Source organism: Amblyomma mixtum, chromosome 6, assembly GCF_055824585.1.
Source record: "Amblyomma mixtum isolate Tamu chromosome 6, ASM5582458v1, whole genome shotgun sequence".
In the NCBI taxonomy this organism is placed as follows: Eukaryota; Metazoa; Arthropoda; class Arachnida; order Ixodida; family Ixodidae; genus Amblyomma; species Amblyomma mixtum.
The window spans coordinates 93,926,372-94,070,550 of NC_143017.1; the positions used below are offsets into that span (position 1 = coordinate 93,926,372).

A 144,179-nucleotide genomic window follows, 5' to 3' on the forward strand; every position below is an offset into this window, starting at 1 on the left:
TAAATTGCCGCGGCCGCTCAGTTGTTTTGGCGCTAGCTGCTGATCCTAAGGTCGCGGGATTGAATCGTGCCCGCAGCTGCCCCATTTTGATGAAGGCGAAATCAAAAGAGGCCCACGTGCTGTTAGATGCCAGTGCATGACGGCTGCAATAAAAGCAGAATCCTTCTCTGTACTGATCCCCCCATAGCCCGTGTGCAGCCTGGGACACTCAACTGTCTACACTGACCAATTAAAACACATCCCGCTGCAAGGAAAATACGCGTTTATTTCGTTACTATCACTACCACTGTTCTTTCCGCTGCGACGAGCATTGTATGTAGAATTCTCGGAGCTCTAGCAAACATCTCGGCGCCGTTTCTGTCACTGGCGCTGAGGCACTAGCGTTTTTCGACAGCGGCGGGGCCTCGGAACCAGTCACGGTTGTTAGCGGGTGCATAATAATTTGACGCATAGAATTCATTCACGTGGAACGCGCTTCACTGCTTAACACACAATTACTGATTGGCGGCAGTTTTGGGCGTAAACTGAACGCAAGAATCAGTATATCAGAATGAAACATTTGTTATCTATTCCGCCGGGCAGTGCGCTTGAAGATATCCCACTAAACCAATCATGGTTTCCGCGTAGGTAATTAAGGAAGCATTTAGCGCCCCCTCTCATAGAGCACTTAGTGTTTGCCATATATACCAGCAGTGTGTGATAAGAAAACAGTTTTATTTCTTTTTTTGTACATGGGTGAATGGTTAGGTGCTGCAATGGGAAAAGAAGAGGATAAAGACCGCTTCTTGCATTGCGTTTTTACAAAATCTAGATTTTGTTTGATGGGCTAGCACTATTTAGGTGCAAAAAGAAGAGGTATTTGCATTCCATCGGAACGGGTAGAGCTAGTGTAGTGTCGACACAGGTACAGAAAATGCATCTTATAGATGGCTTAAAAACACGGAGATAATTATGTTATGCTAATTTTGGCACAGCGGTCCAGACAGTGCCTACTTTTTTCCATCACAGTGCCTACTTTTTTCCATCGCAAGATATCCGATTTGCTTACCGACGCTTTTTCGTTTTATTTCTTGTTCTTGTTTCTTGTTTATTTCTTGTTATGTTCCCGGTGACATCCGAATGTAATAATGAACACATCGTACTCTAGTTTAGTGCTGTACTTTTTTTCCGTACAGCAAAAGGAACAACCGCTTGCAAGCTTTGTCTCTTCATTTGCTTAGACAACTGCACACCCTTTCTAAACATAAATTACCCCTGCGAAATGCGGATGGGACCCAAAATACGAATTCCTTATTCAAGCACCGGCAACTACGGGACACAGTTCCACTCACTGAATGTCTGAGCTTGCTGCTGTTTTTCAGTCCCGGTGTTTTTGTCCTTTCCAATAGCATATGCCAAATAGAACACCGACTACTCTTCAATTAGCTACGAATAGAATGTACCATACACTTTCAAGCTTCCTACCTTTCTGCGGCGGACTGCAAGGATGGTGCTGCGTACATAGCCTACATAATCCAATCATGCGGCCATGCCGCACAATCAAAAGAGTACACGTCATGGGGTTTTAAGTACTGATTTAGTGCAGTCGGTTACAACTGAAGACCGAAGGTGCAAATGCCCCTCAAAGGGGGCCCTCCAGCTAATGGCGGCGAGCGATTCTCATTACGTCGTGGTTATTCCCCTTGGGCCTTCTGTAGAGTGACATCGGGCATTGTGGCAGATGAAACGGACTTCAACACGCCTCAACCGGATTAACCGTATCCGCATGAAAGTAGGGCGCCGCCATGGCCTGGCCGGCCTCTTGAGGAAGATCTGCCGCTTCGTTCTGAAGTTTTATCCGCCTACAGCATTTGCATGTTGGAAATGTTGCTGCGATGGAAAACAGAATGAACAAGGGTCGAAGGTGGGGCGGGGGGAGGAGCCTAAATTTGCTCCACGACGTTTCGACACGATGACTTGTCCTCGCCTTCTACAAAGAAATCTTTCTTTTTGCTGAATCGTTGGCTACTGGACCGAGATTTCCCCCCGACACTTGCATATTTTGCACTGTGTTGTCAAGAAGCCATCTTCCTACCTTCTTTCTAATGGTTTCTGCAAATACTTTTAACAAAAGACGCATCATTTGTCGCAGTCTCAGTGGAACCTCAACCGCGCCAACGGAAGGAAGGAACTGAAAGGAGGAAAGAGTTCAGTTCGGCTACCTGGGAATTTACAACGTCCACTGACACCCTATAGCACACGAGCTTGATGTGAGCATTATAACATTGAAGCAAACGGCCCGCTAGTAACTTTTAAAAAGGCACTTTATAAACAACAGCCTGCACGTCCGTATGCGTTTCGTTGCTGAAAGTTCAGCAGGTTCATTCCAGGCCAATGAAAGTCGGCTCTTCGGAAAACGCGGAGCAGAACAGGAGGAAGGAGGGAATAAGGCAAAAAAGTTAAATGTAAGCGAAAACTATCAACAATTAATTCAAACATAAGTTACCAAATGGAATGACTAAAGCGGTTTGGCACAGAGGGTAATGGCAACCTACACATCTAAATTTTTTACATTTGCTCTTTTTCAAATCTCTTCTTCTGTCATATTCCAGCTGTCGAAGCTTTTCTGAGGAAAGAGAGGCATTAAAGCGTTCGACAATATCAAGCAGGAGCGGACGTTCGGGAATTGTTATTTAGGGGACAAGTTAACTATGATTAAATCAGGGGCATCGAGGGCACACAGCTGAACAAAGATTTAAATCTTTATGTACAGCGGACCACACGAAAAGGCTCTCCGAGCTGCATGCTGCGCGAGAGCAACTTGTTTGAGACGCGTACTATAATTGATCGTACTACATCTCTAGTTAATATCCCGCCGTTCATGAGGGAAAAGACGCTGATTGCTGCACTTAATTTTTTTATTATTCTTGCCAAGTACATTACCGGATGTACCCGCAACTATATCTCCTGCCCACAGACACTAATACCACCGACGTATTCAAAGTTACGCTGCATTATTGAAATTAGCGACCGCCACGCCTGCGCAGTGCAACCGCTTTGCTCGCGCAATAAGCTCTCCCTCTCTCTGCTCCTGCAGCACCCGAAGGGGAAATCGCTAATTACTCCGGAGGCCGTACACAGCCCGGCCGACGCAATTAACTTCACGTGCACCGCCAATTGCCCCCGCATTACCGGCAGGCGCCTCGAATAAACAGCACAAACAGATTTCGCAAACACGGCACGCACTCGCCATGCCTGCGCTTGCCCATGGACGCACGCGCCTCCCGCAGCCAACCAACCCGTTTCCAGTCCCCCCTTCTTTTCTTCACTTGCTTCTTGGCCGCTCCGCTGCGCTCACGTGATTCACGCCCAGCTCCTTCATCCATCCTGATAGGGGGGAGGGGGGTATTATTATAGCTCGCATCAGGAAACGTATAAGACAGGCGTCCTCCGCACCTCGAGCACCACGCGGCCCGGGAATGCAGCGTATGCACGCGCTGCATGGACGGAGACGGCGCGAGTGTAAAAGCTGGGATGGTCGGCTATCGGCCCCCTATGCACAGAGCAACTGCTATACGAGCCGGGGAGAAGGGGGCTCACTCGTCGAGGCGAGAGCGGGTTCGTCTCGGACTCGGCGGCCCGCAGCTGAGAGGTGGAAGGTGTACAGCAGACTTGGTACAGGCAGGAGACATCGGGGGGCCGGGGGGGGGGGGGGGGGGGGGTGTATTCGTCTGGGAGAAGAAGAGCAGTCCGGTGGGTGAATCCGGCGCTGACAGGGCAATTTGGGAGCAAATGGGCCGGCGCGGCCCTTTACACGTTTGCCGACCGAAGTGCCACATCGACAGCTCCCGGTTAGGCAAACAGGGCGCCGACTCCGCGCCTGCCGGGGCCAAATTACAGGGTGTGAGCAGCGATCTCTTCTCTCTCTCCCGCTGCCACGGCCTTGTTGCAAGCCCTCGCGTTGGCCTCCGAAGCGCCAAGATGGACGGTCCCTAATGGTCTCCCAGCATCTCGCGGAGCTTAGCTTAGCCTGGCCGCCGCCGCTGCGGCCGAGCGACACCTGCGATGCCGCCGCCGCGCTTGGAGGTGAAGAAGCGAGGACCTTCGCGCCTTCGCGTAGTTGCCTGGATGGGCGGCCGCTGTGGGTGCGTGCGCGCGCTGGGGTCATGGCTGGAGGTGCGCGCCGGTCGCTCGGAGCACGCGATGATCCGTCGGAGCGCTGCTCTTGTGTGGCGCGAAAATAGAAGCTAGGTGTGATATCGGCTTGTGAATGAGTGACCGCGTTTTAAGCGCTGATCACGAGCTCAGGTCGGGTATGTAATATTACACGTAGGAAGGCGCACAATTTAATTGAGTACAGACGCTAACCCCTTAGTCTTGACGATGATTCCTTGTCGTGTTTTATGACGTTTAAGAGTTCCATGCGTGTTAGCGTTTCAGCTGAAGCAGCAACCAGTTGTTTCTGCAGTCCTAAGGAAATTATCAGGGATGAGAATAATTGCAACATGTTTTAAAGGGATAGTGTTAAGGGTCCCGTGTCGTAGGAAATTCGGCGTCGTCGTGTTGACCGTGAGAGAAAAATCAACGAAAAATCCCCAAGGAAGCAACCCAGGTGAAAGGCGGCGGCCCTAGGTCACGTGTCCTTGTTACATCATGACAACCTGCCCACCAAACCACGGTTTGTGACCAAACCGCCCACTTGAGTAGGTGTCATTTAAATTAGTGATTGGTCGCCAAAGCTCGCTCGGGAAGGAAGTCAGGGTATCACAAGTCCCACCGGTAGCAGCATGTGCCATCGGAGGGCAGTGCCGCATCGCTAAACCGTTGCACCACTGCGCCAGCAGAGGTACGAGGACTCCCAGGTATCTATGAGAGAGAGGGAGAGAGAGAGATAAAGCTTTACAAGCTTTTTAAACGTTGGACGAGTAAGGCGGGCGGACTCCATAGCTCAGGACTCCGGTAGCTGGTACCAACGTCTGGACCGGTCGGATAGTCTGACGTTGGTACTACACACCATTGCTGTATGATCAGCGCTGCCTTCCATAACTCGTATGATGGCTCTGATGTTGTTAGGTAGGATGGTTTTCCCACGCAACTCCATGAAATGTGGTATAGCGTGGGCTTACCACCGTACGAGGGACAGATGAAGTGGTATCTAAAAGGGGATATGAGATCTATACATATACATGTATAGATCAGGGACGGTGTTTGTCTTTATTCCCTTACAAATTGGGGCTTCTTCTGTGGTGAGTTTAATATGGAGAGGGGGATATTCCCTTCAGTTCAGTCATAGCATTTCTAGCGATTCACTGTAGTTTAGTGGTATACAGTGATAAGGTACTGGTAAATATCCGTTCGGTTAGCTCGCGAGCCTGATCATATTCCGATTCGTTACCTTCAAGCGCACCACGAACCGGGGTCCAGGACCTAATGCTATGGGAGCGATGTAAAGTGGGCAAATGGCCCAATGGTATTAGCAGAGCCGCTGTCATGCTTAGAACTCGTCCTGTAGTATATTACTCACAAGCTCGCTTCGAAAAAGTCAATATATGGGTGGATTTATGCGCCAGATCGGAATGCCTTATGGCGAGGGCGATGCTGGAAGCTTCCGCTGTGGCAGGATTCCTAGCCCCGAAGCTATGTGCTCGTCAGGGGTTGGCAGTCGTGGCCGGTCGCGGCCGGAACAAAGATGCTATGTTCAGGGTATGCCGCAACATCAACATAGGCTGCTTCGTGATCTGACTCTGTGCGCTGGCGTAGACGAGCGACGCTAGCCGCCCTTATGTTTTTGTGGATTTTTTACTGCATATCAGATGCCATCAATTACAGCATTTCTTCGGGTACCAATATTCACGTTGTCTGTTTTCCGTCTCCCTCGTGCCACAAACTGCGCTAACGGATTTAAAACAAACTTATGTACTTCAATACCATTAAAAACTCCTAACCTTCTCTCACGTTTGTCGGCCTCAAAGATTCGCGGTGTTTTCGCCCATTCGTCATGCCGCGCTATTTTCATGTGCTGTTTGCTACTTTACGAGAGTGTGTTTTCAGTAAGAGTGGTGTTTTTTGATCAGGAGCTAGTATTCTATCGATACAAGTCAACTTCAATTTCTCCTTAGTGTCCTTGTGTCACTTTAAGGAGAAGTTCTCACAGGAACCTCAAGAGGCAACGAGCATCGAATTCTGGCGCTCGACCATAAGAGAGCTTTCCTCCATGTCTCACACAAAGCTATCGTGCGCGAATTGAACATCCTAATACGTGGACAGAAAAATCTTCGAGTGCACTAAAGCTTCCCCCACGGACCTCTGTGCGATTATCGGAATCGGAAATACTAGATCGGACACTGCTAGGATACCAAACAAAGGCAATCCGCAGGGATACATCATCTCTCCCCTCTTATTTACTATTGTTTTGGTAGGACTGGCTCGTCGGCTGCAGGAATTACTCGATATAAGATTCACACTGTACACAGACGATATTACTACCTGGAAAACTAAAAGATCACTTGCACAGGAGGAAGAAGCCTTAAAGGAAGCGGCATAGATCGTTGAATCATTCGCCGCCTGTAGTGGACTTCACTGTGCTCTGTATGAGTTAGAAGTAATCAGGGTACACGGTCCTAATCGCCAAAACCCCAGATTCGGGAGGTCTCTGTCATTTGAATTCTCGGGATGTGGATTCAAAACAACCTCAGCGCTGCAAACGTCTTGAAGACACTGCAAACAACAACTCCGCAAGCCACACCTATGTTCTTTCGTATAACACGCCACAAAAAAGGCATGTGATAAGAAGACATTCTCAGTCGTGTACAGGTGTTTGTCGTCAGAAGAGTAGTATAAGGCATTCCATACCATAAGCTCGCAATAAAAAGGCCGACATTATCATTAAATCTGCCTTATCGACCACCTCGAGCGAGGCGATATGCTCCCGGTGACCATGTTTGTCATTCGAAAGCACCTTGCCGCAAACGATATCATGTTATAAATGAAGGAAGGTATTCTAGGGCTGAAACTTCTCCAAGAACGAAGGAACAATTCTTGCAAAGCGCCTTTGACAACGTGAGCTTTGAGGCTATCCTCACCAGCCTCGGCAGTACACGTTGCGGGCAGAAAATTGCCGACGATTACGTTACTTTCTAATGCGAAATGTGAGCGTAGCTCATCAGCTTTTTCAGCTTTGCGATAGACTGAGGCAAAGAATTCGAGCAAGACATGTATGTACAATTACAGACAACTTATTATTTTTCACAAATATTCCTTCTTCAAGAAACACTCCACTATCAGTTCTTGATTGTCATGAAGGAAGCTTTGTGGACGGAGAAACAGATGGATATATATGCTCGATGCCTGGTTCTCAAAGGCGAGGTCTGCGCAAGTATTTCGCGAGATTGTAACAGCTGGGGGAGCCGTTACGAGTGATAGGAACGAGGTGTTCTCCCGCATAAGTGGTGAGAAATTCCCGCTTGTCTTTATATCTGCATTAAGTCTCCACCGACCCTGCCACCCTGGAAGGTGGCAGCGTTTCTGGCGCAACATTGTCAGTAGGGCCATTTCTTTTTACCTGCTAAAATCATTATACATTGGCTGCACTAGTGTAGCCAGTGTAGGTAAAAAAAAATGGCCTTAGTGTCAAGGCATGCAGCGCACATCTGTCACTACCGCCACGTTGCGTAAAGCATGATTGAGGTGTCCACTGTTCCAAGAGGGCAGTTATGCGCCTTCCCTCTGGTTCAGGTGTCCACCGAATTGTGTGAGACAGATACTGCGCATTTCCTTTCCTCAAAAACAAAGTTACAAATTTTACCCTCTGCTTTCCAAGTCCCAGCTCTATTGGTTTCGCAGCTGTTGGAGACGGATACTGCGCATTTCGTTTCCTGAAAAAAAAAATACCGAAGAGTGAGTGAGTGAGTGAAAACTTTATTAGCTCTAGGTTCGGTTGTATTCGGCGGTTTTGAGATGGTTTCGTCCATCTTGCTCAAAGGTCGGTTGCCCTTAGTCCAGGGCTCCGCTGGATGCTGCTGCCAGTTTTGCTCGCCGAATCAGACCTTCTTGGTCGACCCGGCGATCGCTGGAGAGCACTCCCTCCCATTGTTCCGCACTCGGGTTTGTTATCACTGGTACCACGCTTATTCTCTGGCATGCCCACGTTATGTGGTACAGCGTGGGGGGTTCTTGGCACCAAGGGCATTTGTCATGGTATTGTGTTGGATGCATTTTGTTGAGTACGTGTAGGTTCGGGTAGGTTCGGGTAGGAGCCCGTCTGTAGCTGCCTCCACGCGACAGAGTCCTCTCTGCCAAGGGAGTTGTCCGGTGGTGGATACCGCTTTCTGTAGCCCTTGTAATAATTTAGAATCGCCGAATAATCTTGGGGTACAGGTTCGTTCCCTTCGAGGTCGCCTACGTTGGATGCTTGGTAATAAGTGTACCCTCGAGCTATCCTGTCGGCCTCTTGGTTCCCTGTTACTCCCGCGTGTCCCGGCGTCCATACTATCGTATGCCTGATTGCTTCTTCGTTTGTTTGCCGTTGTGTTATGTGGCCCCCAGAGCGGAGTATGCGGAGCGCTCTGTGCCCTATTCTGCCGCATAGGTAGTTGCGGCATGCTGTTTGTGAGTCTGTAAGGATTTTTAGAGACCGTTTAGATCGATAGCCCTCCGCTGCCGCTAGAGCGACGGCCGCTTCCCCAGCCTCGACTATCGTACAGTCTTGTAGTGATGCGCTGGTGATCTCGCGTAGGGTCGAGTCAATCACCGTTGTTACCGCATTGCTGTTGTGCTGCCCCGCTGTTCTGGTGTATGTGGCTGCGTCCACGTATACCGTCGTTTCTTGGGGTGCTAATGTCTTTTGTAGGTATTCAGCCCTTGCCTCTCTGCGTGCTTTGTGTCCACTCTACAAGTGGCCCGCATGATCACGCGCATCTCACACAGACGTCATGGCATGCAAGAGGAGGACACACTCAAGTTGGTCAGAAGCCTGGTAGTCAGCCGAGTGACATAGAGCCTCCCCTACTACAATCCCATCAAGAGTGAGGTACAACAGGCGGACGTGATTCTACTCAAAGCCTACAAAACCGCACTCCACCTTCCTCACAGTACTTCAACCGAAAAGCTCCTAGCCCTAGGACTACACATCACTTTCGATGAATTGGGAGAGGCACAACTAGTCTCCCAACTGCGCAGACTACAACAGAGCCCATCTGGCAGGGAGCTCCTAAAGAAACTGGGCCGCGCCGATCAAATTCAAGAGATACAGAGGACAGAAACAATCCCGGACGAATATCGCAGCACACTAAAAGTAACGCCAATACCCCGGAACATGGATCCTAACCTACCGAAGACACTTTGGAAATTCTAAAGTGTGCTCGGCAAAAGCCTTGTGGTCAGCCCACTGGCGCTTCCCCAAACCGCTTGGCGCGGAATCACTGGGCCGCTTGGGAGCCATGCGTCTCACTCACTGGACTGCAACGAGAGGTCTGACGATGGAGCGGCGCTGTGGCTGCCACCGCCGACGCGCGCGCGTGGTTGTTCTACCCCTACTGTGAGACGTCACGGTTGCTATAAAGCCCCTCGATAGGTTGCTATGCACAGCTGCGCCCCACACTGGCGCGCCGGTTGCTAAGGAGCGGAGGACGCTGCGCTTTTACTTTGGTGGTGGTGGTGAAAACATTTATTCAGAACAGGAGGTGTTTGGATCGGCCCGTAAGGGACCGATCCTCACAAACACTAGGTGGAGGTCCCTAGTTTGGGAACCCAGTGGCGGTAGCCGCCGCCCGGGCGCGCCCGACCAAGGCTCGTTGGGCCTGTAAGTCGTGGCAGCCGAGCAGGGTCGCCTCCCAGTCCTCCCGGGTTGGGTTGGGGATAGGGGGAATGGCCGGGTTGGAGGGGCAGGCCCACACCATGTGATAGGTGTCCGAAGACACCGCACCACAGTGCGGGCAGCTGCCGCTAAAGGAGGGGTCAAAATGTTTTAGTGCTGCCGGGCACAGCAATGTATTGGTGAAGAGGCGGAGAAGAAGCCGCTCATCCGCCTTCTTGAGGCCTTTACATGGGCTAGGGTAAAGGCGATGGCTATCTTGAAAGTAGGTTGCGATATTTTTGAACGTATAAACCGGATTAAAATCGGGTTCCTGATCAGGTGGGGAGGAGAAAACAGCCCGGTGAGAGAGCGCGCGGGCGGCTGCGTCTGCTGCCTCGTTTCCTGCCAACCCCTGATGAGCAGGGGCCCATATGAGGTGACGGTGTGCGGGGTCCGTATCCCGTATGCAATTTTGGTATATTCGATAGGCTAGGAAGGGAGTGCTGCCTTGTTCGACGTTCCGACAGGCCCCTCGCGAGTCGGTAATTATGTATTTTGAATTGGAATGTGAGGCCGCGAGAGCAATCGCGACCTCTTCTGCTTGTGTTGCACTGCGGGCTCTGAAAGTGAGGCCGTTAACTGTGTTGCTGTTGTGAACTACCGCGGCCGTGTACCATCCCCCGTGGTGAGGGCCGGAGGCGTCCACGTAGTATACACCTGTTTTGTTGCCATAATATCGGGCTAGCGCTTCCGCTCGTGCCAGGCGCCGACCATTATGGTCTTCATGTGACATGTTTGCTGGAAGAGGCCGCACGTGGAGGGCACGTCTCCACAGTTCCGGGATGCGAAACCTGTCTTCCATTGGAGGGGTATGTTGTATATGGAGTCGAGCAAGAAGGCGGCGACCCGACTCCGTTAGAGACAAACGCGTGTACTGGTTTGTAAGGTGCGCCTCCCGGAGCTCCCGGAAAGTATTCACCACCCCAAGGGCCATAAGCCGGCTGTTCGAAGTAGTGATGGGGAGGTCAAGGGCACGTTTAACAATTTTGCGAAGGATGACCTCAAGGGCATCCTCCTCTTGTTTCCGTAGGTGGAGATAAGGAGTCGAATAGAGAATTCGACTAGTTACGAAGGCGTTTGCCAGCCGCAAGGCATCCTTACTTCGTAACCCTCCGCGTTTGTTGGAAACCCGGCGGACCATGCGGCCCACCTGGTCCCCCACCTTACGGAGTTTGGCCAATGTAGTGTCTGGCCGCCTGTGTTTGTGGATGTAGATTCCGAGTACCCGTATCTCATCACTTTCGCGTATGGGACCACTCTCGAGAGAAAGAGATATTTTAGTTGTGCACTTCTGTGAGGGGCGGAGGTGCACAAATTCCGATTTTTGAGGGGAACATTGAAGACCGCAGCGGCGGGCGTAGCGGTCTACTATCGTCGCCGCTGTTTGCAGGCTGGTTTCAATATCCCCTGTGCTGCCCTGCGTGGCCCACAGAGTGATGTCATCGGCGTACAGGGCGTGCTGCACGCCGGCGACACCACTCAGCTGGGCCGGCAGGTGCATCATGGCCAGATTGAAGAGCAGCGGGGAAAGTACCGCGCCTTGAGGGGTTCCCCGCGTGCCGAGTAGGTAAGGACCATGGTCTCTATCTTGAATTCGAATGTAGGATTGACGATCCATTAAAAATTGGCTTATGTATCTGAATGTGTTGAGGCCACAGTCGGTGTGACTTAGGTTAGTGAGTATGATCTCATGTGTTACATTGTCAAATGCCCCTTTAAGATCCAAGGCGAGTACGACCCGGTCATTATGGGGGCATTCGAGGGGGTCAAGGACTTCCCGATTGAGTTGCAGGAGGACATCCTGTGCGGATCTGTGTGGGCGGAATCCGAACATGGTGCTCGCAAAGACATGTTTGTATTCAAGATATGTAGATAACCGATCCCGCACCATCGTCTCCATTAGTTTGCCCACACATGAGGTGAGAGAGATGGGGCGGAGGTTATCTGTGTCAATTGGTTTGCCAGCTTTAGGAATAAAAGTGACCAAAGCCGTTTTCCATTCGATTGGCAGGGGGGTGTCCCCGCGCCAAATCGCATTGACGTATTCCAGGAGGGACTGGTATGCCAAGTCGGGCAGGTTCGTCAAAAGCTTGACGGTGACCTTATCCCGTCCTGGCGCAGTGCCCCGTTTCATTTTGGCGAGAGCCGCCCGCAGATCATGGAGCTGGAAAGGTTGATCCAGCTCCGTGTTCTCTCTGCCTGCATAAGAGTACGCAGATCCACGGGGGTCTTGGGCTGTACACAGATACTGGTCCCGAAGTTTCTGTGCCAGTTGAGTCGTGTTGCCAGGAAAAGCGTGCATGGCTCGCTGCAAATGTTTTTGTGTTTCGGTTCGTGTTTGGGTTGGGTCGATTAGGGCTCGAAAGAGACGCCACGTGTTTCGGCTGGACATTTGTCGCGCGGCCGTGTTGCATCTATCTACCCAGTTGGAGTCGGCGAGTTGGGCCGCGTACTCTGCCGCTTTCTGGGTAAGCTCGGCAATTCGAGCTTTAAGCTTTCTGTTGTGTTTCTGGCGTCGCCAACGGCGGACGAGGCTGCGACGGGCTTCCCAGAGGTGTAGAAGGTGGTTATCCACGTCCGTGACCGCCTCTGAGAGCTGGATGTGTGTTTCGTGCGAGGAAAGGTGTGCCAGCAGCTGTTGGGACCATGCTGTGTAGCCTTGCGCGGAAATGGGTGTATTATCAAGTGAGTTAAAATTTTGCCTGAATTTCGTCCAATCTGGGATACGGGCTTGTGTTCTAGGACGCTTGAGAGGGCGTGTGCGTAGTGTAGTGTTAATGATGCAGTGGTCGCTACCGAGGGTCTCCTCGGTGTTGAGCCAGTCTGCGTGTTGTATGTTGCGAGTGAAGGTTAAGTCCGGGCACGTATCCCGTGTCACGGAGTTTCCTAGCCGTGTTGGGTGGACGGGGTCCGTGTGGAGGGTGAGGCCCAACGTGGACGCAAGCTCCGCCAGCCTACGTCCGCGCGACTCCTCCTTGCGATACCCCCACAGCTGACTGGGAGCATTAAAGTCGCCCACAATCAGCAGGGGATCGCGGCCCGCTACTCTTAGCGCGCGGCTAAAGAGGTCCGCAAAAGTCACTCGCTTGAGTTTGGGAGCGCAGTACACGTTGAGTATATGCAACGGCGGGTCCCTGCGGCGGAGTGGTAGGATAGTCACCATTACATAGGAATACTCGAGCTTGAGGTCGAGATCCACTAGGTTGCCTGTGTAGTCTTTGTGAACGAGAAGACAAGACGCGGGGTCCTGTTGGAACGTCGTGTAATTTGAAATTGTGGCGCCCAGGCCTGGCTCTTGGAGGGCAACCACGGCTGGTAAGGACCCGAAAGTTTCAAGGTAGAGGCGGAAATTGGCCCGCTTAGTGCGGTCCTTAAAGCCTCTACAGTTCCACTGTGTTATTGAAGTTGACATGGTCGAATTGGAGATGGCGGAACTCCTTTGATTAAGGTGTCTCGCCATGATTTAAAATTCTTGGGGGGGAGAAGGAGGGATTGGCTGCCTCAGAGCCAGCTACTTGCGCCATCAAGGGGGTGATGATGGAAGGAGCGGGGCAGCTGTCCTCATTGTCCGAATCAATAATCAGACGGTTGAATTTTGAAGGACGGGATACGTCCCTAATGGGCCCCGTCCGACGGAGGAGGCGGGGGTTGTCCAAGATGTGTTTTGATACTACCGCGGGGACGGCAGATTTGACCTTGGTCAAGATTTGGTCCATGGCGGTCTCGATCATAGATCGTAATTTAGAGGTTAAGCGCTCCTCCATCGCGGAGATGGCTGTCACGAGGGCAGGCGAGATCTCCGCGTCGCTCTCCATTGCGTCCGAGCTCCATTGCGTCCATTGCGCATTCTGCGGGCTCGGAGCGGCGGACGCCAATTTTGATTCTAAATTTTGAATTTTGTTGAGCAAAAGCTCATTCTGTGCCCGGAGCACGTCGATTTGTTTTTTGTATTCCGCGTCGAGTGCGGAGACGGTAACTGGGGAGGCGGGGGAATGGGAGGAGGAGGAGGCGATCTCAGCCCAGCTGCTCACCTGTTGTTTGCCGTGTTGAGACGCTGATGCCCGGGCGCCGGCAGCGCCATTTGTCTTGAGCGCAGGGAAGTGGCCAGCGTCCCTGCCTCTGGGCGGTGGCGGTGGGGGCGTAGTCTTGTTCCCGGGCGGTGGCTTCACCGAGGATGATGATGATGACCTTTTTTTGTCGATGCCGTCAGCCCCACGCGGCGTTCCGCCACCGGCACCTGAATTGGGATGACTGGGCTGCCGGCCAGGTCGCTGTTTTCCAGGGAACTCGGAGCGCCTAGCCTTGCGGCCGGGCACCTTGAGCTGCCTGAATTTCCCCGTGCATTCCCGGGAGTTGGTGGCGTGGGCTTGCCCACAGACTGCACAGGACGGAGTGCACTCATGCGGTGTCTCCACCCCGTCGACGGTCGACACCGCACTGCCACAAAGGCCACACTTTTGATCCGGGCAGGGGCATGTGTCCGCTCGGTGTCCCACGGTACCGCATCGCACGCAGGCCGGGACCGTTTTCTTATAGGCACGCACAAGGGTGACTTCTGAGTTGTAATGAACGTATCGCGGCACCACTTTGCCCACAAAGGTGAGCGCCGCGACGTCTGATTTTCCAAGCTTGCGGATATCGGCAAGCTCTCCAGCACGCCACTGGATCTTGTTTTGCAGAGACTCACTGGTCTCGTGCTTGGCCACGGTGATAACGCCGCGGCACACGTCACCAGTGAGCTTCAACTGGCCGTACATAGAGAGCTGGCCTTTCGGTGTTGTTACTTCGAAGTCCCGCAATAGCTTGTCTGCGACGTGCGGCTCTCGGGTGCCTGCCACGATCAGGTTTTGCTCCCATGTGGGGAGCAGGCTGAGCGATGCTGCGGCCTTGGCGCCCAGGTAGGCCGCGAACGCTGCTCCCAGCTCACCATGTTGAAAGACATCCTTCAGAGCGACGGTCACCCGGGGCTTCAGGATGATAACGATGTCTTCGGGATGAAGCCGCGGAAGCCGCTTTGGTTTCCAAGCAGGTCCCTGGGGCCCACCGTGAAGCGCTGCAGCGCGCGCAGCAGCGCTGTGCCGTGTTGAGCGGCCTGGCGACGTGGCGTCCGCTTTCTTGGAGTTAGCGTTCCGCTTGCGGGAGCGGCGTTCCACTAGCTTGAATAACTTCAAGTTCTCGATGGGCGCAGAGACCGGGCTATCAGGCGCTGGATTTGCTGGAACCTCGGACCAGGCCATGGCGTCCGGGTCGTAGCCACGTTGTAAGCTTGGCGAAGCCATCTTGCCGCGGGTGGGCGACTCACTCACGGCCGGGCGCCGGCGTAGACGTTAGGCCTAGCGCCGCCGCCACGATACCCAAGTGAAGATCGGCCCTAAATGGCCTAAATTTTGCCCCACCTGTGTGCGAGAGGTATGCACAGGTAGCTGCCGTCTTCGGGAAGCCAGACGCGGCTGTGTTGAAGGGGTCTGCGGTCGAAGATCCGTGGCTCCAGCCAAAACTTGGCGGAGCCGATGCACTGACGTCCTCTCGCTCCGCGCGCTCACAGCGCCACACCCGCTTTTACTTTCTCCTTTCCAAGCTCCCGCTCCATTACTTTCGCAGCTTAAAGGGTGTCTGCTGCTGGTTACAACGGACAACGGCGATGCCGCGAAACACAGAAACGGGCGCCTAAGAGCTGCGCTCTAAATGGGATTATTCGTAAAGTCTGCTTCGAACGACCGAGCCGCACTCGCACTTTCACTGCCTAATCACGTGATCGATTACACGGCGCGCCTTCTCGTCGTCGTCCATCGAGGCATCGCGTTTCAGCGAGGCCAGGGCACGCTGCTCCGTGTTCCGACGCATTCTCTTGGCAGCGCTCCTCTCCTCCGTAGTCTCAGCCACTCGCATGGCCTTGCGCCGTTCGTTCTTCCTGTTCTCGGCGGCCAGCCGCCAAGCCGCAACCTCGGGGTTGGACGAGCTGAAATCTTCCATTCAAAAGCGCCGCTCGGCAGCGGCCCGGCTCTCCGTCTCCATGGCAAGCGCCTATACCTCGCGGCTGTATCCCCCTGCGACGCAGCCTCCTTGCGCATGCGCAGTAGCGCGCGCCGTGCATGCATACCACTGGCGAAGCGAAGTGGTCAGAGCGGCGGCGAGTAGAGCGGCGAGGTGCGCGCCGGCTGCATGCTGTGACGTCACTCGGTTCCTCGCGCATGCGCAGAACTGCACCTGTTGGAGGCCTATGTAGCGCTCGCTACAAAAACATAGACATGCCTGCGGAACTTTCTTACTGGCCAAACAGCTGTGTGGGCAAACTCATGGAGACGATGGTGCGGGATCGGTTATCTGCATATCTTGAACACAAACATGTATTTGCGAGCACCATGTTCGGATTCCGCCCACACAGATCCGCACAGGATGTCCTCCTGCAACTTAATCGGGAAGTCCTTGACCCCCTCGAATGCCCCCATAATGACCGGGTAGTACTCGCCTTGGATCTCAAAGGGGCATTTGACAATGTAACACACGAGATCATACTCACTAACCTAAGTCAGACCGACTGTGGCCTCAACACATTCAGATACATATGCCAATTTTTAATGGATCGTCAATCGTACATCCGCATCCAAGATAGAGAGCATGGTCCTTACCTACTCGGCACGCGGGGAACCCCCCAAGGGCCGGTACTTTCCCCGCTGCTCTTCAATCTGGCTATGATGCACCTGCCGGCACAACTGGATGGTGTCGCCGGCGTGCAGCACGCCCTGTACGCCGATGACATAACCATATGGGCCACGCAGGGCAGCACAGGAGACATTGAAACCAGCCTGCAAATAGCGGCGACGATAGTAGACCGCTACGCCCGCCGCTGCGGTCTTCAATGTTCCCCTCAAAAATCGGAATTTGTGCACCTCCGCCCCTCACAGAAGTGCGCAACTAAAATATCTCACTCTCTTGAGAGTGGTCCCATACGCGAAAGTGATGAGATACGGGTACTCGGACTCTGCATCCACAAACACAGACGGCCAGACACTACATTGGCCAAACTCCGTAAGGTGGGGGACCAGGTGGGCCGCATGGTCCGCCGGGTTTCCAACAAACGCGGAGGATTACGAAGTAAGGATGCCTTGCGGCTGGCAAACGCCTTTGTAACCAGTCGAATTCTCTATTCGACTCCTTATCTCCACCTACGGAAACAAGAGGAGGATGCGCTTGAGGTCATCCTTCGCAAAATTGTTAAGTGTGCCCTTGACCTCCCCATCACTACTTCAAACAGCCGGCTTATGGCTCTTGGGGTGGTGAATACTTTCCGGGAGCTCCGGGAGGCGCACCTTACAAACCAGTACACGCGCTTGTCGCTAGCGGAGTCGGGTCGCCGCCTTCTTGCTCGACTCAATATCCAACACACCGCTCCAATGGAAGACAGGTTTCCCATCCCAGAACTGTGGAGACGTGCCCTCCACGTGCGGCCTCTTCCAGCAAACATGTCACACGAAGACCATAATGGTCGGCGCCTGGCACGAGCGGAAGCGCTAGCCCGACATTATGGCAACAAAACAGGTGTATACTACGTGGACGCCTCCGGTCCTCACCACGGGGGATGGTACACGGCCGCGGTAGTTCACAACAGCAACACAGTTAACGGCCTCACCTTCAGAGCCAGAAGTGCAACACAAGCAGAAGAGGTCGCGATTGCTCTCGCGGCCTCGCATTCCGATTCAAAATACATAATCACCGACTCGCGAGGGGCCTGTCGGAACGTCGAAAAAGGCTGCACTCCCTTCCTAGCCTATCGAATATACCAAAATTGCATACGGGATACGGACCCCGCACACCGTTACATTATATGGGCCCCTGCTCATCAGGGGTTGGCAGGAAACGAGGCAGCAGACGCAGCCGCCCGCGCGCTCTCTCACCGGGCTGTTTTCTCCTCCCCACCCGATCAGGAACCCGATTTTAATCCGGTGTATACATTCAAAGAAATTACAGCCTACTATCAAAACGGTCATCGCCTTTACCCAAGCCCATGTAAAGGCCTCAAGAAGACTGATGAGCGGCTCCTTCTCCGCCTTCTCACCAATACATTACTGTGCCCGGCAGCACTAAAGCATTTTGACCCCTCCTGTAACGGCAGCTGCCCGCACTGTAGTGCGGTGTCTTCTGACACCTATCACAAGGTGTGGGCCTGCCCCTCCAACCCGGCTATTCCCCCCATCCCCAACCCAACCCGGGAGGACTGGGAGGCGACCCTGCTCGGCTGCCACGACTTACAGGCCCAACAAGCCTTAGTCGGGCGCGCCCGGGCGGCGGCCACCGCCACTGGGGTCCCATACTAGGGACCTCCACCTAGTGTTTGTAAGGATCGGTCCCTTACGGGCTGATCCAAGCATACCTCCTCTCCTTTCTTAATAAATGTTTTCACCACCACCACCACCCGCCAGCCTGGGCGGTTTCCAGCCGAAAGAGCACGCTTTCATCCTAAGGGCACCCCGCAGGGCTCCACCATCTTGCGTCTGCTCTTTAACATCGCCCGCCGCGGTGGCTCAGTGGTTACGGCGCTCGGCTGCTGACCAGAAAGACGCGGGTTCGATCCCGGCCGCGGCGGTCTAATTTCGATGGAGGTGAAATTCTATAGGGCGGTGTAGTATGCGATGTCACTGCACATTAAAGAACCCCAGATGGTCAGAAATTCCGGAGTCTTTCTCTGCGGCTCACCTCATCGCGTGAGTCGCTTTGGGACGATAAACCCCCAAAACCATAAACCTATCTTGAAGCAGTCTCCAGTATTTCCAGCGGTGTGCGCCTGTCTATGTGTGTGGAGCCTATAAGTAGCTAGTGCCACTGGCTCACTGCGCCAGTGGGCACCTTACTCACGCTGTCAGGTGGTGTCGTCCATCTAAGACGGACTGCCCCTGATACGACACCGAAAAGAATCATTTGGGCTCCTGGCCACCAGGGCTTACGAGGGAATGAGGCCGCTGACGCGGCTGCCCGAGCGCTTACTCACCGGGCTCCTCATCCTAGCTCTTCTGGCTCGGAGACTAACCAGCCGCTGCTGCGGTTCAGGGAAATAATAACGCATTATAGCCACAACCGCCGCCTTTTCCCGGCCCCTGCAAGGGGCGGAGTAAGACGAAGGAGGGAACTTTAAGGCACGTGCAGCCAGGCACTCTACTCTGTACTGCAATCATCAAACAATACGATCCTAACACGGATGGGCGATGCCCGCACCGTGGAGAGACCTGTGATATCTTCCACATGGTGTGGGAATGTACTCAAAATTCTCACCTCCCCCCTTCCCCTACCCCTTCCCGAGAGGCATGGAGACTGCCCTCCTCAACTGCTCTTCGCTTGAGTCCCAAAGGGCTCTGGTGAAATGGGCGAGAGACGGGGCCTCGTCATGCGGTGACCCGGACTAAGGACGCCGACCTTGTAGCGGGGCCACTCTGTGGCTCCCAAAACGCTATTTCCCCAAATAAAAGTTTTCACCGCCACCAGCGTCACCTACAAATTCAGGCAATTATATGGGCCTTTCCTTTTCGCACAAAAACAGCTCTAGGTTTAGACTCCGTTGATTTTCGGGAAAGGAAAAGCGCTCAAGTGGTTCCTAGGCCAAAATCTACCCCCCTACTGAGAGATGGTATTAAGCTTTTGTGCTGCTCATGAAGCGTACAGTGTTCAGGAAAATTGCGATGTCAGATTTGAATGATTACGAGAATATTTTAGGCGACAGTTTTGTCAGACCTGCACAACTTGGGTTCTTTCAGAGCATAACATGGCCATCGCAATACGTTAAGGGCAAGATATCCCAGCAGTACGCGACGAGGTAGTTGTATACAACCGGTTCATCCTTGCAGGCTGTGTCGAGGTGCATTGTGAATTATAAGGTCGGATGAGCGGGAAGTGTTCAACTGCCACATATAAGATCATTTCAAATTTAGCAGGGGTTTTAAACACGGACGAAGTTCTTTTCTAGACAGTCCCGAAGGCCCCATCGACACACCGCACGACATGCGTCCGAGCCGGGCTAGATGCGAAGTGAGGCGCGATTATTCTTTATTTGCTTTTAGAGAGAGAAAAAGAAAAAATTGCATATGATTACGTTACTTCCTAAGACGAAGTTTGAGCTCAGCTGATGAGCTGTTTCAGTTGTTCGATCGACTGAGGCAAAGAATGAGAGCAAGGCATGCATGTACAATTACGGACAACTTTTTATTTTTCACACATTTTCCTTTTTCAAGAAACACTCCACTAACATTTCTTGATTGTAATGAAGGAAGCTTTGTGGTCGGAGAAATAGACGGATATATTCTAGCCTTGCTGCACTAATGTCTGGTTCTCAAAGACGAGGTCTGTGCAAGTATTTCGCGAAGTTGTCACTACACACTCGGGTACCACTAACACATCCAGGGCGTCCACACTCATCCACCACAGCCTCACCTACACAACTCATCACATCACGTCTGAGACGCCCTGCGTGATCACAGAACTTATACATCACACACATTCACTTCCTTCTATATTTATAGCAAACACATACCACCCCCCGTCCCTGCCGATGGCCCCGCTAGAATCACTTCTGCGAAAGCCACACCATCTAGCAGGGAAACATCCCCTACTCTTCGGTGGTGACTTCAACAGTCAGCATACTGACTGGGGATACACAACCACGACACATCGTGTCGCAGGCTCTGGCTGCTCCCGCAGAACCTCCAACTCACTGTGCACAACACTTTTTAGGCGCCTACGCGGATCGCAACAGTGTCAGCATGGACACCAGTCCGGACTTGACGGTGAGCCGCTGCATCCGCGGCATTACCTGGAACACAACATACACTGGGCAGTGATCATTACATTATACAAATCACTGTACCGTACAAACCACTCCGTCACGCAGACACAACACAAAAATTAGGAGTCACTTTGGCGACTAAAGTGGTGCAAGGCGAAAGCCTTAGTACAGCATTCTGTCACGAGTGTGGTTGTGAATGATGATTCAAGTGCTGCCAGCGAATGACGCGTCCATTGGCTGTCTGCGTGTGTTACTGATGTGTGGTTAACATGTTAAGCTTCGCCTGTAAGAGTGGAACGCGACAGCGTCTTGCAACGCTGCCAGGGAGTCCACAGAACGCCATCGCCAATTCGGCTGTACGCCTTGCTGGACGGTAAATTTATTTTTTGAGGAAAGGAAATGTATTTCTCTCGCATATCTGGGTGAACACCTGCACCTCGCCGTAAGGGAAAGGGGGAAGATGAGAGTGAACGAAGACGCCGTATTAGCTAGACGCGCCTTTGTTCATTCCAAACCATTCAGTTGGCATTACGGAGTGGCTAGCGTGCTCGTATCGCACTCCGGAGACCCTGGTTCGATTCCCCAACTCGACCAATTTCGTTCTCGGTTTTATTGATTTATGCGGTCTAACTAGAAAGGCTAATTAGGCTATTTCATATTTATATTATTGCATTTCTATCCATCGTGTTCTGTCATTCACCTGTCAATTGTTGGAACTGTCTAGGATGTTCGACACAACGTATATGAAACGAGCAACGTCGAACTGAGTGGGGAAGTGCGTGGCGGTGGAGCGAACGCGGTTTCGTACTTATCTGTTTTTTTCAGCAGCGTCTTCTTCCGCGGACGCTGTTGTCGCTGCGGCGCGCGTCTTTCTATTCTTTTCCTCTTTCTTCTGACCTCTTCATTCTCCTCTATTTTAATTAGGCTAATTGATTAATTAAGCAATTAACTAAACTCAGTCCAACTTAGTTGGAGCATCACTATACGATCCCTTTGATTGGTTGCATGGTTACTAGCCAAAGTACAATTGGCCCCATTTGAAATTCGCGCACTGTGACGTCACGAGCATTTCGACCAATTGAAAAGCGTGACATTTTCTGTCGACAACTCCTGCTTACAACGATGAGGCATTAAAGGCTTCCGCCTTAAAAGTCATTAACTGGGATGCTTTTCGCGCTGCACGCACCGCCCTCTCAGACAATCCCATGGCAGACATCGACGCATGGGTGCACTCACTATAGCATGACGTTCACCACAACACGCGACACATTGAAACTACAACCGAAACCGCTACCCTCGACACACGCCTAGCGCACCTGGAACAGCATCCTGGAACGCTGGAAAGGCAACAAACACAACAGAACGCTTAAAAAGCGGCTGGCCACGCTGCAGACACAAATCCAACAGCACTCTGAGGAGCTCTGCCGTTCCAACTGGGGACAGATATGTGACGGCATCGCCGGAAACCCATCCAGCAAACGCGCATGGCAACTCCTCCGATACCTCATTGACCCCACACGCACCAAATCAGCAACACAGCACCACGTGACACGCCTCACACATGAACACATTGACGATCCCGGCACCCTCCTAGACACACTTCAAACCACGTACACCTCTCCAGGCGCCCCCACACCTCTACCCCACTACACACGACAAGCAAATCTCACACTCGACACCGACATCACGGAGACGGAAGTCAGAGCGGCCTTCCTGATTCTCCGCGCCATCACAAACTCCAATCACAAACTCCATTCTCCGCATTCTGGATGACCAATCGCTCACCCACATTACGAAATACTTCAACCAGTGCTGGAGGGAGGGTAACCTCCCGTAGTCCTGGCGCCACGCGAAGGTAGCATTCATACCTAAACCCAACAAACCACTTACACTCCAAAACCTTCGCCCTATTCCGCTAACCTCATGCCTCAGGAAGTTCCTCGAGCATGTCGTGCTGCCAGTGTTATGAACCTTAGGAACATAAACACTTGAGTGCAATGGGGTCGTGCGGGGACCCTGGGGCGTGCCCCGAATTCCTGTCAAATTAAAGTTTCTCTCTCTCTCTCTCTCTCGTGTTAGCGAGGCTCACAAGTCACATGGTGGACAACAATCTTTGCCCGCATAGCATGGTGGCATTTCGTTCCCATCTATCCGCACAGGACGCCATGCTGCAACTCACACGACCTTTTCGACCCGCTTCTTCCAGGTCACACCAAGGCAGTCTTAGCTTGGGATCTTTCCAAAGCTTTTGAGCGCATTGAACATCAGGTGATCATGACTGCTCTATCCCAATTGAATGTGGGTGCGCGCACGTACGCCTACATTCAAGCATTCCTCACTGGCCGCATGCCTGAGATACACTTCGGCCCTTTGTCTTCTCCCTCCTACACGCTTCAGAGTATCGGTACCCCTCAAGGGTCCGTCCTTTCCCCCTTTTTGTTTAACATTACCCTCAGCCCCTTCGCCCGAAAATTCGCAACTATCCCCCACCTGGAGCATACTCTTTATGCCGACGATATTACCCTGTGGACCACCCACGGCAGTGACGGTGACATAGAGAACAGCTTACAGGAAGCAGCCACCCTCACCCAAAATTACGCACGGATCATCGGACTGTCCTGCTCCCCCAGAGAAATCCGAACTGCTCCTCATCCGGCCAAGAACCGCCGCTCTCCCTTCGCCCCCGTTGCTACTGAACTCAATGCTGACCCGGTACCTGAGGTTGACACCCTCCGTGTATTGGGCCAGCACATCCAGAACGATGGCAAAAACAAGACCACCCTCAAGGAACTTAAGCAGGTTGTAGTCGCGATATCGCACTTCATCCGCAGGATTTCGGGGCATCATAGAAGCATGAAGGAGCGCGACCTATGCCGCCTCATTCATGCCTTTGTCTCAGCCGTGTGTTGTACACTACCCCATCCCTACAACTATCCAAACATGACATAAGCGCTTTGGATGTCTTGCTGTGCAAGGCATTCAAGGTAGCACTTCATCTTCCCCTCAACACAACAACAACGAACGGTGTCGACCTCCGGTTTCAGGTCCTCATTCGGCTCAATGGCAGTGGAGGAGCATGGGGAGCGTCGATTCTAAGCCCGGATGGGGAGCAGTTCGGACTTCTCTCGAGAGCAAGACAGTCCGATGTTCGGTGCGTATTTTTGAGTTAGGGTGGCTGCTTCCTGTAAGGTGTTCTCGAGCGCCTCAACCACTGAGCCACCGCGGCGGGTCAAACTACGTCGTCTAATTGTGTCGCTTTCGGTGCAAACCTCAAAAAGGAAAATTCGGCAGCGACACTTTAGACCACTTACGTGTGAGAACGCTAAAGCATGAAACAGCTGTGATATGCTACATTGCAGAATGATTTTGAGTCATGACTGGGAATACGAGGCATGGCTACGCAAACTTTTTTACAAACTCTACACACCTTGCATTACTTGCGAAGTGCTGAGTTATGCGCGATGTATAACACCACCCATACACACCCGCGCGCGCGAATGAAAACAACTGGAACGCTGTACGACGAGCGGTTGCATCAGAATTTGGCTACGAAAGTCAGGGAAGGCATGAAATTGAAGCTGCATTTGTTGTCCTTTCTAAACCCTGTTGCGAGCATGCCTCCATTTGACTAGCACACAAAAGGTATGTGCAATGAGGAAATTGCAGGTCTGTTTAAGAAAATCACAACTCTGCTTAAAAGCGGATATACGAATGCCTTCGCCGTCCTCTCTTTGTCCCTCTATTTTTCTTTTTCTGGCATCATTTTCGTTTTTACTTTTAATGCTCGTTATTTTTTTAGGTTTTCTTTTTCCATTCTGTTTCTTAATTTTCCTTTTCTTGTTTTTGTGTTTATTTTATTTTAGTTGTTTTGTTGTTTTGTTTTCGTTTTCTATTTGATTTTTTCTTTCCCAAGGAAGGACTGCTTAGCCAGTTTAGCCAATGCATGAACTGTTATGTGGCTAGTGTTGGACTGGCCATGGATGTGTCTCGTCGGACGGCCACTGATGAGCCAAGAAATATTTTCGCATTAAAAATTCGAACTCCTGAAACAGTGTATGACAAACGGTTGCGTCAGAAAGGCGTGTATAGGATTATCTGAAGTGCGAGCGCTCGGCTTGCTGTGTACATGGTACGGCCGCTTGATGACGTCACCATTCCTGTTTTAGAGCGCAGCTCTTTGGCGCCCATTTCTGCGTTTCGCAGCGTCGCCGTCGCCTTTGTCCGTTGTAATCAGCAGTGGACACCTTATACTCCGTCTCACAAGCTGTTTGCAGCACTACGAAAGGTACAGCTCTCTCGTCCAATCAGGATGGCGCGCACTACATTAGTGTGTTCCTACGCGCCTGTGGTTCGATCCACCTGATGTCCAGGTGGCTTCTTTCTACCTATAGCAGGTGGCGCTTGATGCCTTTTTATTCTTTTTTTGGTTTGTTTTTGGACAGGCGGACGCCCGTTCCAAAGGGACTAGCCCCACTTTTTGTTTTTGTCGCAACCTGTTCTCATCAGTTCCTCTGTTGTCGCGTCGCAGTAAATTTCAGTAATCGTGTCATGTGCATGTAAATTTATTTACTCCAGCGTGCCGAGGCAGCCGAGTGTCGATGGTGGCGAAATGCAGAACAAACCCATGTGCTGCGCGAGAGGCAACGCACGTTAAACGGCCCGCGTTCAACAACACTCGGCCCGCGTTCAACGTCTCCGTTGTCCACTTGTAAAGCGTTCGCTCGCTCACCTGCGTGAGTTTTGCCGTCCTCCTGATGAGCGCATTTGTACTCCAACTGCCCCCGCACTCGACGCGAAGCGCTTCAAGAACATTTAAAGCCACCTGCTTCGCCTGCTTGGGGAAACAGCGCACTGTCGGTGTAGAGCACACAGGAAACACAACAGACTCGACCGACGCCATGTTGGAAAGTGGCGACGCATCACTACCTCGCAGCAGGCCTCCGCAGAGCTGTGTCCGTACGGGCTTTGTCTGGTAATTTCACCAGTGATTGAAACACTCCCTACCATTTAAATATACCTGTCCAAATCATGTTTTTAGTTGCAATGCTTATTGTTTTGATTAATAGTTATACACTCCTCAAATATTCGAGGGACTATTTTCTGCGTTTCTGCAGCCCTGATTGGACGAGACAGCTCTACCTTCCGTAGTGCTGCAAACATCTTGTGAGACGAAGTATAGTCACTGCGAAACCAATGGAGCGGGAGCTTGGAAAGCAAAGGCACATAACTGCAGCCCTCTTGGAACAGTGGACACCTCAATCGTGCTTTAAGCTACGTGGCGGTATACTGACAGATTTGCACTGCATGAGTTGGGGTTGACAACTTTATGCCATTTTAATGAAATGAAGTGCGCATGACTGGCTCCCTTGGTCAGTGGACGCGTGGATCGCACTGAATCGAACCCATCACGCTATAGCGTGATAGCGTGATGGGTTAATTTCATAGATCCCTGAGAGACCTCTGCAAGGCGCCATGCCGAAACGCGCGGGACTCAAGTTGTAGTAGTTCGTCGGCACGTCGTTCTCGACAAACCCGATGCCACGAACGCCAGCATAGCTTCAGCGCCGAATGAACGAGCAGCAAGCCGCAAGCTTCGTGGTGAACGCGCCTTGGATCTGCAGCTGCGCTACGTTTTTCGCGGCTCACTGCGTGCTTCCTGCGTCACCGCACGGCCCCATTGCGCCCGAAAGAGTGGGAGGCGCTGCCGTTGCTCGCTATCTGTTGGGGCAGTTGGCGTACATTGCGAGGAGGAAGATCACGGTGTGGTTTTAAGGCGAAAGCCTTTAATGCCTCATCGTTGTCGATAGAAGGCTGTCAGCATAAGCTCGTCAGCATAGGTGTCACGCTTTTGAGGGGTGTCCACCGAGACGTAACAGCTTAATTTCATTTCCTCAAATACAATTTTAATGTTCTTCATTATGGCCGCTCTTTCTCTTTCTTCTTTAACTCCCACTTCCTCCCTTCCTGTGCGGTGCGGTTGAGGTGTCCACCGAGATGCCAGAGGATTTCCTTTGCTCAAAAAGCGTTGCGTTCAAAGGGCAAGGCATCGCGCCCACGGGTGGTGGTGTTCCATGGACTTCTCCGTGGCGTTCCCTGGCAGCGCTACAAAACGCTGCCGCGTTGCACTCCTAAAGGCAAAGCTTAACCGTCATTAATTAGCAGTTAATTTGTATTTAGTAATTAATTAGTGATTAGCCGTTGATTAGTAATTTTTCATTACTTAGTTATTAGTGCTTAATTATGCGTGCCGTCATCCAGCAGTGACGTCCCTAGTGCCACACATGCTGTCAAAGTGGTGCGAAAACGCTTTCGTCTCTACGCACTTAAGACAGTCAAAGTGCCTGAATTTTTTTCTTTAGAAATTTTGGGTGCATATTTCTGGGAATGGGCTACATCCCGATCTTAATCCTAAGCTGGTCTTCCAAGTCGTCTTTGTCCTCCGTAGACCAAATGCATGGGAGCCGTAGTCTATCATTTGCTGCCGGCCATCGCCTCATCACTTCCGCGTTGTTGGCCTTGCCGTGGATGAACACGCCTAAGATTTTCGTAAGTGGTGCCTCTTGAATTTGCGCTTCCCCAGAAATACTATAACAGGGTCAGAGGCTCCTTTCTTTCTAAAGATTAGTAACTCCGATTTGCTGGGTGCGCATTCGAGTCTGCAACTATTATCGTATTGTTGCACGGTATCCGCACCATATTGTAGTCCTTCCTGCGTGCTCCCAATTGACACTCCGGAGGTCAAAATCGTAATGTCGCCAGCATACAGCGCACGCTTGACGCCCAGTATGATGTCCAGACTGCTCGGTAATCCTAATCAAGCAAAGCTGAAGAGCAAAGGGGACAGCACTGCCCCCTGTAGTGCGCACCTGGTTCCGAGTCGCGTGAACTCCGGCTTTACTTCTCCGACACCGAGCCTAGCTTTTGGTTCGAGAGAAATTCTTTGATATAGTTATACGTCCTTTCACCACAATTGCAGTCCTGTGAATTTTCTGAATATGATATCATGCTTAACATTATCGAAGGCTCCTTTGAGGGCCAATTCTAGAATTGTCCTGGTCTGTTAATTAGCCTCTAGGTTTGTCGATGATTTCTTTTTTTAGCCTCAAAAGTACGTGTTGAGTCTAAAGGATTGGTCTGAACCCGAATATTGTGTTTGGGAAGAGGCTACTTTTATCTGAATGTTTTTAAATTCTTTTTAGATATGACATTTTCCATCAACCTGCCGCTGCACGACGTAAACGATATTGGCCTGAGATTCTCGATACTCACCTCTTTGCCGAGTTTCGGGATAAACAGAACATCGGCCATCTTCCATTCCTCACGAATCTTTCCTTCCGACCAACATTTGTTACCAAAGTCCACTGCGCCATATCGAAAGGTTATGGCATTTTTCAATATCTGCAATAACACTGCGGTATCAAATGAAACAACCATGCGCACGAAGCTGCCCGATCTTCCCACAATCACGGACTCAAGTCTGTGTTCCTAGATCAAGAGTTCAGGCAGCGTGTGAGCCACGCAGGTCGGCGCTGGAGCTCACAATTCCTGGGTGAAACACTGGCCCTTTTTTAATGCCAGAGCATCATGTGGTTATGTCACGTCAGGAAAAAGTGTCCGCAAAACGTGTCCACAAATTTTGTCCCCACGATTATGTCGTTCTCTGAAGACAGATGTGTGAAAGCCCCATTCTCACAGATAGTTTGTGATAAAATGTTGCCGTGAGAAAAATTTTGTTGATAAGGTGCGATTAGTCAATTAAATGAGAAAAAACGCGAAAAAATACACTTAAACGTCAAAATATCCATGGACGTCTATATATAGTACATGTACGTCAGAACAGCCACGGACATCGATATAATATGTGGACATTTTGCTTTCGCATTGCTCCAATGCGGGTCGCCGCAGTGATGTCTGTTTTTATCAACCGTCGCCTCAGGGCATTGAATCCTAGTCTGCGCATTCGTCTTACCCATAATATGCTGCGGCGTGAGGCAACATTGCTTTGCCGCCTTTGGCTCGGTCTTGTATTTACGAAAAACCACGTTCCGTATTGGGATGGCCCACAGCCCTGCGTGTCAAAGCTGTGGCTGCGAAGAGGCAATTGCACATCTCCTGTGTCAGTGCCCTGCTTTGGCGACCGAAAGACGTACGCTGCGTTGTGCCTTGTCCCGCCTTGATCCTCGCCCTTTAGGAGAGGATATGATCCTAGGGCCGTGGCCACAGCAATCGACTGCCCTCAAGGACTACAAGGTACTGTCCGGCTTCATGATGAAAAAATAGCGAAAAAAAAGCGCGAAGAACGGAAAGAACGACGCAGACAAGCGCTTGTCGGCGTCATTCCCACGTCCTTCATGTTCCTTTTACGCTATTTTTTCATCATGAACATACACCTACTCGCCCACTTTTCGGCACTGTTCAGCTTCCTGAGAGCGGCTGGCATGAGGGATCGGTTGTGACAGTGCCCCTTTCATTCCTCTCTGTTTCCTTTTCAATCCCCTCTTCTCTCTTTCCATGTGCAGGGTAGCCAACCAGAATACGCTTCTGGTTAGCATATATGCCTTCACTCTTCCTCTTCCTTCTCTCTCCCTCTCTCTAAAGACTTGTAGTCCAAGTTAGCTAGCATTTTGGTAGTCGCCCGATCTCCGCCAGGGCAGGCATCTCTCCTCATGTCCATGAGTGTGGCGCGCACCTCCCAGGTAGTGATCTCCTTGTCCATTGCATCTTTCGTGTGCCCGCGTAGTCTTCCATTTCCAGACACACACCTTCCGATTGTATGTATCTCCTTTTAAGTTCTGCAATGAGCTCCCTTTCACTCCCCTTCAAGTTGTGTATGGCCTTCAACAGATTTGCTTTGTGATCTGTATTGCTCCCTCCTGGGTCCATCAGGCATCTCAATAAGGACCAGGTTATCTTGAGGTCACGACTTCTATTTAAAGAGTCGCAGAGGTTGTGCCAGTTAGCCTTGGCCAAATTCGGGGCATACTGCTCCGCGTACTCTGTAAGCTCTGCTATTCTGTTCTTTAGTTTCCTGTTTAGCTTCTACCTCCTCTGCCTGTTTGTGAGACCCCTCCTCGCTTTCCATAGGTGCAATAAATGCGGCTCAATGGCCGGAAAGTCTTCCGATGTCTTTATCTTTTTGGTGTGAGTTTCTGCGTCCCCCAAAACCATTTTCGCTCATGCCTCATAATCTTCAATGCTGTGCTCCTCCTTTTCCCTTCTGCACTCCCTGACTTTAACCCAATTCGTAATTTCTTCTTCCCACCTCTTCCTGCTGTTCCTGTTGTACTTCATCGTAGTCTGCAGGATAAAGTGAACGATTCTCAAGTTCTCTTTCAAATTCCCCCAGGCTACATGTTCTAGATTTTTACCTACGGTCAGATCTGCGCCAGTATCCTTACCCTCTTTGCCCACTCTAGCAGGCTCGCTTGGGTCCGTTAGTATCGTTAGCGCTAAATTCGTGATTGCACTTCCTAAGTGTTTTCCCTTCGCAATCCCATACCAGTAGCCCCATAGTTAGCATGCAGCGTTGAAGTACCCTTCAATTAGCAGTGGACCCCAATTAGCTTCGATCTTGGGTTTTGTAATAATTTTCTCAAACCTGGCCTTAGTATCCTTCGCTATACTGTACTTACGATCCAAGTACTCTTGCTTTCTCTTCGAAGCGGCAACTCTCCTGTGCCAGTATATTCTAACCCCTACACTTCCAGATCAACGATTTGTACCTTGTATTCTTTGCGTACTAATATGTACATCCTTGGGTGAAGATCAAAGACCTTGTATTCAATTAGCTTCGCGTCCGCATTAATCTCCTGCAGCGCTATTAACGCGGGTTTAGATTAACGCTATTTGCAAATTGCTTAATGTGCTCTGTTTTAGAGCTAGAGCTCTACTCCTAGGCTATGATCCACTCTGGGGTTCCAGGGCGGGCAATATCCACATAGAAGACGCCGTGTTTAGAGCCGTACTTGTGTGCCAGAGCACGGGCTGTGGCACAAGGGCAGGTGGATGATTTCAGCCTTAGGGCAGCTCACCCCATCACGCAGAAGAGGTGGCAATTGCATTTCCCATCTTCCAACCTGCTTCCGAACACATCACCGACTCCCGCGGAGCGTGTAGAAGCTCCGAAGCCGTTCGCATATCACCCCTATCAGCATATTTCTTGCGCTGGTGCATTCGCAATATGGAACCCACCCTTAAACGCATCATCTGGGCTCCAGGCCATCAAGGTCTTCAAGGGCCGCACACGCGGCCGCCCGAGCTCCCATCACCCGGGTACCTCATAGCGACTCTGACACCTCGGATAAGGTGTCAGAGAGTTATTCCGCTTTTGTGAAATTTTGAAACACTATCAGCGTGCACATCAACGCTACTCATCCCTGGCTAAAGGGCTTGGGAAGCAGACGAACCCGTGCTCCATTGAGTTTTTACGAATATTCTTGTATGCGCGGCTATATTGAAACATTTCGACCCCATGGTCACTGTCCGGTGCTCGCACTCTGGGGAGGGGATTGACACCTACCACATGGTGTGGGCCTGCCAGCAGAACACAGTCCTTTCCCTAAACCCCCACCCCACCCCAGAGAACTGGGAGAGAGCCCTGTTCGGCTGCTCGGACCTCAAGCCCCAGCAGGCCTTGGTCCAGAGGGTCGGGACGGCGGCTTCCACCAGTGGGGTACCGGACCAGGGACTCCACTTAGTATTTCATGAAGCTTCACACTAGGGGACGCCCCCCAAAACTCTTCTGCATATAATAGTTTGGTTTGGTTTCGTTTATTAGGGTTCAACGTTGCAAATCGACTCAGGCTATGAGGGCCACTATAGTGAAGGGCCTTTGCAGCCACCAAGCTGAAGATGACAGCGATACGGTCAGAGCGCCTCAGAACAGCGTCCGAGCAGATGCAGTGGAGGGCTCCCGAATAATTTCGACCACTTGGGGATCTTTAACGTGCACTGACATCGCACAGCACACGGTCGCCTTTTGCGTTTCGCCTCCATCAAAACGCAGCTGCCGCGGCCGGGTTTGTACCCAGGAACTCCGGCTCAGTATACGAGCGCCCTAAGCAATGAGCCACCGCGGCGGGTCCACTACTAACCGCAGCAGGAATAAGAGCATAGCTGAGGCAAAGAGGAGGCAATAAGAGGCGCACGCCATACATGACTTCAAAGGCGGTGCAGCCAGTCGGAGTGTCCACTCCACAGGCGAAAGGGAGCGAGAAAGCAATTGAATGATCGCAAAGGTCGAGAGGTCGGCTGGCGGTAAGATCCTGGGCCGCTACTCCAGACTGAAAAGGGGAAAGAGATAGTAAAAGGAGAGAGGGTGCGAATGGGGGATGATCGGTTTACTTTATGGGGATTTCACGTCCAAAATCAGCTCAGCCCATCAAAAACGCTGTATTGAAGGGCGCCAGAAATTTTGGCCACCTTGGACGCCTAAACGCGCCCTGACATCGCACAGTACACTGGCCTCGAGTATTTTCCCACCAACAAAATTCGGCTGCCCGCGGCCGGGATCTAACTCTTTTCTTTCGGGTAACCAGCCGAGCGCCATAACCAATGAGCCACCGCGGCGGCCGAATGGAGGATGTGGTGTGGTGAAAAACATTTATGATCTAATAAATAGTTACAGGGAGGCTGTTGGGTATGCTGGTGTCGAATGGATGAGGGTAATGTCATAATACAATGAATTGATTTGTCAGGTCTGGGTTATAGAGGAGATTACGTGCAGACTGGGTGGCGCTCATCTTGTAGCACATCATGTGTAGACGTGTAGCACATGCAACACATGTCTTCCGCATGCAGCTTGCGTCTTGCGCACACACTAGTTTTCATTGCACACACAGCGCAAGCGGCTGGAGAGAAGAAATCTGCACACTGTCATTTCACGGCAGAAACGAGTATGCACAAAGGACGTCACAGGCTGCTGCGCTGGAGCTGCCGCGCTGGGGTAGAGGAGAAACCATAGAATGTCCCAAAGTAAGTTGTGGGTATGGGGTAGTGCAAAGCAACTATTCCAACAGGGTATAAGTGCTTCGGATGCCTCAATCGGCAAAGCATTCAAGGTAGCACTTCATGTTCCCTCAACACACCCGCAGACAGATTACTAGGCCTAGGCGTCCACGACACGATCGAGGAAATCGTGGGGGTGGGGGTGTTAAAAACATTTATTAGGAAGGAACAGAATGTATGCATGGATCAGCCCGTAAGGGACCGGTCCTTCCCAGCACTAGGTGGAGGTCCATAGTTTGGGACCCCAGTGGTGGATGCCGCCGCCCGAGCGCGCCCGCCTAAGGCTTGTGGAGCCTGTAAATCGCGGCAGCCAGGCAGGATCGCTTCCCAGTCCTCCCGGGTTGGGTTAGTAATGAGGGGAATAGCCGGGTTGGAGGGCCAGGCCAACACCATCTGATAGGTGTCCGAAGACACCACTCTGCATAGTGGGCAGCTACCGTTAAAGGAGGGGTCAAAATATTCTAGTGCTGCAGGGCACAGCAATGTAATGTTGAAAAGGCGGCGAAGGAGCCACTCATCCGCCTTCCTCAGGCCTTTACATGGGCGAGAGTAAAGGCGATGCCTATCTTGGCAGTAGCCTATAACATCTTTTAGGTGTATACCGGATTAAAATCGGGTTCCTGACCGGGTGGGGAGGAGAAAACAGCCCGGTGAGAGAGCACAAGTTGGGGCTGCGTCTGCTGCCTCGTTTCCTGCCAGCCCCTGATGAGCAGGAGCCCATAAACTGAACGGTGTGCGGGGTCCGTATTCTTTCACAAACCTTCATAGGCCGTTATATCCTAGACTCCACTGGAATCAAAATACCGGCCAACGACCCAAACCTCCTCGCGATCCCTCTACCTATTCACCGGGAACTGCTCATCAATCCGCTCCCGAAGAATGTGCACCCGTCCCACCATGAGCAGCGCTGCAGAATCCGTGCGAAGGCACTTCTTCGAGCATACGGCACCGAGCCAGACGCCGTATGGGTGGACGCTGAAGTGATGAAGCGACAGCAGCTGTGGTGGACTCCTCTTTATCCGCCCTCCTCACACCACCTCTCGCCGCAGACACCTCCGCAGAGGCTGCAGAGGAAGCCGCCATTGCAATTGCCATCAGCTGCACGGAATCCCTATGCATTTTAACTGACTCCAAAACTGCTATTATAAATTTTTCACGAGGCAAAGTCCGTGTCCCTGCCTTCCGCATACTGGGCTCGCCCGATGCAACCCCCCCCCCCCCCCTCTCCTCTCCTGCCTCCGCCCAATGCCCAGAACCATTCGCCTCTTCCCTTAACATTCTCTTTCTCTGCAAAGCGGATCTTCCCCGAGGGGACCAGGTGTAACACTTTTATTAAAACAGCCTTTATTTTAGGCGTGTATCATGCCCTGGGCCAAGGTCACGAGGGCGCTTTGCAGTTTCAGATCCGGGAAGGCGAGCTAGATGGACCACGTTGGGGGGGGTAAGGATGGGGGGACTTCAAGGTTTGAAAGTTGACGTAGGGCAGTGTGTAAGGCAGTGTTCTATATCTGCATATGTGTGTGGACAGTTTGGGCACTGACTTGTGGAAGCGTACTGGTACAAATAAAGTTTGGCTGGTGTATGTAAGATATTAAAGTGAACTCGGCGAAGAATACGAGCTTCACGGACCGATGATAAGTATGGGTGTAGCGGTTGTAAATCTGCTAACTCCAATTTTTGCTGCGTTTAGCGTTCGTCGACAGTGTTTGTAAACCCGGATTGCCTGCTCCGTCGGTGGGCTCGTCCATGGGACATCCGGCGCCCTGTGTATAGTATCGCAGACAGGCTGGTGAGCCAGTTCATTGGCGGAAATGCTTATGTGATCAGGGATCCAGCGAAGGATCACCGGTCTGGGGCTCAATGCTATGAGGGCGGCATCTAAGGCCGATCGCGTAGGCTAGGGGAGGGCTCTTTTGTGGAAGACACGCGGAGCTGCCTGCGAGTCTATATATAAACAACGCATGCGGGGGCGGGTGGCAGGGTGCAAATTATGGGATGGCATTGGCGATCCTGTGTATTTCTAGGGCGAGAGTGGAGGGTGGGGAGGTATATGGACCGGGTGTGTGAGTGCTAGTTGTAGAGAGGGAAGGGTGGAGGAAGAAAGCTGCTGTGGAGGCCGCGTTTTCCGTGAGGCAGGCGTCTATGTAGGCCACCGCCGCAGCGTCCATGGGTGGCTTGGGGTTGTATGCATATGCTTAGCGGCGGCCTGCGTGTGTGTGTACGGACAAGTTGCGTGGAATGGGTTCGAGGCGGAGGTTAGGGGGGTATATCAGAGACTGCAGTCAGTCCGGGAAAGAGATAGGTGCGTAGGGAGTCTGGGACAGTGTCACCGCCCAGCTAGTGAGCTGGACAACCCAATGGTTTGTCTCGCCTGGTGCAGGTTAAGGATGGCTTGAAGGGGGTGGAAAAGGCCTGTGCTGTACAAGGTGTCTGTAGAAAACTGAAGGGGGAGTCCTAATGTTGCTTTGTATAGTGTATGTAGGGCCAGGATTAGTTTGTCTTGCTGTCTGCCTTTCAGGGGACCAGCGCTTGAGCAAGGTGGCTGGTCTGTGTCTCGGAGAGGCCGGCATGTTTTCAGGCTACACAGCAGAGTGAGTGTGGAATTTAGTGGCATGTGCGTATGGACTGATTGATGGCAAAGGTGAAAGTGTTCGAGGTCAGTGGCATACGCAGGATGTGACAAGAGTAAACGCGGGGGATGCGCTGTCCGGCGAGGGTGAGGGAAATGGAGGGGTTCATTGCCCGTTGGTATTTACTGCATGCTATGATGAGAAGTTCAGATTTCACCGGAGCGGGTTTCAGGGTGGACTACAGAACCTGAAAGGACCGGGAGACCTTGCTGCGCACGGAGGACCCAGCCGTACAGACCGCAGGAAACGGCCGGGCAGCGAGTGCTATGGACGTTAGGTACATGAACACTTGTGTGCAGTGCGGGGACTCAGGGGCATGCCCCGAATCCCTCTGTAATAATAAAGTTTCTTCTCTCTCTCTCTCCCAAAGCAAAAGAACAAGAATAATCTCGCCTCACTTCTCATCGAGACCGGCTCGGAAGCATGTCGTACGGCGTGTCAGGCGGGGCCATCCAGATTGTCTGAAAAACTTCGCCGCGCTTAAACAGCGTCAACACTAGCGAGATGCAGTGCTACTGCACGATATTACGCGATTAGCTAAACAGCCCGCTAATATGAAATGGTATAGGCAGCAAATGGCCATTCTGCGTTCACAGCGCACTTATTCGATACAGCCTACAAGGCTGAACCGGCCGCATAAAATTGCTTCGTCGCGTAGTGCGGAGACATTAAGCAATTAGCCTATTGTGATAGCCACGTTACGCTCCGAAACAAGCCAAGTTATGCAGGCCTGACAAAAATGTCTCCGAAAATATTCTTGTGTTCTTTAAAATCTGACCTCGCAGACTTCCGCAACACTGTGCACTTCTTGAGCAGAGCAAAAGCTTCATGCAATCTCTCAATTAGGGATGTAGATTTCAAAGCAAGGCCAGATTTGTTCGGAGTTGTAGGAACTAATTATGCCACAGCTTCCACTATATTCTAATCATAATGGTTTTTAAGGAAAGGAAACCGCAGCAATTGTCTCGCATATCTCGGTGGACACACATTCAGGGAGCTCACGCAGGCCTACAGAGCCTCACGCCAGCTCTACCCCCCCCCCTCCCCCTCCCTAGATAACAAACACGCAACACTCTGGCGCAGACTACAGACACACACTCTCCCCTCACCCTTCACCCGCTGGACAAAGAGAGGAAAAAACATTCCGACGATAACGCTAATTTCTAATGCGAAATTTGAGCGCAGCTTATCAGCTGTTTCTGCTTTTCGATAGATTGAGGCAAAGAATTTGAGCAAGACATGTATGTACAATTACAGACAACTTAATTGTTATTTTTCACACATATTCCTTCTTCAAGAAACATTCCACTAACAGTTCTTGATTGTCATGAAGGAAGCTTTCTGGTCGGAGAAATAGATGGATATCTGCTTGACTTGCTGCGCCAATGCCTGGTTCTCAAAGGCTAGGTCTGCGCAAGTATTTCGTGAGGTTGTCACAGCTGTGGGAGGCGTTACGAGCGAGAGGAACGGGATGTTCTCCTGTTTAAGTGGTAAGAAATTCCTGTTTTTCTTTAAAAAGTCCTCACCCACCCTGCCACCCTGGCAGGTGGCAGTTAATGGTTGATCGCCAGAGTTCGCTCACCGTTGCAGCGCTCACGCATGCAGCCCACATCTCTCTCTCTCCTCACCCCATGTAGCAATAAGCGCGATTCAGGCGTCGGCTGACCCAGGGACCCAGTTATGCGCATTTCCTTTCCTTAAAATGATCGAAGCGTGAAGCGTTGTCAACGCCAATGCCAATGAACACAACGAACGCCGACGGCCTATGGCTTCAGCGCCGCGTTTCTGGCCCAATGGTGCTCATCTGTCACTACCGCCACGTAGCTTAAAGCCCGATTGAGGTGTCCACTGTTCCATGAGGGCAGTTATGCGCCTGATATGCGCCTTCCCTCTGGTTCATGTGTCCATCGAGATGTGTGAGACAGATCTGCCCATTTCCTTTCCTCAAAAACAATTTACCAATTTTACCGTCTGCTTTCGATGCTCCCGCTCCATTGGTTTCGCCGCTGTGAGAGACAGACACTGCGCACGGCAACGGCGGTGGTGGTGGTGGTGAAAACATTTATTACGAATGAGCAGGAGGTATGTTTAGATCAGCCCGTAAGGGACCGATCCTTACAAACACTAGGTGGAGGTCCCTAGTATGGGACCCCAGTGGCGGTTGCCGCCGCCCGGGCGCGCCCGACTAAGGCTTGTTGGGCCTGTAAGTCGTGGCAGCCGAGCAGGGTCGCCTCCCAGTCCTCCCGGGTTGGGTTGGGGATGGGGGGAATAGCGGGGTTGGAGGGGCAGGCCCACACCATGTGATAAGTGTCAGAAGACACTGCACTACAGTGTGGGCAGCTGCCGCTAAAGGAGGGGTCAAAATGTTTTAGCGCTGCCGGGCACAGCAATGTATTGGTGAGAAGGCGGAGAAGGAGCCGCTCATCCGCCTTCTTCAGGCCTTTACATGGGCTAGGGTAAAGGCGATGACAATTTTGATAATATGTTGTAATATCTTTGAATGTATAGACCGGATTAAAATCGGGTTCCTGATCGGACGGGGAGGAGAAAACAGCCCGGTGAGAGAGCGCGCGGGCGGCTGCGTCTGCTGCCTCGTTTCCTGCCAACCCCTGATGAGCAGGGGCCCATATGAGGTGACGGTGTGCGGGGTCCGTATCCCGTATGCAATTTTGGTATATTCGATAGGCTAGGAAGGGAGTGCAGCCTATGGCGACGCCGCGAAACGCAGAAACGGGCGCCCAAGAGCTGCGCTCTAAAAGAAAATATATAGGTAGAGACAGCGGGCGGCCTGCATGAACCAAGTGCAATTATGTCCTCTGAGAGCTTCCGCAACTGAAGGCGAAGGCCCCCAGGCCGACGTTGTGAGTAGCTTCGCAGAGTTCTTGAAGCAAAGCTCGGCGTATACATATGGCGGACGAAGTGCAAGAAGTGCGGAAATTTCCACAGCAAAGCTGAGCGACATGCCACGCGAGTCAAAACGGCTCTCGTGACGGAAGTGGCAACATGCAAATTGCAACCCAAGCAGAGGTGTAACAGTTAACAATAAATCGTTAACAGACCATCACTGCTAGTCAGTAGCTAACGTTAAGACTTTACAAACGTATTTTAAAGGCGTAAGATCATACAATATCTTTTTTTAGCATTGGTGGATAAAGTTTATAGTCAGCATGCTGTCACGAATCGAACTTATTTGCCGACAGGTTTGTCAGTCTGATCGCTGGTAATTAGTGTAGACGACTTTATTTGGACAGCTCCTAAAGTAACCACCTCAATAATTTTATATCTCGAATTGAGAAAACAGCTTCTTTTCTTGAGAATCGCTTGACTTCTTTTCTACACACGTCTACTTCCTTTAATTTAGACCCCTGCTTGGGCGTATTTAAGTAACGTTTTAAGAGAATTTCTTACTTCATTCGGGCAGTTTAGTTTGCCGCTCTAAAAGTAGCGCGTACTCTTTCGATGACGCTTATTTACACCTCCGGCAGCAGTGCACAGAGAAATTAGCCTGGTCGCATGGTGTTTCCCGAGTGGCTCGTAGCTGTTATCGATCGCACAGTACGCCGCTCCGGCCATGGGACGGAAGAACGCTGAGCGCGGTTGGCGGTTGGCGCGTGTGTGTCTGAAACGAGAACCCTGATTGAAGGGGGGCGTTTCGGACACGCCTACGCCGTGGAAAGCAGCCGACAGAACGTGGTAGACCGCTCCGGCGAGCAGCAGTCGGCTATCAACAGGCTGCACAGATTGCGTCATTGTCCCGTTGAGCCGAGTGGAGGTAATCGAGCAGCGCGGTCAGATAAAACAAGGAGTGCATACGTGCTGAAGCGAACGCCCAGCGTTACAAGCGAAACCTAGAACCGTGAAAGAGAATTGAGTTCTTGAGTTCTTGTAACTCTTTCTATTCCCTGTGTAGTGTACAATCAAGTTTGGTCTGTGTGTATATTGCCTAGTATTTCAGGTAAGAAGCGAGTAACTGTGATGAGCGTAATTTGATGAACAAAAAATTTGGTCCCCGCTACCGAAAGAGCGGAAACCTCTCTGAAACGTATTAAAAGATGCTTTTTTAGTCGTTTTTACTACCCATGTTTTCGAGAAGTGGTAGCCAGCATTTTCACATTTCTCGAAAGAGACTTTGCGTTCCGTCTGCTTGTGCAGAAGGAGATCCTCACTGAAAGTTTCCATACAGCGAGTTTCATAATTCCATATGTTTCATATGGGTCATATGGAGTTCGTGTGGAGTGTATGGAGTCGCTATGGACATTATGGAAAGTGCATGCAGAAACTTAGGGATGCTGTATTAGGTCATGCACACCTAATAGAAGATGTACGAAAATTTCATAAAATGCTTTTGGACACCACACAGAGAGCATACGGATGTTCATATATTGTTCATGTCATATGATCTCCACATTCCCGTAATTACATACGTGTGACTCATATGGAAAGTTTCAGTAGGGTGGCCGGCTATATAATAGTAACTATAATAAGGGGTATTACTAGGGGAAAAAAGCACAGTATCTGTTCCATTCATAAAACATTTCACATTGAGAATACGCACGCCGCTATGTGGGCGCCTTTCTTGAAATTAGAAAATTATCCGAGGCGTCAACTGTTTTCATGGTTTCCAAATTTCTGAGCGCGGTGACCGTTTAACAGTTGAAGTTAAAACATATGGGGACGCCTTCTCACCCAAAACTCCCTTAAGTAACTTGTTCAGTTCTAGCTGCCCCTTTATGACTTCGCTTTGACTCATGCAGCACAGATAATGTTACCATTTCTGATCGATTAATAGTGTGCCCACCACTCTCCTATGGTTGAGAACTTCGAGACAACACTACAATAGTTTTTCATCAACCTAATTCTCTCTGTATTTCTGGTCGCTTTCAAGTAGAAGCGACCGCCCATAAATGAAATGGGAGAACAACCAGCCAAATACAAGAACAAGAGCCTCTTTTTTTGTCTGAGAATACCGTTGCTCCGTATCCGTATCCGTCAGAGTCCTAGACGCGTAAGCCACTGACCTCCTGCCGTCCTCGTGACTCTGCAGGAGAGCGGATCCAATACCGCTCTGGGAGGCATCTGTCGTTACTTTTGTTTACTTGCATGGGTGAAAAACGCTAAGTAGTGGTTTCTCACTCAGTTCTCTGCATATGGCTCTCCACTGTTTATCATTATTATGTGTCCAGTCAAATACTCCATCCTGCTTGATAAGAGATCGCAGAGCAGCAGTTTTCTGGGCTAGCGATGACAAGTATTCCCTAAAGTAATTAACCACGCCCAGAAACCTCTCAAATGCAAGCTTGTTATCGGGTCTTGGCATTTGCATTAAAGCCCCGCCGCGGTGGCTCAGTGGTTACGGCGCTCGGCTGCTGACCCGAAAGACGCGGGTCCGATCCCGGCCACGGCGGCTGAATTTCGATGGAGGCGAATTCAGAGAGGCCCGTGTGCTGTGCGATGTCAGTGCACGTTAAAGAACCCCAGGGGGTAGAAATTTCCGGAGCCCTTCACTACGGCGTCCCTCACAACCCGAGTTGCTTTGGGACGTTAAACCGCAATAACCAACCAACCATTTCCATTAAACTGGCAACTAAGACCGGATTTGGGCTGATTCTTTTGTCGCTGATGATATCGCCCAGAAATTGTCGCTGATGATATCGCCCAGTCTATATCTGCTATGTGTATTTCATTTATCTGGCTGTTCACTTTTAACAAAGACTGGCGTTTAATAAGCATCTCCTCCTGTGGTCTAAATAAAGAGATAGGATATTACTCCTGCAGCCCTTAAAAGAATGAAAGTTTGACATTGTTAGAATTTGTGAGAAATTTGTCATATGCAGAGTGAGCACAAATTTTGACAGCTGACATCTCTGAAAGTAGAAACACGGCATAATATTCATGAAGTACCGCCTCAGTTACTGCGTTAAATTTTTCACAGCTATGTCTTTATAAACCGCGACTGACAGCTGCAGCGTATCTGCGCGAAATTGGCGACAAATGGTGGACGGAGTTCCTTTACTCCACGTATTTGGGCTGGCTGCTAGGATGGAGAATACTTCCAAGATTTTCAAGAGTCCAAGATTTCATTCTCCATCGACGCTGTTCAGCAGGCAAGCGGAACTCTTTGACTGGGCCAGTATCACGTCGTGCTATTGAGATATTGCGGATGCTGATGCCGCTGCATCGTTAAACTATCCACCCACACACACGAGCACACAACATACATAAAATGACGCCATTGTGAGCCATTTTTTCGTGCCTGATAAGCCCATATTGGAGGAGCGAGTAAACGAATCATTTGAAAATTTAAACAAGATTTTCGATCTTTCGAACCGGTTCCCCTTCTTCACGGTATAATGGTGATGCCTATGGAGCGAATCGACTTTAGGCGAGGACTTTTGTGCGCTCTTTTCTTTTTTTTAATGAAAGTGGGGGTCGAATGGCGAGGGTCACTAATTCTAACATTGAAGAAGGTCCGAATGATGTTCCTTTGTCTGGTAATGTTGTTAATTTAAACCAAAATGTCGTTAATATCTTCATCTGCTGAAAGCTTCAGAAAACCGCGCAACAAAATTGTGATGGGAGGTAACGACTGTGGGTAGAGTCTCAGATTTACCGCAGAGTTCTACAATATGGCACTGGATTTAGTGAGACTCAAACTAGTCATGCATCAGATAACGTTAGCATATCGTTTGGAGCGTTGTCACATGAGTACAGTAAATTCCCCATTTACCTTTACATTATAGCTTACAGTATAGTCTTTCGGTCTTTAAAGCAGATCAGTAGTTATTCTTGACGGGGAGGTACAACCTAACTCGAAACTACAAAACTATTAATTGAAATGCTAACAGCATCCTTTCATAGCCATGGATAACAATATACAGAAATATAAACACTACCGGTTTCCGAGTTTGGTGATGTAGTCGAGTGTAGTTGGTGTTGTAGTCGAGCCCAGTCAGACATACATATTGCGCACTTTATATGCGCTTTATCAGTCTGCGAAAAACGGTTCACGTATTGAGGTATGGCCATTTGTTGTTATTTTCTAGACTTTGTGTTTCTCATAGAAACACTGACAAACAATGCCTCTTATGACACGTTTACTCCGATTGCACTTAGCTCATAATGCGTGTGTCCACTGTCTAGTTTTCCCTTTGAGTTAATGAGAAACTGCATATGTTTTAGAAATCAATGATCTTAAGAGGGTCGAGTTTGTGAAACTTGCAGGTAAAGCATGCGAAGTATTTTTGGGCTAGCACTTGAAATAGTGAAGTAGTCGCCGATTAAAATCCGGACGCCTTTCAAGCTTCTCAGCAGCGCACAACGCCAGGTGGGGGGCGTATGCTGACGTTATCGAAGGTATCAGTACATTTCGAAGGCTCAAACGCCTGCGTTAAAGAAAAAAAAACCAACAACACCGAAGGCAAACCCTGCCGAGAGTTCTTTGGCAGCGTCCAACAATCAGGGCAGGGTGTGGCTGACGACAGCGGTAATTTGAAATCATACCTTCCGTGACGTCACGCTGAATTTCTCTGCACCTCTCTGGTGCATTGAGGAGAAGCGCAGAACTCAATCGTCGATTACGTTGATATTTTAAATGCTAGTGCAAAAACACTTGCCATGCTTTACCTACAGCCTATATAGATTTGAATCCTTCAATATCACGCAGTTGTCAAAAATTTGCTGCAGTTGCCCTTTAAGTGCTGCTCAAGATTATTTTCTGGCTTGCCATTGCTATTCCCATTTATAATGACTGGGCCGTATAGGGGGTACCCGCATATATTGTCATCAAGGCGGCTGTTATTTCTTGCAATAATATCCAATGGGATGGGACTCTATGTTAATCAAAACTAATTTAACCGAGGTATGACCAGCCATATGAAAGCGCCGCTTCAATGACAGATCTATAATTGAGGGCAGCCCTGCCCAGCAAAATACTCAATCGTTCTTGCTCGGAACGTAGCTAGCACTATGTGAGAACGGTAAGCTTCAATAAAGGCTCAGCGTGTCCGCGGTGCCGGGCTTCTTTTCTTTTTTTTGAAGGGTGGGCCTTCTTGCTCTACCCTTTCCAAGCAGGGTCCACCTGGAACGCTGTTCCACACATTAATCTTTAAAATGTCGCCTAAACGGTGTTCCATATTCACGTATGTGGAACACTGTTTTCCACAGAGCTGCCTAATTTCACTGCAACGTTGTTTCACGCACTTTGCTTAGTTCTGTATCTGGAACGTTTTTTATTTATGTGAAAATGTTACAAACCCGAACCTTTACTCCGGGGCTATCGAATCCATCGCCTCTTACGGACAGGGTGGAACAATACTGAGGGCAAGCATTCACGCGGCCAAACTATGAACGCGCCCAACGAGGCCCACGCACAAAGTTCGTGTATTCGGTTTAAGCGCGTTTATCTGTTTGGGCGGCCGAGAGTGCAAATGTGCTGTCGTACAAATTATCGGGTGCGAACGGATAGCACTCGTTGGAGGTGTGCAGGGCACTTGCGCGAGGACTATAGGCGTTTCTTGAGCTGCAAACAGGGCCAGGTCGTCAGCGTGGGAACAATGAAACGGAAAAGTGCTCGCTTCTTTTTCCCTCTGTCAGGGCCGTTGTGTCCTGCTTTCGCGTTTGGCGTGGGGAGACACATCCTCACTGTTTTGGCTTCTTTGTTTACCTATTCCTCATTTTTTTTCTGGGTCCGTTACAATTTTTGCACCTGCTGGCTCTCGTCCTTTCGGCACTACTGTTCGCAACGAATAGGGGACCTTTCGCGTTGATTCGCAAGTTCAAGTGGATAACTATTTCCTCGTAGTCAGACTTAAGAATCGAGGCTGTTGCATGATAGGCAGCCTAAAAGATACTGCTTTAAGTTTTATTTGCGTGTTGTTAGAGGCAATAAGTACTGACTTATTCCTTGCTCACGTGGCGTACAAACTAATTGCCTTGGGAGGTACAGAGGCTCAGATGCGGAAAGTGTAATGTGTATGCAGTCGTGCCTCGTTAATATGAGCCCCTTGGTTCCCGAGCAGACGCGTCCGTAAACGAGTCGTCCGTAATAACGAATCATGAAGAAAAGCAAGCAGAAATATTCTTAAACAAGAACGCTGCATTATTACGGACTGCTTCTGTGCACAGTAACGGGCCGTGGAGTGCAAATTAGGCAAACTTGGAAACTCTAGGTGCATTATTCTACTCGGCTGGAGGCTGCTGAATGTGGCTGCCAGCGTAGCGCACACAGAGAGATTTTTTTTCGCAGCCATTCATGCAGTGCAGCCAATGGTAAGGCGCATCGATCGGCCACCTTGCCACTGTAAGCATCACGCACATAGTAAGGCCATTACTATGGTATTTCTACTTTTGCACTACCTTTTCCTGGTGTTCCGCCCTCAAAATACAAGGGACGGGACATCGTACAGAGGCACTCGAGATTTTGTTTTCATCGCTGTCCATATTAACAGGACAAAAATACATGTGTTACAATGCTCTCCTTGTATTTTAACCTTGTTCATTGTCCGGACAAGGAGCTTGGATATTCACCAGGCGTAAACATATTGAAGTTGTTTGGGCCCGAGGTAAACTGTCCATAATTCGAATTGTTCATATTAACGGGGGTCGTATCAACGGGAAACGACTGACTGTATTGGTAAATGGTTCACTGGGTAGCAGAAAAGTCTGCTGTTTATTATGACTTGGCCACACTTCTTCTCCTGCTCTGCCTTTCAGCAACTGCGCCCAAAGGCTCCATTGGTTTTGTTGTTTGCTTCCGGTGCGGGCTTTTTGGTAGGATTGCCTGGCACTAGAAAGCTCCTTCGTCTGTCGGAAGAGATGAGGACTAAAGCGCGAATTCATACGCACTTTCTTCAGAAAACTGGCGAATGTGACTGCAATGCCCCGATAACGGGTCGCCTGATATAACACGGCAATTAGTGAAAAGTGTGCTGGAGAAAAGCGTAGCTATCCGAAGATGAAGCTGTTATAGCAAAAGGCGCCTACGACATATTTGATGAATGCGGGAAACGTGTTCTCTTACATTGGAGCTGGAGGCTCGTGATCTTTGGTTAAGGTTTTTCGTATATATAGGTGTTTTTTCAGCAGCGCTGAATGATGGATTAGATCGCGTAGATTGAATTGACGCTAATTGTAACGTAAAATCTATAGCGTTCTTGAAAATTTTGCTCCAGTATGGATCGAATTATGTCTGCAAGCAGGTGGTGGTGGTGGTGCGACACTTTTTATTAACAGCCTTTATGTTAGGCGTTCAATAGGTCCTGGGTCAATGTGACGAGGGCGCGTTGCAGGTTCAGGTCCCGAGAGGCAAGCCAGATGGGCCACGGTGGGGGTGGCGGGAAAGGGTAGGCGGGGGACTGGAAGGCTACGTGGCAGTGTGTAAGGCAGTGTTCTATGTCTGCATATGTGTGTGGACAGTTTGGGCACTGAGGTGTGGAAGTGTGCCGGTACAGATAAAGTTTGGCTGGTGTACGCAGGAGATTAAACTGCCGGAGATTGAATAATTACTGAACGCTACGAGGCGAACAGCAAAATTTTTTACACTTTTACAGTACTGTTTGCTGCATCGGTTTCTTCTCAACATTTAAAGTGGTGTATCTATCTAGTTTTAGAGGCGTGTTTCACGGTGCTCTTTTCCAATAAAAACGCTGGCTAGAAATATAACTACAAGTACAACTGATGATAGGGATCTGTGAAGTTCTCGAACGAGCGAAAATGACCAATCATATAGTACCGTTTTTACTGTGGTGTCAATCCAATTCAGAAATTTGTCAAACTTCATCAGCATCTTCGTAAGAAAGATCTATGTAGGGCCATTGTTTCTGAATGATTTCAGTGCACCCAAAGCGGACTCTTTGACGCCACAAATGAGGAACGCTGTGGTCGTCCTCAGTGGTCAAACAGTGACGCAAACGTTGATGCCGTTGAGAAATTGATGAGAGGATAACCGTGTAAAACTCTGAAAATGTTTGTGCATACTTTCAGTATTCTAAAAACATCAGATTTAAGCATCAAACTCGACCAACCCCTCCAACTTGATAAATAACTTAAGAGACTCCAAGCATCCTGCATGAATCATCTGAAAGCCAGTTGCTGATAACCACGGGATTATTTCCTAGATCTTGCTCCATGCTGCGGTAGGAAGCCCCTCTTCTGGGAAAAGATGTATAAGGCCAAAATAGAAGCCATCTTCGCCGGGAGCAGACTTGAAAAATTTTTGAAATAGTGATTGCAAAGCATACACCAAAAAAAATTATCACATTAAGAAATGCATTGTTATTAGCGGTGAATGTGTGTATGAATGTCTAAAGAATAACTTAATATTTGGGAACAACTGATATACCGTTCATTATTTTACGGCTAATGTCGACGAAATTTTGAACCTGCCTGTAAAACAATTCTGGACAAAACTATTTTTTACCGAAAAAGAGTTGATGAACACAATTTTTTCATCTATTGCTAGATTTCACAATAACAATCAATAAAAGAGTAATTACTCATTGACATCCACCCGAGCGCAGCCATACAGCTACAAAGGAAGCCTATACAGCTATACCGGAGCAGTTGCTTTACTAATTGAGCTAACCTGGACGGCAAACTCATGGTAGGGCGAGAGTTGATCAATAACTCGAAGTGGGAAAAGTGTTGGTCAAATGTTTAGGGGAATCCCCCAAGGTGGAGTAGATTTGTAACCATGGAGTAATTATTTACATCCAATCGAGCTCAGCCATACGGCTGCGCTCCACCACCTCCACCTTGGGAGATTCCCCTAAACATTGGACCAATAACAATCAATATATGCGCATATCTCCTGTCGGCAGGCTTGCATTCTTTTGCTATTAATGTTTCTACTATAAAATCTTTCCTCATTGGCTTCCAGTGGCAGCCTTAACTGCTCGATAAGAGTGATGGAAAAACTTTATAAAAAAGTCTTTGCTACACATCGCAAGAATGGATCGTGACCTTCATTATTTCCTTAACAGGACATTACAGCTTACTAATATTCAAAATTTTTGTACAAGAATGTTGGACGATTGTGAGTTTCACTCCGAAAGGCCCCTTATTTGCTGCTGCAAATTTGCGTTTGACACCAAGAAAAAGAAACCTGTGCCGCTGAAGTATAATGGCGTTCCGCAGTGCAATCACTGAACTTTGTCGTTCGAACATACTTGACTGCTGCCGCTGAGCAGTCTCCCTGACAAACCCTCAACGTATGTTGTTTCGCCTACTACTGGCTGGTCTCGGTTAGAATTGGTTACTTTGTAAAGGAGCTTGCGGCTTACCACGAACAAAAAATGGAAATTGTGGCAAATCCACATCATAGCGCCGTCTATAAGTGCCGAGGAAAAATGACCCCCCCCCCCCCCCTTCCCTGCTGCTATTTACCCTCCTAGCACGTCGCGTTTCGCCTTAATCGATTCATCAAGTGCTTCCCATATAGGAAGCAGACATTTGTTGTGAACAACGACACTGGACATGATTCGCTTCGTATTGACAGCTTAAGCAACGTGTAGGCTGCCATGGCAGAGCTTGGCAGTAGTTTGGCATCAACCTTTATCAAGTGTAAGTATTCGGCCTCGTCATTTCTGTATTTTCAACCGACCACACCATGGAAAGAAGGCATTAGGCCATTAGTGCTGCAGAAGAAAACGCTGTGTGCTACTGTTGACTCGCTCTTCGCGACTTGATTATGCCAACATAATGGCGACTTAACCCTGTTTTTGCAAAATGATACCGCCAGGAATTGGCAAGGAATGCACTGACACATGCGAACGAACCTTTTGCTTCTTTATATACTGCAGAAGAATTTGCATATGTCGTGGCGCTTCGCTAAAGCATGCACCGTAGTAAATCAAAGTTAGGGCAACAATTCAAACGACACTGCTCTGGTTGATAATCCCTTTAATATCTTCTCTGTCATTTGGTATACACAGCACACATGCACGCATCACAAGTCCGTACATTCAAGCGTCTCCGCTCGTAATACGTGGCTGCTGGGGCCGAAGTCTTACTGGCGCAGTGGTTCCAGCACGAGCGCCCGATGTCGACGCGTCGAACCAGACGAGAAGCTCATCACTGACAAAATGTCACTTAAATAGGTCTGACACGCGTGTATCTTCTTAATCCGTTGTCCTCGTCACCACCGCACAGCATTCAGTTCCAGTTTCGCCCTCCAAGTCGTCTGCAGCGCTCTCATTCAAATGCACTGGTCCTCTCCTGCCATTGCACTCACTCTACACCGGAGTGCAGTTTCTCTAGTGTTAAGGTGCTCTAGTACAACTACACCCGTACTCTCCTGCGATCCGGTTCGTGTTCGCGTTAAAGTTCAGCAGCACTGCTGTTCAGATTCGACGGCGTTCAGTCCCGCTGGTCTTCACGTCCCACCGATGATTCTATGTGCATGTATGTGCTTCGTCCACCATTCTGGTCTTGTTCAAGTGCAGTGGTCGTCTAGTGCAAGTGTAGATACCACTGCGAACGCGAAACACAAAAATTCTCGCGCACTCTGGTGACGAACACTACAACACCATGCTGCGCTGTCAGTGTGTTTTGCAGCCGGACAGTCGCTGCAGTGACTGCACCGGCGAAGCCTTTCAGTGGGGTCAGCCAAGAGTCGCCGCAGGCATCTCTCTTGTGGGAATTATTCACCCTCACTTCATACAGGCTCAGGAGCGCTGAATGCCGTGCCTTGCGACGGCGCCAGCCGCCCGGGTAATCTCGTCGGTGTCAAGCCAGATGTGAGGCCTGGTACAGGAGCAGCCAGCGCTCTGCGTGAACACAAAGACAATGCATGAGTGAAAATGTTTGAGCAGGAACGGCAAGCGAGCTCTCAAAACGTTTCTAACCATGTTGTCAACTCAGACAAGAAAATGGGGAAGCTACACGAAAACTACTTATGCGTTCGCAATGCGATAGCATTCTTAGCCTGTGATGCATTTAGCAAAAATGACGTCACTCCCTTCCAGCCAATGGTAATGACCCGTCTTTCAACGTCACTTCTCTCCAGCCTACGGACCAATGGGAATGCTCCGGTCTGGTGACGTCACTTCCTTCAAGCCAATCAGCGAATTTAGTTGCCGACGGCATACTTTTTTCCAGATCTGGCTTCTGATGCTATCGCATTAAAACACGCATTTCAGCCCTCTTGGTTCGGAATTAGCAAGGATGCTAAGCTTAGGCGCACGTATAGGAGGAGATACCAGTTCAAGATATGACCAAGATGCAGAACACTTTGTTCACTCAGTTGACTATATGATAATATAATCCTTTTTCGAGTGGTTTTTCACACTCCTGAGATCACAGACTGGTTAGGCGAGATCCAGTTCCCGAATAGCCCCACTATCATTATCGTACACATCGCAGGAGAACAGCCCATACGACGACCACAAATAAAATGCAATAGTGCTTCATCTTGATTCTACGTCAGATGCTTGTACAGAGAGCAAAGCACGTCTAGAGTGACCGAACTGCGTGTTTCGCAGCTCCCAAAGCCGGTGCGACCAGGAAGGCAAAAGATCACGATGAAATCCAATGAGTTTAATTGCACAGGCTTTCATCCAGACCATTTTTATCCAAATGTTATCTCTAGATATCGCGTGTTCAACCCGAAACACTCCCAAAACAATTTTGAGACAAGCGTTCTGCCTTCTGTGCCAACTGGTGGCCGCGAAATAAGCGAAAGCGGTAATCATTTGCTTATAGCGGAAAAAACAACGATGTTTCAACATGTTTTGACAATGCTGTAGCTTTTGACACAAAGTATGCTTCTTAAAGGACAGAGGCCTGTGTTCATCTTGTGTGTGAACAGTCTACATAATATATGCCCGGACAGAGCTCCGGATATCATGCTGCACAGAGCTCAATGAACACACTGATGATCCTCAGTACGCGTCTTCCGCAAAGTAACTCAAGTTACAGCGCAGATGCAGCTCCGACCGAGACAGAATGAACATAAAATCCCTTACAAAAAAGTTTTAGAAAGTCTATAGAGTCTCTATAGACTTCTGTCTATAAAGTCTATAGATTGTCATAGACAAAAATCTATGAACGTCTCAGTGTGTCTCTCTTCGTCCCTTGTCTGTTTTTTTGCGCTGAATTCTATTAACATACTTCACCAACTAGCCCGGCAGCTTGCTCTCCTGAAAAATCTATAGGCAATACAAATGCCATAGTCTATAGACAATATGTAGATTTATAGCCATGCACTTTTAGTAGACTTTTGTCTATAGGCAGTCTATAGGCTATGAACAGACAAAAATCAATATCTATAGGAAGTCAATAGAGTCAATAAGAAGTCTATAGACTGTCTATAGACCATTTTTATAAGGGATGAGTCCATCCTCTCTTCGACGCGTTCAAAAGCAGGGCGTCCAGAGCGAGAACAAACGTCCGCGGAGCGCAGTCCCTTGGCGTGATGTGCACGGCGAGTGTTACGCCAACCGGGCCTGCAATGCGAGCGACAAACCCCTTTCTTGTCTCTTTTTTCTCGCGCTGACGGTGCGCGTAGTCGCCTACGCGCGCCGCTGGAGCGGGCGCCTCGCCTCCGGGGCGCACCATTTGCATGCGTCGGCGCACCCCTTGAGCCCTCCCATTTCGGATCGGCGCCGTAATTGAGCCTTCAGCGCCGGATGACGCCCGCGTGTCTCCCCGCCGCTGGGAGACGATGACACCCTGCCCGGCAGCAGGCGCCCCATCACGCCCACCATGGCCTGCGCCGCCAACACTGTCTGTATGCGTGTCTTCTCTGAGAAGCACGTCTCGCAGACAGCGGTATACGAACGCTATACGCGCAATCGAAAGAGATCTGGCCGACCGTGTCTGCGGCGGGAGTGAAAGAGTTCTGTTAGGAACGTGTCTTCGTCGAACTGCTTTCTTATCGCAAATGACGCTGTAAATAAAAACAAAGAAAGAAAATGGAAGCTCTGAAAGCAAAGCACGCCGTGGCATGTGGAAGTATTCAATTCTCACAACGAAAATAGCGCAAACTCCACGAAGGACGCAGAAAGGGAAGACGAAAGGGGAGACGAGACGCAAAGGGGAGACGCTAAAGGGGAGACGAGACACAGGCGCTGACTAACAGTTGTTAGTCAGCGCCTGTGTCTTGTCTCTCCTTTCTGCGTCTTTCGTGAAGTGTCTCGTCTCCCATTTCTGCGTCCTTCGTGAAGTTTGCGCTATTTTCGTTGTGTTCGAAAAACCAACTAGCTCGTGATGTGTTCTTCAAATTCAATTCTCAGCGTTGTACAGGGTCGTCCACTCTTAGTTAGAACGCGCTAGCGCGTGGTCGCACTCTTCAGAGGGCCACCGCTGGGACACAGTCGCTCATCACAGCAAACTGGCGCAGGAGAAGGTGTACCTGGACGTGGTGCTTCGTGTCATCTGCCACTTCGCTTCGATGCGCAGCCGTTTCGGACGCAGTGACCCTCCAAAGAGCACGGCCATGCGCTAGCGCATTCAAACTAAGAGTGGACGACCCTGTACGCCCGCCATCCCAAGAATATTCAACGCAGCTTTGGAGAAGAAATTGAAATGATTTACAACTTTTGCGTACTGCTTCATATCTTCTGGTATCCAAGCTGCGTAGTTAGCACCCGCTTAGAATGGGGCTTTATGCATTCATTACATTAAGCGCGCAAAGCGGCGCTGAAATGTATTGTTTTTCGCTAATGTGTTTCACAAAATTTTGATTGCCGGCGTAAGCACGGCGCCATGTTTGTAGCATAGTATCATGTTCATGCACTCTAGCTGCAGAATGCTGCTGTTGAGCAAAGGAAATGAAAAATGGTCGGGCCGTGGTAGTCCACCAAGCCATGAATGCTGCTGCGGATGCACTTGGACTCACTCGAGTACGGTCTTGGAAATGAAGCAGCTGCTGCTATCTGCTACCAGCTGCTATCAGCTTCTTTAGTGGCTGTCGACTTTAGTGGCATTAAATGTTTCATTCCGTGCGCGATCGCTGGACGAATGAACTTGGAGAGAGAGAGAGAAAGAGAGAGAGAGATGTTGCGGGCGCAATTCCCTTCCCTTCATGGTTCACCACCACAGCATCCCTATAAGCCTGGAAAGCCATCGATGTATTAAGTGTGTTTTAAAAAAGTGGTAGGGTTTTAAAGTAGTTAAAACGAGCAGACGCGTAAAAGCATGTGTTCAGCCCTATATCGACACGATTTGAGCATGGGCCCTTGCGGCTGTGTCGCCACCAGAGCAGCACATCCGTCAACAACAGCATGGTTTATAGTTTAGGGGGTTTAACGTCCCAAAGCGACTCAGGCTGTGAGGGACGCGTCAACAATGGTGGGCGAAGCCAGAACATAGCGCGAAGGAGGCCAAGAACGCACACGTAGTCCTGGTGGCACACACTGGGCGAGGATACAACGCCGCGTGAGCTGCCGCCAAAACGTGTCGCGCACTGGCGACACAGGCCGCATGGCGCCATCTACCAGCATGGCAAGTAACCAGCTGAGATCGGGCGGATCGCCCTCAAGGTAAAGCTTCGCACAATTTTCTTGTCTGGGGTTGGATCCCGTTAAGCTGTGTTTTCGAACTAAAAGTTGCTGAATAGAAAAGGCATTAAGCAAAGCCGAAAGTTTGGCAAGTTGGATGACGTTCATGATGTAACAATAGCGCCGAAGGAACACGAACGTGTTCCTGAAACTTGAAAAGCAACGTCCCTCGTGTTCCTTTTGCGCTATTGTTACTTCATGAATACAAAAGGTTCGAGGGGATATTCCGAAGTAACAGGACAACCTTGTGCTGTTGGTGAATGGAAAATCGTATCTTTTACGAAGAAGTGCTCTAGCTGAAGAAAGCCCTCGATATATGAGTCACGCCATTGTCGATCATGGTAAAATGCATAAAATTTCTACGCAGACGTGTCCATATTTTGTATATGTAAACTAGACCTCAGAGTTACATTTAATAAACTATTAGATTTACTTAAGAACTGGGAGATTTGCAATTTTTTAGCATTATTTAGTTTCCGTTGTCCGTGCTGACCAGTGAGTCCTGGTTCGCCTAATCTTCAACGAATTGTTTCCGACGTTATGAACAGCCCCGCACCAAGCAGGTTGCTTTTTTTCACAACGCATAAACGGTAACGAGGGAACATTTGGTCATTAGCAGGCACCCATGCGCAGCCCGACGGCTGCAATTTTTTCTTTGCAACCGTATGGCTGCGCTTGGGTGGGCGCTAATGTGTAATTGCTCTCTTATTACAAATTTTTCCACCTTGGGAGGTTCCCCTAAAACGCACTGGACTTAGCCCATAAACAGTACTGGTCATGGTTGAAATTTCAAAAGTAAGGATTACACTGAGGACTGTTTGTTATATTTTGTTGCTTATGTTAGTAAGGACGAGATTAACTTGGACAACGAAGTGATGTAACTGCCCGAAAAGCCTGCGATATTGCACATATATTTCTGGGTTACAAAAAAAGTAAGTTGTCTCTAACAAACAAAAGGAATTCTTGATATGACAGCACTGATAATCATAATCCTCTGCACGAAAATTCCGGTCTCCAGTATACAGAAGTTTAAGTGCGCTACGTAAAGTTCTAACTATTTTTTTTTTTTTTTTGCTATCAAAACAAGCTGATTCACACTGTGTGAAATTTTGGATAAAGTACTTATAAGTAAACGTACAAAAACCATTCTTAGAGAAGCAGAATGCCTAGAACGGATGTTCTCACATTTTGTTCCCCTGTCATTAATTTGAAGAATGGCTACAGTAACAGCACGCTTACTCTTTACGTTTAGTTAGAGCTAACGAGCCTACTCTCTGGACTATTGGTGCCGGTGGACGAAGAAATATTACACAAAAACAACGTTTTGAAAAACGAGTTATTTCAACTCCACTTCACTAAACCTTCGGAATCAACTTATCTCAAACTTCTATGCCTTCTGTGAGTTTCGGGACATCGGAGGTTTCAAGAAAGGTCCCTTCGCGCATGGTAACCTTGCCAGCTTAAATAGAACAAAAGTTCTCAGAAGCAAGATCATTATACAGCAATGAAAGTGAATTCAGCATTGCTTAATGTTACACACAGGGCAACCCAATCCAACTTTTATTCTGAATAAAAATCGATTTTACAGCTGTTTAGAGCTATACAGGTGTTTGTTCGACAGCAAAATACGCATTTCTTGCGGAAAAAATTTGAATTTAACGTGAAACATTTTTTTCCTCCACCCCTATATCCGAAGACGTGCTTTACCCCCGAAATGGGCGCTATAATCACTGTTTGAAGACAAATGGCGGCGTAGCACGTTGTTCAAAACCGGAACTGTGGCTGACACGTCACGAACGAGTTGAGGCAACGCTGAGGTCACGCCAGGTGTGGAAAGAGCGCGAATAGCAGTGTGCTTACGAAAACGAACAGGATGGCGTTAGCCGTATACTATTTTTTACCTTTTTGTTACATATGAAATCTCCGTTTTCAGTGAAAGTAGTCCGTTTTGTCAATATAGAGCGCGGTATTTTATTGATACAGTCCGATTTCAAATTGTCCACATTTTCCCTTTAAATTCGTGACATTATCAGAAAATCTACAGCGTCCCTTCACTTGTTCCTATTATCCACAGCCATAGAGTGGCTTTAATCTATCCATTCCCTTTAATATATCCATTCGTGCACCCTGTCAGAGATCGTGTTGCCACCAACTACTTTCTAATGATTATTTTAGAAAGTCTGCATTGTCGCATTCTATATTACCCTTGTTTTCGTTTCTTCGCCAGCGCAATCATAAACAATCCTTAGAAAATAATTTCACCTTGCGGACAAAAGCGGGAAGCTTTCCCTTTTGTACGAACGCCCTCTGTCGCTGTTCTTCCCATCCGTCACCGAAGCATGCTCCACCTTGCGTGTTCCACGCTCTTGTACTCAACAACACCGCTTTTCTCTCCCATCTGAGCAGCCTGCGCTAACAATCAAGCTGACAGCAGCTGCTGTAAGCGAGGCACGCGGCCACCTCGCAAGGTTTCCTCCAGAGAAAGAACTATAGTAACCGCGGCACCACCTCTGCTCGCCTTGCTACCCTCCTCTTCCCGGCGTCCACTTCTCGCCCGAGGTGGCAAAAGCTTTATTAGCGAGCGAGGGAGCTCAATTGGACGGCGACGGCTCGCAGGGCGCGATTACGGGCTGCCGCCCTCCCCTCCCTCCGGCCATGGCGAAGATGGACCTCTGCCGACAGCGGCGTCGGCAGCCAAGGGTCCTTGAGGAGTCGCCCGCGGCGCCCGTTGGCCGTTCAACCCGGCAATTACAGACACTGTATAACGACCTGCCGACAGATGGTCACCCCCACGGCGCAGGAGGACGACGAAGTCGACGAGGGGGAAGACGGGCTGGCGGAGAAGGAAGCCACTTTTCGGCGCTTTGAGGTGGAATCGACGCGCCTGGCACCGCTGCCGCTGGAACACCGCAGAGGAATCTCTCGCGCTCTGAGAACCGCGTCCACCACCGGTAGCCGAAGACGCCGCCACCACCTCCAGCGGGCGCCGAGGACCTCCTGCTCCCTTGTTCCGCGGCTTCCGTTCCCACTTTGCCTCCCGGGGGCGGAGGTGTAACCTGACTCTCTCGCCGCGACGAAGCGACGCACATTAGCGGAGAGATAACAAGGTGCCGACTGCCGGCGCCCGTTCGCTCCCTCAGTCTCCCCCGTCTGTGTACGCACGGGGCGGGCGCGGTGGGTCCGATTTGTCCGGCACGCCAGCTGATTAGCGGCGTCGGCTCCTGGACGGGAGGCGGTTTGCGCATACTACGTCGCCGCCATTACATTAAGAGGAACCGAAGAAGAATAAGAGGAGGTGTTGAGTCTGCGCAAACCAGCAGTTACATATGCCAACACTACGTTTCCTCCTTTGGGCTGCTTTGTGTCCCCGTTGTTGCGACGTTTTTCTGGACCGTATTCTTCCTCTTGTTCACGTATTCTGTGTACGAGCGTGTGGTTTTTTGCGTCCTTATTAGCGGGCTACAACAAAAACGAAGAGCACTTCTCCGCTCGACCGTGTGAGCCGAAAAATGACGCTTGCGCGTCTCTTGTGCTGCGCACCTGTCCTCCGATTGAATGCGGCAAGAACGCTCCGGGAAAGACAACACCTCCAGGGACTTTGCTTTCTTTTGTTCGCCTGCCCCGTTGTCGTGACCTCCGAGCTGGCTTGTAGGACGACAAACAGCGAATTACGGGAAGACCACCGTATTCCGCGAAGCAGTGCAATTTTACTGCTGCGGCGCAATTGCACCCTGGTCGAGGGCTGATTTCCGGCCTGAGGAAGGAAGTTTTGCATGAGCGTAATTACGCCCCGGCAATTTAGGGCGATGGGCCGTCGGTTGGTCGCCTTGATTTTGTGTACATGAAAGCAAACAAGTCAATGAAAACAGTACCTCTGATGCCCTCAGCGGTGCCTGAGACGTTACGGCAGCATTTGTGCAGGGTTTCAGCAAAATCTACTTGTGACGGTTGTCGCTGCCTTGCAATTATCTAAATAGCGGAACGTCCTCTAGTGGAGCGAACGTATATAGAAGAGCATGCATTCCGAACTTCCGACTGGTCATACAGACGACATTGTGCTGAGGCGGAAACTCTCTAAATACCGATTGCTAACGGATGTCGCATGAGCTAAGAACCTTGTATACGCTTAGCATCTCTCCCCACACACACAAAAAAAGAAGAATCGAGAGCATCTTAAATAGCAGCCTCCCTTTGGTTTGGTTGGTTTATTGGGGTTTAACGTCCCAAAGCGACTGAGGCTATGAGAGACGCCGTAGTGAAGGGCTCCGGAATTTCGACCACCTGGGGTTCTTTAACGTGCACTGACATCGCACAGCACACGGGCCTCTAGAATTTCACCGAAGGCGAAATTCACCCGCTGCGGCCGGGATCGAACCCGCGTCTTTCGGGTCAGCAGCCGAGCGCCATAACCACTGAGCCACCGCGGCGGGGCGCAGCCTCCCTTTCTTTAGCTTTGTTGGACTCATTGCTGGCCTGCACTCATATCTTACTACCTACACTGTTGGAATCTCACCCCTTATCCTGCTTCGGTCAAGAATGCGATCCGCATTTCCTGTGCACCAAGGGATCAATATTGAATCATAGTTTGGAAGAAACTCAAAGCCACGTCGTTGGTTTTTCTTCCTACCATCATCGACATGAGTGATGTTACAATAACTGAGTAATGAAATTATTACGTCCTAGAAGAACGCTGTACTCTGTCAGCTTTGCATTAATAGAGAGCTCCGAATTAGTCTTGGCCAGTTGGAGTCTTTCAACGTGTGCCGAAATTTCAGCGCGACCCGAAAGACGCGGGTTCGATCCCGGCCGCGGCGGTCGAATTTCGACGGAGGTGAAATTCTAGAGACCTGTGTACTGTTCGATGTCAGTGCGCGTCAAAGAATCTCAGGTGGTCGAAATTTCCGGAGACCTTCACTACGGCGTCCCTCATAGCCTGAGTCTTTTTGGGACGTTAAATCCTCCATAAACAAAAAACCAACCAAATTTCAGCCCATGGTCGTCTCTGGACTTCACGGCTGTCAAAATGCTGTCGCCCCAACCCGTATTCATTGTCTGTTATTCGCATTACATGTGGCAATCCTTAGGAGTCGCAAAACCAAACGGCCTTAACATTTTCTCGTTCTCAATAGGACTTCCTCTTTTTGTATGTTTTCTTCCGGACAGACATGTTCGGTCAGAACACTGATGGTTAGTTGAATCAGAACGGAAATCTCTTGAGAGGGCGATATCACCAGGTTACAGAACATCCTCTATTAATTATCCCTATTATTTTACGCGTTCAACAACACATTTCATTTATGCCACCGTAGTGGCTCTATGGTTATGGTACTCGGTTACTGACCCGAAAAACGCGGGTCGATCCCGGTAGCGGCGGTCGAATTTCGATGGAGGCAAAATGACAAAGGCCCGTGTAGTGTGTAGTCGAAATTATCTGGATCCCGCCACTGCGGCGTCCGTCATAGCTTGAATCGTTTTGGGACATTAAACCCAATAAAACGAAACCAATAACACAATATGAAGTCAAAATACAGGTATCGCTTTCACCTTTTTTTAATTCTTCCTGAATCCAACCGAACGCACCCATTATTCATGTCTCAATACTAACAATGCTAAATGACCCTCACCGCTCAGTGCGCTGTCCTCCCCAATGCATCGAGGCTCGCTCGGGTTTATGGTTCATAGTTTATGGGGGTTTACGGCCTGAAAACGACTCATGCTATGAGTGACGCCGTAGCGAAGAGCTCGGGATTAGATGTCTCAGACCAACACTGTGTTTACAAAGGTAGTGAGCGCTCGCAGACACCGAAGCCGACTGGGGGTGAAAAGTAGGATTAGCGCCCAGAGGAGCACATAGAGGAAGTTTACTAAGCAGTTTTCTGATTTGACATTTGACCTATGATGTCGTCTCTTCGTGAATAATAACCAAGTTAAGCCTAGAACAGATTGTGAAGGTATGAAACGTCATTTCGAAGGTTATGTATTTTTCAAACACCACGTTACGTGCCCACGGGGGTGTTTCCCGCCTGGGTGTACGGAAAGGGACCGCCGCCCATTGAAACACATGTAAGCAAAACTTTCAGATATAATTTTCTCTGGAGGCAGCTGTTTCTTAACAGTTAACGACTGCTTTTGAAGAAGAGTGTGACAAAGCATCCTACGTCATTTCGGAGCTATATTTTTAAAACGCAACGTAAAAAGTGTGTTGTGTAGCCGGTCATACCGCCAACAAGCGCTCTATCCGCTGAGTGTTTACCCGAACCGGGCAAACATCTCGTGTAGTCCGACATGCTGCCGCGTGCGCTACATTCGCTCACTCATGCAGTCGTTCAAACTACATAGATTAGGCAGCATTACTTGAAAAAGAAGTTCTCGACCACCATAGCAAGTGCGTGAAATAGAACCATGCACTGAGCAGACAGCGCCCTAGACGATACCCCAAGCAGCCTCGGACTCCGGCGTCCGCCAACGCCACCTATATTTGTAGTCACCGGTGTTAGCCGTCTGCTACAGTGCGCAGTTCGCTAATCATGCTGTTAGAGGACTGTCTTCAGCGTAAACTTTGCTATTGTTTTAACGGCAGTATTTGCAAGGTAATGTAGCGTGTGCGGCAGAAATATCAGACTATAGAAGCTTGCGCGATTTTGGCCATCACTCAGCGGATAGAGCACCTTTTGGGGTGATGTCCGGCTCACAATGCACATTTATCGTGGTATTTTAAAAAGACATCTTGGAAATTACGAAGCGTACTTTGTCGCACACTGCTTCAAAGCACACGCCGACTGTTAACGAACGGTCGCCTCCATGGGTGCTCTATCAAACGAGGAATATAATTTAGCATTTTTTTTCTCACGTGTGTTTCTATGGTTTGTGCAACCCCCCGCGTCGGGGCAACTCCCATGCGCACACTTCGCAGTTTTTTTCTTTTTTTTTTTCAAATATATCACTTTGGAAATTACGCTTCGTCCTCTCACAATGAGAAAACTTCCTTGAAAACTATTGCTTCCATATATTTGTATGGAAGCTAAGCGTACTTTTCACCCCCAGGCGAGTCCGGTTGGCGCCAACTCCTCCTTTGTAAACACAGTGTTAGTCTGTAGGCATGACACGAACTTCTCGGGACCTCCCGCACAGCGTCCTCCTTCCCAAGCATATTCGCGACGATGATCTCAGCCCTATGTTAGGGCACTAAGCACGCGCGTAGTTTCTGTTAAACCGGTACTGGGTTCCAAGGGCCGACCGTTCACGCCACGCGTCAGCCGGTTCCTTGCCATTTCTTGAAATTATGTATGCCCCGTATATAATGCAACGAACAGATTTAAGGACTTCCCCAACTTCCACTCTGTTAATGTCTCATTACTCACGCTGTCTCCTTTATGGCTGTTATCCTGGCCGAGAGCAAATGCGAGAAAGTAAGACAGAACGGGAGAGAAGGAAAGGACGAGAGAGAGAAGGAGGGAAAATAAACAGCCGCGGACAATAGGCCAGCGGTGTGCACAAAGACAGTATACGGTAAACGCTAACATTACGCTAGCTTGGTAGATCCTGCCTCGAGGAACTCTGTTCCTTGTCCGATGATTTGTGTTATCAAAATTTCGGGGCGTTTCCTGCCGAAAAAAAGCTTCGCAAGAGGTTTTTGCAGGTGAGGAAAATGAGGGCATCGCAAGAGTCTTTTGTGCGCTCTCAGCATTTTGCAGTTTGTTAGACGTCAGGCTTCGCGCGTCTTAAGGAGGATGCCCTGACAGCCGCTGTTGAACGGACACATACGTGCGTAATAAGGAATAAGTGCGCGTGTGCGCGTGTGTGGAAAGGGAGAAGGATGGCGCCAAGGGGAACGTCAGCAATCAGGCAATTAGAATCTGCCATTTTTTACCCAACAAAAATCCTTTCGTACCACAAAATGCACACGCAGTTCCACACCCTTTATCACTGCATTCGAGATCTCTATGGCGATATGACCGCTCAGACTTCGTGAAGCGCCTCTGTCGAGAACCCAGTGGCAGTATCTTGTGGAAATCTCGCCACTGCCAAAAAGAGCGTAGCCTGTATATTTTTTTTTTCGTATATATCACCAACTGCCCATGCCAAACCACGGGACATGCTAATCCTAAATAGGCCTCCCATTACTATGCAGCCCATGCTTCGTCGTCATGTTCGAGATAGGACAACTGCACGGGTAAGCCTGCAAATGAAACTGCCGCCGTACTACAAGAGCATACTAAACGTGCAAGATCGCAGCGGCATGATGACTACGAACACGCAAACGACCGCAGCAGCTGCAAGCTCTCCTTGCTGCTTCGAATGCAATAGCAAAACGACCATATACCATACCTCCAGGAAGGCACACAGAGGAACAAAAAGAGAGAAAAAAAAGAGACAGGACGGGGGCATCAACGAAAATGGAAGTTGTGCAAAACGCGCAGGTCGAGGCGCGGCTTTTACGAAGAAGAAAGACAAGCCGCCTCCACCGCCGAGGCGCAGCAACACTTGCGGGCTCGTTCACGAGCGCGGCGTGTCGGCTCGCTCGCTCCAGTCTCTATGGGCAGCGATCAAGCAGCGTGCCCCGTGTCTTATCAGGCGCACCGATCAGGCATAGCCGCCGCCGCCTGGCCGCCAGTGCACGACGCTGAATGACCGCCAGCATCCATGCGCAGCTCGGAGACTGCAGATCCGGCGAGATTTGTAATGACAACCGTTGGGGTTGGCCCACCATGCCGCAGCCCGCGGGGCTTTGTAATGGAAGGCGAAGAGCGCGTCTAGGAAGAGAACGAGGGAGGCGCGGGTGAGGTGAGGTTCGAGCGTGCAGGTGTCCGCTTTCTCTCTCCCCCCCCTCCCCCCGTCTTCTTCTCTTATGCAGTGGATGTAAGTAGGTATCGTGCGATTTGGCCCCGCATTACATGCGAGGCACGCGAAAGCGTCGGTCGACGCACACCTGTGGAAGAAGTGCGACGGCGGCAACACCTCTGAGACGCCGCGCGCATGGGGTGCGGTTCGAAGGCAGAGAGGAAGAAAAGCTGCTGCGGTCTGGCATGTGTGAATGTGCTGTGGCCCGGTGCTGCGTCGGAGCAGCGCGAGCGGAATAATTTCGTGTGCCTATATGCCGCGGTTCGTCCACGCCGCATAAGGAGTGCATATCGACTCTTCACCTCACTTTCTCCCTAGGCAACGCAAGGCTTGAGTGTAGGCACCTTCCAGTACTTATCCGGGGTACAGAGGGCAAAAGACATGCCTAGAACGACTGAAATGTCTGTTCCACACCTCCCAAAGCCGCTATGACCGGGAAGGCAAAAAATGACGCTGAAATCCTGTGAGCTTAACCGCAAATGCTTACATCCAGACCCTATTGAACCAAATGTTATAGCGAGATATCGCGTGCTTATTCCAAAACACGCCCAGAACGTGTTCTAGAGAAGCGTTTTGCCCTCTGTACAAATACATACTGGGGCCTCGACCGGATGGCCACACTGCTTTCCGGGCCATTCGAGCTCCGCTCCTGCGCGAGTCTGGACTCGAAGGTGGCACTTGGACTACTCGCCACGTGGCTGTATCTGATCGCAATTATATTTTTCTCACATAACCTCACTATAGCGCTAGCGCCCACTCTTCTGCTTACCCCAGTGCAAAGAAGCATACAACAGAAGAACCAGGCTGAATTCTGCCCCCTAAACATGACGTAGTTTTTAACTTCCCGTTTTCGTCAATACTTTTAAAACATCGTCCCGAAATACGACAGAGTTCAGGGCGAAATTTGCGAGAAGTATATTCACATCAGGGGAATAAAACGCCTACATGCCGAGCTGGACAGAAACAAATGCTGGCGCAACGCGAAATAAAAAAAAAATGGCGGATGATTTAACATGGTTAGGCCAAATGTGAATTAGGTGCGCAAGTACCTCGGTTTTCACTTCGGTTTCGTTTCGAGACGCGCTTTTCAAGATCAAGGAGGCTTGAGACAAAGACCCGCGAAATCGGTGATGGGGTGGCGGTCGTTAGTGCTTGAGCACTAAAAATAGAGGGAGCTCTTAAGCTCCGCCTTAAAGGAATGACGAGATGGCATTAATGGGTTAATATCCATACATGCGGCATTGGTCATTCTCTACATTGGATTGACTGATCGCTGGTGGCGCAGCAGTTAAGCGATGCTCCACTGCCCTGCGATGACAGGCGCTGTCACCGATGGGGATTGTCAATCATCCATTTAACTGCCAGCTGCCCCGGAGGGAACTTACTTGGTCACAATACGGTGGTATTGATTGATTGATTGATTGATTGATTGATTGATTGATTGATTGATTGATTGATTGATTGATTGATTGATTGATTGATTGATTGATTGATTGATTGATTGATTGATTGATTGATTGATTGATATGTATCCTTTAACCTTATATATTTGGCGCTGAATGAAAAAAATCTGCTCGCTGTTGCTTTTGCTTCATAAAATAAACAACAACTCATAAGAAGGCGAGAAAATACAGCATAAGAAGAGAAAAAACTATGTAGCCAGATGCGGCTGTCCAGCCCTAGATCTTTGATTTGACAGCCCGATAGATACTCTACCACACACACAAAAAAAAAATGGCAAAGAGGTAGCCACCAGCCCGAGTTTGGCTAACAAATCCAAGCAAAAGTTGTGTTGACTGTTGAGGGCTCTACTCTTGACCCCACCGGAATATCACGTGATGCGCACGCAAATATTTGAGGCTGTATACTTGTAACGAAAGGTTATGCTTCCACACCATTCAATCTCTCTTGGCCCTTGCAGGGGCTATCTGCCACGCGATTCGGGTACGTTCTGCAAAGAGCTTGCTCCTGGGGCTTATATAAAAGACACTAGTTAAATTGAATAGCGATCTTTCCATGCACATGCCCTCCGAATATTGGCCGAGCCAATGCCAATTGTCATGGCGCATTTTCTCGCTCTCGTGTCCCTGAAATGGGAGTCATTGCGGTAACTTCAACGAAATACACTAGTGGATAGGAAAAACACTGTTCAAGTTGTATGCAAATCGAGCTAGTGGATCAGCAGGTGTTCTTTGAAGGGGAAAATTTGGGGCTACTCGCTTTACAACCCCCTGCACTAAGCTCGGACTCTTCTCCTTATTCACGCGACACTTCATGCCTTTCACATACATGTAGCAACTTCGATCCGCGATTCGGTCGTTGCTGGTCGCTGTTTATCGGAACCGTTATGTTTCACAGCTGATTGAATGCATAATCTGGCAGCAACTGATAATATCTAATCGACCCAAATTGTAAGACTTCGGCTATCACGGTACCACTGTAAAAAGTGAGTCTTGGTTAAATCTCGCACATGCGCAGTTGTGTCCCCGTGATACGCTAACTCTAACGGTAACGTGACACTGGCTATGCTAAAGGTCTCTAAAGGTGGCCTAACGTTGCAGCTAACGAGGAATCAGCGTTGCACCTGTGAAGCCGGCTGCGCTGCAACGATATAGAACTTCCAACGTCATCGGGGCCAGAGAAGCGCTCTATTGCATGGTCACTAATGGCGGCTTTTATATGGCCACAAATTTATTTATTTATTTCAGATACTGTCAATCCCATTGGGATTTTTACAGGATGGGCACATTGTAAGAAGGTACAAATCGAATAATAGAAATGGAATGAAATACTTTATAAAACACTGTTGGTTGCAAGCAATTACATGACTATGGGGAAAAAAATACAGATAACAGAAAATAAAACACTAAACGATAGAGCATTTTTCACAGAAAAGGGTGCAACTTTATACCTTGTAAGTAATGTTTTCATACAGATGCTGTTATATGCAGTGATATGAGTGGTCTGTTGTACTTGTCTAATTATGTTTTAATTATCGCGCAACTGTTCTTTTACCAGAGTTACAAATTTCTGCAAAGATGTATTAGTAGTGATAGAGGGGTTCAAACTATTCCATTCTTTTATAGCAAGCGGGAAAAATGAATATCTGAAACAGTCGGTTCGGAATGCGAACTCTCTAAGGGTTAATGGGTGCTTATGCCGGGATGGTCTGGATTCATCTACGGGTATACATAACGAAGTATCTATGTTTAATGTGTTATGTACTAATTGGAACAATAATTTTAGTCGTGCTAGATTGGCGCGTTTCTCTAAAGTAAGACTACATGCTTGTTTTAGTAGTTGGAATGGCGAATCACTGGTCCTCTATTTGTTAATCTAATTGCCTTTCGCTGCAAATGAAGGTACCGGCGTCCGAACCGGAAAAAAAAAAAACCATGATAACGTCGCCCTAAACAAGCATGTGACATGACCAGTTGCGATTCAAACAATGCGAATAGCATGACCCGTCCTAGAATTGGCTAGGCTGGCCCTGCAAAGCATTTCATGCTGGCATCTATATTGTCAGTGACCGGTGAGGCCGCAGTTGTTCTTTCAAATAAATCCTAGTTACAGTGCTAGCTCAGAGTCGAGATACCATTGAATATTCCACTCGTGAAGACAGTTACTCAGCCGATCTATTGCATCCCCGGAAAGTTTAGACGTCATGTCACAGAGAGTGTCCATAGTTTCTTACACGACTGAGCGAATATTTTGGCGCCGTTATACAGCAGCTGAGTAGATCGCGACCACGCCATATCAGCTGCCACACGTTAAGTGCGGTGAATGCCGTTTCGGACGAGAATGTTTCGCGACAAAGTTTCGCAACAAAGTTTCGCAAACGATAAAGAAATTGCCAACCTCGGACTTGTTACCGTTTGAAGAATTCTCAGCCACGTGACCCATTTTGTATGTACTCTCCTCGTTATGCATCCCTGCCTTCACTTTTCCTTTTTATCTCTCTCAATCTCTCCTTCTCTCGCTAAGAGTTCGTATGCGCACTAGATTCGAAGATGCCACGGGCTTCAGCAGATTTGGGGCCCAAAGCTTAGGACATAATAGAGTTGCTTCAAAAACGAGGAGTGCGCCACGGTGGCTCAGTGGTTATGGTGCTCGGCTGCTGACCCGAAAGACGCGGTTTCGATCCCGGCCACGGAGGTCGAATTTCAATGGAGGCGAAATTCAAGAGCCCCGTGTTCTGTACAATGTCAGTGAACGTTAAACAACCCCAGGAGGTCGAAATTTCCGGAGCCCTTCACTACGGCATCCCTCATACCCAGAGTCACTTTGGGACGTTAAACCCCATTAACCAAACCAAACCAAACAAAAACGAGGAATGTGCTCGACTGCTCAGGGTATGATTTCCAAGGCGGCAGCCAAGCACGGGCTGCTCTAATGCGGAAATAACTTCGAGAATTCGGCCTCTAATTTGTTGATGCCACGCAGCTGTTGTTTCGTGGGCGATGTCCTCTATCGACCTCAACCTACAGTCTGTAGTGCCACCATTGTTAGATAAGGCATACTATATACTATCTGAGCTACCCCGGTCCGTTCCCTTCACAAGACTTTATCTTACTGCATCGTCAAGCCATCAGCATACGCACTATTGTAAAAAAAAAATTACTCAATGGTAGCTTTTATATTTTCAAAGAAGAACAATAATTAGCTGCCCCACTCTTCACTGGACATATGCGTACAGTAAGACTTAAGTTTGTTTTTATGTGATTTAACGTCCCAAAGTGACTCAGGCTATATGAAGGACGCCGTAGTGGAGGGCCGGAAATTTAGACCGCCTGAAGTTCTTTAACATGCCTTGACACGGACATCGCGCGGGCCTCTTGAGCATTTCGCCTCCATTGCAGAGAGACCGCCGCGGCGTGGATCGAACTCGCGTCTTTTGGCTCAGCAGCTGAGCACCATATCGACTTAGCCACCGCGGCTGCCAGTAAAACGTTACGAAATACGGACGCACAGGCGGTCGCGAAAGCATGACTGGGCAGGAAGCGCTCTGTCCTGTCGAACCCTAGCTGAGCAACCTGTTCTGATGTACCGTTGTTTTGAATCCTGAGGTTGCGCCCTTTCCTGTCGGCCCTGTTTCCTGTGTTTGTGGCCGCTTGTACATACCTAGCGTATTGGGTTTGGTTTATCGGAGTTTAACGTCCCAATGCGACTCAGGCTATATGAAGGACGTGGTATTGGAGGGCTCAGGAAATTTCGACCACCTGGGATTCTTTAACGTGCACTGACATCGCAAAGTACACGGGCCTCTAGAATTTCTCCTCCATCGAAATCCGACCGCCGCGGCCGGGATCGAACCAGCGTCTTCCCGGCCAGCAGCCGAGCGCCGTAACAACTGAGCCACCACGGCGGGGCCTAGCATATTGGGATACAGATGTAAATCTGCGCTCGACAGGACAACTTGCGCCCTGTCCTATCCTGCCTTCACCGTGTACGGCCGTATCCTTGTCCTCTGCCCTGCTAAATTCGCCCGCTTTTTTATGTAAGTTATCTGCCAGTGATCTATATGCAGTTCTCAGTAATAAACATATTCGGGCACGTTAAATTCACTTCTGAAAACTTATTTCTTGACGCAAACATTAAATAGCGAGAATTAAGACCGAGAGAATGAAGGTGTTAAAGTGGCGCGTCAGTATATCTTCAATGATACCTAAACAAGTTGTAGCCAGCGCTTAATTTACAAAAGAAGAATTTAGCGGCCACCGAAAACTATACGATAAAGAGCAGTCGCGTTGACAGGAGTGCAAAAAGTTCTGTCTTGCATTAATAGGAACCCTGCTTCCTCGTCTTTGTCTCTTTGCGGCGAGACAAGACAAAGTATCGCATTCTTAAGAGTACAGCAGCGCTCGTCTGACGCGGTTACTTCCGCGATTACTTGTCTTCATATAGGAGGACCCCTCACCGTGCCACGATGCGGAGGACGAGCTGCTAAACGCTCCCTAACTCGTTTAAGCCGACACACCCCTAGAGAACCCATCAAAGATTGAGAGAGAGAGCGCCGCCAAGCGTCCGAAAGGGGCAAAACACCGGTGTGGGAACCACGCGCACTGAAGAGATAACGCGTTCGATCCGCGACTTCCGTTACACGCTGCGCGAATGAGTCATCATCAGCGCCAACGACTCTGCCGTGGGCCCCATCACTCGGCAAATGCATTTACAAGTAGCCATTGGACCGGCCGTTGGAGTGGGGAAATCAATACACCATCGCCTCGCGACGAGGCGCCCGTTTTCACACGGTATAGCCGTTCAAAAGCAGCAGCAAGAGAGGCGACGAGAGGCTATGCGGCGTAGTAGCACCGCGGTGTGCTTCAGAGGCAGTGCGGGCCTCGGAGGCGCGCAGAACAACGGCAGCTCATGGGAAAGCGGCCCTGGTCTCGCGTTTAGTGCATACGCGCGCGCGCGAAAGGAGCAAGGTGTTGCCGCCTTCCTTCGTGGCATGCTCTCCTGACGCGCACACAATGGGCCATCAGGAGCCGCTGTGCTGCGGCCCCGCGTGCGAGCGCAGCCAAGACGCGAGCGCACTGCGGCGCGCACAGAGGCCAATGCCGGGGCGCAAATCGCGTCGCGCTGTACACAGACGCCGCGGCGCCAAACTGAAACGTTTCGCGCGCCGTGCCGGTCGGAGAGGTGGCTCGCTACCTCGTTGTCGGCTGCTAAATGGCCTGCGCTCTGCGTGTTCGCAACGAGCCGGGGGCGTCGACGCGTGACCGCCCGATTAGGCCTCGCAGTTCGGCGGCGTGGCCGCTTAGAGAAGCCGCCGTCGCTGCCGGTGTGCCGCCTGCGGCAGCAGATTGTCGCTCGCCGCGGAAAGCCCACGCAACTGCTGGGAATGCTCGCAGAATGCCGCGCCCTGCGACCAGTCCCTGAGAACCTTGGTGCTCTCGAGTCTTGAGAGACCGGCGTTATTACTGAATGCCTTTCCGCGAGTGTATCGCCACTTCTTATCGTGCAATCCCGTAGTGCGTTCCCTTCGTGTCTGCTCTGTGCAAGCTGCCAAGCAGTGCTTGCGCGGCGGACGCAAATCGCATGGAATTGCTCTCTGGGAACACGTCATTCTGAAGAGCTGCTTGGGACTAATACCTCTGACCACTAAGTAATCTGGCCCTGCGTTTTTCGTGAACAACGCTACGATTATGCTACAGAATAATAGTCCTGGAGCAGAGAATCATGAAAACGGTGCGCAGCTGGGCTCCCAGGTTCCAGCCGTTACGCAAGAAGCGATTCTACACAAGGCATGACAGAAGCATGACCGATTAACAATCAGATGAAAAATAAAATGCAGGGAATTGCGCGTAGGATTCTATACGATTTCCTCCCCCCCCCCCCCCCCCTATTTCGTTTTTTTTTTTTTTTTACGGAACAATATCGCCACTTTAGGTATTACAGCAACGTTGAGGGATGCAATTATCGAAGCGAGCGCGCGGATGCAGTCTGGCGTGTGGTCCCTCAACGAAGAGCCACGAATCGTTCAAGCCCGCACATTTATTTTCAGAACGGTCACACGAGTACGATCTTCGTTCCGTCACGAAACTATATAATGGAGGCCAAATGCACAACGAACATCAGTCTCCCTACAACTTACCCTGCATGCGACGATGCATGCGCGCAAAGTAAACATTTTTTCTGCTCATAGAAGAACGACGGAAAAAAGAAGCTGCCGGGGCTAAAAGCAAAGCAATAATAGCACGCTGAAGGGAGGCGCGAACGGGAGGGGGGAGGGGGGGGGGGGGGGTATTTCCATAAACCTGCTCCGGTATTCAGCACCTTGACGAGGATCTACTCGCAGAACAAGCAGCGCGCCCGCATCGATGCCAGGTCCGAAGAGGCGAAGGGGGGGGGGGACGCCGAGCACCGAACGCGTCGAGACACGATGAGGAAAACAAAAAGCAAGAAGCAAGGAGAAGAAGGCCGCACGGATCACGCCGCATCCCGCGCGGGTGATGGCCGGGCAACGAGGTGGTGCCGCTCGCTCTCCCAGGCAGCAGCAGCAGCTCGTTGCCTTCGACAGCCCCGGGGCGACGAGCGCCGGTAATGGTTCGGGCGTGTTGTTGGCCTGAAAGCAAACAGGCGCCGACAGGCTCCGGAAAGAGAAACGGCCGCTGTCGGGCCGAGTGTTAAATGCCTCTCGGCCGCGCGGCCAAATTACAAGGCGCCCACCCCTATCGCGCCCCCCTCTTGTCCCCCCCCCCCCCCCCCCCTCCTCCCAGCATGGCCTGTTGGCTGCCGCCAACAAGGCGGCTCAATGTGTGTGCGCGTATATCGGCCGGTTTCGGACGTCCCATACGCGGACAGGCGCGCGGGGAACAGTGTACCGCGGTCATACGGCCACTAATCGGCCCATGCCTGCGCTCCATCAAGAAGGCGCTATGCGGAAAATAAAAAAAAGAAATGAAACACTTCAACGCCGCTTAGTATGTGTATATACTAGACGCATATGCGTGCCCAAGCATCCGCAGCGTCGAGTGAACGCACATGAGGCGAACGCTTGAGGGTGTATATATGTGCAAAACGAGTCCATGGCGGGCATATCCTGCATGGCTCGCGCCTCGTATTGCTTATTCTACCACCTATGTGAAAGAGGCGCTAATGTGCTGAGCGGCCTGCGGGGTCGCCGCTGGTTTGCCAGCGCCCGCCACCCGGCCAGGTGAAAAGTAAATGATTACGCGCCGACGCCAACGCCGCCGACGGTGCGATTTCGCGCATGCGAATGTGGGTCTGCGAGTTCGCGCGGCCGACAAATTGGTATCCGTAACCACCCCACCTCAAGAACCCCCTTAATCCCCCCCCCCCCGCGCTCCGCACGCAAATACAGGACGAACGCATTATCCTCTCTCGCACCGTTCACGTTTGTTCTTCTAGCAAGGTGATCCATTATTTAGGCGCTAATGTGCGAGACGCAGCCGCGGGGGTGTCTGCATCATTATGTAAAAACCGGCACGGCACCATTGTTAGCGGCAGTGCAAATGGCTGTACGGGCTCTCAACTGCTCACACCGAGTGCAGGCATTGGATTTCTGTGGGTGCAGCTGTACGCTGGAGCCCACGAGCATACTGTTAATTTCGTACAAGGTTTATTCAAGAAGTCACACTTGAACGTATTCACTCGCATGTCGTCCAGAGTTGCCATATTCAGTCTAATGCTTCTATAGCGGCAACACAGGCACCATTCGCACTGCCAGCAGATCGCTTCGCAGGAAGGTAAGAACTCGAAAATCGGCCTTCTCTGGTTTAAGAGCACAAACGAGATGCTTTCCGCACCATCTGCCCAGAGCAGGAATATGGAGCACTCGGCACAATCCCGAGCATAAAACCGCCAGAAGATGGTTTAGGTTTATGTTTATGGGGTTTAACGTCCCAAAGCGACTGAGGCTATGAGAGACGCCGTAGTGAAGGGCTCCGGAAATTTCGACCACCTGGGGTTCTTTAACGTGCACTGACATCGCACAGTACACGGGCCTCGAATTTCTCCTCCAAAGAAATTCAACCGCCGCAGCCGGGATCGAACAGCGTCTTTCGGGTCAGCAGCCGAGCACCATAGCCACTGAGCCAGAAGAGCACTTAACACTGGTAATTCTAGCTGCCTACTTGAACCATTCTGAATGGATCCTATACTTGGCAAAAAAAAAAAAAAGAACAATCGCCATAATTGCAGCGTTCAGCCAGTAAGAAGCCCGCGGCAACTTAACTTAGCCTCAAGCGCAGGCCTTTAAGTAATATAATGAGAACCTCGCGTATTTTACACAACACAGCAGTAAATTTCGTTGCTAAATGAACCAATGAAGATATACATTGCAGAAAGGAGCCGTTTGAAAGAACGTTCTCTATATACCGGATCAATCACACCAAGCGATACTACACTTTGATCTTAGCCAAAAGGCCGAGAAGCGACCCCGGCCGCGGCGGCTGAATTTCTTTGGAGGAGAAATTCTAGAGGCCCGTGTACTGTGCGATGTCAGTGCACGTTAAAAACCCCAGGTGGTCGAAATTTCCGGAGCCCTCCGCTACGGCGTCTCTCATAGCCTTAGTCGCTTTGGGACGTTAAACCCCATAAACCAACCATCAGTCACACCAAGCGCCCCGAAACATCTGCTGCGAGGCGAAGAATTTTATTCCAATCCTCCGCTAGGAAGCGATAATTTAAGGGCTTCAGTCGCAATAAACAAGCGCTCGAAACATGCTCGTTGCTTGATTGCAAGCGGGACGCAGAGTTTGGAGACACACAACGACGACACTTTTCGTTCTTGCGCGTCCAAGACTGCTACCCCCTTTCATTATCACCATAACTTGTCCACTATGGGCAAAGGCTTATCCCGTTCATATTCGTTTAACCTTGTTCGTAGCCAGCTACGGCAACCCTATCACTACAAACGTTTTGATCTCACTGGGTAATTGACTCACCGCCACCCCTTTCTACGTTTGCCATCTCTTAAAATCAACTCCGTTATCATATAAAGAATCATGCGTTTAATGCCTGTTTACCTTAATCTAAAGACCCGCTTCCATAAGAGCCAAGCGTCCACTCACCCCGGGCCCTTGGGTTCTGCAGCCTGCTGCTGTTGCTGCTGGTTACGCAAGGCCACCCTGTTCACGTGCACCGGGATGGGAACCACGATGCGCGGCGCGTCCGAGTGCTGCTGAGGTCCGCGTCCCGCTGTGAGTCCCGCCTTTACGCGCTTCCACTTGGCGCGCCGGTTCTGGAACCATATCTTCACCTGGACCTCGGTGAGCTGGAGCGCGTGCGCAATCTGCGACCGTTCCGTGAGGGACAGGTACTTCTTGGAGTGGAACTCCTTCTCCAGCTCCAGCAGCTGCTCGCTCGTGAACGCCGTGCGCCGACGCCGGCACTGCTGTTGCTGCTGTTGATGTTGATGCTGCTGCTGGGAGGCGGACTGACTTTGGCTGTGGCCGTGGGGCGCCTGGTGGTGCGCGGGGGGTGCGACGTGGCCGTTGCGTTTATCGCCGCAATCGGAGCGCCCCAGGAGGCGGGCCTCCGCAGCTGCAATGAGGCTCGAAGACCGCGGACTCCCGGCGCCGTCGTGGGGAGGACCGCAGTCGCCGTCGCTGTCGGAGGCAGCGGCTGAGTCGCCCGCCGTGTGACTCCAGGCCAGCGGGGACGGCGGACAGCTGGACACCGGGGACGCATCACCTGGAGAGAAATTCAAGTCCAGTTCGCATACTTGTGTGAAATATGAAGTGAAACTGTCTTTATATGTTACCTTCATCATAATAACCACCACCCTCAGCTTAACTGCGCCGACTACGGGGCAAAGGCCTCTCCCAATGACCTCCACTATTAACCCTGTTCTGCGCCAGCTGCGGCCACCTTATCATCTCATCGTCATCATCACCCTGACTACGCCCACTGCAAAAGGCCTCTCCCATGTCTCTTCAATTAACCCTGTCCGTATCATCTCAAACTTCCGTATCTCATTCGCCCACCGGACTATGTCACACCCTGCAATATATGCGTATACACGTTTGCCTTCCCTTGGAATGCACTCCATTAGCTCACGAGAACTTCGGTTATATTCCCCTCGCATCATATGCCCTACCCGTGACGATATCTTTATGCCTATACATACTGTCGATTAATAGGACATCGAGGTGGCTCCTCAAGTAAGCCGAAATGGCGACGTTACGAAGGACTCTTCCTGTGGGCAGCCTACGTCGCGTTTTGTATCAAATTTCCCGAAATATTGGCGCTTGTTTGTGGATGGTGGCATTTTCTTGCGAACCAGTCTTTCCTTTCTCGCGCGTGTAAAGGAGTGAACGAAAGATAGGGCAGAAATCTTCATCTGGCGTTTGGAAACCACCGGCGTGAGAGCAGAGTGGTATAGCGTCAACGCCATCTTCGGTGGGAATTTAAAATCGACGGCATCAGTGATAAAGGCAGTTGTAGTACATCGAGTGAATGGCAGCGTTTAGGTGTAACCTTCTGCACTTAGAAATATAGTTAAGCAAGACCTAGTGACTGCTTGCGCAGAAACGAAACTAGAAAAGTTTGCCGATAAATATCGATTAAGTTTTAACCTACAATGATATGCACCTTTTGCGTTTCAAAATTTTTTGTTTCAACGTGCTTCTGTTAATACGAATACAGGCTTCTAATCGTCTGTACAAATGTAAAGCGAGAGCAGTGAGGCCGTCTGTTTCCGCACACACATTTCTCGTAGCATATAACCGCACCTTGCGCTCTCAGTTTAGAAGCAGGGAATGGAAGGCACGCAATCACTGTGAGGCCACTACAGCAGAACTATTTTCATTGGACCATATTCGGTTTTTGTGACTGCCCGTCTGACTGAGTGATTCCAGGAACAGCGAGAGCATGGGGCAATAACTAAGTGCAAAAAGAATCGGGATTTTGAATGAAATTATTATATCATCCCAACCCATTTTCATTCAGTAACAATGCACCATATTACTATACACGCCTGCCGCATTAGTTCTGTCTTCTATCTTTGAGCATGATTGCGACGCATATTCTAAACTCCAGGGATTAACGGCCAAGACATGTCTGCCTTTTATTATTTTTGTGCATGTATTTCACGCCTGTATGTTATTGTGTATGTTGATTCCTGAACTTTCTATTTCTGAATCTTTTTCGTTTGTTGTATGCTAGCATTTCATGCCTATACTCATGTACTTCGCCTTTTTTTTCAACGTTCCTTAGTACCCCAGTGTCTTTTCTACTGCATACATTGTACTCCTATGCTATTCGAGTTCCTGTGCAAAGATTTTTGTGATTTTGTGTGTGTGTATATAAGTTTGCGGTAAAACTGTTCTCTTTTTATATTTGATGTATGCCATTCCTGCTTGGGCTCCGGCTTTCAGTTTTTGTTAATAAAATAAAAAAGGCCTGTCCTAAAGAACACAATCGCGCACAAACCTGTTTGCTCTTGCAATAAACCCGTTCGTCATGGGTGCTGAGGTTATTTCGTAACAAGTGGCCCCTTTTAAATATCCGTAGGTCGGTCTGGTGCAAGCAAACCATGTTTTTTTACAAACTTTATATAGGCTTAATTCTGGCGGAGAAGTGAGCGGTCATTGTCCTTGAAGCGTTCCACTATACATCAGGAAGCCTTCCTGTTCCCATGCTGTCGCCGTAATGCAGGCACCATAAAAATCCCGAAATTACACTTAGCGGTTCATTCTTCTCTTTTGTACGCCAGCAAGTATCGACGCAACAGCGCTACCAATATATACTTGGAGGAAAATATTGACAACGAATTCAAAATGCGCCGACGAAGCAGTCCTAGCGGAGCATACAAAATTATCCAAATACATCCATCCACTCAAGGAGGGCAGAAAGTTGGGCAAGTTGGTAAACATTCAATATGGGTTTCAAAGCGCGACAAGACGGAGACGAAAGGAAAAAACGCACACGACAAGCGCTTACTAGCCTTCCTAGCCTTCCTTCCTTTCGTCTCCGTCTTGTCGCGCTTTGAAACCCATCATGAACATCCATCCACTCCTTGTCCATGAGTGTGCTTTTATCCGCTATGCATCCTGGCCAATCCCCCACCGTGGGTATGTACCATTACACCTGAGGATATCATCATCATCATCATCATACAAACGGTTCCGCGAGCGTCAGTCATTCTAAGAATAGCTTGGGAGGCTGTGTGCATGTGCGGCAGGCATAGAGCAAGCGGGCGCACAAGATTGTACAGGTGTTCGCAAGAGTCAGAGCATGTGATTCCCTCCTCTATGCAAACAACATAAATTCCTATACCGCCTCAAGGATGCGATGTTTTTTTCAAACCACTATGAGATAATGCAGTACGTGTTAGAAGTTGAAACAAAGCCTAGTTTTGGCGCAAAGGATCCTTCCATCACTGTCAGAACGCTGCTCGAATGCGCGGCCATCAGTTATATCGATTCGTGATTAGCCTATTCCTTCGATACCAGAATGTTTATAACCACGGTTTGCTACGAGCGAGTCTATGATAACAACTCTCTTCCCAGCTACCTATTTGCCTATCATCGCTTCGAGGCAGCGGTATACCAGGATAGTTTACATTGTAATTTCATGAAAACGTAAATAGCAGCGTTCTCAATCAGAAACAGAAGCGGCATCTTCAGTGCCTCAAACTCGATTTGTTTGCACTCTTACGAGTATACAATCATCGCATAAACTCACGACCGATTCTTTACCTCCGATCTCATTTCTCTCTTATCATCCATCTCGCTAAGCCGCCGGCATCACCGAGGATACCCTCGGCAGCGACCACTGCATCATCAACACCACTGTTTATACACGCCCCCTAAAGCGCCCTACCACACTAGCACGCATCCCCAATTGGACCACCTTTCGCAAAAATTTCCCATCCGACACCAACACGACTATCACAGAGCAAGGATACGCAAACTGGTCCCGGTCAGTCATATCGCACCTTCGCTCCCACGAGAAGCAGATACAGCTTACAGAGGTGGTCACGGACGCGGACAACCACCTCCTCCACCTCTGGGAAGCGCGCCGCGGCCTCACGCGCCGCTGGAAGCGCCAGAAACACAACAAGAAGCTCAAAGCGCGCATTGCGGACCTCACCCGGCAGGCAGCAGAGTACGCGGCCCAACTCGCTGACTCCAACTGGGTAGATCGCTGCAACACGGCGGCGCGGCAGATGTCGAGCCGCAACACGTGGCGGCTCTTCCGAGCCCTCATCAACCCAACACATACCCGCACAGAAACGCAGAAGCAACTACACAAAGCCATGCACGCATTCCAAGGAAATACAACGCAGTTGGCACAGGCACTCCGGGATCGCTACCTGTGCACAACGCAGGACGCCCGCAGATCGGCCTACTCCTACGCCGGCAGGGAAAACTCGGAGTTGGACAAGCCTTTCCAGCTTCACGATCTGCGGGCGGGTCTGGCCAAAATGAAGAGGGGCACCACGCCGGGCCGGGACAAGGTCACCGTCAAACTTTTGGCGAACCTTCCTGAATCAGCGTACCAGTGCCTTCTAGAATACATCAATGCGATCTGGACGGGGGAAACCCCGCTCCCCATTGACTGGAAGACGGCTCTTGTCACCTTCATCCCGAAGGCCGGCAAACCGATCGACACGGACAACCTCCGCCCCATCTCTCTCACCTCGTGTGTGGGAAAATTGATGGAGACGATGGTGCGGGATCGGCTGTCCGAGTACCTCGAACAACACAACACCTTCGCGGACACCATGTTCGGATTTCGCCCACATAGATCCGCACAGGATGTCCTGCTCCAACTCGACCGCGAAATCTTGAACCCCATTACACACCCCCAAAACGATAAAATTGTCCTTGCGCTCGACCTGAAAGGAGCGTTCGATAACGTAACTCACGAGGTCATACTCACACATTTGAGTCAAACTCACTGCGGCACCAATACCTTCAATTACGTTAAACAATTTCTCACGGACAGACTGTCCTACATCCGAATACAGGACGAAGAGCACGGACCTTTCCTGCTCGGCACGAGGGGGACTCCACAAGGCGCGGTGCTGTCCCCTCTGCTATTCAACATTGCCATGATGCGCCTACCCGCCCTGCTTGGTGCGGTCGAAGGGGTCCAGCACGCGCTATACGCCGACGACATCACCATCTGGGCTACGCAAGGACGCCTGGGGGATATGGAGACTAGCCTGCAAACGGCCGCCAGCATAGTGGATCGCTATGCTCGAGACTGTGGTCTGCAATGCTCCCCGCAGAAATCGGAATTCGTGCATTTACGTCCCTCGCGCACATGCTCGACCCAAATCAATCTCTCGTTGCAAAGCGGTCCCATTCGCGAATCCAAGGAAATTAGAGTCCTTGGACTCTTCATACACAACCAGCGACGCTGCGACACAACACTCGCCAAGCTCCGGCAGGTGGGGGACCAGGTGGGCCGCATGGTCCGCCGGGTTTCCAACAAGCGCGGTGGGTTACGATGCAAAGACGCCTTGCGGCTGGCGAACGCATTCGTGACCAGTCGAATCTTGCATTCGACTCCCTACCTCCACCTGCGGAAACAGGAGGAGGATTCCCTCGAGGTCATCCTCCGAAAAATCATGAAACGAGCGCTGGACCTCCCAGTTTCTACCTCTACCAGCCGCCTTATGGCACTGGGGATGGTGAACACTTTTAGGGAGCTTCGGGAGGCCCACCTCAACAACCAATACACTCGTCTCACAAAAACAGGGTCGGGTCGCCGCCTTTTAGCCCGACTACACATCCAGCACACTCAATTCACAGAGGAGAGATGCCGCCTTCCCGTACACTGGAGACGCGCCCTCCACGTGCGGCCTCTCCCCACCAATATGTCCAAAGAGGATCACAATGGCAGGCGCCTGGCGCGGGCGGAAGCCTTGGACCGCCAGTTTCGGAGCAAACCAGGAGTCTTCTACGTGGACGCGTCCGGCCCGGACTCTAGGGGATGGTACACGGCCGCGGTCGTCCACGAGGGTAAAACAGTAGACGCCCTTACTTTCAAGGCCCAGTCAGCAATTCACGCAGAAGAGGTTGCCATCGCTTTGGCAGCCTCTGACACCTCCTCCAAATACATAATCACCGACTCACGAGGGGCTTGTCGAAACGTCACGCAAGGGTGGGTTACTCCCCTAGCTTATCGTATTTACCAAAATTGTAGCCGAGACTCGGATCCCGCGCACCGATCTATCGTTTGGGCTCCAGGTCACCAAGGCGTCCACGGAAATGAGGCAGCCGACGCCGCCGCCCGCGCGCTCTCTCTCCGGGCATTTCCCACGGGACCCGACGCCGACCAGGACTTCCATTTCAATCCGATTTACACTTTTAAGGCAATATGCGATTATTACAAATTCACGCACCAAACTCTTCCCACCCCATGCAAAGGGCTGGGGAAGGTCAACGAGCGGGTACTCCTGCGCCTGCTCACCAACACGATGTTGTGCCCGGCAATTCTAAAGCATTTCGATCCTAAATTCGACGGGCGGTGCTCACACTGTGGGGAGGTGTCTGACACCTACCACATGGTGTGGGCCTGCCAGCAGAACCCATCCCTACCCCCTATCCCGAACCCCACCCGAGAGGACTGGGAGGCGACCCTGTCCGGTTGCTGCACCCTCGAGGCCCAAAGGGCCTTAACGCAGCGCGCCCGGGCTGCGACAAACGCCAATGGTGTGCCTGACTAGGCATCCCACCTAGTGGTTGTAAGGGCGTGACCCTTCAGGTCACGACCCCCAACACCTCTCTCTATGATTAATAAATGTTTTCACCACCACCACCACCCCATCAACGATGAAGGCGTCGTGGATCTGCGTGAGGCGTTCAGTAGGAGCGAAAAGAATAAAATTAAGTGCACATTGGATAGAATCGTTATACCGTCCGAAGTCAGTTCTGATTGTATCAGTGTTGCTTGATCAGTCTTACCTATGCTGAATTTGTCCGCGTTCGGAACTTAAGTGTGCAAAACAACGATCAAGACATTGCCAAGGTCCTCCAAATAGCAAGCGCGCCCTTTGTTAACGGCGAGGGCGTAGTCCTTGCCTGAGAACCTCCACCATCACACTGTCATTCGAGCGATGACGCATCCACAAAGCGGATTATTGTTTTTCAAGCTAAATAGAGCTTGGAAGCCACGCATCTCGCCTCAATGGGATGTCCGATCATGTTTGTTGCAGAAAAGTGTAAAAAAAAAGGAATTAAGCCTAAATGTTGGCCTTGGAAGGTGTTAATTACGCCACTCACACAGTGTAGAGGGTACAGGGAAATAACTAGAACGTGACATAATTAACTAAGTTGACAGCAATAGAAACACCATGTGCCGTCTGTATATATACGTCGTGTTTCACTAATGGTTTTAAAGGGTTGTCAGCGGTGTAGTAAATCAGAATATCGTTAAGACGTGCTAACTAACAGACTGGTTAACAAATGCTGAATAGTTAACTTTTTAACTGTAACTTTTAGGCTCCTTATTTTTTGAGAATCGTGCATACCACCGTAAACACTATCCATATCAGTTTTTAGAATTTCTAAAACGCGGTAACCCTCGGCACTGTGCCCGAATAAGTCTTGGCTATATTACTCCAAAATGCATGCGCTTTGTGACGTTCCGTGCGTGAGCTACCAGGGCCCATATCTTCGGCGGAATCTTCTCTGTGCTCAACCGTCCTACTCCCTTGTCTCCCCTTAAACGGTCCGCGTTCGGCGGCGCCGCGTAGACGAGCCCCCAGCGGCGGCAAAGCCACTGAAGGGGTACGGTCCGCGTTCGGCGGCGCCGCGTAGACGGAGCCCCCAGCGGCGGCAAAGCCACTGAAGGGGTACAATGGTACAAAGACGCCGGCGGGAGGGAAAGCCAGCCCAATTAGGCTGCCTGGCCGTACAAGGACACAGGAGAGGCTGACAACCCGACAAGAGAAGAAAGCTGCCGACGGGAGACAAACGACATCCCAACGAGGCAGGTCGGCAGGGGAGGCTGACAACCCGACAAGAGAAGAAAGCTGCCGGCGGGAGACAAACGACATCCCAACGAGGGAGGTCGGGGGTGCCGCAGGCGCCGCCGTGGAAAGGAGGAAGAAGGAAACAATCCAGCCTGGAAGAGAGGAGATCGGGCGTGGCCGGCGGAGCACATATAGCTGGCCAGTGCGGACGAAAAGACGCTCAGGACGAGATCGTACACAAAAAAGGGTCCTTGAGCGCCGAAGCCGGACGGCGCGCGGTTTCTGCCAGCCACCGACGGATCGCAACTCCGGAGCCCCTCCATCGCCCCCATGAAGGCGTCGCCACGTAAGCTCGGACGCCCCAGCCTCTGATATAAAATGTGTAATTATTGAATACATCACTTTGTTTAAACTGAGCCATACGGTGTCTTCTTGCCTCTCCGTCCCGTGTGGACCTGCGCATTATGTGGGGTTGTCACAGCTTTCGAGAAGCTTGCAGGCAAAGCGGCCTTCCCAGTGCTTGTAACTGGTCGAAATAGCCAAAATTTGTTGGGCCACAGAGCCTATGGTATGTTGTCGAAATACTAAAAACTGGTATGATATTAATTACGTTGGGCCACACGCCTCTAAGTCATTAAGGAATCTAACAGTAATAGTTAAAAATTAACTATTTAGTATTAGTTAACCAGCGTGCTAGTTACCATGTCTCATCTGTATTCTGATGTACTGCACCGCTGACTATGCAATGCCGAAAAAAAGCGCTCATCTAACTCAAAAAGCTTTTCTTTATAAACAGTGTCAGGTCTTAGGTGAAACACCCTGTATATGTGGCGTTAGGTCTTCATATGTTACATGATCCAGCGGCTCGATTAACGTCGGCACAAAGCTAAACTTCTGCCCTGCAGCTTGCTTCACTGCCACTCTTCAACAGGAGGTGTCAAGGCATCCGCAAACGATTTCAGTAACGCACGAGCCAACAAAGGCATTGTACCTCGTTCTTGGTAGCAGTGAACCTGCACACCTGCGGAAGCTACTGCCCGTAGCCTACACAGAGGCTGAAGTGCTGTTTTGGCGCTCGGCAGACATCGCGTAAGTGCATGCTTGGATGCGGGTGGGCTCCTCGCCTACGAATTTGCGTCGAACTGCACGGTGGTCAGTGCCACGTCATTCACGAGATAAGAGAGCAGTGCAAACCCGCGAGCAGTCACCCGAGTGGCTGCTCCACCACACACGAAGGAACGGGAAGAAAGGGCGCCGGTTTGCGAGGAAGAAGAGGGGCCCAACGGAAGAAGAACCCTTCCACTCGATATAATTTACTTTGCAACATTTTCCACCTCGCGTAATAAAAAAAAGAGGCACCCTCTATAACGAGCTCGAAAACACGGGGGGTATACGCTCCCCTTGCCTGCCCTCGCACGGCCGAAAGCGTCCCTAATGACCGGCAGGCCGTCAGCCGCCGTCGCTCACTCAGCAAGGCTGGCGTGCGATTGTCGACTTCACAGCGCGCTCGAAAGATGGAGGCACACCAAGCGGAGATCGCGCGCTCCTCCCACACAGAAAGAAGTATGAAACATTAAAATGAAAACTCGGCTCGGAGCGGCGGCGGCGGGGTCCATTAGGGGCCCTGCCTGGCGTGTCCCACGGTCGCCTGCGCAACGGAGCGTGGTTGTAGCCGCCTTACGGGGACACGCAACGCGGGAGCGAGAGTCCCCTGAGCGTCCGTTGTCGTCGGAAGGCGTGGTTCACGGCCCGGGCTCGGAGACAGCCAATGAGTCCCCCGAGCTAAGCTCGCCATGCGCCTCCCCGCGTGGAGCAAGCGGACACAAAAAGCGGCGCATGTACGGGGATGTAAGGCGCATGTGCGTAACAGGTCCTAATGAAGATGTTAGTCGCGGAGACCGCACATGTTGTAACCGGCTTGGCGATGTGGCCCCCGATAGCGCGGTGGACTTGAGCGGTCTTTGGCTCCTTGGCGTGGGAACGGCTCTCTATCTCTTGTGGACGAAACAGTTCGTGCACACAGAGAGGATGAGTGAATGCATTGAATGACGCCTCCTTTGCCACTATCACGACGCGCTTCGTTTGATTCGCCCGCACTTAGGACGTTGGCAACTTGTCAAGTCCCTACTCTCGACATCGTCTTCAGAGGGAAGATTAAGCCAGTTGTCGCCAAAGATGGGCTGCTGTAAAAGGCAGGCGATAATGCGACTCTGGTGCCAGGTAAAGGTAATAATGCGATAATTTTATTTAAGTATTTTTATCCATGTATTTTGTGGCGCTTTCAACAAAACCAGGCGATGATACGAGGGCTATACGCCGTATTTAATAACTATTTTCTAGATATACTGGACTCCGTCAACGTCTAAGCCCCTCATTTGAGGTACAGCCTTTGTCAAAAGTTTGGAGCCCAGGGGGTTTGCTTCTGAGCCACACTGTGTGGTTCGCAATGCATCTCCAGCACTCCAAATTTCCTGAAGGTAAGATGATTTCTGGTCCTGCCTCTTCCAATGGGTAGGGCTGCCACGAATGCTTCAGGAGTCCCACTACAAGGCTTAGAAGCAAACCCCCTGGGCCCTAAACTTTTGACAAAGACTGTACATGCTTGACAGCCTCGGTGTTATCGTTGATCTTTTCTTGCTGGCTACGTCCCATTTTATCTGCATTAGCGGCATGGCACACAGCCATCACGGTAGCATGCCTTGTATTTGTGCTCGGTCCGAACATCGGTCATTGACGTTCGTTTATTTTTTGCTGTACTTCAGATATGGCGGCAACGTCAGTTTAACGAACTAGCGGTAAATACGCAGTTTACCACGTTCCGGTGTCGATAAGGCTTACAGCGGCATGGCCTAAAAGCGCCGGCGATTGAGGAACTTCTTTTATAAACGTCGATACGGGAACATCACAGTCGCAAGAGGACAGACTGAAATGGTTTCTTGTCTGGTGCTGAACAAGCCGTTTACTTCCCCTCATTTCGCGAGAGCGCATACTGGGCAGGCGAGTTGTGCTGTCCCTCAGCGACTAACAGTGCGAGCATAAAAAAGACGCTTAGGACTTCGGGACTACAGCCATATCATAATCCGGTAAAGAGACGGCGATTGCGGCGCCATTTTCGGTAAATACGCCCTGCATGGTAGCCAAGAGCCGCCTTGCGAAGATTGCTGAAGCTCCTAGTTAGTGTTTAGACAAAAAATTTGCTGCGTTAACTGCATAAGAAACATTAATTTAAGAAATTGCGCCGCCGAACGTACACCTGCAAATCAATGACGATTTCTTCATGACCGAACAAGGAACGAGTAAACTCATGACATGGGTGGGAGGCCCAGCCTATTGCTGCCACTGTCACTATATATAAGCATATAGATACTTCGCACTGAGAGGGAAAACTCTGCATATTGTAACGTACTTGTTGACGAAGGGGGGCTTTAATAACAAGTGCGAAGACAGACAAGGCCACGCAAGCTGGGGCAGCAAGGGCGACAGATTCCACACGGCGCGAGCCCTTCTTTGTCGTCGTCAGCAGCTATGCGCCACCTGGCAATGCTAGGTGGCATTATTCCCCCCTTATGAAAAAAGAGCGCTGTCGACGTAACAAAAAAAATAAACAAAAAACGAGCAAAGTTCCGCAAGTGAACCGTTCCAAGACATCAACACGTCTGCGTCACCGAGTATAGTACGGTTTAAGCCGTACAACGTGCACAATGTCAGAGCTGGGCTGTCGGCGTCGGGGTTGCGCAACACCGTCCGGAACCACTTCATAGTTTACGTCACTCACACGCCGGATCACTCTGTAAGGGCCAAAATAGCGGCAGAGCAGTTTCTCGCACAAGCCTTGGCGACGGACAGGAGTCCATACCCAGACTTGGTCACCGGGTTTGTAGTCAACCTGTCGGTGGCGAAGGTTGTGCTCTGCTGTTCTCTGCTGTTGCCCGATGTGCACGCGGGCCAGCTGACGGGCTTCTTCAGCACGTTGGGCAAATTGTTGGGCGTCTGGGTCGAGTTGGTCATCCTCTGGGCACGGGAGCATGGCATCAAGCATGCTCTGAACTTCACGTCCGTACACAAGGCGGAACGGTGTAAAGCGCGTAGTTTCCTGCAGGGCGGTGTTATAGGCGAAGGTGACATACGGCAGGACCTCATCCCAAGTTTTGTGCTGGACATCTACGTACATGGACAACATGTCCGAAAGGGTCCTGTTCAATCTTTCGGTCAAGCTATTGCTCTGCGGATGGTAGGCTGTGGTCTTGCGGTGCGTTGTGCAGCTCAGCCGAAAGATGTGGTCGATTAGCTGCGCTGTAAACGCCGTCCCCCAGTCTGTAATGACGTGCGATGGGGCGCCGTGTCGCAAGACGATGTTGTGCATGAAAAACTCCGCGACTTCGGAAGCTGTGCCACGAGGGATCGCCTTGGTCTCGGCGTAGCGAGTCAAATAGTCGGTAGCAACTATGATCCACTTATTGCCGGCCTGCGACAGAGGGAAAGGGCCGAGGAGGTCCATACCGATCTGGTCGAACGGAGCGCGAGGGGCTGTAACGGGCTTGAGAAAACCCGCCGGCTTAAGTGGTGGCGTTTTCCGGCGCTGGCATTCTCGGCAGCTTTTAACGTAGCGTTTGACATCATCAGAAAGTCCAGGCCAGTAGTACATGTTCCGCACTCTGGCGAGCGTACGTGAAAAACCCAAGTGGCCAGATGTGGGCTCATCGCGGCAGGCGAAAAGAACGTCACCTCGGAGATCGGCTGGAATGACCAGAAGGTAAGGTGTATCGTTGCCTCTCGAGTTCTTCTTGTACAAGAGGCCTTGCCGCAAACAGAAGGAGCCAAGACGTCGAGAGAAGTGGCGAGGTATAGCCGTATCGCTACCTTCAAGGCCGTCAATGAGAGGGCGAAGTTCCGAGTCCGCCCTCTGCCGGGTCAGTAGGTCGGAGGCGGTGAGCGTACCAAGGAATCCGCTGTCGTCATCGGGCGCTGCGTCGCCAGGATCAACTGGTGCACGCGACAGTGTGTCGGCATCTTCGTGTCTGCGGCCGGACTTGTAGACAATAGTGATGTCAAATTCCTGGAGCCGTAAGCTCCAGCGTGCCAGGCGTCCAGATGGGTCTCGCAAATTTGCCAGCCAGCATAGGCAGTGGTGATAGGTTACGACTTTGAATGGGCGGCCGTATAGATAAGGGCGAAACTTCATGGTGGCCCACACGATCGACCGCAAGACATTCTTTTTCAGACGTGGAGTAATTGCTCTCGGCGCGGGAGAGAGTACGGCTAGCATAGGCGATAACCCTCTCAAGGCCCTCTTGGTGTTGAACAAGGACAGCTCCAAGACCGATGTTACTGGCGTCGGTGTGAACCTCGGTATCGGCATCTTCGTCGAAGTGCGCAAGAACGGGAGATGTTTGAAGGCGCTGGCGGAGCGTAGAGAAAGCGGTCTGTTGCTCAGAGGTCCAGACAAAGGAGGTGGTATTCCTGGTGAGACGCGTCAACGGCTCGGCAATCGTGGAAAAGTACGCAATAAAGCGCCGATAGTACGCACAGAGACCCAGGAAGCGCTGGACAGCTTTCTTGTCGGTTGGAACGGGAAAGCGCGCGACGGCGGCAGTCTTTTCGGGGTCCGGCCGCACTCCCTCAGCGCTCACAACGTGACCCAGAAATTTGAGCTCTTCGTAACCGAAATGACACTTCTGGGGCTTCAGGGTAAGGTCAGCCGAGCGGAGAGCGTCGAGGACAGCCCGCAGGCGCTGGAGATGTTGATCAAACGTTTCCGAAAAAACGACGACGTCGTCCAAGTAGACAAGACAGCTTTGCCATTTGAGGCCTGTGAGGACGGTGTCCATCATCCTTTGAAACGTAGCCGGGGCGGAGCACAAACCGAAAGGAAGCACTTTGAATTCATAGAGGCCATCTGGAGTCACAAAAGCGGTTTTCTCGCGGTCCCGTTCATCTACTTCAATTTGCCAATAGCCGCTCTTCAAGTCAATAGATGAGAAGTACTTAGCGCGCCGTAATCTATCCAGCGAATCGTCAATGCGCGGCAACGGGTAGACGTCTTTTTTGGTCACACTGTTCAGTTTGCGATAGTCGACACAAAACCGGAGAGTGCCGTCCTTCTTCCTAACGAGGACGACAGGCGAAGACCACGGGCTTTGGGAAGGTTGAACAACGCCATCATCAAGCATTTCCTGAACCTGGGTTTGAATAACTGCCCGTTCTTTAGCAGAAACACGGTAAGGCTGCTGTCGTATAGGGCGAGCGTCGTCATAGGTGATGATGCGGTGCTGCGTGATGGGTGTTTGACGAACCTTCGAGGAAGAAGCGAAGCACGGCTTGTATTCCTTCAGCAGAAGCTCCAAAGCCAGTCGTTGTTCCCGAGGCAGGTGGCAGTTTATGTCGACGTTTTCAAGGGAGGACTCGTCAGTGCCGGCTGCCGCGGAAGCAAAACAAACAGGAGTATCGATAAAAGGTTCGGCAGAAGCAATAGCGGTTCCTGCAAAAAGATGTCGGTATTCATTAGAAAAATTTGTGACCAGCACCGCAGATCGGCCACTACGAAGCGTTAGTAGACTGCGAGCGGCACAGATGCCTTGAGTAAGCAGGAGTGAACAGTTAGCCTCGGCGACTGCTTCTGCGTCATGCAAGTCGTTGCAGGCGACTTCAACCAAAACACTGCTCCGTGGCGGCAACGTGACACTGTCAGCAGAAACACGAAGGGCGGCATTGCGGTGGCAAGAGTCGGCGAGGTGGGTGGCTTGACTGGTCGAAAAGCTGATGATTCGGTGGCGGAGGTCGATCACAGCACCATACTCCCGCAGAAAGTCAATGCCGATAATGAGATCGCGGGAGCAATTGCACAGAACTACACAACTGATGACGAACGTAGATCCATGAATCTGAACGCGAGCCGTGCAAATGCCCTTTGGGGTAACGAGATGACCACCGGCTGTACGAAGATGCACCACAGAACATGGAGTAAGCACTTTTTTCAGAAGAGTCGCCAATTTATCACTGATAATTGAATAGTCGGCCCCGGTGTCCACTAATGCACTGACTCTGTGACCGTCGAGAAGAACAGGTATGTCCAAAGAAACGGGGCTGTCTAGGTCGGATGACGGTGCCATCTGTTCACGGTCGGAACGTAGCGGCGGCGACGGGAGGTCTTCAGCGCAGCGACTCCCAGCGACCTCGCCCCCGAAGGTCGCCGGTCTCAGTTTTCCCGACGAGGGCTGGGCGAGCGACCCTGTGGTGCTCGCGAGGAGCTGTGGGGGTTCGGGGAAGAGCGCCTCGGAGACGATGAGCGCGGCTGATGCGGCGTGCGGGCTGAAATTCGCTGTTCCGCTAGGAAATCTTCAATGGCAGGGGGCCGATGGCCAAACCGGGGTCTGGGTGAATCGGCTCGAAAGCCCTGCAGACCGAGACGTCGATAAGAGCAGTTACGGTAGAGATGTCCTGGTTCTCCGCAGTGAAAGCAGAGTGGCCGGTTATGAGGTGTGCGCCAGACATCGGCCTTCCGCAAGGGCGCTCGGCGATCGTCGAAATACTGCACTGGTGGCACTGAGGACCGCGGCTCAGGAGGCGTTACCGGAAACGGTGGTGGCGAAACCGCAGCCGGGCGCCTCGCAATTTCAGCATAGGTGGGGCGGTGGCATTCTCCTGGTAGAGGAGGTGTTTCGACAGCAGGAGCCCTGAACGCCTGTTGCACTTCCTCGCGAACAAGAGCAGAAATCGAACCTAGCGCTGGCTGCGAAGGGCTGCAAAATTTCAGGACCTCTTCACGCACGATGGTGCGAATAAGTTCACGCAGATCGTCAGGGTGGCTCCCGGAGGTAGCAAACGATGCGGTGACAGCAGCAGCATGCACGGGCCGGTCGTAGGTCGCAGAACGTTGTTGCAGCACCTTTTCCATCGTTGTGGCCTCTGTAAGGAATGCAGCAACGGTCGATGGTGGGCTGCGCACGAGGCCTGCGAAAAGCTGCTCTTTGACGCCACGCATCAAATGCCGGAGTTTCTTGTCTTCCGGCATGGCCGGGTCAGCTCTTCTGAAAAGGCGCGTCATATTCTCGACGTACATCTGGACACTTTCGTTCGGCAGCTGGATGCGAGATTGTAGTGCACGCTCAGCTCGTTCACGACGATCAGCGCTTGTGTAGGCCTCCAGCAGCCGACGACGGAACTCATGCCACGAGACTAAAACGTCCTCTCGGTTCTCAAACCAGGTGCGAGCACCATCCTCGAGGCTGAAGTAAACGTTCCGGAGTTTGGCTGCGTGGTCCCATTGGTTAAACGCAGCTACGCGCTCAAAATGAAGGAGCCAGTCCTCCACATCCTCAAGAAGTTCCCCACGGAACGTCTTGGGAATCCGCGAGTCTGCAGGGTGTAGTGAGATGGCGCGGCAGCGGCAGTTTGCAGTGGAGAAGGAGCGGCTGTCTCCATGGCGCCGCTCTCTACTAGTCCTACCTCCGAAGGCAGTCCCTGGATACTCCGACTGAAGCGGTGTACCGGGGTGTCGACTGGTACAGGGCTGGCGCGACGGCTGCCTGGAGGGGTCTCTTGCATGGGCTCACGGGTACCCCGCACCTCCACCAAACTGTAACGTACTTGTTGACGAAGGGGGGCTTTAATAACAAGTGCGAAGACAGACAAGGCCACGCAAGCTGGGGCAGCAAGGGCGACAGATTCCACACGGCGCGAGCCCTTCTTTGTCGTCGTTAGCAGCTATGCGCCACCTGGCAATGCTAGGTGGCAATATGCTTCAAGTGACATCGTTAAAGGTCCCGCTTAGCGAAAAATCCGGCTTCGTCGTAGGCAGGGCGGCATGAGCGAAAAATCCCCAGAGAAGTAATCTAGGTAGGCCTCCTAGGAGGCGTGAACGTATGACGTCATCACAGCCTGCCAACCGCATTGTGAGCAAAGTGTCCACCGTGGTAAATGAATGATTGTTCGGGAGACGTTGCTCGGGAAAAGCAATCGCATGGGTCTCACGATTAGTTGAAACGGCCACCTGTCGGGGTAGTAGCGCATCGCTTAACCGCAGCACTGCCAGCTGCGCCAGGAGTGGTGTGAGGGCTGTCAGCGATTTATGAATGTAAAATAGAGAATGATCAATTCCGTCTATATGGGCATTATCACATTAACACTAAGGCGAAGCTAAACTGTTCCCTCCTGTTTCTTTTTTTTTCAGTTCCAAACGTATTTACTTTTTTAGTCTCGCTGTTTTTCCACTGTTATATATTCCCAGGAAATACATATTTCGTTTTATTTTTTCGCAGTGCTGTCAGAAATACATCAAAGGGGTTTTACAGTTCTAGTCAGAACGCGGCCTCACGTCGCAGGTGTTTTTTCGGAAATGGCTTCGAGCACCGTGCTCAGGATCTTCCACGAGAAATATTGCTCTGGCATAGAACCTCAATTTGGGTCTCGCTCGGCTTTTGCACGTACCATCAAGTCAGAGGCATTAGAGTACGCCCACACGTAAACATGGTTTTGGATAAATGATTTCCGGTTCTTACGCACTTTTTAGTCAAATTTCAACATCAAAATTAGCTCAGAGAAAGACTAAAGAAGGTAAAGTAGCCAGGTTAAATGTTTGCTTATGTGCGAATACTTATAGCGTAATACACTTGTTCGAAGATGTTGTTAATGCTGCTCGTATTAACTAGCAATATGAATTAAAATTACGACGCCCACCGTGTTTAGCGCACAGTTTGCGCCTGCGTTTTTGGTTTTGAAAAAACAGCAGAAGCGTCTCTACACAGATGGCATGCTTTGTGACTGAAGCTGAACCAGGCTCCCTTTCTATGTGAAGACTAATAGTTCTAATGACGCCTGATATCGAGGCCGGCGTGCATGCATCGTATTCACGTTACTTTTCATTAAGTCCACGTCCTTACAGGCACAGGTTAACAATGTCAGTGTAGAGCCATCTTTTCTCCCACTATAGCTTGGAAATTGTGGTTGATACTAGCAAGCATACGACCCTATCTCACAGTTTACTGACACCGCCGGAAGTGAAAGCTGCAGAGACACCTGACTACACCGCATTCGCAAGGGTTCGGCTCGCACCCCAGCGTTGATGCATAAGACGGGCCCGGCATCGCCCCAGCTGTGTTCTTTATGTGGTGTATACGCGGTGATATTTAAGATTACACCTCATGTGCTACCCAGATTTCAACGCGGAAAGGTCTGTTCTCATTTCCCTCAAGAGGGCACGAGCGCCACACGCTTCATTTGAAGACCTTGTTTACTCGCGCGGACGGCACTCATGCAGATAGGAGGCTTCCCGCCTTCTTCTAGAATTTCTTCGAGACTGTGAGCTGCACTCGGTATGGTGACAATCCCAAGTTATGGCTAATGAGGGGGTAGTGCGCATGGCAATGTAAAGCTGCCAGGCCACAGATCTGTGTGTCGAAAATTGACAATTTTTGTTAACATTAAAGTGTCGTTACGGTGGAACAGTCGCAGGCAGAACATTTCTGTATGAATGAATGAATGAATGAATGAATGAATTTTATTTTTCACTTGAAAAGGGATAGACTGCAAATGAAAAGCCGCAACTATGTAGCTCGAAATTATTTGATTATTTATGACTGAGTAAAGAGGCAACATAAATAATAAAGAGGCATAAAGGGAAGCTCGCAAACAGGACTAACAACTTACGGGAAACCTAAGGAACAAAGGGAACAAAAATATATATAAAAAGTAAAAACATACGGAAGAAAAAACATTCTATATAGGCTCATCCCACCAGTAGCTAAGAAGAACCTCAAAGTCAGCTAATATAACAATGGGTTCACAAGGTGGCTCGCACCCGTGACATATAGGCTGAAACAAAAGGCGGGTTAACAATAGCAGAAGTGTCGGCAAATCACGTGTCATAGTAACGCACCACAAACTCGAAGTATTAGGTCCTTGCATTGCAGATATCAGTTTTACATATAGACCTCTATCAAGCAAGGAGGGTGTCGAAAGGCCCTCTCTCTGGGCTTTTGGAAAACAGTTCCACTGCCACTTCCACCACACTAGCGCGGAGTACGCACAACGGATCAGTGAGCAATGTGGCGACGCCCAAGGGGGCCTCATTGAAAAGGTCTATAGGTGAGCAAGCTTGTTAAGACGCTCAAGCGATGTACGGAGAAAATGACGTGAAATTTTAATCCAGATGCTCTCTAGAGGCAAACGGTTTCTGTTTTGATTAATCGCATACATATCCCGCCGTGCTCCTGCGAGAGTATTATCTCCAGAAATTATGCAACAGCTGCTTTAAAAATTGGCCTCCCTTCCTTAGCAGAGTAGCACCCCACTCCGCACCTCCGCATACTAATGACTTCAGTTCAAGCTATTTATGACCTTGTCTGTAGGCGAGGACGACTGTAAGCTTCGACCCATCTTCATGATACATAGCGCATAACACTTTTTTGACGCGGAAGCCCACAAGTTTGCATAAAAGCTCCTAGTGACAAACGCCCCAGGAAAAGAAAGCACGCACTTCAGAGCCTAAAGCTATAAAGTGTGGTTCGGAAGCCGCCGTGGACTGGACAAACACTCGCATGCACGGCACGCGAATATAATGGTCCTGTCGGTTGGCGACAAGAGCCATTAGCGACGCGTTGGAATGCAACCTCGTTTAACGAGCCGTTGCACGCGAACGGGCGTATATATGAGCAGCCCGTCGCGTTACACGCTTCCATCAGCGCCTGCACCTTCTCACTGACAGCAGCGCATGCTTTCAAGTGCTTCACATTCGAGCGCCATCATTTCGAGCGAATAGGCTTCCATGGGCCGAGAAGCACTCGCGAAAACGCCTATACTTAGCTAGGTGTCAACGACGGCCCTCCTGTGTGCAATCGGCGGAGCTCGCGTTGGCGCCAGCACGATGACTTCATTCTCGCATACATGCGGTTTCGTGACACGGATGATTGGGCTATTCGATACCTGCTTTTAGGCGGCGCATGCGCAAGTAACTGGTATACAAGTGCATGAAGCACTGCGTGGGCCAGTTTGTTGTGCCTCTTACCGCTTTTTCGTTCTCTTTGTTGCGGTCCAGTGAGAATCACACTCAGTACAGGTTATTTAACTAGGCATTTGCATCAGTGTCGTTAGTCACGCACGCTTTTAGTGCTCACACTTAATGGTGCGCGTGCTTCCAGTAGGAATAACTGTTAGGATGATTTCGCTCCCGTCAAGGGAAGTACTGACTGTCATGGCGCCGGTTGCCAGGCAAGTGCATGTTTGCCGCCTCGTTGCGAGTGAAGGGCAACCGATGACGAAGCACTTTAAGTACAGCGACACAAACACAAGCAGCGAAAAAGTCCTGGGGAACTACGTTGTTGTTGTCATACAGATGGCGCAGATAAGGCATTGGACCCGCGCTACTTCCCGATCGCCTCATCATCATCATCATCAACCTGACTACACCCACTGCAGGGCAAAGGCCTCTCCCATGTCTCTCCCGATCGCCTCGTTTGCTTCCAAAATGCATACCGACCGTCGATTACGTTGTTTCAGGACCGGTGAGTGAATGAGAAGTCCGATGTAACCTAGAAATTCTACTTCATGTTCTGACCAGGGAAAGCGGATGGTAGGAGTTTTGTTGGCAATTTTTAGCGGGTAACATCCGACGAAAGTGACACAATTACAGATATTGCTTGTTTTCATATCATATTTTGGAGCGGGATAGTAGAGGGTATGCGTTACCCACTGAGTCGTGCACCTACAGGTCAGATCTTGTTTAGAACTGTAGACGGGCAGGTCGCACTTTAGAATAGCCGCACAAAAGGTCCGCGAGGTGGCGAAGATGTTTGTCCGCTGTCAGTAGTTTACAGGTGTAACTACTTCTTGAGTAAAAGGCTTTTCAACTCATTATCTCCTGGTTCTCTGGATTGTACCGAGATTGAAGGGGCCAGGAAGATCTCGGAAAAGACCTAATTTCTACTAAAGTTCTTCTTGAAGTCTGCGTTGCTTTGATAAACGGTGCATATCAGGTTACTGTCTCATTCTTTCTGTACTTTTCAGGAATAGTTGCCGGCGCAGTATGCTCAAAAGTGAGCTAGCATTTGTTTTGTTTCATACATCACGTGATGTGACAAGTTTAAGCAGACAGCGTTCATAGGCGCACATATATTTATGACTTCATTTCTGTATTTGGCTGTACAATATTCACCCTTTCTGCTGAGCCAGTAGTTTATCCTTGGTCTGTATGCTTATTTTGACTTTGAACTTCCGATAAAGGTTCAGAGATGGTCTCTCGCCGTTAATGTCATTCCTCAGTGATCTTCCGATTCACCTTTCACTTTTCAGTTTGTGCAAGGGCAACAAGGTATAAGAAAAGGAACATGTTGCCATTGATTGGCCCAGGTTTTCAAACTCTGTATATATTTTGCGACGCAATGCACGGGTTCGACCGCTTTAGCTATACTTTTATTCTCCAAGACTCAACCGCATGCTGCCGGCCTTTGTACTGCGCTGTCGCAATATAAAGTATTCACTCTTAGATCAGGGATAGTAGTTTGCCTCAACTCCATATACAACAAGCCTTACACCTGAAGAACTTCGATGCAGCGCTAGTTAGTGGTAGCCTGTATGCGTCTTCAGCGCGATGCGCGCCGTCTATTAGTCCACCAGTGTGCGCGTTCCTGAGTCACTGCTTTGGAACGCATGGGATTTACCAGCCCCCTTGCTTGACACTGCAGGTGATTATCACGTGTTCAGCCATTTTTGGGCACCCGGCAAGGGAACCCTGCAAGAGGAAAGAGCTTTCCCCCGGCCTCATGCTGGGGTTCCTCTTTGCGAATTTCTTAGAGAAAAGCGCCAATTATGCTCTGCCGTTCGAGGCTGGTTTACATTGTTAGACGGCGGTTCAAATCACGGTGGTTCGATCAAACGTCGATGGTATCGGGTGGCAAATACTGATGAACCCAACCCCACCGGCATGGATGTGCTGGGAGGGTTAGATGGACGCTCACCAGCCATAGCTCCCCTTTAACCGAAATTTTTATGCGAAACATATTGCTAGAGCTACCACTCACGCCGTCACCATGTGACCCCTAGCCGTGACACCACGTGACACCGTGACGTCACACCACGTGACATCGGATGAGAGAGCCGGCCTCCACCTCGCGCCGTCGCCGTGGGACCCCTAGCCGTCACACCCGCGCATTCCCGCGCATTTCGAACGCGCGTTCACACTCGGTGTAGGTGAAACGCTCGCTCCACCGGGCAGGCAGACGCGGCTTCCGCGGCAATCCAGGCGCTCACCCAACGCGTGTCTCGGGGTTAGTCGGCGTTCCGCTGTAGCCATGCCGTTGTCTTCCCCCACGACGAAGGCTTCTAGTGGTTGTATTAAAATGACCAAGTATTCAACCAAGGAAAGCCATGTATTACCAAGCCTAGCCACTAATATGCTTCGCATTCCCCAGGCTTAGCCAAGGTGAGCCTCAGCAATTTTTTATTCGTTTATACCAAACCACAGTTATTACAGGATTTGATTTGCGCAATTCAGTCCGGAGATACAAGTCGTTTCAAATACAAAGCTGTAGATTCGACATGCTCTAGACCAACTTCTCTCTGTAATGCCGATCGGCCCTGAGAGTAGATCAATGAAATAAAAGTCCCCTCCTGTCGCTTCGCTCACCAGACCGTCCTTTGTGGTGCGAGTATCAAGAATTCTGAGATGCAGTTTGCGTCAACGAACAAGGCGATATGCGTTCGAATTAGCCTTTCATTCGTACGAGTCTCGCGTATTTTCTCTTCTAGAAGAAAAAATAAGGTGCCCAAGCAGCAGCTCTCTTCACTGTTTAGAAGAAGACACAGAAAACTGAACTAAAAATTCACCGGCATAAGATGCGTGCAGATCATGATTTGATTTTATGGCTAAGGTACGAGTCTGTGCTGTCAATTCGACCAGAAAGAGCCTGGTATCTGTGGGTAAAGATGAATGTAATCGTGTTTGGCGTCGACATTGGTTGAAAGGCACAATGAAAGGCGTTCGTCGCATTGTACGGAAACTAAAAATAGTTGTTGCACAGCATCAGTACCACAGTGTTGGCAAGGGCTTCCTACTGGGGCAGTGACGGAGGTCGCCAAGCCGTCTGTCGCAGTCAGCAGTTAGATATAACAGAATGAAATAGGGAAAGTAAGCTGCCTGAGTAAATTTCTCCTCCGACATTTCACAGCAGTAATGTGTGCAAAATCACCCAGGCAAGCGCTGCTTCAGTAGCAAGCTGAGAGCCGGCTTCGAGACTAAATACACCTGTCCAATCGACCTGCAGATATTGACAACTGTGTTGCAACAAATCGTGACTTTTCAGCGTACTGGAAGTTCGCACGCTGCCTTGTTTCCGACACTGCGACGCTTTCGGAGCATGTATACAGCCACTATATCCACCACACGCAGCAATCGCGGGCAATTACATCGGCCGTTTCGCTCAGCCTAATGCGCCTATGCTTAGGCATTCCTGTTCGAAGTATACCAAAGCGAAGTTCTCCAATATAAGGCTGATATCTGCGGCTCTCATTAAGCCCTTATCTCTCTACCACGTGCAAGCACACGCCACTGGCTGTGTAGCCGAGCAGTGCGCGGTGCTCAGGCCGATCGACCGGCGCGTTTTTGGCTGCCGGCGAGCGTTATTCCACCCAATTAAACCGGCGTAGCCGCAGCAGCACGACCACGAAATCACGAACTTGCCGCGAGTGTGTGTGTATATGCACGAGAGCAGGCGCGTGAAGCGGAAGCTTATCCACGCGCCGGGTTTTCGCGTCAATTATCCGCAATTATTGCCTTCGCGCGCGATCGCACGCCCGAACGGAAGGCAAGAACCCGATGCGGCTCGAGCGTGAATATGCGGCAATTTTTCAGGAGCTGCCGCGAAAGGAACTAGTCTGACCAGAAGTGGCCGTTCAAGTTGTGTACGTGCGTGGTCGATTTTGGTCTGTTTGTTTCAAGCCTGCTGCACGCTCCCTGGGTCATCAATGCCATTCGTATCCGGTCTTTGATTCCTCGCGACAGGTTTCCTCTCTTTACATCAGACACGTACACGAGTTCGATTGTGGGAAGCGACTACACGAACTGCTTACTCTCGGACATCAGGTAGCCGGAAAAAGTGGCGCTGGGCGCAGCCGTGCATGCCGGATGCACTTGCAATGGTCCTCTACGTTGTTGTTTGAGCTTTGTAGTGAAACTGACGAAATTAAGAGTTGCTGTGAATACGTGTCTGTGGGAAGAGAAAGCAGCGTAAGGTGTTCCTTATTATGCGCTCCATGCAGCGCGACGGTTCTGCCCGTAAGCACTGCGCTCTACGCTTTATCAGAGGGGTTGTATACAGTAGCATGTTAACCATGCCACTTGTTTAACCGACAGCCTCGTGTTAAATGAACCATTCAAAGTGTTTACAGCCGTCCTAATTGCAGCAAACAGTTATGTTCTCGGAAGGTCGAAAAGAAAGAGACTTTGCAGGTTACTGCAACGGAGATAGGAGCTTTGCATGCCGCGTGCACGGCTTTCTTTTTCTGTTCCTTCGGTTATTGTACGTCACTGGAATAAAAGTGACCTGAACTGACACGGACGCTCCTAAAGAACACGTCTGAAGACTATTCTTTTGAGGACATGCTCAAAGCCAGCTTATTGGCATGCATAAATAATTGGCATGTATTCCGGACATTCGCCCAGAACGTTGTTGGCAGCATCTCGGTCTTCTTCTAGAGCTTTAGCGAAGTAAATTAGGTACTTCCCTCATAAATTATATTTGGCGCAATGGCGTACATTCCCAGGTGGTCTTGAATGCATGAGTGCAAGGGCTCCAGAGGAAACGAATTTGCGCTCCAGTTTTGGTGACACTCAAATATAAAAGCAAACTGAATGCACTCTAAGTGATTTTTCGTGTTTTCGAGAATAACAACGACCGTTAGTACCCGGAGACTAAGGGAGTTTAGCTTTCGGCGCAATAAGTCGCTGACTCTCGTGACATGTTTGGTGCCATTTGAAATTTCGGCCTTTTGTGATCAAAGTCCGTGGCAGTACGCACAAAGTGAAAAAAAAAATAATGAGATAAAGTTGTTAATAAACAAGAGTACCGTCGCTCGCTGTGCGCATTCCAGTACTGCAGCTTTAGTAAAGGCTTCGTTCCATCGGAGCCAACGGCAGCTGAGAATATGGCGACATGTATACAACGCTTTTCGAAACGTGTATTAAGATGATTGAGTGGCGCGCATAAACGATGCACGCAATTATATTCTCTTGCTGAAAGTTTATGAATTTATACTGCCTGGCAGCGAAGCGCTGCTCTAAAGTGGCAGACACTCTGTCGTCATCGCAGCACTGGAAATCAAGGCTGCCTTTTTTCTTGCGCGGAGTGGCATCCTCTGAACGGTGCCGCGATCACGGCAACACCGCCTGAGAAGCACTGTCCGCCCGTCAATGCAAATACGGCTCGATGACATTTTTCGCGCGATAAACACCGTTATAAGTGCGTCGTCTATGTTTTAAGGCCAACCAGTTGCGGAAGCGCACGACGATAAAACGGCCAAAGATCGCACGAATAATGGAAACACGTTCGATAAATCGGAACCGGGCTACAGTTACCACTTACATGGTGAAGTTCATATGCGCGTAAAATCTATGTATTCGGAAGGCCGAATTGGTTGCGGCATAGGTGCAAGGAATATATCGCTTTGTTCAAATCGACGATTCTGACTGCGGTTCTATTTCCTCCGCGAGCACGGGAGCTTTTTTTTTTTTTTTTTAGACGTTGCCATCTTCGCACGAACATTTGCACTCCTATACGTTGCACGCTTCGGACAAACAGTTGCTCCCTGAGAGATTATTTGCTTAGGTCTGACGGCTAACCCCTTTACAATTAGTCTCGAGTATAGGACTAGTGGTTTTGACAAGTCTTCTAGTGCCTGATATGACCAATCTCTATTCCTCTTTTCGTCCGAAGAAATGAAAAATCGCCTAGGCTTTGCTCCGCACATACTGAAAATTCATGACTGCAGAGGCCAGCTCCGAAAACCTGAACTGATCGCAGCTGGTCCCATCAGACATATAGGGGGCGAGTTCTTAAGCCCCGCGTGTTCTGAGAGTTGAACGAGCGCACGCGTTTTTGCCCTTTCGATATTATATGGTGGTGGTATGCAGATTTTGTGCATGACTTCTGGTAACTTGTGTGTGTATATGCATGTGTGTGCGTGCGCGTGTGCGTGCGTGTGTGCGTGTGTGCGCGCGTGTGCGTGTGCGTGCGTGCGTGTGTGTGTGTGTGTGTGTGTGCGTGCGTGCGTGTGCGTGTGCGTGCGTGTGTGTGTGCGTGTGTGTGTGTGTGTGTGTGTGTGTGTGTGTGTGTGTGTGTGTGTGTGTGTGTGTGTGTGTGTGTGTGTGTGTGTGTGTGTGTGTGTGCGTGCGCGTGCGCGCCTCGGAGTGTGAGACACCATCATGCAGGAAAGCTCTTAAAAATCAGCGCGCCCCTCTGAACGATGAATGAGTGAAAAAAAAACATTTAATGCACAGAATAAATAGAGCCTATTTGGGTTGGTCCTCATTCAAGGAGCTCATTGGCCTTTGCCGCCGCTCGCCCGGTTCACCAGCCAAAGCTGGTCTTCCGGGTGTGAGCTGGACAGCGCCCCCTCTCCGTCCTCGGTTGTTGGGTTATTTATTATAGCAATATATTGTTTGTTCTGGCATGTCCATACCACGTGGTACAACGTAGCCACTTCACCGCACAATGCGCAATGCGGATCGTACGAATTTGGAAACATATAGCTGTATTTGACTGGGTTGGTATAATGAGTTGACTGCAGTTTTCTGTTTAGATTTTTGTGCGGTTCGGCGTATATATACTTTCGTTATCGATCTCAAATGATGGAGTAATTCACTATAGCTTATTGACGGCTCTGAACAATTATGTTCCTGCAACGTTGAGGGACCCGGGGTAACAGTGTGCGGGCAGCGGCGTGAGCGCCTTCGTTTCCAACATTCGCAGAGTGTCTTAGGGTCCCAGCTTTCTAGACTTAAAGCCCTTGTCATACTTTAGAGAAGGGTAGTGGATCGGGCTAGTTGGTGCAGATTTGACATTTTTCGAAGCGCTAAAAGAACAAGGACGCAGAGGGAACAGACAGGGACGAGCGCTACTTCCAACTGTTTATTTCGTAAAACCGCAAGTGCTTTGAACAGTTCTCGAACGCTTTTATGACACGGCAGTAAACTGCATGTGCGAGATTACACAGTATAGCTACCTAGACTAACAGAACCAAGAAGATAAGGGCACGATTACGTTGATACCCTGAGGAAGGCAAGTTCTTTTTTTGACGATGAAATAGACGGTGAGCTTACACCGTAATTGCCGTAATTGTGCTCCGTAATTGTGCTCCATTGTTAAATCAGTGCCACATCATCGGACGTAGTCGTGATCAACTAACCCGAGAGATTATAGAAGCACAGAACATAGCATCACTGGGTAGCACTTGTCTATACTCTAGAACATAGTACTGCAGAAGAGCAAAAATGTTAGCACCGAATTTGAGGAAAAAATTGATATGTAGAAAGTACCGCCAAAAAAGAATGTTATTGGATGTCTATGCAATCGTAAGAATTAGGAGTGACGCTGCAGCACAACGGATGGATGGCAGTGTTTGGTACAGTGTAACTGATGCAGGATTTCAGAAGTTTTTTGCAGCGAGTTTTGTTACCTGCAGAATGATGCATGTTTCGTAAATATACCGCAGGCGCCATGGGTGGAAGTACGATGTATTTCTTTTTCTTTTTGCGATGCGTCCCCTATTTTCGATCAACGTACGTAGGTTTAGTCAGACTACATAGACAGCTCTTCCTTTAGGCATGGCTAATTTTTTTGCTTGCCATTTTCGGAACGCGTCGCCTTGACATCCATGCTGATGTTCTTTGGGTGCCAGGTATTCAAAACTGCAGCTATAAATGCGCGAATGGTAGTTTTATTTCGCTGTGAGTCGAGCTTTATACTTCTCTGTTTGAATAAAAAAAACCGCATCATTCAATTCTGTTCAATACGGGGAGAAATCAAAAAATAAAGGCGGGAACCGGATGTTAATTCGATTTAATTAGGGAAATCGGCCACACAGGGCAATAAGTCGCAGCTTCTAAGAATGCTAGGAACGTGTAGATCGAGTTCCCGCGGCAAAAAGACAAGTTCAGAATCCTCTTCAGTGCACCTTTAAGATACAAAGCTCAGAGAATTGAATATATATAACAACAGACGTAGAGGCATTAGTCTTTCTTTCATCGCAAGGAAAAAAAAAAAGTGCGCCTTAGAATCATTGCTGCAGGGTGTTAGGTAAATACAGCGGCATTGTTTGAAGACTCCTATAATTAAGTTTTTTTCCTGAGAGACACGTGGAATCGCTGCTGTCACCATCATTTTGAAAGGTTTGTTTACAAAATCAAGCATTGCTAGCGCGCTGGACGATAAAATTGTTTCTGTCATTGTTCCTTCAGAGGTAAAAAAGCTGTACGCGAAAACAAATTTGAGCTTTATGGCGTACAACGATGTGTTTTTAACATCTTTTCTCCTTTTATATACACAACAATTTTCCAGTGATTTCCTTCTTTCATTTCAGATCCCTAAGAGTCTTTTAAATACTACTAAAAGATTCGAAGTTGCCGTATGTTACGACTCGAAGTCGAAGTCGAATGCACCATTATCGGATTAGGCAGCTCCGAAGCAAAACATAAATAATTTTTCTGTTTTCTAAATAATGTTTGCAAATATCATCTAAGAAAAACTCTTTATATATGAACCCTCCTTTCTTGCTGCTTGCAGACATATTTTATAACTGTTGATTTCAAACCAATTTTATAAATTCGCTTTTCAAAATTACGAAAGTGACAATTAACGAGAGCTTGCTGAACGCGATTTAGAGCTCCTTGCAGCAGTGTGGTAAATAGTTACAGGGACCAAAATTGCGTGCTACGAGTTGCAAAACAGCAGTAAACAAATATATAAAGTAATAAAAATGGCACCGGCAAGTTAATAACTGTTTGGAGTCAGTGTCTAACAGGCTTTTGTAAAGCTATAAAAAAAACAGATGGAAAATATGGCTCTAAAGAAGTGTATTCGCAATAAAAGCCACGATATCCTGATGACCACGCAATACTCCAAACATTGCTAACGGTTCGCTTTCGCAGTTATACAAGGAGGCGACTTCTTTACAACTTCAATAGATTCTCTCATAATTTTCCCCTGTTGTCCGCTTCTAGCACTGTGTACAACGTGTGTCACTCTCTACATCACTTGGTATCCTGTGACTTTGTCATGGGCTTTCGTTAAGTGTCCTCTTACATTCATACATTCCAGTCCATACATACAGCATTTCATAGATACCATGCGTACATCCTCATGTAATACGTAATTGCTGTTATTTACCTTTTCTAAATGTATATAACGATAGCATTGATGCGTCCGCTGGCCATCAAAATGTGCATTCAACATGCGCAGCTATAAATTATCTCGAAACTACCAGGCTCATAATTAATGGTTTTACTTCTATTTAAACCACAAACCAGCGATTAAAGTGTATCGAATTCAATTTTCGAATTCGATTTTAACCGAAAGTCGTCAGTATTCTCAACGTCTGCACCAGGACTTGTTGATTATTGAGTAGGAGTTACAGTCAGTGAAAAAAGAACACATTACGGAACTGAATTCAAGGGCGTGTTCAGACGGTATTACTGTTGGATTTCATAGCGCAAGTGTCCGTTTTCAGGCATTTCTCCGCTATCTTACAAGCCTCTTCTGACCGGGAGGCTCCTCTGGAACCTCAATTCCTAGCCAAACATCGTCCGCCATAGAGTAGTGCTCCTTGCAGTCCTCCTCACCCGCTTGGGGCATTACTTGGTTAAGCAGCTTATCCACATGCATGTGCTGACGTCATGTATCAGCGTCGCGAAAAGGTCTAGTGTTCTGTCTACCTCAACTCTTCAGCGGCAGTCCCATCGCTGCCTGTCAGCTCTCAGGACACGTGATGCCCTGCCCTCTTGTTCAGTCCGGCGTAACAACCCAACGATAAAATTACCACCCAGCTTTTAGAAGTAAATTTCAATTTGTCTTTATGTCTGGCGGTTCCATATTTTAACTTCCGCTGCTATTTTTTTTTTTTTTCAATGGCTTTATAATTATCCTTCCACCAGCAACGCGGTATGTACGACCGAACAGTTGTCCTTTTGCGCCGCGAAAGACAGCAGCGAAAAAACTGTGCGGTGCGTTTTGCATGCAATAATAATTTTTTGTGTTATTTAGAAGCACGATTCCTGTGCACGCAGCTTTCAAGCAACGACTTCCCAGGAACGACTCGCTGACCTGACTGTCCGTATAAACATTTTATTACATTAAAGTCGACAGGGTGGAAAAAATTTGCACATCAACGACACCGAGGTGAATAGCTCTGCGGCACAAGAAGACGAGCGCGTTCTTGTAATTTGTGCTGCCGAAGATTGTTCGTTGCAACGAGAATTCGATGTACCGGTAAGAAATCGTGATTATCGCGAGCATGCTTCAGAGTCAACGACCGGCTTCGTTTTCGTCCCTAACGCAGTGTAGTTAAATCCAAGTAAGAGTGATGTTCGGTTCGCAATAAACTAATCAGTTATGCTGGCAGGTAGAGTCACCGTTACTCACCAAATTTCAATGGCAAGCGTTCATTCCTAGCTATTAACGCAGAAGGAATGTGGTCGATGTGTTTTGATCATGTTGGAGCCGCGCTAATGCAACAGGCTGGTGCAAAGTTCTGGAAGTAGCGGAGATCGCGGCTTTTGTTTTTGACATTGAATTGAAACAGTTGCCGTCAGAAGCAAGAGCAATAGTGCTGAACAGAAGCAAGCGTTGAATTTATAATGACGGGCCTTATATGACGATTGTCAAGATTCAGTAGGAACCGCATTTGAGGGTTGTACAGCTGGGATCCGTTCACAATCCGGTCGAGGCGCGCTCTTAGCTCTCACTAAACGCCAGCAGCTATATTCTATCAAAGGGGATCGAGATAACGCACTTGTCAATAAACTTGGCACGAGGTTGCCCTTCGATTGGTATACGTTGCATCCGGCGTCATTGGAACGCTTTCTGAGCACACCTCGCTCACAGTGTGGTATGCTGGAAACTTGGCACTGTTGTCGGCTGAATCAAGAATATCATTAGACCGCCTTGAAAATCAGAAAGTTATCTAATTTAATCGCATCCTATGTCCGCAGAGTAATATCGTGATTGATACTTATGAGGTGGGACGCTTTAGTACTTGAGGCGTTTCTCGTGTAGTATTTGTCCAACACGAGCCCTCAGACGCACTACGTAATCAAACCCAACAGGTATTAATCAAACGCAGGATATCCTCCACACGCTGTTAGGTTTCAGGGGCTTTAGAAGCTTGCACTAGATGGACGCACAGTAAAGAGGCGTCACGTACCTGTGGCCGGCTCGCACCTCGGCTCGCATCGCGGTGGCACTGCGGCGGGAAAGAATCCGTGCGGGTGCAGCGCGCGCATCCAGTCCGCAGCAGCAGCAGCCGGCCACATGCAGAGCAGGCTGGGAGCCGCCGGCACGGCCGGGCTCATGAGCGCCTCGATCGAGAAGCCCAGGCCGCGCTGCTTGGGCGGCGGCGGCTCGCGGCTCAGCGACGATGGCTCCATTCCTCGCATGGCCGCACCACTCCACTATCAACTACTGCTAGCCTCCGGAGCCGGCTCCCTCACCAACTGGCTCTGCCGCCGCTCGCCTGCACTGCCGGCGCCCTCTCGGCCTACGCCGTCGCTGCAGCAGCGGCCGCGCGGCTCCGGGGCCGTTCCCAGGCGCGGACCGCCTTTTGGCCGAGGCACCGCCCTCCGCTCAACCGCCACCGCCGCTGACGTCGGTGGCGCGCTGACGCCGCCGCCACCGCTTGCGTGTGTGCTCGGCGGGCCGTCTCTCGCCTGCCAGGTGTCCTGCCCTGGCCCGACCCGTGGGCTGGTCCTCAGCAGGGCCTCGCCGAGACAACGGGGCTCTGGGGAAGTTGTTTGTCCGTAGGTCGCTGCTCTGGCTGTCGCCGAAAGGTTCGCAGCTACGGGCCCCTCCTCCTCTTGTTGGCATTACTGCTTTGGTGGGCAGTGTAGGGAGAAAGGCAAAACCTGGTAGGAGACGAACAAAGAGTAGTGGAGAGTGTGCGTTCGGTCCGCTCTTCCGCATGTTCAGAAGTGGAATCCGTGTGTGCTAAAATTAGTTCTGTTTGCATCCGATAGAAGGGGAAGTGCATTGGGCCCCTGAATAAACGAATTAGGCTTTCGATTATATTCATTCATTCATTCATTCATTCATTCATTCATTCATTCATTCATTCATTCATTCAATAGTATGTGTCTGAATGGTGTGTGTCTCAAGCTGTCGAACTGGACAGTCTCCAGCGAGTTTTATATTCTTCGACAGGTCGAAATTTCGACGGTGTGGTACTGCACAAGTCACTACCATCCCGTTACACTTGTTCATTCCAGACAGTCAAATTCGATCATGCACCAGCCCAGCACAGCTATAAAGTGCATCGTCCTCCATAGTGTTTCGTAACTGTAGGGGTTCATTTCGGCCCTTTTATGAGCATATCGCACGACCTTCAACTTCTGTACCTGCGTTCGCAGTATATCACAAATCCGACCCGAAACTGACTGAGTTTAGGCACTGGTCATAAAAGAAGCCGCTAATACATCAGAAATAGTGCACAAGCGGGGAAATATTGCTCAAAAGCATGCGATGCTCTCTCGCACCGCGGCATCGATAAAACATACTGGCGTTACCCAGTACAAAGAGAAACGAACAATCAAATAGTGAACACTAGATATTCCCGGTCACAGCCAGCCATGTAAATTAGGAAATCCGCTCAAGACGCCTAAACTAAGAGCCAAAAAATTAAAAAAAAATTTAAAAAGTTAACAGGAAGTTCAATGAACAGTTTACTAAACCTAAGTAACACTTAACTAAGGTATACTCTGTGGTACTTTGTCTGAACTAGAGGGTCAGATAATCGTGAGCAGGAAGAATGTATACACATCCGTCCTCAGCTGCATCTGTTGTTTCTGTGAACTGGTGTGGGGTAGCGGGGTAGTTTGAGTATTTAAAAAAGTGACTCAGATAATGTGATATTGAGCATCAAAAGAACGGCTGGCAGCACAGCATGCAGCAGTGGCCCAGCAGAGAAACAAAATCTAACAGATGGCCTTTGTTAAGACACCGTGGTTTTGGTTTCACCTTCCGTATCGACACGAACTATTCCCGGTAACCCTCTCACATATCCCCTGTGTCCACTAAAGCAGGGTCCGTCCCTTACCCGCATGGTTCTTTCTTGGTGGTGGTAACACGGAAAGTAAAAAGTTGCGGATCCGTTCGTGACGTCTGGTGGAAAGCTGAATTCATTAACAACATGTCACATACACCGACATGACCACAGTACACCGGCGCTGCACCAACTATTACCTTACATTTGCCTCAGATTACTTTCCTGAGGAGAGGTGGTTTCAAATTTTCACGTAAATGGTATTTTTTATCGTTCACGTTTAAAACATTCGCTAGCATAATTTAGTTCGCTGCTCCTCTTAGATATTTCGCATCTAGTATTGCAGCTGCTTCGTGTGAAAATAAAGGAACCTGAAGTTAGGGGGTTAAATGGAACTCTCAAAACCCATACGAGGTTCATTCATGAAACACGATTAGAGTTGAAACAAGCAGGTACTTCGTGACTATGGCTTGTTATCTTCGCAGCGAAATCGATGAAAGGGCAGACCAAAATAGTAAGGCCTTGACAAAAAGCTAAAAGGTCTAAGAGGTGAGAATAATACATAACAAGCTACAAAGAGAAAAAAAGCAGTCCCAAAGCGCCTAGCGGACAGTAGGCGTGCCTGGCCTAATATGCGACGCCAGTGGGTACAGGGCAGTAAGCGCTCGTGATTGGGACAGAGATGAGGAGAGGCTCGGTGTGTGCTGGTGTTGCAGTATACGGGCAGAGTCTAAGCCCGAAAAGAGTCGAACGGTCAGAACTCTCGGGCGTTGCGCTTCGGGTGCCCTGAGAACGCTTCTGAAAGCCTCAGCTTTGGAAGCCTCGTGAAACTTGCTTCTATACCCAACCCGCGAGGTTAAAATGCTGGACGTGTGATTCTACAAGCCCATTCGTCTATACTGTTTGGCTAATCGGTGGAAAAGTCCTCCACCTCTTGGAGTCCGCGCAAAACCGTAAGCATAATCGGAACAGCCGCAGAGGAAATAAGGACATACAAAATGGCGGAGTAAAGGAGATAAAACGGGTTGTGTATTTAGAACACTGCGAGCAGGCAACCCAAAAATCAGCCAATGAAAATCGCGCACGCGTACGAACGACTGCTTCGACGTCATTCTCGGCCATTGAAACGAAACTTCGCGCTCAAGAAATTAGGCGGCTTTACACGGACGCAGCGTGCTCATCCTCGGACCTTTTAGTCTTCGCCCCGCACCGTTTCCCCCGCCGGCGAGCGTTGACAGCCATGACGAGATGCTCGCTCGAGGGCAGCCCCGCGGCGCCAGCGGGAAGCGGCCCATCGAATTGACTCGGCCCGGAGCTCTCCCCGCCCTATCATAGCCCGCGTCGATCGGAGCCGCCAAAAACACCCACAGTATCGCTTGCCGCGGCGCGGGAGAATAGAGCGAAGACAAAAAGGAACGAAAAGAAAAAGGAAGCAAAAGCGAAAGAAAGCGGTGACAGAATGAGCGAAGCGTTCGCACCGCGGGGAGCAAATTACCTGCACAAGTTTGGCGGCGATCATTGAAGACGCGATCACCTTTTTATGGGGACGGGACCGGCGAATAACAGGTTTCACGACTCGACGGCTGCGGCCTGTGTGTTCGTGCGTGTGTGTGTGTGTGTGTGTGTGTGTGTGTGTGTGTGTGTGTGTGTGTGTGTGTGTGTGTGTGTATAAGTGTCTTAGACGGAGGAGTAGACTTGGACTGCGTTCGAGAGAGAGGGATTTGATGTATGTGTCTGTCTGTGCGTCTGTTGCCCGCGGAGAGGGATGTTATTCTCGCGTCATGTTTTGCTTGATAGGAGCCGATTTGACAGGTTGCGCGTCTCACTGCGCTGACGGCGATCGACGCCTCTAAAGTGGTTTCGCGCTCCGACGACGTTGAAGAGAAGCGGTTTCATGCTTTTATCACACCCCCTCCCTCTTTCCCCTCCCTGCTTGCATTTAGCGCTCTTTCCCTCTCTCTGTCCTCAACTTGCGCCTTCCGCCCCGCTACAGAGGCTCCCCGCTGCCTCCGTGCTTGCGGGGGAAGCGGTCTTTTTTACGATCGACGTATGCAGACGAGGCGATGACTTCTATCTCTTCTGGTGGCGTTTGATGGCACTGGTGTCTTGTTTCCTTCGCGTTTACGTTTATTTTTCTCCATCACTTAAGAAGACGGTGCAGTGCAGGAAGATACGCGCGGTAAAAAAAAAAAAAAGTCGCCTTTATTTGCTCGTAAAAACGCCGAAGGGAGTCACGTTTGTATCTGGAACTCTAACCCACGAAGCCCGTGAGAAATTTCGCGCCCTTTCTTTTTTCGTTTTCAGTGGTTTTTCAGCACAGTCGTAAAAGACTAAACGAAAATGACTTATGAGGCGTACCTGTAACGTTTTTCTCGGCCGCACACCTAGCTCAACATTCCTAAACTAGAGTGTAAAGTATGAGAACACTTTTTAGTTATACTTTTAAGCCAGTTCACCGTCCGGCATTTCGGATAAGCGTAGATAGCGTGCAAAGCGCATACTTCTTGGAGTAAGACCTTGTTTTTGACCAGAGGAAATGCCTGCTTTGCGCTGGCAGCAAAAGTAAATTTGTCACAAAAGAGGATTAAAAATTTTTATTTTTTGCAGTCTTCCTCAGCAGTAACAATGTAAACTGTCTGTATACAGTGCGTGCCAAACATGGTAGGCATCTCCAGTCGCTCTAGCTCTTTTCCGGTAAGCTGTCGTGCAGTAAAACTCGATATCATGGCGCATTTACTTTTTCTGCGCGAGTGCTCGAACACATCGCTCCGTACGCCCTCTATTCCAAAGCCAGAAGGCAGAAAGAGAAGGAAGTCGAAAATCGCAGGAAGTGGCCCATCGAAGGTTTCCGGAAATCCAATAGTTTGCTCCGATCATTCTTCCTTCGGGGACGGTGTGTGTGACGCGTATAGCTCAACGTAGAGCCGGAGCATCGTTCAAAGCGGTAAAAATGAAGCATGCATTGCGACTCAAGCTCATTACCTTTCCGCCGGTGCACATGCGAGACAAATTGAACGCCGTCAACCATATCATTGTCCCGATTTATCCTTATTGTCCTTAGATGTCAGGCGTGAGAGTTTGCTTCGTGATATGCACTTAAAGCTGCTCTTTGTGGGACAGTATTGAATTTTGAATGGATGTGTCAATTTAAGGCCGAGAAATGCAGACGTACGAAGCGCTGAAAAAAAAAAATAAAGTGAAGGTTTAACGGAGGCTCAGAAACGCAATACATTTGGCTGGCTTATTCTTCGGCATTATAGCTCATCGGAATAAATTATAAGTTGGTCCTTTCCGCAAAAACAAGAGAAATAAATATTGAAATGAGTGAATGCAGCCTGTGCTCGCCTCGCGGGTTTTGCGGAGCGGTGTACCTATACACACCGTGCGCATATATGTGAGCATGGTATGGTCTACACAGGGTGTTTCTCCTAAGATTTTAAAACAATTACAGAAAAGGTTTCTCGAGTTAGAAGCATGCTTTTGGTGGTATAGCATTCTCAGCGGTGTAGTAAATCAGAATACATCGAAGAGGCGCTAATGGTAGGCTGCTTAACTAATACTGAAATAGTTGTTAAATTTCTGACCGTTACTGTTAGGCTTCTTAACTATTCAAAGCCCACTGCAAGTGATATCCATGTTCGTTTTTTTTTTTTTAATTGTTCTAAATGCGGTTACCCACGGCGCTCCGCCCCAGCAAGTGTTGGCTATCGCGACGATGTACGTACACTGGAGAGGTTGCTTTGCCCGCAAGCTTCTCTAAAGCGCATGTGTTTTGGCGCGATATAGCAAACATTGGTTGGGCCACAGAACAAGGGTAAGCGCGTTTTCGAAATTATAAAAACTGATATGGATATCTATTACGGTGAGCTACACGCCTCTCAATAAATAAGGAGCCTAACAGTAACGGGTAAAAAGCCGCCCCGGTGGCGCAATGGTTACGGTGCTCGGCTGCTGAGCCGCAAGACGCAGGTTCGATCCCGGTCGCGGCGGTCGAATTTCGATGAAGGCGAAATTCTAGAGGCCCGTGTACTGTGCGCTGTCAGCGCGCGTGAAAGAACCCCAGGTGGTCGAAATTTCCGGAGCACTTCACTACGGCTGTCTCTCATAGCCTGAGTCTCTTTGGGACTTTAAACCCAAACAAACCAAATAAGCAATGGGTAAAAAGTTAACTTTTCAATAATAATTAACCATCCTGCTAGTTAGCACGTCTTAGTAGTATTCTGATCGACTACACCGCTGATAATACTATTCCGAGAAAGGCGCCCTTCTAACTTAAAAACTACATAAATTAAAAAAAAATGTATAAAGTATTGGGTGAAATACAACCGATACGATGGCAGCGAGCACACTTTCAATAAGCAACGGCTTGTTGACTAATGGACCCGCCGCTGCCTTCGCCCGCGTCTGTTCATAGAACAGGGCAAAGCGCTCGGTCTTCGTATATAGCTGCTTGCGCATGCTTCGTGTACCGCAGCCAACAGATGCTTCTCATCTTCTATGCATATTGGCTGGAACAGCGCCACCGAATGAAGGTTCGCCACAGTGTCGATTGTAATAACCAAAGTTGAACAGGTGTTGCCCGCTTTATAAGCGCTTTATAAGTCTTCGAAAGGAGGGTCGTATTTTAAGGTTATGATGGCGTTGGTTTATAGGGTTTAACATCTCAAAGTGACTCAGTCTCTGAGGGGCACCATAGGGGAGGGCTCAGGGTAATTGGGACCGCCCTGGCTTCTTTAACGTGCTCTAGCATCGCACAGTACACGGGCCTGTAGAATTTCACCTCCATCGAAATACGACCATTGCGGTCGGGATCGAACCTGCCTATTTCTGGTCACGATCCGACCACCATAACCACTGAGGCACTGCGGCGGCTCATTCGCATTTTTCGCATTCTTCATAGAAACACTGACAAAGAATCTCTCGTGATTTTAGTTTTGATACACTTATTGCATTTCTCTGTTGTATGGCTCGTATAAATGGGTTAGGAGCAGTAGAGGTAGTATACTGCACGGGCTCTGGCCGGCAGGAAAGCTCAGGCCCGGCCCGGCTCTCGGTCTTGGGCTCACAATGCAGCACAGTTTCGCCTGACCTGGGCAGCGCCCAAACTTGATACTGCAGGCCCGGGTCATAGTCGGGCTCGTACAGTTTCATCAGCGTCACTCACAGCGCAACATGAAAGAAACTTCTTACACGCACTCCCGCCCATGTTAAACCGTACTGAAGATCGAATTTAAACGTCATTTTTCAGTAATTGAAGGGCAGCACAACGCTCTCGTAGGTTATAAAGCCAAGATCCATCAAAGAACTGCACTACAGCGGCGTCATTAATGACGCGTTGTAACGCCGGACAGACGGCTCTTTCGCACGAATGTGTTCGCTTCAGGCTTAGACTGTTCAAGCTATCAGCCAGCATACGCCGTCGTATCTACAAAAAAGCTCTCCGCGCCTTCGTTTTTTTAGTGTTCGCGGAGGGGCATTTGAAGAACAGCAAGAGAAGGACCTTAATTTAATCGCTCGGCGGGCAGCCATCTGTTTTCGATTGTGCGCCTTCGCCTTGCAAAAAATTGGCATTGGTTCAGCTCTGGTTAAACCTAGAGGATTGCGAAAGCAACGAGGAGAGAGAGAGAGGCGATGGAGACCGCGCGGCAGCGGCGGCGGCGGTACCTTTGAGCCATCCGCGCAGCGACTGCGGTGAAGCGCCAGCTGTGCTCCGTGTGACGTCACCGGTCTTCGCGCATGCGCAGTAGGGCCTTTGATCAGCTCCGCGAAATGGCTCGGCGACTCGCGTAGTGTTGCTTTCGCAACAAAAAACATCTCTACTCTACAACAAACGGCGTTAGGGAAGAGCATATTGGTTTACACTACGTGGAGTCTTTTAACACACACTACGCAATAAAAAGGCGCATCAACTTGCTTTTCATTTCCATTCAAACATGTCCAGTGTGACCATGAATTTGACCCGGGAAATCGTTCTAATTAAAAAAAAAATGTCGGTGCAATATCTTCAAGGACGTTTTAATATTTAGGCATCACAGGCCGGATAACTGAATGAAAATCTAGAGATAACGCAAAGTGGTTTATTGCGCGTGTACAGACAACACATTTCATTTGGCTCTCGGGTGTTCGTGCCTCCACAGATGAAATCACTCTTCAAAAAGAAGAGTGGGTGCACCCACCTTATCTGTTCTTGTTTTTGTGTTTACCAAAACAATTTTCTTTTTTAAACGTTATTGCGATTCGAGCGCCTCTGCCGGCTGTTTAGCCTGCTTGCACATAATTAGCAATTACCCCCTGAGCTGCTGCGGGAACGGAAAACTGGCAGGGCGAGGCCTCATGCCGGGCTTTTCGGACCGCTCCGGGCTCCTGAATCCACGGGCCTGGGCCTGGCTTGGGCCGCAGAATGAGGCCGATGCAGTGCTCTAGTAGGTATATTTTCAGGCTTCTGAGTGTTATTCATGAGTACCTTGGGCTTGTCGCATATCTGTACAACGGCCACCATATATATTGTCGTATATATATGGACTGATGCACCATGTCAGAAGTTCCCATATCCAATAATTCCGGACAAAAGCATTCTTCAACGGAAAAGAGTTTGAGAACACAATTGTTTTATGTACTGTAAGATTTCACTATTTGAATTTTTTGAAGCTTGCATTTTTTTCTTATTAACGTTTTTGGTAAAAACATTGGTTTTCTAAGACAGTCCAAGCTTCCCGATGCAAGCAATGTAAAACCTAGAAAAGAAAGACCTGTCTACGCGCCGGGAGAGTGAACCATTTTGTAACAGCAGCTTACAAATGTTCCAATATTGAAAATTTTTGCCCAAGAATGCTGGACATGAGTAGGGAGGAAGACCGGTCATTAGATTACGCGAGATATTATCCACCATGGGAAAGCGTAGCTTTATGGACAGAATTGTTGTACTGCACTTTAGCACTGCCCACCAGTATTGATTCAGTATTGTCCGGAATGTGGCAGGCATCATGTGACAACTGTAAGCTGGAATAGGGGTTGGGCTTGCCTGGAGAGTATGCGCTGCCAGGCTATTTTGAAGCGAAAGGTTCACTACGGAACCTTGGGGTTCAATCGCTGGCCGTGTAAATTCGCCCTTCAGCTTTGTGAGAGGTCACACCACGGAAAAGAGAAAAAGAAATTGAGTCAATATCCTTGACTGAGAGTCTAACCCGCGACGGCGCGAACACAACTCCTTTAGGGGCCACTCAGCGAGGCCACTAGGCTATCGCAGCAGCCGATCACGCCTCGTGTTGTTGTTGTTGCCTCAAAAACGATGGCACATGCTCACGGTGGGGGATTGGCCAGGGTTTGTTGCAGATCCAAACAGGAAAAAACTCATCCAGGTTTATCTCAAGTGGCTCTTGAATATAAATAGACCAATCTGTGAAAAAAAATCACGAATTTTGAGAGATCTTGAGGAAATCGGGATGCAAATCGAGAAAACAAAGTGGTGTGGATTTAACAACTAAATTTTAAAGCAATAATCATATATAAAATAAGTTTGAGAGAAAAGTAAAGGCATCGAGAAGTTAACAGAATAATCTCCCGGTTTCATTAATATACTTGTGAAGGAGATGACACATCTGCTTAAGGGCATGTCCTTTGACGGTTGCACTATAGGAGAGGAGGACGGGAAGAGTAAACGGCAGACCTAATTGATAGAGAGGATTTAGCAAAAACTGAATTCTCTGCCGTGCAAACCGCCAGCAGTAGAAGATGAAATGATCTAATGATTCAACGTCCCCGCATGACGCGCATAGATTCGACGGCGTGAACCCAGAACGGCATAATTATAGATTAAGGCGAGGAATCCTGCAGCGCAACAGCGTCACGGAGGCTTCACATTGCCTTGATCCGCAAGAACGTATGTTCCATGGGTATTTTAATGGTTCGAAATCCGCTGTACCAAGGATGGGCTCATGGCTCAGGATACACCATATTTGGTAACATTCATAACGGGTTGGGGTCAGCAGGGTGAAGTTTGGAACGAAATGGGCAGCAGGCCCATTGATGGCTGATTTCGCTAAGAAATCGGCAATCGAATTTGCAGTAATGCCACAGTGCCCTGGGATCCACTGAAAGCGGACATCTTGCACATGAAGTGGCACAAAGTACATTAGAGATCGGTAGAAGAGACTAGTTCCCTTACTTTCAAGCAGTGCCAAGAGTGAGAGACAGTCCGATAGAATGATTACTTGAGAAATGTTGCGGGGAACTTTTTGAATGTCCAAACTAATAGCGAGAAATTCAGCAGCGAAAATTAATCTATAATCAGGGACCCGGATAGAATAACACCAATCTATAGTGTGTGGGAATAAACACCTACTGCTGCTTTTTCGCCTTGGTTAGAGGCATCAGTGAAAATAACAGCATGGCTTGGGCACTGGAACAGATATTCACCACGAGGCCGTTTAGCACATTGGCAGATAGGTGCTTTGCTTATAGTGGCAGCGTACGGTCGAAGCACGCAGCTGGAGCAGCCTGCACATTGACAACGCATTGCACGGACCTAAGCGAGACTGCAATTCTAGACAACAGGTGCTCTGAAAACATCAATTGAGGCAGTCTATAGAGCAGCCAATGTTTATCTGGAAACAAAGCTGGGTTAGTGAAAAAATTTGGAGGAGCCACTCCAGGCATATATGCTCAGGTCCCCGTGAGAAGGTGCGCACTGTGAGAAGTTGGAAGCGAGAGTTTAAGTCCCGTACGCGAGCTTTCAGAAGGAGGACACAATTTGCCACTGCTTTCGGCAAACCCATGGACAAAGCCGTAGGGCGCGCTTCTCCAAAAGAACCAGAGCTTGAAGTTGGTACCTAAAGCAACCGGAGAACAGAACCCAACCGAACTCCAAAATTGATCTTACGTAAGTCTTATAGAGAAATAAGAGAGTGTCTCTGCGCATACCGAATTTCTTATTGCTGATACGTCTCAGGCGACCGAGAGCTCGCTCACATTTGAGGACTATACTTGTGATATGAGGTCGCCAGTCCAGATGAAGGTCGTATATTACACCTAGCTATACTTTAAGAACTCGACTTGCGGGATTTGGGCGCCTCGATACAGTAGGCAAATATAAAGAGGGGACGCTGGAGGAAAAACGAGAACGAAAGATTTGTTCACGTTGAGATTAAAGTGTAACTTACCCAGTCATACTTCCAGGGCATTGAGGTAGGCCTGCAATACCTGTTAAAGTGAATGAATGTCTCTAGCAGAAGCAAAAAAGGCCATGTCATCCGCATACACATACACTTTGATGTCACCCGGAATAGGTATGTCCCGCATAAGTATGTTAAAAGGAAAGGAGACCGAACCGATCCTAGAGCCACACCTGTAGTCTGAGAAAAGGTTTCGGAAATAAAGGAGCCGTCGAAACAGAAGAAACGTTCATTTTTTAGGAATTTCTGCACTCATGCAAGAATGTAAAAAGGCGGCCGAACTTCGTCTAGCTTGTTCATTAGTATAATGCTCTACGCTGTCATAAGCTTTAGCGATATCCAAAGTGACTAAAGCCGCGACCTCTTTCTTCTGAACTGCAACCCTAATTCTGCTTTCCAAACCTGAATGAGCAGTTCAGACCGAGAACCCACGACGAAACCCTATCTGAGAAGCACTGAATGCTTGTAACGCAATAACATGATCTGTAAGACGGCTATGAACATTGCGTTCAATAAGTTTTACTAAATTAGACAAGAGGGAAATCGGCCGATTGTCGTCGATTACAAAACCCTTCTTAGGATCTTTCAGAAGTCAGATTATTTTCGAAACTTTCCATTCAAGAGGGAGCCAAGCAATCTCAAGGGACACATTCACAATATGCTACACATCAGAGGCAAAGTCTTACACAAGAGACTTTAACATACTGACAGAGACGCCACCGCATCCACGAGCTGCAGGTTTGAGGCGAGTAACTATGGAAAATAATTCAGAGGGTGCAACCGCAGCGAAGTATGCGTGCGGAGGGGGTAGGACGAATGGAACCACCAACCTCGCTTGAAAGCACAGACCAAGGCCTTGTGCTATCTGGTCAAGTTGTTTTTATTGCATCCAGGAGAGGTAACACCACTGACTCTGCTACATGAGAGAACGGCGAATTATGGTTGCGTTCCATGAATTGGTACAAAGCTTTGCGGGTATTTGGGCTTCATAAATAACTGTTCAAATTTACATTGTGCTCCTCCTTCGCCTTACTGATGGTCCTTTTAAATGAAGCCTCGAAAATTTTGTAATTTAACCGATTCCACGGCCAATGCTTATGAGAGAGGCTTTTTCAGGCAGCTTTTCTAAGTCGATAAGTTCTCTCATATTCATCATTCCACCACAGGGAGGGCTTTTTCTTCTTTCTTTAGAGCCAGCGCTTTTGCAAACAAGCGCTTGTTTTCCGGAGTCAGGTGATCATCAAAGAAAACTGACTTGGCAGGAATGGGTGCTTTGAAGGCAGTGGAACTTGTTTTGATGCGTGCTTTTTTCATCTTCTTAACTAACTTGGTTTTATTTTCGCGGGAGGAAAATCGAACGATAAAAAATGCTCTCATCTTCCTTAGCTGGTACATGGTGGGCAACATCAGCGTCATCTGTAGTCACAGGGCACTGAAGTTTTTTTCCAATTTCTTCAAGGATGGCGGCGCAGTTCGCACCCTGAGTGGTAGGAACCCTTTTGATTTCTACATTGAAGATTCGGGAGTACTGCTTCAATTCGGATGCTCCTTGAGCTAGTTGCTTGTTTTGGCGGATTAGGTCTTTATTGTCTTTAGCGGGGTAGGTCTGCTCGACCTTTATCTTTTCATATAATTCGTCTTGCAAATGTCAAGTGAAGCTGAGCATTTTGCTCGTTTCCAACATACTAGGGGCGAGCATCGATTGGCGCAGTAAAAAAATAACTTTATGTAATAACATTCTATTTTCACATGCAGTTGTACTTAGTGCTCTTAACCCTTAAATCTTAAATATCTCTGTACGCTATAAGTGTACATTGAGAATTTGCAGCAATTTCTAGCAGTGAGCTACATCTAGAAGTAGATTTCACCTTTTTTCCCTAGCAAATTCAGCATGCTGCAGCAGGCCAAATATGCTATTTACAGAAAACACTTATATTTAATTAAAAGCTAAGAACGGTGCTCGAAAGAGTTAATGCAATGCATCTGTTCACGTACAATCCTAAATCATTTCAAGAGTGATTGGTCTATAGCGATTACTGATAGTCTAGCCACAAATAAGGAGCATTGTAACCTATATAGCTCAACTTTCAAAATGTGTTATTGTTTCGTTTGCCTTGAATACTGATCACTGACCTCTGAAACGATCATTTAGCGCCTCTTCTGGTTTACTTTGTTGACGAGAAAATACCAGTATCTCTTGAGTATCTCTAGAAATTTAATCCAAGTGCAGAATTTTTATCATGCACTCAGTTGAACCTTCACCCACTACTTCAAACATACAAGTGTTGTGTAAGCTTTCACAGATCTTCAGATAGCAACATAGTGGTTTTAGAGGCCATGAGAAAAAAAAATGGTGGGAGCGAAAGAGGAAAGGGGGGCCGTAGTAGGCAGCTCTGGAATTTCGACCACCAAGGAATCTGACGTGCACTGACATTGCACAGCACAGGGGCACCGTTTGCACAACAACATGGCATGCACTCAACAAGTTTAAGGGTTTTGAACCGAAGACAAAACCCGCTCCACGCGCCGTCTTACGTAGCTTGGTTGTGCACCCATCAGATGGCGCAAGTTGGTCACAAAGCGTAAAGCCAAGCGTCCCAGCCACAGTCATGGGCGCGGGCTTTATATCGGACTCTGTCGTTATGGGATTTTATACGCTTCAAATTTCGGACAGCAGTGGGAAAATATGGAGTTAATTCTGATGCAGGAATGCTTTTAATGACTAAATTTTGACCTTTATTTTTCAGCACATTTTTCTCTGTGGGTCCGTCCACACCACGAGAAAATAGAGCACTGCAAGCTCCAGTGACTCCACGAGAACATGGTAACTGTGCCACTATCACTACCTTGCGCAGTCAAAAGGGGGTAGAAAGAAATAGATACCAAACAGACGAATGGAAGAATAGGCGCGTCACAGCACGCAATTACGTCCGCTGTTGCGACCCGGGTAGCATGGCCGGACCGGTGATGGGACGAGGAGGATGGGAGACTGGGTTAGGAGGAAAGCAAACAAAACTTAATACAATTATTTACATTATTTACAAAAGAGCGACTGAGAGTGAGTCTCAGTGGACGGGAACTTCTTCGCCAACCGGAGTCTACAGGAGTTAACGGGCGTCTCTCGGCCACACTCACAGCGGAGTTAAATAGGGTTCGGATTCCCCAGATCCCTGACTGGGGAATAAAGTTCGAAGAACGCTGTCCAATCGGATGGACAGATGTGGACGATGGTGTTACCACCCACGGCAGGGGCGGTGCTGGGGTTTACCGCTCTCTCGCAGCTCGGTCGATGGGAAGGGATTGATGCTGAGTAATCAAACACTGCTGGAAACGAATCTCCCGCAGTCTATTAGCAGGTGAACGTCCTCGTCCTTCCCCGCCAGATGTCCAAAACACAAAACCTTTACCGGGGACACAGCTGTCTTTCAATTAAAAGCAGCCACTTGACTGTGCGTAGCACCACTCCGTCGTCCGGCGACCCGAAGGTAGTCTCGGCCTGACGCCACCACCGTCGCCGCTGCTTCCGCTGCTGTTTGCCGCTGCTAATCCCTTCTCCAGACCCCTTCGCATCTTCGGCCTTCGCCGATCTTCGACCTTCGTCGGGCCGCCGTGGTCACCTCCGGTCAAGGAAGTCCGCTGCCCTAATCCACTTAGGCTAGGAGGGGTGCATCACAAGCACTACACGTGTCTTCCGCCGTCGCTATACTTGCTCGTGGCTGCTTGCTCGTGCCCACGTGGCCAGAAGTACGATCATGACACCGCCCATATGTTTGCAGCAGGACCAGGTACCCCCACTACCCCCTTGTCTCCTGGCATACAGGTCATAGAACTTTATACAAAAGGCACTTCCTCAGAATAGTTAACTTCATTAAGTGCACCAGCAACAACAGCACCGTTGCTAAAAACAGTCACTGAGTTGCACACAGCGAAGCGCAAAGAGTAAGCAAACATTTATGTAAAACGCACTGTAGGAAATAAATATTAACGCTTATGAATGCATAACATCATCAAGAGCTGACTAAGGAGACTCCTTGAAAACGTTGCACTTTTTTATGGTGTTGAAACGCGCAGCGCGTCATTCTTTGTCATGCGTTCTCTGTTATGTTCGAGAAGAAGTTCGTGCCCTCCCCCGCACGAGCTCGAGTTCGCTCGCGGGTGCTTGTAGTGCGCACTTCGCTCTCACAGTGTCATAGTGTTTGTGCGTCTGGTTAGCTCGTCCTGTGCATAAATTGTATATCAATATCCTGGTATTCTAACTTCAGTTGTACGTCGCTTTATCTCTTTTAATGAATAGCTTGATCGTTTTTCCCAGCGCTGTTGTTCATTCTTTTGTCGCTTTCTGTACTTTGTACAATATTATTTATAGCGGTTCGTTATTTTTGTTCTGCATATCTGTTATCTTCTTCGCCCGGACAATCTCTTAATTCATTTTCATGAAATATAAAGTTTCTCTATATAAATTATGATGCTGTTACTGCTAAATGTACTTGTGAAGAATGGTTTGAGGGGCGAGTTGGTGCATGATGAAATGAACGGCGGCGCAACACGTACACTAACAAGAGAGGGGACACCACATGCGCACACTACAAACATGTGCACACTACCAACTACCAACAGACAAATGTACTTGTCTGTGTTGCGGCTTGTTTGTTATTCAATTTAGTATTCATCTACCGGGGATCCCATGCGAGCCCCTTGACTTTAGGACCCCCGCCTGTATAGCAAATTCATGCACTTATCCGATATATACCCAATAAATTTTATTCTTATTCTTAATACCTTTGGGCCAACGGATGCATCTTCGTTCCTTGCCCCCAACTGACCCTCACCTCGAACCTGTGACCCAGCTGGAAAGTAAATTAAATTGAAAGCAAGCCGACGGCAGAACCCTAACAAATGGCCTAGCGACTGAAGGAAGCACTGCAAGGCGGCCCTAGAACGGTGCTGCGACGCCACCAGTCATAGCATAGTTCGAGACACGAGCGTCCTTGCTGTGCGGAGGCGCGGTTGCGAAGAGTGCTTTATGGTGCGACAGATGTGTTGGCAGCAGCTTAAAGGGACACTGAGGAGAGCACTATTAATATATTTTTTATAGCAAAATCCGATAGTTCGGCATGTCATGGCTTTGTTGCCACTTGGCCGGCAGCGAAAAATGCATTTATTTCTAAGAAATTTGGATTCGAAGTTGAAAAGGTTTTTCCCGCCGCTGTGATTCAAACTTGGGATTCGGCTATGACGACAGAGGACTAAGTGACGTGAAACATGACGTGATGCAGACTCCGTGATTTCTGGCTGCCAGCAGTGCGGCCTAGCAGCAGCCGAAAAGAAAGCTACCGCCGGCCGCACGTTGAAGGCATCTATCGGCTATTGCGGCCGTCGCTACAGTCGCTTCGCTTACGTTTGCACCGGCGTTTTGCGAGCGTTACGATGGATCTCGTTCTCGAAGTCGTCAACGAAGTTCTCGCAAATAGACACCTTTAGCATACCGTGTACCTTGATACCGCTAGCGGAATACCGGGAGCCCGCCTAACGCCGGCGAGCAGGCGCTGATTGGTCCCGATGCTTCAGGCGAGCGCGTAGCTGCCCGGCACGTGGCGCCATCTGGCGACGTCAAGGAGATTTGCGCATGCATTGGCTGCGCCTCAGTGATCTGGGCTTCTCGTGTCCTAGCGTTGCTAGAACCACTGGTTCCAGCAACACTGTTTTGTTATATGACGTCATGACGGTTGTACTTGCGAGTTTGGCCTGTGGCGGCGATACCTGTATTTTGGTTCTTGCTCTTTTCTACGTTACAAGAGCTTTGTTGTCAGTATGAGTGGCGTTTTTGTAATCAGACGCTGGTATTCTGTCGATACAAGCCAACTTCAATTTCTCCTCAGTGTCCCTTTAAGCCTTTTGCCGTACAGCAAGTTGGCGAGGGGCGCCCCGATAGCGTCCGTTCTCACCAGTGGCGTCAATATAATGTGAACAGCACCCGGCGCGGAAGCACTGCGCGTCCCACCGTTCCCCCTTCCTCTGCTCTCCAGCATATCGTGATTCCCTATTATATTCCGCAGGCGCGGTGAAAACTTGAACAGATGTTTTTGCGTGAAATTATGCTAACATCGGCGCCAAGGCCACCAACGTAACGAGCGATAAAAGACTCCCTCTTGGGCAACGTATCAGAAACATCTTTTGTAGCGACAGCTACACTACGCCAGCCGTTTCGTGAGGTGAGCGTGGCTGCGCGCTGAGCCGTGGCATCACCGCTCCGCCCTGTGCGCATGCGCGGGGTGACGTCATATCCCGCAGCTGGTGTGCGCGCCGCGCGCCTTGTTGCTTCGCCGATGGCGGAGCAGACGCCGCCCGCCTCGTCAGTTGTGCGCATGCGCGGAGTGACGTCAGAGCACACAGCTGCTGTGCGCGCCGCGCGCCTACATTACGCCAGCATTTCGAGCATTCAACCTGGCGGCGTCGTGCCTGGTCACGTGGTTGGTCACATGGTGCGCAGCAGCTGCCGGAGGTGCGGCGCGCCGGCGAAACCGAGTGGGGGGGGGGGGAGGAGTGGAAGGTGGTCAAGGGGGGAGAGAGTGAATCCACATCCTTGGGCGAAGATGAAGAAAGCCGAGCGAAACGCAGCGGCTAAAGACTGACTTTGCAATTAGACCCAGCGAGTTCGAATCGGTCAGCAGTAGCTATCGCGTCACTCCAGGTTTAACCAGAGCTAAACCACAGCTATTTTTTAATTCTGCTAAGGAACCTCGCATAGCGGCTGCTTTACCTCAGTTTCTATGCAATTTTTCGAAATAGGACGTTTGAGTTCGAAGAGTGCTTCTTTCGGCCTGGAATTTAATACCTAATGTTAGTTAACAAGCCTCCTAGTTGCATGTCTTAGCTGTATTCTGATGCGCTACGCCGCTGAAAATGCTATGCCGGAAAAAGCGCTCTTCTAACTCAGAAAGGTTATATTTAAAAATCGAAGAAAATATTAGGTGAAACGCCAGTTATAGTCGAAGAATTCTGTAACGAATCGCCGGAAATGCAAAAAAAAAGGCAGCAAAGCTGTGCATGTTGTTAAAATCGTCGAACACAGTCCTGGGAAGAATTAGTACCGGACGTGACATATCGCGAGGCAAAAGATGCGGCGAGGGCTTGCGACAGCAGCAGCAGCGGCGGAAGCAGAGACGACGGCGGCAGCGGTAGTGTGGCCGAGTCTGTCCTCGGGTCACCGGACGGGGTGGTGCTACGCAAGGCCAAGCTGAGGCTGCTAATTGAAAGACGGCTGCGTCCTTGACTGAAGTCTCGTGTTTCGGACTTCCGGCGGGGGAGTTCGAGGACGTTCATTCACCTTCGGGGGTCTGCAGGAAATTCCTTTCCCCCGGAGGCAACGCACAGAAGACTTGCCGCAGTGATCAAAGTGACACGGCGGTGTTTGATGGCTCAGCCTCTACCCCTTCCCATCGACCGAGCTGCGAGAGAGCGAGAGAACCCAGCACCGCCCTCTGTCGTGGGTGGTACCACCAGGGTCCACATCTGCCCATCTGATTGGTCATCGTTCTACGAACTTAATTCCTCAGTCAGGGATATGGGGAATCTGAAGCCTATTCAACGGGATGTTGTTTTGTGACCGAGGCACTCCCATCTCAACTGCAAATATGTAAAATAAACCTTCTGTACAGTTTCCTCCATAACGCAGTCCGACACCGTCCTTCGCAACCGGGACCTGCGGGGCTGAACGAGTCAGTCATCTCCAGGCTAGGGGGATGCTAGGGTCATGCTAGCAACTCAAACCATGCTAGAATGGCTGCATGCATATGAAGGCAAACAAATGTCTGCCCTGGATAGGCAGGGGTCTTGTGGTTCCAATGTCTGCTGGACCAGGAGGAATTTTCCTACAACTGCGAAGCTTCCGAGAAATGTGTATGCAGATTCCTTTGTAGCCATATGTCTGCACTCAGGTGGATTTAACATACTATTACTTCCTGGTTACTCTCTTAGAAAACTCATTTCATTGCTGCTCTTTTTCCTTTTTTCCCCTTTGTTCCCCTCCCCAAGTGTAGGGTAGCCAACTGGGCATCGCTGGTAAACCTCCCTGCCTTTCCGTCCTTTTCTCTCTCTCTCTCTCTCTTGGTTACTCTAATCAGCCTGCATAGTCTGTAGAGGCAAATAGTATTCTTGCGTAATATAGCCAAAGAACACAGAGATTGCTTGCTTGTCACATCATCAGAACTACAGTTATTTATAACATTATGTGCAGCGTATGGGTTGCAAACTTCGAGAAGCTTCACCTTCATTTTATATCCCACCACAGGAACTGGCTACGAAAATTATGTCTATGAGTTAGGGCACACTACGGGTTTGTACACTGTAGAATACCTGCGACGGAATTGCGACTTATGATTCTCGTAGGTGGTTAAAGGACCGTTCCCTGTTGATTCCAACTGGTTTCAGCTAAAATGCGAATCGTTCCTTAAACCGCTTTGCCCGGTTAGAGCAAGTTAGGCATTTTCCTCTTAATTGAATTCCTGATCTGGTGTTGACATGTTGTAACAACCCAAACACTAATCTTTTGAATAAGGCCATCAACACATACAGAGAAAGTTGGGTTTGGTCACCAGTCAAAAATATTTATTGAAGGCATAGGTCCACACTCACCTGCCTTTAAACAAACAGAAAAAATATGACGCTCAGTTGACAGCTGCCATGCATATCGACGTTTTCACGGGGCCGTCGACACACCAACGTAATCCGAGCACGCGCCATCACAAAAAGTACTTTATGGAGCGCCAAACCGCAGAATTCTATCAACGCTTCCATAAAACAATTTGACGGCCGCTGAGGTAACATCGTTTCGCATTTGCGCAAAACACCGTTTTCGGGAAGGTTACGTGGCACGCATGGCTGTTTTCAAGCACAATACATTCGCAAACCATGATCAAAATCGTAGAAGGCGATCTCGCAGACGCAACGCCGTACGTTCGATTCCGATCGCTGACTTGATTTGAAGACTATCAGCTCAGCGTAAATGATTACAGAATAGAGCTTCGGTGCTCTGCTCGCCGCTGCTGCTCGCAGCGAAGTTCGCACAAAATAGCCCAACTCGTTGTGATAGCCGGATCGAGCCTTCCACATAGCAGAAGGATGTAAGCTTTAGCAAAAAAAAAAAGAATCGTTTACAACAAGCGCTAAATTGTCCAGTATATGAGAGGTTAACCCGCCATGCCTTGAGGTAAACAAGCAGACAACGTCTCAAAGCAAGCGAACAAGAACCTCTTGATGACAAGAGCAAACAGTCCGCTCTCACAGCTCTGAACGCATCCGCGTGTAGTCGAAAGCAATGATGCAAGAGTGGAAAGTCTTACGATGGCTTAGAGAGAAGCTGCGGAGCTTATGTGAAGATTTAACGCACGATTTCCTCCTCGAGGAACACAAAAAGTACTCGGAACTCAATATGGCTGCTTCACTTTCCGGGCACCTGTCGTCTGCTGTATGCCGGAGCCTTGACAGGCCTAAGTAACCCATGGACTGCAAGAGGCACAAAACGAACGCGTTTCTGTGGCGATGTGGACAGCTTTCTGACTGGTTGGTGGAGCTCTCGGGCTGCCGGAGAAAATCGCACGCAGGACTGGAGCCAGCAAGTATAGTCCTAGACTGTACGGGACTTTAATTCGAATGTGACCATTGTGTTGGGGCGTTCCCGGACTGCGATGAGTATTGCCGGCGTTTAGGCGGTTTTCGGTAAAAAAAAAAGAGAGAAAAGTACGGAGGGCATGCGCTTGTACATTCGAAGAATTGGCATATTTATCTTCCTAAGGTTCCCAAATATAGGGATTCCGTAAGTTGTTAATTGTTGCATTTAACATCCCGAAGCAACACATGAGTTGTGAGGGACGTCGTATTGGAGAGCTTCGGGATTAAGTTAAACAACTTGGGCATCTTTAACGCGCACCAACATCGCACAGCATACAGGTAGAGCGTTTCCTCTCCATCGAAACGCAACCACCGCGGTCAGACCAGTTTTTTTTCCTCCATGGTCAGACCCGATCATCAAGAGTGGTAGAGAGGTAGATAGATTGATAGCTATTAGCCTCCCCTTTGTATCGGGCTGGTGAAAAGTGTCACCTAGCCATTAATTTCTTCCCAATTTTCTTCCCATTACTAAACTACTCTCTCGACCTTCTCCACCCATCCTCTTGTTGTCTATTACTTGTTCCTACTTTCTGAATATTGAGCATGGCCTGGGCTATTGCGATACCCTAATGCCTAGCGTTTTAAGGGTTCGAGGGTCTGAGATTGGATAAGAATTAGTCTATCGTTTCCCCGTCTTGCATGCAGCAACAACAGCGTTATCCGTGATGCGAAATTTTTGCCGGCAAAACTTCGTCCTGAAGTAGCTGCAGCCCTAGCCTCGAAAAGTAAAGCACTTCATTTGGAATTTTCAAGAACTTTTCCCTTTCATATTTCATATTTCATATTTCATATTTCATATTTCATATTTAGCCCTCCTAGGTAGCTCTAACGTCGGCTTATCCACCATTTCCCGCGCGCCATCTACTGCCGCTGCCATGTACTCCGCTGTGCTTGTAGTTGCGTCGAACGACGCACTTCGGCGCCACTATGACACGTGAAGCGGATTTCGGACTCCGAAACAGTGTCACGCGATAGACCAGTCCTGACCCTACCCTATAGACCTCTTGCATTGCCCAGGGGGCGCTGCGAAAATGGTGCTCAAAAGCGCCCTCTGCCCTCGGCTGGGTAGTACCGGGCTCTGGCGTCTGCTTCAGAAAGCACGTTGGCAGTATGGACCCGCGACTTTCGCTTGTGCTGTGCCATGGCCTACAGCGAATATCGGGCGCCGAAGATTTTTTCAGGGCTGGCACGCTGTGTAAAGGGAAGAAATTATGCAACGCCAAGTACGTGCACTCTGTTCAAGAAATAAGCGGCGAAGTTTCAACGCGGTGTCATTCACAAGTGAAGAGAGTCGCGTACGAAGTTGAACTTCAGATAAGGTCTGCACGCTTCGAGATTAAAGCGCACCAACGCGATGAAATACTTGCAATATATGAATTCGCAGCAGTTCTAAACAGACATGTGTACGGGACTGCTCGAGCGCACGACGGTACACGCCGCGCCAGCAGCGGTCTTTCAGCATGCCACGAAATGGTGGGCCTCCTGCAGTCTTTCTTGACTGCATCTCGCTAAACAAGTAGTCATGCCTGCCTTGTAGTAGCCGCCATCTGTTCCTTCAGCAAATGCTAACATGATGCAATGCATATATGAGCTCGCAGCCGAATAACGCTGCAGCGCGAGCTCGTGCGCTGCGCGCTTGATGTCGTTTTCTTGATGTAGCTTTTCATCCTTAAAACGACATCGCTCGAATACGTTCGCTGTTATCAGTGATGCCGCGCTGCCACATACGTGCTGGTTTGAGGTCGAAAATGTGCACATTTCACTTTCGACGCTGGGCTGCTCGTAGTGCGTAGCCAATTCGCACCTAATCAACCCGCCCATTTGTGGTCATTTGCACGCACCTGGCCACCTCACCACGTTGCACCAGTAGAATTGTCGCAGTGGCCGGGTCTCTAGTCGTGAATCACCAGCCATGCCTGCGCTGATTTGTCAATTTGCCTTAATAGTGATTATCTGAAGTGAAATGTTGACATGACATATGAATTATACTATGTATTTTTTTTTGCGCTCTTTGCTGTGTTGTGCATTCCCTTGATATGATCGCTGAATTATGCTGTTCGTTTCTCACTTTTTGCTGCTTGCTCTGTTGTGCATTTCCTACTGTTTGGTGATTGTCATGGGACACTTTTTGCTGCTTGCTTGGTCCAACTGCCTATGTAGGGATCTACTAGACAAGTTGTGTTGTAGAATTCATAAATTTTCATTCTACGCCTGCATATGCGGCTGCTCGCTAAATATACATTTTTTGAGAGAGGTAAGCGCCAAAAGAAGATGTACACAAGGAGGATGAGGCCGGCTGTAGACTGCGGGGAAAATTGTAGGTACATATGCGGGATGACTGGCCGAATTGTTTTTCTCGTTACCCACAAAGTGGCGACTGCATATCCTGATGTTCGGCACTGCATCCCACGGTTTGCCGTCCGGACTGCATGTGCAAAAAGAACGAATTTCAGCAACGCGGATAACCGAACAAACATCAAGGCAGGCGAAGCAGCCAGCACAACGCGAAGGTTCGCTTACTCAGTGCGTCGAACTGCAGCTATCCAGCGCGCCCGGCGCTCCGCTTCGTGAGACCTTGAAGGAAAACGGTGGAATTTTATATCGGGATTCAGACCTTCTTGCTCGTGGCAGCCCACGACGCAGCAGTAACGACGGTGACGCTTTTTCGAGACTGAGCGAGGTCTCTCGGGCGGATCGGCGTCGCCGATTCCTTCTGCTGCCTGCGTTTCGTGCTGAGGCACACAGAGCGTCGGTTTTCTAAATACTAAGCCACGGCCAGGCCGCGGCGTCGTTGGTCACAAGTGACGAGCCTTATCGCACTCACAACAGTGCAGAAAAACGTGCAAATCGACGCAAAACGCAGGCTGGAAAGGTGCGCCGCCACAGCCAGGGCCCAACCTGGTACTACCCAGCCAACTTCTCCTTGCCGCCACCAGGCGCCGCCACGTTACCTCAAACTCCAGCGCAAGAGGCCTATACCTACAGCGGGTGAGCTTGCCTCTGGCAAAACACATTGGAGAAATTGGGCAGTGACAATTTCATTCTGCACATACGTCTGGCAAGCAAAACGCGCCGACACATGAGCGATACTGCTAAATTCACTGACTGGACCACACTCGGGAAAGATCAAGCCTGTCATCACACACTCACATAGTAGTAGTAGTAGTTATTTATTGGTACATTTAATATGGAAGGTAACAGAATGTTTGCCCCGGCATCTGCTATCGCAGCTGGAAGCACCTGAGCTGGGTCAGCGAAATAAAGGATAGCAGGCAGAGTGTAGAAGTGAAAGAAAAGGGGTGAGGGGATAGTAGAAAGGACAGGGGAAGGGGTACACTGTCAATAAATCTATTTACATATCTACGTGGCAAATATAAACATATATACAGGTCGCACGCGCGTGAAGGTCTGGAAGATCACAGTACAAACACACGCGCACGACACAAAGCACAAAACAGCTGGAGGGGGGGGGGGGGGGGGCGTCCAGCTGTTCATCGCATAACAAATTACACTTCCTGGCCATCCGACTTTAGGCAACTTTGTTATAAGCACAGTCGCACGCTCAAAACCTATCTTGACAACCCAGCTTGCTGTAGGCTCCCGCCGATTACTTCCGTGGGAAGGCCACACAAGTGTAGCAACCTCATGTCCTAACATATGGAGCTTGCTCAGATGGCTCATTGACCCCTCGAATGCCGAAGCAAACAATGCAAAAACCTCGCCAAGGACCTCCAAGCCTAAGGCTGCAATACCCCTCTGATGCAGACTATCACGCAGAAATACTTACGCACTACAGGATACCCAAAATCGCCTCCCCCTCCTATACGGGACAGGCAAACCAGGAATTCGATGCGGACCTCGCCGTCCATGAAATACGTACCAGCCGCCATTCTAGGCATGCGCAGAAGCACAACCCCTGGGAAAGACCAGACGACGGTGGGACTCCTCGCCAACTTCCACGGGGCAGCACTCACGCAGCTAACGAACTACAACAACACCTGTTGGCGTCCGGGCGATCTAACAGAAGAGTGAAGACTAAGGAGGTGCACTTCATCTCAAAACCGGCCGAACCCATGAATGTCACAATATACGACTCATGTCTCTCACAACCTGCGTAGGGAATGTCGTGGAAAAGGCGGTCCACATCAGGACCCCCGACATCTTGTAGATAATGACCGATACCCCCGCACCACGTTCGGATTCGGTCCCGGCCTATCAACCCAGGATATATTCCTCAAACTTAAAGAAGATTCCATTAACCCTCTACGAACCCCGCTTCATCGTAATAATTCTCGCCCTCAACCTCAAAGGGGATTTTGATAACGTAAAGCACCACTATATCTTTGAAAACATGAGCCACATCAACTGCGGCGCCAAAATCTACACATGCTTAGTGGTTATTTAAAACAGCGCAAAAGACAGGGACACAGATAGAAAAGACACAAAGAAGACAGCACCTGAGCTCCTGTCGCTGGTGAGACAGGTTTCCAGCAAGGTTCCAGAAGAAGACAGATCAAGGTGCATATCCCAAGGTAACAGCGCTGTGTGTGTCTTTTCTATCTGTGTCCCTGTCTTTTGCGCTGTTTTAAATAATCATGGTTCACCAACTAGCCTGCACGTCTACCCTTGTATGCTTAGTGGAATTCCTTCACCGCCGCATGATTTCTGCCAACCTCGTCCTAACATAACCATGCCAGATACAACTTGACACACGAGGCATGCCACGGGGTCTGTCACCCCCCCATATACGCAAACCCTTGCGACCTCCAGCGTACTTGAATTTGGAAGAGTGCTGACATTATCTTAATAGTAAGAAAGGGGACGACAATGAATTGAGAAATTACAGACAGATGCTTTGCCTACGAGGTATTTGATAATGTAATCGGTAATAGAACCAGGACAGCAGTAGACTTCAATCAACCATCGTAAAGGCAGCTCGACGATAGTCCATATTAACACTAAACACTATCAGGTGGTAGAGAAAGGCGGAGGGCATAGCTAACCCCGATATATATCCAAAGACATGCATAAGGGCTGGCAGGTTCAAGATCATACCGAATGTCTTCACCTTGCCCTACAGTTAATACCGCAGGAGTTTTTAAATCACGCAGCACTCATTATCTTCCCACATCGTGCGTAGTCTCCCGCCTTACTCCCGACGGAGGACGCAGTAGACAAGACGGGATGAGCACTAACACACTGGAGCTAATGGTTGCTATACAAGAAGCGCGCCAACGATCGACGCCGGGACACAAAACATTCCATACGAATTCCTTCAGAACTTAGAAGAAGAAGGTACTGATACCCTTTTGGGTGTGGTAAATGAGGCATGATAAAGAGCGTAAATTCCACAAGGCTGGTTAAAAATAGCATCGTGGTTAGTGCATTCATTTAGGCGCTGTTGAAGCCGCGTGAACATAGGTCTTTAAACGTTTCCGTGAGTAATTATACAGGCTCAAGGAAGGCGGTTTCCGAAACACGGCGATGGTATCTGCTGCCGACAGGGTGCAGGGAAAAGTAGGAAAAAAAACAGCGTTTGTGCCCGCGGTCTGATGATGTCTCATTGCTAAATTTGTTTCTGGAACTATGAATGAGCTTGTGCCGTTTGAACAGGTGGATGTTTAAACAAGCAGGGATATTCATAGTACAGTGCCTCCTATACTTAGTGAGTGAGAAGGCTGCTCAGATCCCCGTACATAACCGCGAAACTCACCTTGCCATTTGCTCTTGCTCTTCACGCTGACGCAGTAAGAGACGAATTTTTTATTTGTGAATGTTTATTTTAAAAAAAATCATGTAATATAAACAATGCAACCACGCAACAGTACGTATCAAAAATATGAACAGTGCTTGATGGCGACAACTTTTAACGTTGGCCTTATTGTTAATGCTCTGAAATCGTTGTACACGTATCATCGCTTTCAAAGTGAGCTACTATTGATCGTGCTCATGTAACCAGAGGGTAGTCTTTGGCTGACCCTTTTTCGGAGGTCGCTTAGTCTCTACTGTTCTGCAGGCTGCCTAGGGGCACACAAGTAGTGATACCAGGTACGAGAGTGACGCGGCGAATTGGAGTACTCTCCAGCTTTGCCGCGTGCTTATCGCGTTGTTGATGTTCTCGCTGACGCCATGTTCCACAAGGCTTGTCGGAGTCAAAAGAACTGGATTGGAGGTGGCGCTGCGCTGTCCCGAGGCACTCAACACGAACGCAGTAGCCACCAGTTGTTGATGAAAAGCCGGACCTTTCAGCTACAGAGAGCGATTAAAGTGAGAAGTTAGTAGTGTGTAGTTTTCAATAGCCTCAAGGAATCTTTCTGCAACAGCATAAATGGGGAAATGCATATAAGATGAAATAGGCATAGAAAAACACACACGAAAGCGATGCAATAGGGAGTGTCCTAGCAAGTGCAATTTTGCAACTGCTATCGCGTGGAATTCGCAATTAAAACCGCAGTTTAGGCTCCTGTTTCCCGCCTAATGGAGCGGCATACAAAGTAGAGAGTTTCCGTGCATTGAGAAGCCGAACGCCATTTGCCATCAGCCGTAAAAGTAAAAGGATCAAGGAAATTACTTTTATAGTTAATCTTAGTATCTAAAGTAGCAAAGTTCCTCTCTTGTAGCACACTGAAACAGCCCAGGGCTGGAAAGTGGTTGGTCTGTGAGGTTGATAAATGTGATTGCTTGTCTCTTTGGCGATGATGGCGGTGGTAGTGTTTATGTACAGGTGGAATTATCCTTCAGGTGGTCTTTAGTCAATTGCTCCTCCTGAATCACTCAGTTCAATTAAACAAAGAGAACAAAGGAGAGGGAAGCTCAGGGTGCTTAGCCAAAGTTTTTCCATGTCAACCCAACCAGTCTTATCACGCTACTTGTCGCCGCTCACCATAAGTGGACACAGCCATTGAAGCCACTTTGCTATACCTCCACCCTACCAAGCCCCCGGATTCTTTTCTGCTGAGCTGGAGTATTTCTTTATCGCAGTTTGTCGGGTCATCAAGTTAATCCTCGTTGACATCCATCCTAACGCTCTTCCCCCAACGCAGCCTTCCCCTCACCGGGTGTTCCTCTCCGGAGTAAAGGCCCTATTTAACCCAGCCAATGATGAACGCTTTGCCCATACGAAGACAAGTCTTCTTGTCTAAACATTGGCTAAACACCCTGAGGTTCCCTCCTCCTTGTTCACTATGCATGTGTTGCCAGAAAACCCACCATCCTGCCTTCCCTCTCCCATTAACTGAATGAAGGTGTTTACTACTCTTGCGTAAAGCCAGTGTCCCCTACAATTATCATGTATATATTTGTATTTTAAGCTCTCTTTCTGGTTCATTCAAGATTGGAATGAGGAGGATTTCGTCACCCTGCCGTTTTTCACGTTTGCTTTTTTGCTTCCTCGATTTCTAGCTTGATCCTTAATTTTGTGTGGTTAACGCCATGAGGTCAGTTCAGTCGTAAAAAAAAAAAAACATCTCCAGCCACTTGCCATATCACGCCATATCAACCATCGTGTGTACCTACGAATAAACACTACTGGTAGTAGGCGCCCATCGTTATCGCTCTTTTTATCCTGATCTTGTGTGTTTCGCGGCGTGCAGACATTATGGCACAACAGAGTTGTATGAGACGAAAAATTCTGAACATAGTGCTGAGCCTTGAGGCACTCGGTTAAAATTGTCGGCTTTCACTATTCTCGCCCGTCCGCAGTTGCACACAATGTTTCGAGTTGGCTCTCGCATTTTTAACATATCAGATTATAGGTTTTGATAGCAACAGCTGGACGAGATATATTTTGTATGCGAAATGACATCACCACAGCCCCAGCATACTGGATGCTCATCAGCAGGCAACGGCGCTCGTTTTTCGTCATTTTGGTGTGCCTTGTCTCCTTATTACTTTAATACGGCGTCCTGCTACTGAGAGCTAGGAGGTAGGTTTCAACACTTCCGTGCGGCCTTATTTCTATGGGGGAGTTTAAGGAGATTTCTTACGAAATTAAAGGACCCCATGTGATTGAAATAATTTTCACTCCAGACATACCGGGTGCTTCATAGCTGCCCGTTTGCTGTGGTATGGAAAGGAAATACTGCAATGTGGTTCATGTACTGTCCTTCCTTGTCTTCCCCTTTCAACCGCGGTGGTGTCTCATTTTCGGCGGGGAGAAAGATGTCTTAGTCCCTGCCGCAGGATTCGAAACAGAAGCGAAAGGTGAAAATTTTCATCGACTCGATTTTCATGCACGACAGCCAACCCTGTTAGCTTAAATCAACCGACAACCCTCTACTATAGCATGTCTCCTAGCTCACGCGTTGGTGTGGCACGTAAAAATATATTCAGTAATACACAACCCTCCTCCCTCCCCATAAAATAAATTAATGACCCCGGTATACTGCTGCAGAAACTGCGGTAACCCTTACAAGGAACGCCGGCTGTGCGGACCTCAGCGAAGCCCTGAGCATTCCTCGCGCATCCCTCAGCTGGACGACCACGGTGGCACCCTGGGCGAGGGGAGTGGCCGTCACGCAGGTCAGCCGGGGTCCCGGATGGGCGAGCCGGCAGCGCGGCGCCGGAGCCCGCACCGTGAACAGGCAGGGGGCCTCGGCCGCGCCCACGGGGTTGCTCGCCAGGCAGGCCAGGGTGCCGTAGTCCAGTTCGCTGCGGGGCACGTAGCTGCAGTGCAGTGCGGACAGCCATACATTGGGTTGAGTTGGCAGCAGCTGCTAAGCACCCCGTGAGTGGCTCGTGTACTGCTCTCGGATTTTTTTTTTAAAGCAGTATCACGGACGCGTCTACCACATGGTCGTTCTTCCCATGAAGGACCGCAGTGGCGAAACGGAGGAGTGCACGCGCATGCGCACAGAACGCTTTCGAGTTGCAACGTCTTTTGCTTGGCTGTTCTGGTCACGTGGCACACGAGCGACATGTCACCAGAACAGACTAGCAGACAACGCTGCAACTGGCAGGTGGACTGAGCGCATACGCGTGCACTCCTCCATTTCGCCACTGCCGCCCTTCATCAGACGCTGGACGACCGTCTGAGAGATGCGTCCGTGTCGTTACTAGAAATGGATAGCTCTTCATAGGAAGAGGATCGTTAAAGCATACACCCACTGTCAAGTTTTTGTGCAATGAACCTTCGCAGAAAAACTGTATTTCTTTGGATCTAGAGCACACTGCTCAAGATTTTATGGTACACCATAGAGTTTGCATTCCGAATTAGGCTGCGCCTATCTGTTCCAGGCTGCGTGGAAAGACGGCGAGCAAACGTCCTTCGCTAAATTTGCTCTTCGTATAACGTTTTCGCTGCGTGTGTACACGGATACTACATTGCCTTTTCTATCCTACACTCGTAACTTCCTGCCAGTTTGCCAAATTATAATGTGATATCATTAGAAGACCCATCGTGATCAAAAAGCGGCGTGACATAATTCCGAGGTAGCAGGTGGCGTTACTTGTCACCTCTCCACCTGCCCACAGTGCCAGGTGGTGTACGGGACGAGCTCGGAAAGAGCGCTGCGCGGGAAGAGCAAACCTGGGTCGCACAAGCCCCACCATTCACGTCCGGCAAAGGCATGACCTGCTTCGAAGCTTCATTTGGAAAAAAAGCGGCGTTACTTAGCCACCAGGTGGTAGGTGACGTCACGTGCCACCTACCAACCATGGCTGGCGCCAGGTGGTTTGCGGGAAGAGATCGCGAAGAACAAGCTGGGTCTCACAAGCCCTATCAGTCACGTCTGGCAAAGACATCATCATCATCATCATCATCAGGCTGACTCCGCCCACTGCAGGGCAAAGGCCTCTCCCATGTCTCTCTAATTAACCCTGCCTTTCGCCAGTTGCAGCCACGGTATCGCCACAAACTTCTTAATCTCATCCGCCCACCATGAGCAGGTTCGAATGCTGTCCCATTGCGAACACGATGTAACTAAGTGTCACTGCGAAGTTTTGTGCATGTGCACGGTAAAGCGACTGCCTGTTACGAGAAAGAGCCAAAGCGTGGCGTTGGTGGCTCCCTCGGTCGTGCAAGATTTCTCACTTGCTCAATCTATAGGAGCAGTGACTGAGAAGGTACATGCGCTGTGGCGGTAGCCGTTGCATTTGGACTGGAGCAGCACGCGCGGTTATTTAAGTATATCCAGTTAGGGATTCATTGTTTCATTAAAATAGACACTAAAACAGTTCACGCTAGGGCGAGTGTTTAGCATAACTTTAATATCATATAACGGAGTGCTCCGATCTTAGGCTCACACTCTCTGCGGTTGTTCAAGATAAAGTAGACGAAGAATGTTGGAATCGCATGAATTCTTTATCCGCTTACTTGACTCTGTAAGAAATCATAGAGTTAACGACAGGGGAAACTAAAAATTTGCTGTGGCTTAGCTCAGCTAGGCTAGGATATACGTAGCGAAAGGTGCGTTAGGCGCCGAGCATGACATGCTCGGGGCTTGAAAACCATAGAAACCGGTTGGCATGGTTGCCTTTGTTGCGTAACAGCCATGGCAACCGGTTGCCATGGTTACAGCGCATGCGCAGTACTGGCCTGCAACGACCACTTGAAATGCGCCGCTGACTAGCCTAACCCTATAAAAGCGATGTCACCGATAAGTGAACGACGCGACATTAAAGTGCAAGCGCCTTAATAGCGACATAAACTTGCAAAAGTGCGTAAAGAAAACTTGTGAGTGTGAAGAAAAAAAAAAAGTCGACCTATGTGCTAGTAAATGCGGCACTCCAAAATGGGGTTTGGTTTGGTTTGGTTTTACGGAGTTTAACGTCCCAAAGCGACTCAGGCTATGAGAGACGCCGTAGTGAAGGGCTCCGGAAATTTCGACCACCTGGGGTTCTTTAACGTGCACTGACATAGCACAGTACACGGGCCTCTAGAATTTCTCCTCCAAAGAAATTCTATCGCCGCGGCCGGGATCGAACCCGCGTCTTTCGGGTCATCCAAAATGGGGTTCCCCTCAACATATTAGAATTAACATCGCTCCCATTCCCGAGTTTTTGATGAATTCGACCTCGCCCTGTCGTCTGCGAGCCGTTCCAGTTAGCGTATTTGGGAGAATGACACCGATTAATAGGCCACGATCCCAGGTTTGATGCACGGACTGACAAATCCACGTAAGTTCTTTGCAAATTGTATATCTTTCAGTTGTATCCTAATGGCTGCGCTTTTGCGGTTGCTAATGAGCATTTATTTCCCCAATTTAAACCTGTCACAATAGCGTCTCTGAATTTCTCTATACATGAACAAACAATAGACCAGCATGCAGTGCTGAGTACCTGATGTGGCTCTCGAGGCCCCCAGCCGATCGACTGTGGTCCAGCAACGTGAGCGGCTGCTCGTGTGGTCCGCTGGTGAATGTCCATCCGAAGAGGGTGGATGCCGCAGGCTCCGCCTCCACTCGGCAGCGCACCAGCACCGGCTGGTGCAGCGTCGCCTGGTACTCGCGTCGTTGGTTGGGTGCACAACGCGGTGCGTCTGCGTCTCGAGCGAACACCACGGCGTGCGGTTATCGCGTGGACCTCGCATACAGCCTACCGTCGAGTGTAAAGGTTTGCGAGCCATTGCAGCTCCAAAAAGTAGTTTTTTTTTCATCTTGTTGACTACAGTGATCACACGCGTGACCGTACACACTAAACACAAATACGCCTATGTGGGAGTAAAAAGGGATGCAAGATACTAAACCATGTTTCAGTCCATTTTATTGTTCTTTGATGAGCTGATGCAAAATTTTCGGCAGACGTAGCGTTCACATGCCGTGACGATAATTTTGAAATGCTTCTCCTAATTTACTTTAACCCTTAGTTATTTTTGTCTGCGTAAAGCAGCGACGGTGAACGTAAATATAGGTTCTCGTTCGGCGCCAACGCTCACAATTTCATTCTATATATAAAGTGACAGCAGCATGACGCGGCAGCCATCATGAGTTTGTTGCGCTTTCCTGAGCTCTATAGCAACAGTGGTCCATTGGATCTAGAACCTTGTCAAGTGGCATCCAAAACTTTTGGGACCGCCAGTGCACCATGTCAGCAGTCCTCTTGCGCTTCGGAACACTACTAAATTTACTTTAGTCTGCAAGACTGTATGTTATGCTTGAATTACCTGATGCTTTCGGCGGTTTCTTGATCTTGCGAGAACTGATGCATTTTCAAATTGCAGCTTCCAACGTCATCTTTTGTAATATGCAGTGATGTGTGCACGTAAAATACGGCATGCACGTCTGTAAAGTATTCAGAGAAATAATGTCTACATTTGTACAATGCCTATGCTTAGCGAATACCAAGATAAATTTCATAAACACTGCGAATGATAATTATATAAAACCCGTTATACACCTTTCTCATAGATGGCGTTTGACAGTGCTCAAAGTTTTATTGCGAAAGCACTACTTCATGAAGTCTAACAGGCTCATCCAGTTTGCGTAAATAAATAAATAAAATAAATTTTGCCGCGACTGGGATTCGAACCCATGTAGCGCGAACAGATCAGTTTCGCTGGCCACCACACGAAAACACTCTGTTATTTTTTTTCTTCTACATGGTATTTATTACAATGATGCAATGTTTTATGTACATGTGCTACCTACAAACAATTAGAAAACAGTGGCACGTCAACACACATAAGCAACGAAGCACGAGAAAAGAGTAAATTCGGAGCAAATAGATAATAAATCGTAGTACGACCCATCTAACCAACAAAGAACTAGAAAAACGGCAGTGAACAACACAGAGCTAAGAGTGAGTGCAACTCCGATTCAAACTTATTATGGGCACACAATATTACTATGCTATCGCAGCAGCCAATCGCACATTGTGTTGAACTGGAACACACTCTCGCGCTGTGCATTGCACATCGTCAACTTCTTCAACAAGTACTACTACCGAACTAATATACACACTCTCGCACTGTGCACTGCAGATCGTAGTCATCAACTGTCTATTGAACTAATATCGTCGCCAGGCGCGCCGACAACCCAGCAAAGCCAAATCGTGAGCCAATCAGGCTAAACACATGCTCTCGCACGTCTACTTGGTTTAACTACGTTAAAATACTATTTTTTTCGTACATTTAGAACTTTTACACGGGCTAATTGCCTCATTAAAACTTTAAACGGCGCGAAAGCTAACGGATATGAAAGCGAAGCGTAATAATGTGAAACACTGCGACTTTTTGCATCCTGTTCGAGCCTCACTTGCGCTGTTTCCCTGAATTTTCTTCAGCATGCGGGGCTTGAGCAGGTTAGTTTTGTAATCGCGAATCCTTTATTTCTCTCTTCCCACCACCGCGGAGGCTCAGTTATGGCACTCGGCTGCTGTCCCGAAAGAAGTGAGTTCGATCTCGGCCGCGGCGGTCGAATTTCGATGAGGGCGAAATTCTAGAGGCCTGTGTACTGTGCGATGTCAGTGCACGTCAAAGAACCCCAGGTGGTCGAATTTCCGGAGCCCTTCACTACAGCGTCCCTCATAGCCTTAATCGCTTTGGGACGTTAAACCCCAATAAACCAAACCAAACCAAACCAAACCACCCCCCCCCCCCCCCTGCCCCATTAGCGTGGTATGTGTGAACTCACAGCGCACGTGCAGCACGACGGATGCGCTCAGAGTTTTTCCCCTGGCGTTCTTCGCCAGGCAGGCGTAGCGACCCGTCTGGGACCTCGAGACTCCGAGCAGCGTGAGCACGTGCAAGGAGCCGTTCCTCTCTGTGCGTTGTTCTCCTGGAGTCGCCGGGAGGGTGAGGGGCCTCCCCTCCCAGAGCCAGCGCAGAGGCTCGATGAGCTCCGGATGCGACCGGACGCTGCACTCGAGTCGAGCGTCGCTGCGTTCGTCCACCGCGGATCCGCCCACCAGGCGCAAGCGAACGGAGGGCGCGAACTCGACCTGCACATCCAAGTTGAGGACAAAGTCGAGGGAACGAAACATCGGCGTCTTTTCAATGGGACTTCACCTCTAGGGCCAATTACCCAATACTGCTGTTCCATTTTAATCTGCGTCCTCTTCGGATGCGATAACTTGCATTTACTTATGCAGTGATAGCGTCTTCTATTGTAATTTACTTTTCCGGATTTTTTTCATTTTTGCAGAGTACGTGTGCCGTTCCACATAACTGTATCTGGCTACCCGGTCTTGAACTGTTCCAGGATCATCTTTTGCCTTAGTTCAATTTACTCTCCTGGCTCGTTCGCGATGCTTTCTGGTCATTTTTTTCTGCGCCGCTTGCTTTCGTTGATTAACTGGAAGCTGGTAGCTTTCTTTTTGAACTAAGAGCCAGTTATTTTTTCGACAATTTTTTCGGGTGTCCTATACCTCTGTGTGAAAATTGTAGAAAATAACTTAATGAGAAAACTTTCAGGCCATGAAACAAGATGAAAGCATTGGGATGTCGCCACGACGATTCTGCAGCAACTTCTCTTAGCATGCCATCGCAAGGCGGCCCCATTCCCACCGTAACATGTGCCTCCATCTTTGTTTAATGGCACAAAAAAAAGTATCACCTACACGCCAAGCTAATCATGGCGAGTGCAGTGATCATGGTAGTTGGTGATCGATCCTCTCAAGTCATTAACACTTACAAAACGACACTGGATGAAATAAAGGATCAAAAACACGCGCGCATTGTGCAATTTTTTTTTTCTGTCTCGTGTCCCTTTTGTAGGCATCGCTAGCTGACCTCCTATAGTTTCTCTATTGCGCAACAAGCAGCTCTATCTATTTTCGACTTCTTTATACGATCTTTGGGTAAAGAAATTCCCCCGCCACCACTCGGCGTGAGTCAGCGTCGCCTAGGCCTAAAGATAGATCGCATACTTTCGTGGGCTAATAATGCCTTAAACTGAGCCTTTAAGACAATTCGCCGGGTATGAACGGGCGCGCCCCGTAGTCCTCACCTCTAGGAGAAGCGTGTCCTCGATCGCGCTGCCCGGCACGCGGTCGTTGGAGGCCCGGCAGCGGAGTCTCCGCCCGTGGTCGTCGCCAGCAGGCGTGAAGGCGAGCAGGCTGCTGGTGCGGCCGTTGGGCTCGTCCAACTTGGCCAGGCTCCGCGTCATCCGGCGGCTGCCCTTCCACCACGTCAGGTTGGCAGGAGGCCGGGAGCCCCAAGAGTCGCAGCGTATGTGCGCCGGCTGCTCTGCCACGAGAACGCTAGGCGGCGCGGCGATGGCGACACCCAGGGGGCGCACTGCAAAGCGCGGTCACGAAAGGTTACTGCATGCGGGGTTGTAACGATGTCGATTGATGCGGCCGTTAGGATTCGTCGGTGTCGGTATATTTTTTCCCTCGTAAGGTTCGAAGTTGTCTTAATGCGAAAGCACTCATACGCTCACCAACACCGACCAGGAATCTTGTCAGCCTACGTACGATCTTGCGCCGCTGATTAGCAACCCCAGTTACTACTAGAGCTCGGGCAAGTAACTCGGGTACACCGGGATAAGTTCGAAGGAGCGTCGTGCCAGCTGCGCGAGAGGTTGCTCGGGAAGGGAAACGTGGGTCGCACAATCACTGCCGGTAGCTGTGACAGAAGCCGCCACCTCCCAACGCAGTGGCGCATCACTTCACCGCTCGAAGAAACCTCGAAGAAAGCATAAAGAGTTCAAGACAATAATGGAATCAAGCATAAAATTTATAGATCTAAACTCCACTTACTTCGAAAGTACAAAATATTACCATCTTATTATAATTATTACCTTACCTCGAAAATACAAAAAGCGCAATCACATCAGTGTCATTAAAATAACCAACATTCTTTGAATATATATATGGCTATATATGGCTTGGGATATATATTGTTACATGACGGCAAGTCGATGAAGACAAGACAAAATGGTGGATGGCGATGGAATCATGTAATGACCGTAGCCCCAGAGCGAGCACTGCGTGTCGCTCGGGTTACAGATGGTAAGTCAGATGGTAAGCTTGATATTACAACTACGAGCCAACATCAATACTTAGTGCCCTTAATGCAGCATATGAGCAATTATTGGTTACATGCTTTAGTCGTTCTGTAGACAAATACAACTTCATAGCTGACTATCAGCACAGGTTTCTGGAGAACAGATCAACTTCCACGGCTGTAGATCTGTTGAGGGTGGTTATTTAGAAGCGTTTAACTGTTTCGGTCTTGGTGTCCTGAAATGAGGACAAATAATATCTTTTTTTTTTTAAGTTTTATATTCATGACAGTCACTGCGATCGACAGTGAAATCGGTGCATAAAGGCCCCCTCATTACATTTAAAAAGTACAGCGCAATGGACGAAGGAAAACGCATAGACGGGAAACTACCATCCGTTTTATTGCAACCCTTACTACACTTCTGTGGTTTCGGATGAGTTTGAAAACAAGAAAAGTATCGCACGACACAAATCAAAGACGTATTGAGATGTGCCTGTTTTGATGTCTGTCATTCCTTAATTATTTGCTTGTACATTTGCTTAGAACATATTTTAAAAAAAAATTTACTGGTCGTCAGAACCATATTAATATAATTTTACCTTGACAGTATTAATAAATGCAGGGTACCATTCTCTACATGTCCTCATCTGAGGATATCAGAGCTTGGTGATTAGCGTGTTGGAGAGCTGAGGCTATGAAAGAGGTTGTTCATAAAATTATTTAGATTTTTATTTCAAGCAGCGAAAATACGCCTCAGATAATTCTCTCCTCGTGGAAACGTTCTAGTGAGGCTCTGCGGCAGTATAAGGTGAAGAAGATGCCGAATTAGCAGAAGATTTAGATGGTTGGTTGGTTGGTTGGTTGGTTTATGGGGTTTAACGTCCCAAAGCGACTAAGGCTATGAGAGACGCCGTAGTGGAGGGCTCCGGAAATTTCGACCACCTGGGGTTCTTTAACGTGCACTGACATCGCACAGTACACGGGCCTCTAGAATTTCTCCTCCAAAGAAATTCAACCGCCGCGGCCGGGATCGAACCCGCGTCTTTCGGGTCAGTAGCCGAGCACCATAACCACTGAGCCACCGCGGCGGCTAGAAGATTTAAAGATGAATAAGGCAGCATGTAAGTAAAGGAAGCCGCATATTCATTGGTAAAAGCACAGCAACGAAAAGTCGAAAGCTGAGCTCGTTCGCATTTAACAGCAGTGTAGTGGACGTATTGGCACCAATTAGCCGTATTTTGCAACACAATAGCAGAGCAAAGCGACCATGTTCCCCACAGCCCCAAGAAAAATAACCAGCTTTCTTGCGCGGTCCCCAGTTGACGATGTTTGGCACTTATTTTTTAATAATAACAATAACAATAATTTACTATTTTTCACTGATGAAGTTAGGGTAAGCAGGAAAATAGCTGGAAATTCAGGTTGACTGGTTTCCTGATTGCCAGAAAAGCATATGAACTAAAATGACTTGTCACAGCGAAAGACAAACAGCAACGAAAGATGACGCTGCAAAAATAAGATGTTCACGAAACACAGAAACACCTTAATTCAAAAAGAAAAAAAAAAACAGTTCTCTAACAACTGCATAAAATGCCTGTAATGTTGAAAAGTACAGATCTAAATAAAACAAAGATGCAATCACATGAGTTACAAAAATTACTGAAAGAATTGTCAGGCTTGTTTAACACTCTGTAAAATTCTTTCAGTCAATTTGCTGTCACAAAATACCAAATTAGGGAAAAAAATACATGCCAGATTGTAGCAATCAACAGGTTTTCGGTGGAGTAATACCCGTGCCACACGGACAGATTTAATGTCATTAAATGCTTACTGCCTTAAGTTTTAATGGCATTCGTGGGGTGCCACACGCATAAATTTAATGGAATAAGCCTTACTGCCATTCGCGACCTACTGAGTTCACCACAACTCATTCGCCCGTGCAATGCGTACTCTCGTTCCCATTCCACACGCAGAAAAGCATGAGTAACAACTTCATAACCACTAGCAAATGGTTGATTCGTAACTTTTTCAGATGAAGCATCTGTATATGCCGCGTTTTCGATGCGAAGAGCGCCATATTAACCAGCCTTTTTGACAGGTACTCTCGACTTGTGTGCCGACACGCGAGTTTATGGCTACTTTGTCGACTTGTAAAGCAAGAACGGCCGTATTTTCTGGAAAATCATTTTTACATTACATTTGAACAACATTACCGGTATATTGTGCTCATTAGCACTGTTGACATTCAAATGAAACTTTTGACTGCCTTGCAAGCGTTATCTTCATCTTCACTTTCGATAATGGCATTAAATCTGGATGTGTAGCACCAACTCCGAACATAATGGCATTAACAAACTTAAGGCCTTAAGCATTTACTGCCATTTCTTGTGCGCGTGTGGCACGGGTATTAAACAGTTTCAATATCAACTATGAAGTCATTTGCAGCGTCATACCGTGCCTGTAAAAGAAATTTAAAGCAGTGGTACTGTCCTGTTTAACATTTGTAATCCATAACCGGTCCTGCAGGTTTTACCCGCCATGGGTGAGCGCTTCTGCTGCAATAAGATGCAGCCTTTTACGCAGGGATGCATGTTCTTATTTCAAGCTCATCAAGTAAACACAAATGCACTTGTACAGTTCTTCTATTTGCATTACACTATGTTTCCCAAAGGGCGGGAGGGGTGGCCTCTGATGATATTTGCAACATTTCTTCACATTTTTTTTCTGCATAGTAACGCCTCTCTGCAAATTGTTTTTCGCTGTGTTTCCTTAAACTAAATCAGAATAATTCATTTGTGAATAAAATAGTGCACTGTGCGAAAGAAGTTCGAACATTGGTGGTAAAATATATCTGTTCGTATGCGTCATTCCAGCTATGGCTAGGCAGTTTCGTCATGACGTGGCCTGCGTGTCACAGGCTGTATTTTTGCTGATATAGACTCCAAGCATTTCAAACGTGTTAACTCAGTATTGTATGCGTGTCAATGCTTTTTTTTTTCGGGCTGCAAACGATAGCCTTTCTTTGGCTAACATTTATTTTTAATTTGTTGTGTCCACCTCATCTGTCTAAATTTACAAGCGTCCTATTCGCTCTGGGAATTAGCGCATTTCTAATGTTTCAAGATAATAACAACGTAACTTCATCTGCGCAAACAAGAAATTTCCTCATGGGACCAATATTGACAATATCATGGAGGCATGAAATGGACACAAAAGGGCCGACAATACTACCTTCACGACCACATGCAGAAATAGCTAATAGATTTGAAGAGTAACCGCTTGGCCTATGGGCCTATTAATGCTTTAACATTAAAAAAAAAAGTTGGGTCGTTTACGCTGTCTCCTCAGAAGTTTGACGTTTGGCACAGGGTGGTTCGTTGCGCAGTCGTGGAAGATACGTTCGTGAAATGTGATTGGAAATGTTCAACAAGTTCTCATGCGTTTAATAAGGGCGCTTTGGCCGTTGCGCTTATTGATGGGAGTTGGACTCGAGCGAATGAGAGAATGGAACTGAACAAAGAAATACACCATTATAACAGACCTGCCTTCTTTACTGCGACTGCCTTGGCCGTTTTGATACCATTGACCTGAAAAGTTGCGCACATGTATAAAGTTCAAGAGCACTGACTGATCGCCGTCGTACTGCTGGCGTGTTTTCTGGCCACTTCCCGTCCGTCTCATATGCGTGAGTTCGGCTACGTGGTGGCGGGCCAAGGAGAGGGTATATCGGTTGACATGTTGGGAAAAAATCAGCGCGAAAGAAGAACGGGACGGAAGCAAGTTAACACGGACTTCTTCGCGCTTCTTCGCGCGCTCTTTCGCGCTTATTTTTTCCAAACATGCATCCTCTCCAACTTGCCCAGTTCAGCATTCTTATGTCGGTTGTTTTTAGAAGGGCTCTAAAAGGGCCCTAATAAAGTTGCGGTGAGGCTGGGATGTTAAGGCACCCCGTTTCACTTACATTGTCCACAAAGAATTCTTAAAATGCGCTTTGTAGAAGCTGAGTTATCAGTAGTCAAAATTTCAATTGAAGAGTCTTCATGCTTTTCCTTCTCCTCTCGTCACTGTATGAACACTGGAAGGTCGGCGCTCATCCACCGGCCCCACCTCCGGGGGCGGAGCTTCCTGGCCCGCAGGAGCTTCGCGGCTTATTGGCCGCGGTCATTGTAGCTGCCTGTCGTCTGAAATAATCTGACCAATAGCCATCTCTCAACTTGTATACGCAGGTGCGCGCGACGAAGGAGGGTGCTAG

The 144,179-nt window shown here is 49.4% G+C and overlaps 2 protein-coding genes across 2 annotated transcripts in view; both read right to left on the bottom strand.

The window, feature by feature from the left end:
• Positions 1-48,140: 48,140 nt before the first annotated feature.
• On the bottom strand, positions 48,141-103,793 carry LOC149339726 (uncharacterized). Its single transcript, XM_089550557.1, has 3 exons — positions 103,376-103,793; positions 72,114-72,735; positions 48,141-49,002 (listed from the first exon to the last, which is right to left on the bottom strand). The coding sequence occupies exons 1-3, from the start codon at positions 103,605-103,607 to the stop codon at positions 48,891-48,893; spliced, it is 966 nt and encodes a 321-aa protein (XP_089406683.1). The 5' UTR covers positions 103,608-103,793; the 3' UTR covers positions 48,141-48,890.
• A 26,061-nt stretch (positions 103,794-129,854) lies between these two features.
• LOC149339727 (hemicentin-1-like) overlaps positions 129,855-144,179 on the bottom strand; it is a 21,556-nt gene continuing 7,231 nt past the window's right edge. The window contains exons 5-9 of the mRNA XM_089550981.1: positions 138,927-139,216; positions 137,613-137,919; positions 135,322-135,520; positions 132,456-132,708; positions 129,855-130,293 (exon numbers count right to left, since the gene is read on the bottom strand). Coding sequence (XP_089407107.1) covers positions 130,066-130,293; positions 132,456-132,708; positions 135,322-135,520; positions 137,613-137,919; positions 138,927-139,216 — 1,277 coding nt within the window. The 3' untranslated portion in view covers positions 129,855-130,065. The remainder of the gene's footprint in view (positions 130,294-132,455; positions 132,709-135,321; positions 135,521-137,612; positions 137,920-138,926; positions 139,217-144,179) is intronic.

Bases quoted from the DNA above. Each gene is read 5' to 3' on its own strand.
- LOC149339726 (XM_089550557.1), bottom strand. From the start codon at position 103,607: ATGCGAGGAATGGAGCCATCGTCGCTGAGCCGCGAGCCGCCGCCGCCC. The intron at 72,736-103,375 runs GTACGTGACGCC...ATTTCTCTCCAG, and splicing joins GAGGTGCGAGCCGGCCACAG to GTGATGCGTCCCCGGTGTCC. The intron at 49,003-72,113 runs GTGAGTGGACGC...GTGTTCACGCAG, and splicing joins GCAGAACCCAAGGGCCCGGG to AGCGCTGGCTGCTCCTGTAC.